We start from the raw sequence: 144,179 nt of genomic DNA, 5'->3' as shown, positions 1-144,179 counted from the left end.
ACAAAGACCAAAGCACATGATTAGGCAAAGCTTGTCAAAACAATGCACACATACCCTGGCCCTTTGGCCAAAATTCATGTTCATTCAAAAAAAAAACATTCTTCATTGAGAAACACCTTTTATTAAAAAGGTTGAAAAAAATGAAAAACACTGTGACAAGGCCGAACACATGTCCTTTAGCCTGAAGAACAAAGTACGTGGTCATGCAAAGCATTAAGAGCTTGTCAAAACAATGCTCATGCACTCTCGCCCTAAGGCTAAGATTCACAGTCATAAAAGATACATCTGCTCTTGCTGTGTTTGTAAAATACATTTTTATACAGAAAAGGTCAAATAAAGCCAAATACATATTCTTTACGTGGTCTTTCAAAGCCATGAAAAGTCTATGAAAGCAATGCACCTGTAGCTTGACACTAAGGCCAACATCCATGGTCACTTACTGCATTATGTGTTTAGGAACAACGTTATAGACAAAAAAGATGAAATTAATTTGGATAAAGCTGAACAATTGTATGTCAACACATCGAGCAAAGTACAAGGTCATACAAATTGTGTCAACGACACGTGCACCGTGGCACAAAGGTGGAAATACATGGTTCTGCAAGCAAAGTATGGATCCTGGCCCTTTGGAGAAACTAGGGCATGCCCGTACTATATCTATATCTAAAATTATACCCCCCCCCCCCTCTATTTACATGAAATGGTTTGGTCCAAAGCGAACGGCTTGCGAGTACGGTGACAATCCACCCCCCCTCTATTTACATGAAATGGTTTGGTCCAAAGCGAACGGCTTGCGAGTACGGTGACAATCCCCCCCCTCTATTTACATGAAATGGTTTGGTCCAAAGCGAACGGCTTGCGGAGTTTGGTAAAGAAATCGCCATAGCGTGCACAAACGCGCAGGAAAGCGAAAGAATCGCAAATTAGTTTTAATTAGTTTTAAAACATAGTTTAACGCCAACATAGTTTGCCAACGTGAAATAAATGAATACGCTCTCAAATGTGCCGTCCGAGGCAGAGTCTGTTCGGCACGTTCGGCACACGTGATAGCTCGCTGCTCTCTGATTGGTTGAATCGTTTTTTGGACATAGCTCGGTAACTTCTTGTCCGATTAATATGAAACCTTGAAAAGGCACATCCTCGGGTCCCCAGCAATATACCTGGCAAGTTTAAAGTATATCGGACCCGTGGTTGTCGAGAAACAGCGGTCACAGACATACATACATACATACATACATACATACACACAGAGATTACTGGAATTATAGATAGACTAGGGCATGCCCGTACTATATCTATATCTAAAATTATATCCCCCCCCCTCTATTTACATGAAATGGTTTGGTCCAAAGCGAACGGCTTGCGAGTACGGTGACAATCCCCCCCCTCTATTTACATGAAATGGTTTGGTCCAAAGCGAACGGCTTGCGAGTACGGTGACAATCCCCCCCCTCTATTTACATGAAATGGTTTGGTCCAAAGCGAACGGCTTGCGGAGTTTGGTAAAGAAATCGCCATAGCGTGCACAAACGCGCAGGAAAGCGAAAGAATCGCAAAGTAGTTTTAATTAGTTTTAAAACATAGTTTAACGCCAACATAGTTTGCCAACGTGAAATAAATGAATACGCTCTCAAATGTGCCGTCCGAGGCAGAGTCTGTTCGGCACGTTCGGCACACGTGATAGCTCGCTGCTCTCTGATTGGTTGAATCGTTTTTTGGACATAGCTCGGTAACTTCTTGTCCGATTACTATGAAACCTTGAAAAGGCACATCCTCGGGTCCCCAGCAATATACCTGGCAAGTTTAAAGTATATCGGACCCGTGGTTGTCGAGAAACAGCGGTCACAGACATACATACATACATACATACATACATACACACAGAGATTACTGGAATTATAGATAGACTAGGGCATGCCCGTACTATATCTATATCTAAAATTATATCCCCCCCCTCTATTTACATGAAATGGTTTGGTCCAAAGCGAACGGCTTGCGAGTACGGTGACAATCCCCCCCCTCTATTTACATGAAATGGTTTGGTCCAAAGCGAACGGCTTGCGAGTACGGTGACAATCCCCCCCCTCTATTTACATGAAATGGTTTGGTCCAAAGCGAACGGCTTGCGGAGTTTGGTAAAGAAATCGCCATAGCGTGCACAAACGCGCAGGAAAGCGAAAGAATCGCAAAGTAGTTTTAATTAGTTTTAAAACATAGTTTAACGCCAACATAGTTTGCCAACGTGAAATAAATGAATACGCTCTCAAATGTGCCGTCCGAGGCAGAGTCTGTTCGGCACGTTCGGCACACGTGATAGCTCGCTGCTCTCTGATTGGTTGAATCGTTTTTTGGACATAGCTCGGTAACTACTTGTCCGATTAATATGAAACCTTGAAAAGGCACATCCTCGGGTCCCCAGCAATATACCTGGCAAGTTTAAAGTATATCGGACCCGTGGTTGTCGAGAAACAGCGGTCACAGACATACATACATACATACATACATACATACATACATACACACAGAGATTACTGGAATTATAGATAGACTAGGGCATGCCCGTACTATATCTATATCTAAAATTATATCCCCCCCCCTCTATTTACATGAAATGGTTTGGTCCAAAGCGAACGGCTTGCGAGTACGGTGACAATCCCCCCCCTCTATTTACATGAAATGGTTTGGTCCAAAGCGAACGGCTTGCGGAGTTTGGTAAAGAAATCGCCATAGCATGCACAAACGCGCAGGAAAGCGAAAGAATCGCAAATTAGTTTTAATTAGTTTTAAAACATCGTTTAACGCCAACATAGCGGCAACATGGTTTGCCAACGTGAAATAAATGAATACGCTCTCAAATGTGCCGTCCGAGGCAGAGTCTGTTCGCCACGTTCGGCACACGTGATAGCTCGCTGCTCTCTGATTGGTTGAATCGTTTTTTGGACATAGCTCGGTAACTACTTCTCCGATTAATATGAAACCTTGAAAAGGCACATCCTCGGGTCCCCAGCAATATACCTGGCAAGTTTAAAGTATATCGGACCCGTGGTTGTCGAGAAACAGCGGTCACAGACATACAGACATACAAACATACAAACATACAAACATACAAACATACACACAGAGATTACTGGAATTATAGATAGATGTCGTGGCCTTACAAGCATAATTACTAGTACTGTTTCTGCCCTCATGACTTCATCAGCAGGAACACAAATATTGGATTTTATGTGCCAGCCTTTTGGCTCGGCCAGCATCCCGTTTGACTCCACATCACACGAGGGTTACTTTTAGGAGAGGCTGGATTTACATAAGCCAACATGTTCTACCAGTGATATCACATGAGATTAACCAATTAATGGAAAGAGAACCACTTGGGAGAAATCCTCAACCAAACCTGTTTACAAACCTGAGCTCTCTTTCTCTCTCCAACAAATTATAAACAACAAATCTGAGGTGGCAGAGTACCAGCCACCTCTCCAGCCTCCTCTCTCCAGCCACCTCTCTCCAGCCACCTCTCTCCAGCCACCTCTCTCCAGCCACCTCTCTCCAGCCACCTCTCTCCAGCCATCTCTCTCCAGCCACCTCTCTCCAGCCACCTCTCTCCAGCCACCTCTCTCCAGCCACCTCTCTCTAGCCATCTCTCTCCAGCCACCTCTCTACAGCCACCTCTCTCCAGCCACCTCTCTACAGCCACCTCTCTCCAGCCACCTCTCTCCAGCCTCCTCTCTCCAGCCACCTCTCTCCAGCCTCCTCTCTCCAGCCACCTCTCTCCAGCCTCCTCTCTCCAGCCACCTCTCTCCAGCCTCCTCTCTCCAGCCACCTCTCTCCAGCCTCCTCTCTCCAGCCACCTCTCTCCAGCCTCCTCTCTCCAGCCACCTCTCTCCAGCCACCTCTCTACAGCCACCTCTCTCCAGCCACCCCTCTCCAGCCTCCTCTCTCCAGCCACCTCTCTCCAGCCACCTCTCTCCAGCCACCTCTCTCCAGCCTCCTCTCTCCAGCCACCTCTCTCCAGCCACCTCTCTCCAGCCACCTCTCTCCAGCCACCTCTCTCCAGCCACCTCTCTCCAGCCACCTCTCTCCAGTCTCCTCTCTCCAGCCTCCTCTCTCCAGCCTCCTCTCTCCAGCCTCCTCTCTCCAGCCACCTCTCTCCAGCCACCTCTCTCCAGCCTCCTCGCTCCAGCCTCCTCTCTCCAGCCACCTCTCTCCAGCCACCTCTCTCCAGCCACCTCTCTCCAGCCTCCTTATCCAGCCTTCTCTCCCCAGCCACCTCACTACCAGCCACCTCTCTACCAGCCTCCTCTCTCCAGCCTCCTCTCTCCAGCCTCCTCTCTCCAGCCTGCTCTCTCCAGCCACCTCTCTCCAGCCACCTCTCTCCAGCCTCCTTATCCAGCCTCCTCTCTCCAGCCTCTCTCCCCAGCCTCCTCTCTCCAGCCTCCTCTCTCCAGCCTCCTCTCTCCAGCCTCCTCTCTCCAGCCTGCTCTCTCCAGCCACCTCTCTCCAGCCACCTCTCTCCAGCCTCCTTATCCAGCCTCCTCTCTCCAGCCTCTCTCCCCAGCCTCCTCTCTCCAGCCTCCTCTCTACCAGCGTCCTCTCTTCAGCCTCCTCTCCAGCCTCCTCTCTCCAGCCTCCTCTCTCCAGCCTCCTCTCTACCAGCCTCCTCTCTCCAGCCTCCTCTCTCCAGCCTCTCTCCCCAGCCTCCTCTCTACCAGACTCCTCTCTACCAGACTCCTCTCTTCCAGCCTCCTCTCTTCAGCCTCCTCTCTCCAGCCTCCTCTCTCCAGCCTCCTCTCTCCAGCCTCTCTCCCCAGCCTCCTCTCTACCAGCCTCCTCTCTACCAGACTCCTCTCTTCCAGCCTCCTCTCTGCAGCCTCCTCTCTCCAGCCTCCTCTCTCCAGCCTCCTCTCTACCAGCCTCCTCTCTACCAGCCTCCTCTCTCCAGCCTCCCTACCAGGCTGCTCTCTCCAGCCTCCTCTCTCCAGCCTCCTCTCTACCAGCCTCCTCTCTCTCCAGCCTCCTCTCTCCAGCCTCCTCTCTCCAGCCTCCTCTCTACCATCCTCCTCTCTCCAGCCTCCTCTCTCCAGCCTCCTCTCTCCAGCCTCTCTCCCCAGCCACCTCTCTACCAGACTCCTCTCTACCAGACTCCTCTCTTCCAGCCTCCTCTCTCCAGCCTCCTCTCTCCAGCCTCTCTCCCCAGCCTCCTCTCTACCAGCCTCCTCTCTACCAGACTCCTCTCTTCCAGCCTCCTCTCTGCAGCCTCCTCTCTCCAGCCGCCTCTCTCCAGCCTCCTCTCTACCAGCCTCCTCTCTACCAGCCTCCTCTCTACCAGCCTCCTCTCTCCAGCCTCCCTACCAGGCTGCTCTCTCCAGCCTCCTCTCTCCAGCCTCCTCTCTCCAGCCTCCTCTCTACCAGCCTCCTCTCTCTCCAGCCTCCTCTCTCCAGCCTCCTCTCTCCAGCCTCCTCTCTTCCAGCCTCCTCTCTCCAGCCTCCTCTCTCCAGCCTCCTCTCTCCAGCCTCTCTCCCCAGCCTCCTCTCTACCAGACTCCTCTCTACCAGCCTCGTCTCTACCAGACTCCTCTCTTCCAGCCTCCTCTCTGCAGCCTCCTCTCTCCAGCCTCCTCTCTCCCACCCTCCTCTCTACCAGCCTCCTCTCTACCAGCCTTCTCTCTCCAGCTTCCTCTCTCCAGCCTCCCTACCAGCCTGCTCTCTTCAGCCTCCTCTCTCCAGCCTCCTCTCTCCAGCCTCCTCTCTCCCACCCTCCTCTCTACCAGCCTCCTCTCTACCAGCCTTCTCTCTCCAGCTTCCTCTCTCCAGCCTCCCTACCAGCCTCCTATCTGCAGCCTCCTCTCCCCAGCCGCCTCTCTACCAGCCTCCTCTCTACCAGACTCCTCTTCCAGCCTCCTATCTGCAGCCTCCTCTCTCCAGCCTCCTCTCTACCAGCCTCCTCTCTACCAGCCTCCTCTCTACCAGCCTCCTCTCTCCAGCCTCCTCTCTCCAGCCTCCCTACCAGCCTGCTCTCTTCAGCCTCCTCTCTCCAGCCTCCTCTCTCCAGCCTCTCTACCAGCCTCCTCTCTCCAGCCTCCTCTCTCCAGCCTCTCTCCAGCCTCCTCTCTCCAGCCTCTCTACCAGCCTCGTCTCTCTCTGCCTTAATGCAAGATAAATAAAAAAAATCTTTAAAATGTAAGGAGTTTTAGCTCGGCCTCAAGTATGTAGGTTCATTAGTATATGTGTGTGTGTGCTATACTTTAGAATTTGTAAATATTAAAATCAGGGTGAAGTTAAATATTAAATAATTACACACTTGAACCACATATAAATAAAATTTAATATTAATAATACCCCACTAATTTAACAATTCTTTTCATTGTCAGCCCATGGACTTACTGTGATCATCTCCATGTTTTAAAGGAAATTGCGGACTACCTTCCGCTATATTACTCGAGCGCTCGTTGTTTATAAACTTTTACCTGACTGCTTTTCATTAAAATTGGGCCATGAACCCAAACAAGAGAAAGCCCACATAGAAAATCAATAGATAATAGCGCTTGACACAGCAAGCGAGACGTGTAGCAAGGGAACCATGCACAATGATTTGGCTGGACTTGTAAGGGCCGTCTGAACTGTATGGAACCCCGACTGGCAGTGGCTCAGTCGCTGTAATCCAGCCCGGGGCCCCTTCTGAGAAATGAGACATATTGTGAACAGATGTTAATTCTGACCGCCCTCCCAATCCCCCACAACCCCAACCCGAGTGTGTGTACATGTACGATTTGGTGTGGAGGGTGAAAACGGCCGAGAGATGGGGGCCACACGTGTAATTTAGCAATGCTCGGTGCTCTTGCACCGTTTCTCACTTTGAAGACGCACTCACGTTGGCCCTCTAAGTTACAACACTTGCGCGTAATTTCCGCGTCGTTGGCAAAGTTCAATTACTGAGACTTTTGCTACCAGATCGTCTTTGCTCACAATTCCTGAATATCTTCCCTTGAATATAATACATTCAGCTCGAAGAGATATTACTTAACAAAGAAAATCGGAATGTTTTGGAAGAAAATATCCATCTAACTATGTTATTTATTGTTTGATGACGAGGTATTATTCCCGTCGACGAGAGAACTGCACGTTTAGAATCTCATCCTCTTTCGAAGTCGCATGTACTTGTAAGCGATCAGTTCGAACTTGGCAGCCTTTCCTGATGCAGAGCGAACTTTCATGTTGTGAAAAACGAGCAAATCTTTTCGGAATTTTCTTTCTCCTAAATCAAGATCAAATGGTTTTGTTTCACCCACCGTCACGCGATGGATAAAGCCGAAGCAATAAGAAAATACTTATCTTTATTATTATTATTATTATTTTTTTTTTGTAGCGTTTTTATTTTGTAGTTTATATATATATATATTAATTTTTTTTGTAGCGTTTTTATTTTGTAGTTTATATATATATATATATATATTAATTTTTTTTGTAGCGTTTTTATTGTATTTTGTATTTTTTTTTTTTGGAGTCTTTTTATTTTGTAGTTTATATATATATATATTAATTTTTTTTGTAGCGTTTTTATTGTATTTTGTAGTTTTATTTTTTTTGTAGTGTTTTTATTTATATATATATATATATATATATATATATACATATATATAATTTTATTTTTTGTCGCATTTTTTTCTTGTTTTTATTTTGTAGTTTTTATTTATATATATATATATATATATATAGCCTCCTCTCTCCAATTTATTTATTTATTTATTTATTTTAGCATTTTTTTGTTTATATATATATATATATATATATACATATATGTAACGTTTTTATTTTTTGATTTTATTTTGTAGTGGTTTTTTTGTAGCTGTTTTATGTTCGTTTTTATTTTGTCATGTTTTAATTTTTTAATTTTTTGTCGCGTTTTTAATTTTCCTTTTTCTTTTTGTAACATTTCTAAATTGACTGTAATTCAGCCTATGGCTGCGAAAGTCTTTTTGAAATAACCTGATTATTATTAGCTCATCGAACCCTTGGCATCTGCCCCCACTTTCTAAAAACATATGAGGCATGCCTCAAAGTGTCAAGGACCCCAACAAATGAGCTCATCCGTGCTTTCATATGTCGTTATCACTACGTATCATTCCCTCTGAATATCGCATTTCTGGTTGATGGCGTCCAGGCTTGGAAATTGTGTCGGACATTTATCTAGGATGCCGGTGATAACTCTCCTACGCTTCATGAAGGACATTGTGGGATCTTTATCATCCAACAACTAGTGACAGCAGCTGGGGCGCCCAGTTTAACGTCCATCCGAGGAACGGCGCATGCTATGATGCATTGCCCTGCCTGCAAGACACCAGTATGGCAGTTTTTAGCTTAAAGCCTGAATAAATATGTGAATGACAGATTTTTTTTTTTAAAGAATAAAAAATAAATCCATTATATACACAATGCGGGATGTTTTGTTTCTCATTGCGACATTACTTGCAGGTTTAAACGCGCACGCATTGTTCACACACTCGTGGGTGTGTGGCTTGTTGCCCGACGAGTTGATTTATTACCATTTGGTTTATTACATAAACGGTTCGATATGAAAAATTGTATGATAAAAATATGCTTTTTTATAAAACATAGAGAGATGATATATCTCTAATGGATTAGTATGTGTTGCAGCAGTGAATGTATTATTTTATTCCCCAGGTTTTGGCTCTGGAGGTCCTCACAATATGTGTGGTTTGCCTCACATTTATGATGTTTCTATTAGCCTCAGACCGATCCCCCACACCGAAGTAGGAATGACACCGCTATCACGCAAAAAAAAGTTGTATCTCTTTAAAAAAAACATTTTAAGGCCTAGCCCCTTTCAGATTTATAAACTTAGATTAATTGGAAGGTTGTTTTTATAGTTATTTCGTGCAATAAAGCAAACCCAAGCACAATTGTTAGGCATAAAATGTATCTCTTTTGGCTGATTGGCTGAAAAAATGCCAAAATCAATCTCCATGTTGTTAACATAATGTAAGGACTTTGGCCTCCTGGTAGATTGCTGACAGGATCGATAGAAGAAGTTGTGAGTATCTATTGATATTCAAGTGTTTATATGGTCAGAAAGTGATTTTAAAGTACTATAAAACTGTCATAACACCCTGCGTAAAGGGGATGACAGAGCATGTGTTCCTCTAAGATACTTTAACCCTAAGATTTATTGTTGGGGTCATTTTGTGACCCCCTTGCTGCTGGTGTTGTTGTTGTTGCAGTAGTTGTTGTTGTTGTATAGCCCTGGTTATTTCTCTCGAACAAGCCGTGGCACAGAGACAGCTGATCAATCTCCCAGGAGCAACCCAAAGATCCACCTGCATCAATGATGGTGTACCCCACCTTCACGAAGTCAGGGGCACGACAGAGTTAGAGAGAGAGAGAGAGAGAGAGAGAAGAGGGAAAGGGCCGGTCAATGGGGACCAATGGGCACTCTGACCGTGACTGCGCTGTCCTGATGAATTTGGGCAGCAGGGAAGAATGGGGAAGATTTGGCTCCCAACTTGAATTGGGGAGGGGTACAACCACCACGAACAGGTGTCCCGATAGTTGTAGGTGTTGTTTTGCTTCTTCTTCTTCTTTTCTTCCATGATATCAGTCTTTTGTATCTACAGGAATTCGACCAAAAATGAAACACCCAACAAAACATCATGTAGTATATGTGCATCCAGGGTGGCATGGATACGACATGTCAAGAAGTCAACAAGGGTCTGGAACTGTTCTGCAGAAATATACACAAGGAAGTCCTCCAATTCACATCAGTTTTGATGGAGGCTGAAACCACTGTCTTTAGCACCTTTCCAGACAGTCCCATAAATGTTATATGGGATTGAGGTCCAGCGATTTGGAGGGCCATGGAAGATAGGTAACTTTAATATACAAAAAAACAAACATGACATAATGGCAATAACACCGAAGCGTTTCGTGCCGTACTCTTCAAGCAATTCACAGCAAAGAGACCAGAAGAGATGAGAACTAGTGCATTTATAGCATGTCTAAGTAACAGCGACACCGATTGGTTCTTCAGTAATGACTGGTTCATAAGTAAGTCATTGGTATTTGAACGCCCATTGGTTGTCTCAGTCACCCCTATCCCCTGCTCCGATCAGCTGTCGCGGAGTTGTCAGCGATGACGCACCATTTGCTTCATTATCTTGGAGGGAGGGTGGGGGGGGGGGGATGAGGTTCCCCCAAAGCCGGGGACTCGCCCTTTTGCAGACATACCATGGACAGTGGTGATGAGAAACTTCTCACACTAACACTGCAAGCTTTATAATGGCCGATGTCTTACATGCCTGCTACGGAGAGTGTGTGTGTGTGTGTGTGTGTGTGTGTGTGTGTGTGTTTGTGTGTGTGTGTTTGTGTGTGTGTGTGTGTGTGTGTGTGTGTGTGTGTGTGTGTGTAAATTTACGTGCAAGTGTATTAGAAATAAATGTCAGAAATTTAACGAACAGGAATAAATTCCTGCGTGGAGCTATCATTACTATGTAAAATTACATTACTAGGTTAAGTGTGTTACGTTCTGAGGAGATTACACCTGGCTCAATAGCGCATGGGCTGTTGATGCGTAATCAATGGAGGTCCGTGGTTCGAGTCCCGTATTGAGTCAGAATTTTTCACACTTTGCCCCACGCAGGAATTTGACTCCTGTTTATAATATATATATATATTTGGGGAGTTATGTGTCATAATAGAAACAAAAGGGGGCATCCCGCTGAGCACAATGCGCCATGATGCCAATACATGTGTCTGCACCTGGCAAGAAGAAAACCAGGTATCATCAGACATTAGTCAAAGCAAAAAAAAAAAAAATTTGTTTTAAAATATACAGAATCGAGGATCGTGTAAGAGCTAAAGAGTTCATACCTTCTATTAAAATATTGAACCTATACTCCTGCAAATAACAGATTGGAGGATGGCCAGTTATATTGTGGAACAATGCCACGGATACTGGTCCATTTGAGTACGGTATACATCTTATATTATTTTCTGCAGGTTGCACTTAGACTACTATTTATAAATATACCATACATAAAATACAGGGCGATAAACCATGAACTTCATAAACGCTGTGTGAAGAGCATTGGAAATGAATGTCATTTGAATTCGAAAGGACATGAGCAATATAATTCGAAAGAACATTCCCAGAGAAGGAACTTTAATGCAGGAAACCATTTGGCCTATACAGGCCTCTGTAATGGTTGCCAACCTATTGTTGTTTGTCCATTCTCTGTCCTTTTTTATGCCGGGTATCAAGCAAGAAAGCAGCACTTCCTACTTCCCAGATTCAGAACTGACACTCTACAGTCACGTGAAAAAGTATGTATTGTACACCCCATGTAAAGTTTTGACTTTTTCAACATATTTCAACATACAGCTATTTGATCTTCATTTCAACAATATTGATAGATAAAGGTGATACAATACAACAAATATCATGAAACATTTACATTTTGTAGTCCATTGTATAATTTAAATAAACATAAATGCAAATTTCGCATGTGGAAAAAGTAAGTACACCCCGACATTTATCACTACTTCAAATACCTAAAATTAGAATCAGGTGCACTAGCTCAGGTGCAAATGATTAGAACATCGTTGGAGAGGATCTTGGAGGAACCTGTCTTATTTAACCCTCACACATTTAGTTTGATTTGCTCTTTGTTGTTGAGGTGTGCAGCGTCACCATGCCTAGATCAAAAGAGCTCTCTGATGCCTTCAGAAAGAAGGTTATAGATGCCTACGAGTCGGAGAAGGGATTTAAAAAGATCTCCAAACAATTTGAAATCAATCATTCGACTGTCCGGAAGATCATCTACAAGTGGAGAAGATTCCAAACAACTGCCAACTTGTTCAGGCCAGGCCGCCCCAGCAAGTTCAGCCTGAGAGCAGACCGCAATATGCTGAAATAAGTCTCTAAGAACCCCAGAATGTCATCACGGGACCTACAGGTAGCTCTTGCCACTGCTGATGTGAAAGTCCATGAGTCCACCATTAGAAAGAGGCTGCACAAATTTGATCTACATGGGAGGTGTGCCAGGAGGAAACCTTTGCTGTCCAGAAAGAACATCAGGGCAAGACTAAAGTTTGCCAATGAACACCTAGGCAAAAACTAGCACTTCTGGAACAATGTGCTCTGGACAGATGAGTCAAACGTAGAGCTATTTGGCCACAGCACCGGAAGACATTTTTGGTGAAAACCAAAGACAGCATTTGACCACAAGAACCTGATACCAACTGTAAAGCATGGTGGTGGAAATATTATGGTTTGGGGCAGCTTTGCTGCATCAGGGCCTGGGCAGCTCACCATCATAGAATCCACTATGAATTCTTCATTGTACCAGAGGGTGCTTGAGGATAATGTGAGGCCATCTGTCGGAAAGTTGAAGCTCAACCCAAGGTGGATCTTGCAACATGACAATGACCCTAAACATACCAGTAAATCCACCAAGGAATGGCTGAAAAGAAAGAAATGGAGGATTCTGGAATGGCCAAGTCAAAGCCCGGATATAAATCCCATCGAGATGTTGTGGGGGGATTTGAAACGAGCTGTGCATGCAAGAAACCCCTCAAACATCGCACAGCTGAAAGAATTATGCATGGAGGAGTGGGCAATAATTTCTCCCAGTCGATGTCAGAGACTGGTAGACAGTTATAAGAAATGCCTACTTGAGGTTGTTTCTGCCAAAGGGGGCAATACCACCTATTAGAGCCAAGGGTGTACTTACTTTTTCCACATGCGAAATTTGCATTTATGTTTATTTAAATTATACAATGGACTACAAAATGTAAATGTCTCATGATATTTGTTATATTATATCACCTTTATCTATCAATATTGTTGAAATGAAGATCAAATAGCTGTATGTTGAAATATGTTGAAAAAGTCAAAACTTTACATGGGGTGTACTTACTTTTTCACGTGACTCTAACTATTACACTGCCAAGTCTGGTTATCACATTGTTCTGCCTCCAAACACTCTTCAGGAGGACCAATGAAGAGGAAGATATGCTCGATTGTGACCACACAGAAAGGACAGTGTGTGTGTGACAGTCTATCTCAAGCACAGATGTAGGCCTAATGCTTGCTGGAAATAGTGTTGGAGAATGCAACAGGTCTGACACATAAAGTCACGTGTCTAACATAAAACATTATTTAATTTTCTACATTTGATTTATTGCTGGCTTGTCAAATATTTTGTTGCATTTCCTAAAAGTTCTTGAAATGAAGAAACATGGTGAAAAATGCAAATAATTTTTTTTGTTATGCAAATGCAAAAACAAAGTGACCATGTTTATCTCTACAGTTTGTTCGCTAAATCAAAATAACTGTGCCTCAGGATGAAGGAGGCGTTAATGGATGAAATTGGGCAGTCACCCCAAATTATTTTCACTGAACTTCCTCTTTGAAAACCTAGATTGAATTGTATGAAGCATTTCATAGGAAATACAAAAAAAAAGGGCTTTGGTTATAAATGTTTCTCAGAGATCTTGCTTGAGGCATGAACACAACTCCAGGGGCAACTGGAGAGTTCATAGAACACTTTACCCTACACATTATTGAGAAAAAGGACATGGGAAGGATCTTTTCAACTCTTGCTTTGTGTTTCCAAGCACGATCTATATTTCCTACGAGCCGTGATTTTGTCTGGATCTCGATATTCCGCAATGCTTAGAGCGCTTGTCCTTGTGTGGTACCACCAACCAAATTACCAATAAATTATTGTGTGGTGTGTCGTCCTGATGACCTCAAAAAGGATGAAATCATGCTCGGCAGCTCCACTATCCTTTGTCGCATGTAAATCTCGGTTTATAACAGACCCGAGTGTGTCCACGGAAGCCATCCGGCATCTGAGGCTATGTGCGCATGCGTATGATGTTTTTGTCATGCCGATAGGTTGGAAAGACCGCTTCTAGTTTTATGTCCCATATTTCTTTCATAGCAGAAGATTCACCCTCAATGCATACACTACCAGCAGTAGTCTCTACAACAATAAATTAGTGGGGCAACTTAGCATAACAATTGTGCATTTTGTGAGGAAAGCACCAAATTTGGCACACGAGTAGACTATCATATTATGAAAAGATCTGGATATTGGGCCATCTCAGATTCAGAGATTTGATTTTTGCAAGATTTCGATTCGATTGGGATCGAAGAGAACACCTTCTTCGTCTTCTGTACAGTGAAGTTGCCAGCCCTGAATTCTCTGGCTACATCTGGGTGCTTCATTGGGAGTGCAACCATGTCCCTCAGGTGAACAGGGACCCACCTGGCATAGTGTGTGTGGTCTAAGGCATGGAACCATGGGACCAGTTCCGTCAGGGCATCAAGGTACATCGTGAATGAAGCCTGCCGCAGAGAACGCACGTAGACCAGTACCAACATCTCTAGTTCCAGCACAGTTGCCCAGTACTGAAAATTGGGAATGTCTTCTCCTCTCTGGTGACACCAGTCTTCGAACTCAGGCAGGTCTTCTGCATCATCAGCATATGTCATACAGTGGCGTTCATACGCACGGTGTTGCAGGATGCGCAGTGCCACTGCAGTGATTTGATGAGCTCTTCTTGTGCGGGTGACGGGGGCAGCTCGCAGGAAGGAGTCGGCCGTCCCTGGCGTTGCAATCTCAGCTTGCAAATCTGCAAATCTTGCAAAAATCAAATCTCTGAATCTGAGATGGCCAAATATCCAGATCTTTTCATCATATGATAGTCTACTAGTGTGCCAAATTTGGTGCTTTCCTCACAAAATGCACAATTGTTATGCTATATTTAGCTTAGCTGCCGGACTAAATGGACATTGTATGGCTGTAACTTTGTCAGAAATATCCACTCATCGATTGGTCACAAACGCTGACCGATTGGGTGTGACCGTTTTCCCCTCGCGTGCCGATTGGTCGTGGCACTGACCAATTGTGTGTGCCAGTTTTTCTCTTCACTCATTGATTGGTCAAGGCACTGACCAATTGGGTGTAACTGTTTTTCCCAGCATAGTTATTCACTCGCCGATTTGTCTGACGCTGGACAATTGGGTGTGACCGTTTTTCCCAGCATCAGTATTCGTGTATATTGTTATTGCGTCTATCCACATCAGCAAACAACGATCCATCTAGGTGGTGCAGTAAATCCATCACCTCGTGTTATCTCACCTCTCACAGCGATGATTACAATTGTTTTCCTTTGTACTCGTATATGCAGTCAAGGCTCATATGCACAACATAACAAAAGGAACATCAGGAGAAAGGGGAAATACCAATAGCAGGGCAGAGGGAGAAAACAGACGAAGAAGGACAAAGAAGAGATGTGGACAGCGATGAGGCCTAGGAGACAATGCAAAGGGTAGATTAGATGGATACAGAAGCAAAAATTTGGGAGGGGTGGGAGGCTGGGTGGAATGGCTTATCTGTTCTAGAAAAGATCATGGTTTTGGATCGGTGATGATTTGAGATGGTGATGAACAGCTGTGTTGAAGATCTGGAGGGAAGAAAGAGTGAAGAGGGTGTGGAAGTTGCTTCCACACGCGGGAAAAAAGAGGAACAAATGAGTGGAGGTGAGCAGTGATTGTGGTTTTCGGAGTTTCACTGGGAGGGGAATGCTGGTGGACCACGTGCGTCATGCAGATACCCGGGGGGGGGGCGGTGGGGGCACAATCCACTGGGAGAGCAAAGGGTGCAAGACCAGAAATGAGGAGAAAGAAAGCAGAGAGACCACCGGCATGTCTGCAATGGTGAATTGATCGGTCCATAAATTCAGCTTAATCGCAGGAGATTCAAATGATTTGAAGGCATTGGTTTCCATGGCATAAAGCTGAGCAAGATGTGAGGCAGGGGAGCCAACCCAGAGGGGAGAGCAGTACTCCATCAAGCTGCGGATGAAGCCCTTGTCGGTAGATAGGAGCTCTGGTGTACCAAGGAAGAACTTTGCACAACAGAGGATACCTAGTTGGTGTCTGGCTTTGGAGGCCAACTTTGAAATTTTGCTTGCACAAGAGAGATCACGGCTGAGAGTGAGACTCAAAAGTTTGAGTGACTGAACCTTTTTGAGATGGTGGTTGAGAAAGTAGATAGGAGGGTTTCTGGTACGCTCCTTTTGGAGAGATAGAGAGAAAGAGAAAGAGAGAGAGAGAAAGAGAGAGAGAGAGAAAGAGAGTAAGAGTAATTTCTCATGGTTAAAAGACAAATTTCAAGTGTCTGACCCGTTTGTGATATTGATGATTACAGTGTGCCATTTTTATCATGCGCTTTCCTTCCCTCATGATTCCTCACCTCACACAAGGTTGAGTGATTATAATACTGATGATTATGGTGCAGCATCCTCTTCACATGCTTTCCTCACCTCCTGTTTCATCCTGGTGTTTACCATATCGATTGCGGTGCTATCCTTGACAATTTTACATTTATTTGTCTCCCTGGACACAAAGTGGCCATCCATATCCTCTGTGCCGACATGGGTACTCCCACCTGGATGGCCAAGGTGCTTGCTAGTAACGTAAATATCTATTGTGTGGACGTTTAAATCTGGTATTAAACTGCTTTCTGGTGTATATATATATATATATATATATATATATATATATATATATATATATATATATATATATATATATATATATACAGCGTTATTCAAAAGTAAGTAAACACTTTCAAAAAATTATTTTACATGTACTATTGAGCATATGGCGATTTGCTCTATACAGACTGAAGGGAGACATTTAAAAGTTATTGTCACACCTTACTGGCTCGCGATATGACTCCTTGTGATGTGGCGCACGTGGGAGTCATGTTGAATCGTAACAAATGAATTGAACTATTTACATAAGTAGTTGGTTCTGCACGATTTGCTTGAACAATAGTATGCAATAGATAAATAGATACATTAATAGATAGATATTGTAATATAATATAATAAATAACCATCTTTAGAGGCCATTTTTTCCCCGCAAAGCGGGGGTTGGCCTTTTCGGGCACCGTGGTTGTTGTTGTTTTTTGGTCCCCTTTTTGAAGCAATGTTTTACGGCCGGATGCCCTTCCTGACGCCAACCCTTTTTGCCGCCTTTAACGACAAACAGGGAACGTAATTTTTTTTTTTAACGACAAACAGATATTGTAATATGGAAAGGTTAATTTCGAATATTGTTTTCAATAATCCCCTGTGAACCTCAATGAAAGCATCAGCAGAACGTTCTGTGCCCTTTTCCCTCATAAAGTATGCATTTGGTCATACCTTACAATCCACGGGGCCTTGTAATCCACGACAGAGACTTTACAGCAGACAGCAAGTTTTACGGGAGAGTCTCACTCTACGTATACGTAAATGGTGTTCAACAGGTTGTGGTGTATTGGGATTGTATTATTTTTAAAATCCAATTCTTTTTTTCTTGTTAGGGTATGGGTGCAATACTCAAGAGACAATGTCACTTCCTTCCGTTGGAATCATTGTAATTGCTTCAGCCATTATTGTGCCAGGCTGGATGACATTTATCAACAACTCGGTGGATGAACAACTTGGCAATTTTGCGATCTCTCGATTTGGTACTTTAGCGATGTATTCTGGCATCTTTTTCATTCTTTCTAGTTATGAAAATGTTCGACACTAAAAGGTATGGTTTTTAAAGGCTTACAACTTCACTCAATAGCAGCTTAGCAGTGTATCCTTTTGTACACATTTAATGGGGCGACCATTTTTTCCCCATTACATCTCTCTTATCCCTCATCATTACCCCATCCCTTGTTTGTCTGTCTCCGTTTATTTCCTCCCTTGGCCCAGCTGTTGTCATTTCCCCCTTCTCTTTCTGCTGTTCCTTTTGTTATGTTGTGTCCTGATCCATTCTGTGTTCTGGCTCTGTATACAAAAAAGTGAAAATCAATACAACCCTCTGGCATTTTCTTGTTTTGGCTCAAAAATGACTTTGCTCTCTATCCCTTTTAAAGGTGATTTTAAATACAACAATGCTGACCGACTGGGTATGGATTCTGTGTGACCTGTAGACATGGCAAACGTCTGTTAGGAGGAAAGATCTTTCAGGTTCCCTGTCCCTGCTGGGCCTAACAACTTACTTTCCTGGTAATCTGGTTTGCTTCCTATCTGCTATATTGGGTAGATCAAATCAGATGTGGGCAGGGGTGTCGAGAGCCAGCACGGGCCCCGGGACAAACAACCTTGCAGCTCCCCTACCAAATTTCTCTCTCTTTTGTTACTGTTTAAAATAACTTTCTTTCATGAAAATCCTAAATTAGAACTACAACAAGCTGCAACTGTCCACCAAGCTTCGTCTGAATCCGTCCAGAACTTTTTGAGATATCATGCTATATATCGTTTTTTTACCGTATTTCTCAATGGTTAAGAATTACTGAAGAAATTCTCAAATCCAGATCCGGATAGGTATTTTCACCAAAATCCAATCATTTTGTCCTTGTCACATACCCAACCTCTCTGCCAAATTTCGTCTGAATCCGTTCACAACTTTTTGAGATATCCTGTTCAAAAATAGACAGGCAAACAAACAAACAGACAGGTAAACAGACAAACAAACAGACAAACAGACAAACAAACAAACAGACAGACAGGCAAACAAACAGATAGACAGACAGTCAAACAGACATACAGACAAAGAAACAGACAGACAAATAAACAGACAGACAGACGAACAAACAAACAGACTAAGAGTAGACAGACATACAGACAAGAAAACAAACAAACAGACAAACAGACAGACAGGCAAACAGACAGGCAAACAAACAGACAGACAAACAGATAGACAGACAGTCAAACAGACAGACAGACAAACAAACAGACAGACAGACAAGCAAACAAACAAACAGACTAAGAGTAGACAGACATACAGACAAGCAAACAAACAAACAGCCAGGGTTGAAAACATAACCTCCATCAACCTTTGGTGTCGGAGGTATTGAGAAGCTCGTCGATAACCTGTGTTTTCCCACTTTTTTCACACTGTCTGTTGTCCTCTCTGTTGTCAAACTCTTTACAAACATCAAGCTCGATATCAACAACATAAACGTTTACATTAACACCAATGTTCCATGACCATTTCAGGTGTAGGTCTTCATTAGGAAGACAAAATTAGGACTATATTAGGAGGAGGCTATTAATAAACCGAACCAATAGGCATCTCGAAAGTTTGACAGCAGTTGAGTTTTAATTTAGCGATACGTAAAAAAGTGTTAAAAATATTTTGCAAAGGCCATCATGCTCATTCCCCAACATGATTCCAATTATCATAAATCATGACGCGACTTGCGCCTGCATGAAGTATCATACTTTCATTTCATGGTGGGATTTGCTATGCTGGCGATGTTTTGGTAAACTTGTCGGAGAGAAGGGTTTTAGCAAAGAGGAGAATTAGAAGTGGTGGATTGACCACAAAAGAAGAAAGAAAATACATTTTTTGTAAACACATGCAGCCTGCTGGATTAAGTAAGCCGAATCTCCTTGAAAGTTCAGACAACAAAAAGTTAAGTTTCCACCAGGATTTATGCTCAATTCAAATTGACCTTTGTAGGGAAATATTAAATTTGATTAAGGCTTTGCAGGCAAGCAGCACTGGTCTCCAGACAAAAGGTCTCCTTGTCTTGTCTGCCTCTCTCAGGCTGTTGCCGCCTTCTTGCATGGCTCCTCAGTAAAGGCTACTTCCTTTCCCACAGATGACAGCTGGGGTCTTTACCACCGGCCAAGGCCCGGGTTTCCTGAAGAGGCCATGTGGCAAGCCCAACCAGGACCTGACAGCCTAATTATATGGGCCTGCATATTCTCTCTCTCTTTCTCTGCCCCCTCTTGCCCTCCCTCCCTCTCTCCCCTTCTTCGCTCTCCCCCTCATCACTTCTCCATCTCCCTTTCTCCTCTCCGAGGAGTTGTTTTACATGATTTTTTTTTTTGGAGAGACCATTCTCATTCTTTCCCTCTCTGGTGGAAGCAATCCATGTGACCGCTATCCGCTTTGAGTGGTGGTCCATGGGAGAACCCTGTGGCGATATCTCTTCAAATAAAAGCTTGTGCAAATCCACACCCCTTGCACATTGTCCCTTTCACATAATGGTCCATAGCACTAGCCCAATGGAGATCTCTCCTCCCTCTCACATTCTCTCTTTCTCCCACTCTCCTCATTTCCCTCCCTCCTTCTCTTCCTCCTTCCCTTAATTCCTCTTTCTCTTCCTCCAAAATTCTCCCTCCCCTCTCCCCACTTAAGTTTTTTTTTTTTCAGCATCTGTCAAGCACCATGTTTGATCAAAGCCTTGGATTGGCTAGTCTGCCAGCAGGGACCCTTACAAGGCCCTGGGAGAGGGTCTTGGGGCCTAGTCTTGCATGCCTCCCGTAATGTATGCCAGAGTTGTTTGAACACTGATTATATATTTATTGGAGAGTTTCCAAGACTGAGACTTGAAAATAGGTGATAACCTTTTTTGAACCTCTGAACCTAATTATATATCATCATTTTTCATCATCTTTGATTTCCTTCAAAAGCAAAACTAACAGCATTGGAACATCATGTTACTTAGGTTCCAGATAACATTATTTTTCTCTAATCTTCAACTTAGTTTGCTGTAGATCCACAATTATAATTGCAAAATATGAGTAATGTTGATTTTTTTTTTTTTTCATTCAATATTTAGGAAAGGAAGTGTATTGGAAGACCAGGTGGAATTGATGGAATTTATTGGTAGGTGTTTCATTGGGGAATGATGAAGACTTCCAACAAGATTCATGATGTAAAATCCCAAGTTCAAATCCCATATACTGTATTGATTTGTTCATTGTGTACCGACCTGTACTTCATGTGAAAGTGCACTGATGTCTCCCAATGCTACTTCCAAGTCCTACAAACTCTTCCAGGAGCTTCTCTGATAACTTTTGAATACATTTTAAAATCTTCCTGGGAATAAAATCGTGGATTAAAACCTGAAGGTTAGAAGTTGTAAAGAGAAGAATTTTAGGGTACCAGGGTGTCGCAGTGCGGTCATCTTCATCCTAAAGAAGCAGCAATTACACTGAAGGAAGGAAGGAAGAAAATAGTTTTAAATTCGGTACATTTATTTACTATTCTGATGAACATAATTATTTATTGTATATACTGTTACGTTTTAGGCCCTAAAATTTAGGGGGTAGTGATAACTTAGAACCAGGTAGATTTGCATAAATTAGCAAGCCCCATATGCATTGCTCTTAGATTGTTCTCTCCTTCTTTACTTTTCTATCAATACAGCTCTTTTATTTGGCCTGGCCTCAATGAGGACGACATAGTCTGTGCCTGGAGCCTTCTACATAAAATTTAAAAAATGTCACGATGAAGAAGAAGAACCACCATGTAATAAGTACTTGTTTAGCCCGGATGTCATGTAAGGTGTATTTTCGTTCCTATCACGAGGGGTGGGGTCATGTTTATTAGTTCAGGGATTATGGGTAAATTAATCCCCTGTGTGTCGATGCCTCTGAAATTTATTCCTTTGTTCCTTTTGACAATACACCACACTAGCTATAATCGCGCATTTAATGGCACTCATTAAATAAACTATCTGGAAGCAGGACCTTAAACGCAATGGCTGATAACACCAACTTGGATAGCAACATCGAAGCAGGTAGGTCCGTAGGGCCATGCCCCGAAGAGCAGTGATTGGTTAGAGGGAGCGCGAGATGCTCGGGGATTGGTGGAAGGATCACATCAGCGAGAACGTTCTGGAGCAGGCGAGTTGGCACGGACTGGTTGGTTTAGAATGAGGATGACGTCAGGGGATGGATTATACAAGACTGGTGATCCTAACATCGCTCTCGTCTCTCGGTTGCTGGATCGTGGACGTCTCTATCCTAGCTGGCGTGGATCGTGATTATTTCTCTCTCCTGGGTGGATGGTGGATTGACCGGCCGTCTCCTCATCTTGGCATCGCTCGCTGGGCTTGGTTCATTGTCTTTCGGCCGTGTCATGGACTGTGTTACATATTTATGTGAATGTATGTGAATTACCATTCAGGTCTTTGCTTATCCGTGTGTAGTATATTAAGTTGTTGTGTAGTTGTTGTGGTTGGAGGGTCAGGAGCCCTTCTGAGGGAGTGGCCGGAAACGGAAGTGACCGGAAACGGAAGAGGAAAAGACACGAGGAAAAAAGGACGATTATTATTCTTCCTCGCCCCGCTCCGAAAAAAGGTGGGATCGACCTTGCGCTGCGTGGAAAAGCGGCGTTCCGATCCGAAGCCTGTCTGGCGAGAGGAATTACCGGGACGTGTACCTGCCCGGTGGAGACGGCAAGTTGACGTGGGGCCGTGCATCGACCCGCGTCTGGCCTCGTTCGCGGCACCGTCCAAACAGACGCGTGCGGGTCGCACGTTGGGGGCCTAACGCGCCTTGCAAGCGGCGTGGGGTTTGGCTTGCTCTACCGTATCCGCTTCGCGTGGCCACGAGGGGCTGCAGCCTCGGTGCCTGGTACGATACCTGCCTGGTGGAAAAACGTCCACCCGGGGTTCGTTCAACCGCCCGAGAGCGGCGACGGCGACCATCATCTTGGTCAGGAGGGGCCCAGAGACATTGTGCGGGACCGAGACCAAAAGGGTGTCGTGAGTACTCACCGGGACACACATGTATAAGATGGCCATCTTACTCATAGGGAATTGATTGTGGCTGGGGAATTGTTGATGGTAGTGTATTGTTGATTGCTCGGGGAAAATCTCCGTGGTTGTGTCATTGAAATATTGTTGATGGTTGTGTATTGTTGATTGCTCGGGGAAAATCTCCGTGGTTGGGTCATTGAAATTGTATGGTATCATTACCATTGGAAATATATCCTTGAACACCAGTTGTCTCCTGGGTGAAATTCATATGGATTGCGTGGCGAAAGCGCATATATAATACAGCTTGCTGGCGGAGTTCCTCTCACGGTCCGGGGGTCACCGAGACCAGGTATTCACCGAGGGGACCACGTAACAGAATTGGGGGCTCGTCCAAATTACGATTTGCGGTTTCGCAATTGGGTCTACGTCCGGGATTTAAAATTGTATAAAATAATAAAATAATAATTTTTTTATTAATTAAAATTTATTAATTAATTATTAATTGGTAAAAAAAATTTTTTGAGAAATTGGGGTAAAGTCTTGGGTGGAGGTTAACAGGTGTTAACGATAGGCACCATGGCGTTTGTGGCACAGAACTTTGGGGTAACCCCGAGTGAGGCACAGTTCCGAGCGTTGCTAAAGTCGGACCTCTTGAAATTGGCCAAACATTTTAACTTGGAGGTCCGAACTAATTTGAGGAAGGCAGAGTTGCAGGCCACGGTGATACAATCTATGGTGGGATTAGGAACATGGGACGAGTTAGCCTGGGAGTGGCTACCCGAAGAACCAGAAGATGTTGAGCTCCGGAAACTGGAGTTGCAATTACGGAGCCAGGAACGGATTAAAGAAGAAGAAAGGAAAGCAGAAAAGGAAAGAGCAGAAGAAGAAAGGAAAGCAGAAAAGGAAAGAGCAGAAGAAGAAAGGAAAGCAGAAAAGGAAAGAGCAGAAGAAGAAAGGAAAGCAGAAAAGGAAAGAGCAGAGGAAAGGAGAGTGGAACGAGAACTCCAGGAAAGGTTAAAAGAAGAAGAAAGGAAAGCAGAAAAGGAAAGAGCAGAAGAAGAAAGGAAAGCAGAAGCGAGGAGAGAAGAGAAACAAGCAGAGGAAAGGAGAGTGGAACGAGAACTCCAGGAAAGGTTAGCAGAAGAAGAAAGGAAAGCAGAAGCGAGGAGAGAAGAGAAACAAGCAGAGGAAAGGAGAGTGGAACGAGAACTCCAGGAAAGGTTAGAAGGGAGAAAAGCAGAGGAGAGGAGAGCTGCAAGGGACCTCGAAGCAGAGGAGAGAAAAGCGGAAAGGGAATTAAAGGAACGTGACATGGAGCTTCAGCAAGAAATCAAATTCAAGGAGCTGGAGTTAATGAGAGAACGGGGAGAGGCACCACCCTTGCTGACGGGGTCGACACCTAACCAGAAAACCTGGGATGTGGGCAGACATGTGAGGCTGGTTCCACCGTTCAGTGAAAAAGAAGTCGCGAAATTTTTCCCACACTTTGAGAAAGTGGCTCGACAATTAAACTGGCCGGAGGAGGCCTGGACCATACTCGTGCAAAGTGTGCTGGTGGGGAAAGCTCAGGAAATTTATTCGGCGCTACCAATGGACCAATGTGCAGATTATGAGGAACTGAAGAAGCACATCCTCAAAGCCTATGAGTTGGTTCCGGAAGCTTACAGGCAAAAATTCAGGAATGCCAGGAAGAGGGAGAGTGAGACCCATGTGGAGTTTGCCAGAGTGAAAGAAAACATGTTTGATCGGTGGTGTGAGTCAAAAGGAGTCGGGAAAGACTTCGAGACATTGCGGGACTTGATCCTGGTGGAGGAATTCCAGCAGTGTGTCCACGAGGACATCAAAGTGTACCTGCAGGAAAAGAAAGTACCAAAGTTGTGGGACGCAGCCACCATGGCAGATGATTATGCCTTAACCCACCGAATAGGGGTCCACGAACCTAACTCCTCGCCTAGATCTCCGCAGGGGAGGTGGGGAACAGCAGGTGCGGAGAACGACCATACATGGCGGCGGCCTCGAGATGATTATGGGGACAACTATGATACCCCACCTGTTCGAAATCAGAGGGATGCGGGCCCAAGACAAACTTATAGTTCGGGGGGCCCGAGGCAGACCACGAGTTTTTCCTCCGGGCCTACTTGCGCGTTTTGCAAGAAACCTGGACACTTGATGTCCAGTTGTTACCTCATGAAAAGGGACAACCCAGAGTGGAGTCCGACTATTACAACTCCGAATGCGATGGCTAGCGTAAGAAATCGCCATCAAAAGGGTTACCAACCATTTATTTCAGAGGGGTTTGTGTCACTGGATGGAGCCTCGACTAACCGGAGACCGGTTAGGATATTGAGGGACACAGGGGCCCATCAATCTTTAATGCTTGAAGGCATTTTGCCATGGTCCGAGGAGACGGCAACGGGGGATAGTGTTCGTTTACAGGGGATCGGAGGCGGTGTTAGTGCTCCCCTTCATGTCATCCATTTGGAGTCCGATTTGGTGTCAGGACCGGTCACCGTCGGTTTACAAGCCACGCTTCCTGTAGAGGGTGTATCTGTGGTTATCGGGAATGATTTGGCCGGGGGTCAAGTTTATGGTAACCTGAGGGTTGGTAAAGAGCCCAGCAGGGAAAATAACGCCACACCAGCTCGGGATGGCGACAAAAGTGCCAAGTTATTTGTAGGGGGACTGAACTTCAAAACAGAGGAAGAAGTTCTGACCTCTGTCTTCAACAGATATGGGCCGCTGGTGGAAGTGCGGTTGGTAAGAGACTGGGAAACGCAACAGTCAAGAGGGTTCGGCTTTGTCACGTTTGCCAGCACAAAAGACGCCAGAGAGGCAGAGAAGAATTGGAATGGCAAGGATTTGGAGGGTCGGACCATAACAGTAGGGAAGGCATTTCGTAGGCGTCGAGAGGTCTACAGGAGAGGACAACTGGGCGGTAGTTTTGGTAGGGGCCGAGAAGGAGCCGCTATTCATGGGACTACAGGGACCAGTGGTCCCACCCTAATTATTAGGGAAGTTCTGAGAAGTTGAAGCACTGAAGGCGGCGGAGCCGCCGAGCCAAGATTCCTACACGAATTAACCGTGAACGCCGTTCCTAAAGGCGTCCATGTAGTGAACTTTCATGCACGGACTAACCGTGAACTCCACGTTCCTCAAGGCGCCCATGTAGAGAACTTTCCTGCACGGACTAACCGTGAACTCCGCGTTCCTAAAGGCATCCATGTAGTGAATACTCGGCTTGGCCTCCCGGAAAAAGTGCTATCGAGTTGCTTAACTTTGGATCTTTGATCAACCCCTTAACCTTCATTCCCAAGAAACTGACGGTCAAAGTCAGAGGGTCATGAGATGGAGTTTGATTTGGCAGGGACAATGTCGTTGTTGGTACTTAGTCCAGAGGGAGTAATCTGGAGGGGTTGTGGTGAAATTTTGGTTGCTTTATTTTTAAGTGATAACTGTGCCCGGGGGGAACGGATAATGTGGGGGGGGTTGAGTTATCTGGTTTGTTTCTCCAAATTGGCCGGCAAAGAAAGTTTTCGCTGGGTTCAAACTTTCTTTCTTGAAGGGGGGGAGTGTTACATATTTATGTGAATGTATGTGAATTACCATTCAGGTCTTTGCTTATCCGTGTGTAGTATATTAAGTTGTTGTGTAGTTGTTGTGGTTGGAGGGTCAGGAGCCCTTCTGAGGGAGTGGCCGGAAACGGAAGTGACCGGAAACGGAAGAGGAAAAGACACGAGGAAAAAAGGACGATTATTATTCTTCCTCGCCCCGCTCCGAAAAAAGGTGGGATCGACCTTGCGCTGCGTGGAAAAGTGGCGTTCCGATCCGAAGCCTGTCTGGCGAGAGGAATTACCGGGACGTGTACCTGCCCGGTGGAGACGGCAAGTTGACGTGGGGCCGTGCATCGACCCGCGTCTGGCCTCGTTCGCGGCACCGTCCAAACAGACGCGTGCGGGTCGCACGTTGGGGGCCTAACGCGCCTTGCAAGCGGCGTGGGGTTTGGCTTGCTCTACCGTATCCGCTTCGCGTGGCCACGAGGGGCTGCAGCCTCGGTGCCTGGTACGATACCTGCCCGGTGGAAAAACGTCCACCCGGGGTTCGTTCAACCGCCCGAGAGCGGCGACGGCGACCATCATCTTGGTCAGGAGGGGCCCAGAGACATTGTGCGGGACCGAGACCAAAAGGGTGTCGTGAGTACTCACCGGGACACACATGTATAAGATGGCCATCTTACTCATAGGGAATTGATTGTGGCTGGGGAATTGTTGATGGTAGTGTATTGTTGATTGCTCGGGGAAAATCTCCGTGGTTGTGTCATTGAAATATTGTTGATGGTTGTGTATTGTTGATTGCTCGGGGAAAATCTCCGTGGTTGGGTCATTGAAATTGTATGGTATCATTACCATTGGAAATATATCCTTGAACACCAGTTGTCTCCTGGGTGAAATTCATATGGATTGCGTGGCGAAAGCGCATATATAATACAGCTTGCTGGCGGAGTTCCTCTCACGGTCCGGGGGTCACCGAGACCAGGTATTCACCGAGGGGACCACGTAACAACTGATTCTCTCTTGTTCGTGATTCATTCACTGGCTCCTGGGGGAACGAATCGTTCGTGGATTCGTTCTTGGTTTCGTTCCTGGTTTTGTGCGCCGGCACCAGGGGGATATTTCATTCCCTCTGCAACATCAAACAGCCAGAGTTTCGAGCGCTCCAGTGCGGGAACATCGGGAGGTTGGATGGTCGGAAAAACGACATGCAACTAGGAAAGCAGGGTCTGGTGGAGGCCGACTTGTTCAGCACGAGTTTGCGCCAACCGGCGTGCGTTTCCCGTGTAGGGACACGGGGCCTGGATGACTCGTGACGGGGGTTCAAGCCGAGCAAAGAAAGCTAAGTGCCAACCACACACATTCATTTTATATAACATTATTTTATCCGTTGTCTGTATACGAGTCTGTGTGGAGGGTCCCTCAATTTATGGGTTTAGTTTTATCGTGCTTTCTTTGTTACCGGCATTTTTCTTTAATAAACCTGTTTATTTTTGCACATTTTAAATCCTGTTTGTTTGAGTTGATTTATTGCAGGTTTGTGGATTGCCGGTGGGATCCGTGAAGGTAAGCGCTCTGGCTTCTCCCCCACTTGCCCCCACGTGTATTCTCCGCTATATTTTGACTGAACGCCTCGGAGTTAAAGCTTGTTCGGCAATCCGTTTCCTTCGACGATTTTAATCGCGAGGAACCCGACAATACTGAATAAAATTCTCGAAATCAAAATTGTCAAATATTTGTGAGTAGCTAGATACTATGTGCAAAATCATTATTCAATAACATGACACAAGATCAAAAGTGATGAAAAGTTAATATCATAGAAAAGGGAGAACATTGATCAGAATATGTACTTGAAACAAACTCTTGTTTTCTAACTTTTAGAAATTTCAAATGAGACTCTATATGCTCAATACGTTATCATGTCATTTAACATATTCAATCCTGGCATGTTTTTGTTTTTTTACAAGTATCTGCAGGTTTATTTATTTTCAAAAACAAGACCAAAAGTCTAACAGCGACGTAGCCAGTCTTGTAAAATATTATAAACCACAAACACATATGATTAGCTTATTAAACAGTCGCTAATGCTGTTTATAACATTGAACAAAGAAAATTGGAGGAATCCAGACATTCGTGAGGTAAGTTTTACTTGCAGAACTGAGCGAAGATCTATTGCAATCTATGTACCCCACAAGGGATGGGGGTGTGCTCATTTACCAAGCAGCTAGCTAGCGCTTGCCAAGCCAGCAATTCCTTAACGGTTTTGAATGGAGTGCTTGCTCGAATGCTTAAACAACCACTTGGCGATCTCTCAACAAGAAACTTGGTAAATGAACACACCCAATGTTCTTGAGATCCAACCATAGATCGACTGTAATCTACATAGCCCAAAGATGAATGACCCTTCCTGCCACTCCAGTAGTGAGCAGGTGTACTAGTAAATTACAATGTCGGTTGGTGGAGTCAGCTGTCTTCGGTGGAGTCAGCTGTCGTAATGACATCATAGACGTAATGACGTAACGGACACAAAACTGCCGCTACTTTAATATGTAGAAGATTATATATTTTAACTTCCAGTAAGTTTGCAGTCACTACGAAGGGATTAGTGTTACGATTAGATTTACTATAATATTAACGTTACGTTGTCATTATTTCGAAAATTATATTACTATCAAAAAACCGAGGCTAATTCCTTACTTCCACGGTTATTAATATTAGTGCCGAACACTGCTCATCATTGATCATGAACCATACACCGCTTCAATCCATTAACTTTCCATTCACGACATTGGGATTAAAGTGTTATGGTTATGTTTACTATATTATTATTATTATTATTATTATGAAAACGATACTACTGAAACGATACACTAAATTTTTATGACATTATGAGTATTAAGATACCTGGGCTTAATTTGTCCGAAGCGGTCCGAAGGTGAGTCTTTACGCCGAAGGCATATACTACCGTGTTGTTGGAAGATCCGTAACGACGATGCTTTTGATATTTGATGATCATTTTAACAATTGGTTTGTTTGTGTTTCGCACAGAATGAAAAACGTAAAGATAGCGCATGGCGATTGTGATATATGACAGGTTCGATGATATGTTCGGCATGAACGGCATTTAAATCAAAATGGCGGTGTGTGGAGAGTCAGCCGCTGTACCGCCGTAAAGACATCAGACGTAATCGCGTCACCCTGTCATGTGACCATAGTCTCAGCTCTGATTGGTATACGTTTGAGGGGAGATACATACATACATACATACATACATAGTCACGTGAAAAAGTAAGTACACCCCGTGTAAAGTTTTGACTTTTTCAACATATTTCAACATACAGCTATTTGATCTTTATTTCAACAATATTGACAGATAAAGGTGATATAATATAACAAATGTCATGAAACATTTACATTTTGTAGTCCATTGTATAATTGAAATAAACATAAAATGCAAATTTTGCATGTGGAAAAAGTAAGTACACCCCTACATTTATCACTACTTCAAATACCTAAAATTAGAATCAAGTGCACCAGCTCAGGTGCAAATGATTAGAACATCGTTAGAGAGGATCTTGGAGGAACATGTCTTATTTAAACCTCAGACATTTAGTTTGGTTTGCTCTTTGTTGTTGAAGTGTGCGGTATCACCATGCCTAGATCAAAAGAGCTCTCTGAGGCCTTCAGAAAGAATGTTATAGATGCCGACGAGTCTGGGAAGGGATTTAAAAAGATCTCCAAACAATTTGAAATCAATCATTCGACTGTCCGGAAGATCATCTACAAGTGGAGAAGATTCCAAACAACTGCCAACTTGTTCAGGCCAGGCCGCCCCAGCAAGTTCAGCCAGAGAGCAGACCGCAAGATGCTGAAAGAAGTCTCTAAGAATCGCAGAATGTCATCACAGGACCTACAGGTAGCTCTTGCCATTGTTGATGTCAAAGTGCACGAGTCTACCATTAGAAAGAGGCTGCACAAACTTGATCTACATGGGAGGTGTGCCAGGAGGAAACCTTCGCTGTCCAGAAAGAACATCAGGGCAAGACTAAAATGTGCCAATGAACACCTCGGCAAAGACCAGCACTTCTGGAACAATGTGCTCTGGACAGATGAGTCAAAGGTAGAGCTATTTGGCCACAGTACCAGAAGACATGTTTGGTGAAAACCATAGACAGCATTTGACCACAAGAACCTGATAACAACTAACGCATGGTGGTGGAAATATTATGGTTTGGGGCAGCTTTGCTGCATCAGGGCCTGAGCAGCTCACCATCATAGAATCAACTATGTATTCTTCATTGTACCAGAGGTTGCTTGAGGATAATGTGAGGCCATCTGTCGGAAAGTTGAAGCTCAATTGAAGGTGGACCTTGCAACATGACAATGACCCTAAACATACCAGTAAATCCACCAAGGAATGGCTGAAAAGAAAGAAATGGAGGGTTCTGGAATGGCCAAGTCAAAGCCCGGATCTAAATCCCATCGAGATGTTGTGGGGGGATTTGAAACGAGCTGTGCATGCAAGAAACCCCTCAAACATCGCACAGCTGAAATAAGTCTGCATGGAGGAGTGGGGAAAAATTTCTCCCAGTCGATGTTAGAGACTGGTAGACAGTTATAAGAAACGCCTACTTGAGGTTGTTTCTGCCAAAGGGGGAAATACCACCTATTAGAGCCAAGGGTGTACTTACTTTTCCACATGCGAAATTTGCATTTATGTTTATTTAATTTATACAATGGACTACAAAATGTAAATGTTTTATGATATTTGTTATATTATATCACCTTTATCTATCAATATTGTTGAAATGAAGATCAAACAGCTGTATGTTGAAATATGTTGAAAAAGTCAAAACTTTACATGGGGTGTCCTTCCTTTTTCACGTGACTGTACATACGGACGGACAAACACAGTTCTAGACGGCTTTGCCCTATGCCATAGGGCTACGCCATATACATGGGCTACGCCATAATATCCAAAACAATACTTTCATGCTGTTTGAGTAACGAGGTGCTCTTGTCGTCGGCTGTACTCTAACTTGAAGAGATCTCTGTTATGGTCTTGTTACACCATCGAGGAAGTGTGGTGCTTGATTTGATGACCAATATGCTGCCCAACATCATTCCATGATACAGTTTAGTGATGGACTGCACTCCAAATCACCTAATCTTGTTTGCCACGGAAATAAATTTGCTATCATTTCGCCGCGTATGCGAAGCGAAAAGCGGGGTTAAGCAATTGGTTCACTTATGCTGTCCGTCTGTCCGTCCATCTACAAACGTCAGTTTATGATCAAGGAACAACTTTATTTCAATTGAATTTCAATTCAATATTTTGAATACGAATTGGAAAACGAACCTGTAGTCGCTTTCCTACTGCTTCCAAAAACCTCCAGTTTTGCAGGAGTTGTTGCTTCCTGTTTTTAGGCATGAAAGAACACGCGACGTGTATGGTGAGCACACATTCTCCCCGAAAAGGAATCGATTGCTTCACTGGTATGCATCATCACAATCAAATGTTTAATTGAACCAAATGCTCTTTTTGTCATCTTGTTTCTGATGGTGCTAGTTTTTTGCAGGTGCAGCCAGTTTGGAGTACCTGACACAGATAAGCCGACTATGATATGTGCAGCACACTGCTTGTGTTGGGAATGCACAGAAAACTGCTGTTAAGTATGGAAGTACTTTGACTGTTTCCTTTTGTACTTTGAAGTACTTTGTTGACCTGAACAGGCAAATATGTTGCCTCCGTTCTTTCTTCAAGTTGAAACGAGCCAGGAATCCTGCAGTACCATGGTGAAGTAACACCACAGGTGAAGTGTTATCACAGGGACTATACAGCCCTTTAAAGGGAAGGACCACCAACAATATATTCTAAAGGCAACTTGGGATGGGCATATAATTCTTCCTACTGGTGAAATCTTTATGGATTTTCCCAGAATTGGATTATTTCAATAAGACTTGTAATTCGCCCTCCTACCAGGAGCGGTGCTATACAATAATATTTACATAAAGAGGATTGGCATACTCGCCCCATCATGACCACCCAGGCCTATGACTTTTTAACCACGTAAAAACTTATCAAGTGCAACGAGCAGTTTTCAACTCATTCCATCCAGTGGTTCAGGAGTGCATAGTAGTGAAATATACACACAAAAAGCAAAGACACAAATTAGAGAGTTCATAGAGCATGAGAGCATGAGAGTCTGTGTATCCCTGGTGTTGGGCTAGCGGCTAGGGTGCCGGCTTAGGATCCTAGGATCCTGGGTTCGAATCTCGGTCGATCGCCGAATTAACGCCAGGGGGGTTGACTCAGCCTGTCATTCCTTCCGAGGTCGGCTAATTGAGTACCAGTTCACTGGTAATTCCCTGTTTGTCGTTGAAGGCGGCAAAAAGGGTTGGCGTCAGGAAGGGCATCCGGCCGTAAAACATTGCTTCAAAAAGGGGACCAAAAAACAACAACTACCACGGTCCCCGAAAAGGCCAACCCCCGCTTTGCGGGGAAAAATGGCCTCTAAACGGTGGTTATAGAGCATGATACCCCACACAGTGTTAAAGTATATACTTCCACTTTAATAAAATAATGATTTTAACCCTTGGATGCAGTGATTTGGCAGGCTACAAGTTTCGGGAACTGAGTGGCGTGCTGATGAGGAGGGAAGTGTCGTTGAAGCTGAAGGGAAAGGTGTATGCTGCATGTGTGAGAAGTGTTATGATTTATGGGAGCGAGACATGGCTAATGAACGTAGAGCAGTAACGAAGGCTGGAAAGGGTGGAAATGCGAATGGTTCGGTGGATGTGCGGAGTATCGTTGAGAGAGAGAGGGGAAGACAAATGATGAATTGTGAAAGATGATGGGAATAGAGCCTGTGATTGATGCTGTGAAGAGGGACAGGTTGAGATGGTTTGGTCATGTGTTGAGGAAGGATGAAAGTGACTGGTTGAGAAGAGTGATGGAAATGAATGTAGAAGTAAGTAGAGGATTGGGAAAACCGAGAAAGACTTGGCTAAAGATGGTGGAAGAAGAAATGCGGGCAAGGGGGTGCTCAGTAAGAGCAAGACTTGCTCTTACTTGGTAAGAGCTTACTTGGTAAGAGCTTGCTTGGTAAGAGCTTGCACTTGGTAAGAGCAACAAAACAAGGAGAGATGCAGAAAATAGGGCAAAATGGAGAAGATTGTCATGGGGACCACAAGGCTAACCCCCGCTCTAGCAGGGAAAATGGCCTTAAAATGCATGTTGTTGTTGTTGTTGTTGATGCAGTGATTGGGCCTTGGAGGCCCACAAGGTTTTTTTTGTTGCAAAAACTATGTTGTACAATTTTTTTTGGGATGAGCCTCATTTTCAACGACTTTCATGTTGTTACACAAAATTCAGTTACATTAAAAAAAAATTCATTCAAGCTCGTGGGAAAACCTTCATTCTTCACTTATAACACGAAAATCCTACACGAATGCAGGCCTGGGGCCTTCGAGGCCCCACATAAATGTTGTTGTACTACTATGTTATATCATTATTTTTTTGAAATGAGCCTCATTATATGCTCCTATAACTTGGTTACAAATAATTCAGCGACAAAAATATGAAAATTGCATACAGGTTCGTGGGAAAATCTTCATTCTTCACTCATAACACGAATGAAGGCCAGGGGCTTGGATACCAGGCATAAATGTTGTTGTACTACTATGTTACATCATTATTTTCTTCATATGAGCCTCATTATATGCTCCGATAACTTGGTTACAAATGATTCAGTGACAAAAATATGAAAATTTTAATGCAGGTTCATGGGAAAAGCTTCATTCTTCATTCATAACACTAATGCAGGCCTGGGGCATTAGATGCGCCTTCTATTTTTTATTGTGGTATATCCATGTCATATAATTTTTTTGCTTTGCATGAGCCTTCTTGTATGCTCCTATAACTTGGATATAAATAATTTGATGGAATAAATATATAAATATTTCATTCAGATTCGAGGTAAACCCTTCATTCATAACACATTACCCATAACACATTACACATTACCCATAACACATTACACATTACCCATAACACATTACACATTACCCATTACACATTACAAATTACACTTATTACACATTACCCATAATCATAATAAGTAAATAAAATGCCCGGGCCTCCCAGGACTGCATTGGTGTAGGAATTTTGACAATGTTGTGGACATATACATTCTAAATAAAAGGATCAGTGAATCATATTTTTTTGAGCAAATACTCCTCCATGAGCCTCAACTTTTTGGCGAAAAAAAGTTGAAAACCCCGCAAATTGTTTTTTTTGCAAAAAAAATTATTATTCATTACTTGTATGGGATTCTTCCAAACAATAGGATCAATGATTCACATTTTCTGAGCAAATACACATCCATGAGCATCGACTTGGATTGAAAAAGGACATGAAAGAAAAAAAATCTATTAAAAAAAAAAAACTTTGCATAAATACATTTGTGGGGCCTCCGAGGCCCAATGTCTGCATTGGTGTTGGATTTTTGACAGTTGTGGTCATATACATTCGAAATAAAAGGATCAGTGAATCATATTTTTGAGCAAATACTCCTCCATGAGCCTCAACCTTTTAGAGAAAAAAAGTTGAAAAACCAAGAACAAAAACAATTTTTTGCAGAAAAAAAAAGATTCATTACTTCTATGGGATTCTTCCAAACAATAGGATCAATGATTCACATTTTCTGAGCAAATACACATCCATGAGCAATGAGCATCGACTTGGATTGAAAAAGGATATGAAAGAAAAAAAATCTATTAAAAAAAAAAACTGTACAGGAATACATTTGTGGGGCCTCCAAGGCCCAATTGCTGCATTGGTGTAGGATTTTTGACAGTTGTGGTCAAAGGGTTAAAGAAAGCTTTAAAAAATCCAGAAGTTCAGCGCTACTGAAGCAGTCTTATACACCACCCTTATACACTGTAATAAGATGGCATTGAGTCGCAGTTTAGGAGATGGAGGCTTTATTGATCACCATATAACACAACATTAATCAGCATCGTACAGAGCCATATTGGCAGCCTCGTCTTCACCTCAATACTGTACCCTCTCACATTCCATGCCCTCTCGTGGTATATATCGATATATAGCATGATTTATGGAAGTATTGTGAAGGTTATTTGTGTTCCACAATGTTCAAGGGTATAATTCAATTTAAATAAAGATTTAAAGAGGTTTAAAGGCGTATAATTAAATAAATTCTGGGTTTTCCCGCTGTTTTACCCAATTTAATTGCACCACTCTTTATAACATGTTACATTAGTTCTTCGTGCCTGTTGTTTGTGTCCTTTATAACGTCATTAGAAGCAGTAGTTTTCCTGTTTGGAATGATTTTCAATTTTGTTTGAATGCTAGACATACAGATTAGAAAAATCATCTCAATCCTTTCTGTGCATGTGCGATCGGGACAAATTCTGAGCCAAAGTATGGTAAAACATCAGACTTGTCTTCCTATTCATGTTCCGATTCAAGTGCAAAATATAACATTCAATTTAAATAAGTTGTTCGTGATCATAAACTGATAAGACGGACTGACATGGACCAATTATTTCAACCCCGCTTCTTGCTTTGCGTGCGTGGGGTAATAAACGAACACACAAACAAACTCACACTTTTCTAATTACATATAGTATGACAAGTAGAGCTACCCACATCCAATAAACCAACAAAGGAAATAACCAGAAAATCACAATATAGAATCACATTTAATCCAAATCATCCGTCCACAACTTTTTGAGATATCCTACTTTGTATCGTTTTAGACCTATCACTCAATGGTGAAGAATCACTTAAAAAATTAAATAATTTTCATATCCGAATCCATATTCAGATCTTCACCAAAATCGAATCGATTCTTCCCTGTCAGACACCCAACCGGACCACCAAGTTTCGTCCAAATCCGTCCACAACTTTTTGAGATATCCTGCTATGTATCGTTTTTGGCCCCATCTCCCAATGGTGAAGAAGAACTTTAAAATTCTAGTACCCGGATCCGAATCCAGATCTTCACCAAAATCTAATCATTTCGTCCTTGTGACATACGCTACTTCTCTGCCAAATTTGGTCCGAATCCATCCACAACTTTTTTGAGATATCTTGTTCACAAAGAAACATACAAACAGACAGGGGTGAAAACATAACCTCCATCCACCTTTGGTGGCAGAGGTAAAAAGAAGATTCGAAAACAAAGAAAACTTTTTTGACTGCCCAACTGTATGTAATTTTATTTATCCTACAGCAACCAAACGTCTTAAAGACCTTATCACTGAAGAAGAATGTTTCTTAGCACGCAGTGGTAATCTATTTTACATAACACACATACAGTATCAGCGCATTGCATCATTCCAGAGCTGCTGTGCAAGTTTCCTTTCTGTTTATAGTTTTCATTAAACCTTAAATAATGAAAGCTTTGTCCAGCAAAATTAGGAGCAAATGTTTACTTGCCTTTTTGTGATCAAATGTCATGTTCTTTCGTTGAAAATATGAAGTAAACCTGGACAACACTACATATTGAATTCCTGTAAAGTTAGAAAATATCTGAGCCGCCAGTTGTCAATCCTGACTTGTGGAATGGAATTGGGGTTTTTTTTTCAATAGCAAAGGCACATTAAGCTAAAGAAAATTCCATCGAAAAATAATTGGAAAAACTCATGCTGGCCACCCATTCAGTTATTTAATTATCTATAATGCTATGACGACATTTCTGTAATGTGATATTATGGCAAATCCAACATTCCCTATTTTGCAAGTAATTCAAAAGAACCAACACATTGGCAGCACTTGTTCAAAAGAAAACAAAACTCATGCTTTGTATGGAATCTGAATAGAAATCGTTCTCTCCAAAGGCCTAAAGCCACAGGCCTTCGCAGAAACTAGGATTGCAATAAACTCTGGCTTTTTTTCGGGGTTATGAAGACCCCACAAGATGTGAAGCTATTTATTTGTTTACAAAAGGTAGAGTATTGTATATAGAAAAATATTTTTTAGGGGAGTTTGACTCTATAGTGTTGGTAACTAATACCGATAGTCACTTGTCGCCTACTTTCATACATATGCTGAAAATGAAGATGGCGGTGAGAGGTTCAAACAAAATAAAGTATGTGGAAGAGTAATATTTATGAAATCTAGATGGTCAATGAAAGCATTCAGCCTGTATATATTTACACACAGTTGGTTGTTGTTGTTGTTGTATAGCCCCAGACAGTTCTCTCGATCAGGTCCACGGCACGGAGACAGCCGCAGGAGCGACCCAGATATTCCCCACATCCAGGATGATGTACCCCTGCCTTCATGAAGCCAGGGCCACGACAGAGTTAGAGAAAGAGAGAAGAGACAAGAGGGAAAGGGTCGGTCCATGCGGACCGATCGGCTCTCTGACTGTGACCGTGCTGCCCTTCCAAATCCGGGCAGCAGGGAAGAATGTGGAAGATTTGTCCCCCGACTTGCGTTGCGGGTACAACCACCACGAAGAGGCATCGCTGATAGTACATGCAAGTGGTTGTACAGTATGGTGATTATTTCCTGTCAAGGACATCTATATTATCTGGTAAGGGCAGCTTAAGGTCTAAATATTTCTTCTTACGAACAGAGCAATTTTAGATCAATGTCCTAGTCTATCTATGTACAAGTCTTAAATTTTCACGGTCTTTTCATCCCATACTTCCTTGTTTTAAAATCTCAAAAAAAAAAAAAAACCCAAAAATATTTCCTTCCGTTTTTATTCGTTTATTCGTTCTTAGTTGTTCGTTCGTTCATTCTTCGACCACGCTGTTTGTGATCACGTTGTTAAAAAATGTCTCATCTGAACCCTGAAGACCTATATTCTGTCATATTCTATAACACCTTTTTCTTCTTCTTCTATAAAAGGATGCTTTCGACTTGCTCACCAAATCCATTCATTCCAAAAAAAAATTCCATCTCTTATAGTGCATCTTTCATTCATTCCCTAAACTCTCCAGCACTCCATCCTCCCTCCAGCGCCCTCAAACGTATTTTTGACTCGAATGTCTCAAGAAACTCATTTTGCAATAAATGTTCGTTTCCCATTAATCGTACATTTTTCAAAATCCCATCACCCCAAAATCCCATTTCCCATCACCCCTCCCCTCGAAATCTACCCCCTTGCCCATCCCCTCCAAATCATCCCCATCACCCATCTCTTTCAAATCTTCCCCCTTGCCCCTCCCCTCCAAATCTTCCCAATCACCCATTCCTTTCAAATCTCCCCCCACACCCCTCCCCTCCGAGACTCTCCCTCACTCCTCCCCTCCTAGACTCCCCTCTCACCCCTCCCCCTCAAAGCGTCCTCCCCGCTTCTTCCCCCTTCCAACTTTCACCTTCATCTCCCTCAACCTTCTGCCTCGCTCTTCCCCCTCGTCAAATAACACCTCACTGCGCCTCTCCCAATCACCATCAAACCTTTTGTCTGCCCCATCCTTCCCTTTCTCCGAGCTATTCTGTAATCTCTGACACACCTTCAACAGCTCTCCCTACCTCTTCCTCCTCTTCCACATCTTACCCTACCGCTCCCCCCCCCCTGTTCTGTATCCGATGCTCCCCCTTCCTCTTCCTTAACAGTATGGACCTCAAACATCCGGGGCCTTCGCTCAAACATGTCTGATCTCTCCATACAGGTTGCTTCTGACAAACCAGACGTGATCTGCTGAACAGAAACTTTCCTCCTTCACGATGTCTCTGATTCCTTGGTATCTCTCCCAGGTTCCTCCCTACTCCGGTATGATAGACCTGAGCCTCGTCCTGGAGGTGGGGTTGCTATCTTTATAAAAAACTCTCTTCCTCACTCGCCCTGCACTGCCCTCTCTCCACCTCACCCCCAGGAATACCTTTGGCTACGGCTTCCCCTTCGCTCCCACCTTTTGTTCATATGTGTGTTGTACCGTCCACCAAACAGTGATGACTCCATCTACATCTCGCTGTCTGAGAATATGGACCAACTTCTATCTACCCATCCCAATTCTCTCTTCCTCATATGTGGTGATTTCAACTGTCACCATGCCAGTTGGCTGGGTGTGGGTACCTCTCTCACCAGCCATGGCTCTTCAGCAAAGGACTTCTGTGACTCACTGGGACTGACACAAACTGTCAATTTCCCGACCCGGATTTCAGTCAACGGAGCATCTTCTCTTCTGGACTTGGTTATGACTAACTTCCCTGAAAATGTCTGCTGCTCTTCTGCCCCAATCGGTTCTTCTGATCATGTGCTTGTTAAAGTGGACATCTCTCTGACCATTCTCAGAGAGCCTCCTCAGCGTCGGCGAGTCTGGCATTTCACTCAGGCCAACTGGCACGGTCTTCAAGCAGCCATCAATCATCTGGACTGGTCTCCCATCTCTACTGCCTCTGACATAAATTCTTCCTGGGAATTCTTCCAAAGCAAACTGCTCTCTCTCATGCACAGATTTATCCCATCTCGTCTTCTGTTGTCATACCCTTCCTCCCGTCCATGGTACACGGAATCTTGTGGTGAGGCTATTGCCCAAAAACAACTTGCTTTCGTCTCCTGGAAAGCAAATCCAACGGAAGGAAATCTCATTTCCTTTCACAAAGCCCGAAACAAGTGTGTGTCCACGCTCAGGAGAGCCAGGAAACAATATCTCTCCGTTCTCAGGACCGAACTCTCTTATCTGTCTCCCTCTTCCAAATCCTGGTGGCGTCTGGTCAAATCTGTTTCTGGTGTTTGTTCCCCCTCCATCCCCTCCCTCACCTCAAATGGCCACACGGCTGACTCCGCACGCGAAAAAGCTGAATGCCTCAACTCTGTGTTTGCCTCTAAATCTTGTGTCCCAAACCCATCCCTCTCTGTACCCACCGTACCCAGTCGTACCCAGCTGCTCCTGGACTCTGTGTCCTTTCCTCCTGACAAGGTGGAAAAGTTTCTGTCAACCCTCGACTCGGATTCTGCAACTGGACCTGACGGCATCAGCCCACGGGTCCTAAAATCCTGTTCTTCCGCTCTTTCACTCCCTCTCTCTGTTCTCTTCACCCTCTCTTTTGCTCAAGGTCATCTTCCATCTGCTTGGAAATCTGCCAACATCACCGCTTTGCACAAAAAAGGTGCAAAAACAGATCCCAGCAACTACAGACCAATCAGCCTTCTCCCAATTATCAGCAAAGTCATGGAATCCATCATTGCTTCAGATATGAAATCTTTCCTCTTCTCCAATGGCTTGATCTCTGATCATCAATTTGGTTTCAGACCTGGACACTCTACTCTGGACATGCTGCTTCTGCTTTCTCAACAATGGATGGAGGTCCTCAATGCCAAACAGGAAATTAGAGCAGTCTCTCTTGACATATCACGTGCCTTCGATACGGTCTGGCACCCCGCTCTGCTCACCAAACTCTCCTCTTTTGGTATCCATGGAAATCTCCACGCATGGCTGGCGGACTTCCTCTCTAGTCGTAGTCAACGTGTGGCCCTGAATGGGTTTCTCTCATCTCCTCTTCCTGTTCAGGCTGGAGTTCCACAAGGCAGTGTTCTAGGCCCTGTCCTTTTTCTGGTCTTCATCAATGATCTCTCTGACTCTCTTGAAAATCCTCTGTATCTCTTTGCTGATGACTCTACTCTCTGTCGCTCCATTCTTCATCCCTCAGATCGGCAGTCTGCTGCCTCCTCACTCTCTGCAGACCTGGACAAAATCACAGACTGGGCAAACAAGTGGAACATGTCTTTCAATCCTGACAAATCTCACACTCTTACGATGTCTCTCCGAAAAGACCGACTGGACAACCCTCCCATCCACTTTCTGAATAATCCTCTCCAAGAAGTTCTGTCACTCAAGCTTTTGGGTCTCACTATCTGCCATGATCTTTCCTGGGAAAACCACATTTCAAATCTGGCCTCCAAAGCCAGTCGCCGACTGGGCATCCTCCGTCGTGCGAAGTCCTTCCTTGGCACACCTGAGCTCCTCACCACATACAAGGCTTTCATCCGCAACTCAATGGAATACTGCTCTCCCCTCTGGGCTGGTGCTCCTGCCTCACACCTAGCTCGTCTTCACGCTGTTGAAACCAAAGCATTCAGAATCATTGGAATCTCCCGTGATGAAGCTAACTCCAAGGGCCTCTCACTCACTCACCGCAGGCAGGTTGGTGGTCTTTCCATCTTCTACCGACTCCTCTCTGGCCTTGCCCCCCCAGCTCTCTCTGGGCTCTGTCCCGCAAATATTCCTACAGGTCGCACAAGATCTGCCTGCAACCCTCTTATGGTCAAACTGCAAAAATCAAGACTCTCTGCTCACCTTCACTCCTTCATTCCTCTTTTCTCCCGCCTCTGGAACAAACTCCCTCACTCTCTTCAATCCCACTCCACCCTCCAGGTCTTTAAAACAGCTGTTCACCACCATCTCTTATCTTCCCCCATCCAAAACCTTGATCTTTTCTACCCCCGCTAATTTCACCCCAATTCCACTTTTTTGAAATACCAACTTCTGTCCTGGAAGTCATTGGTGTCCTTGTGTTTTATACTTCTCCCTCCACCCCCCCCCCCCCCTTCCCATGCCTCCTCCTCCCAAGCCCTCTCCCTTCCACACATCTCCCTGCTCTCAAATGTTGTGTTTGTGTGCTTCACCTTCTCTCCCCATCTTGTTTTACGCTCCCGCTTTTTATATATTTTGTTTGTCTGGTTGATTTGTTTGTGAAGTAAATGTTAGCTCTTTCACGAGCCTCGATTCAGTATACAAAAAAAAAAAAAAAATAAAAAAAAAAATAATGCAACCGATTAGCATGCAAAAGGTCATACAGATTATAATCCAGAAAACACCTTTTCTTTCTACAGGGTCTTGTTTAAAAAAAAAAAAACATTGAAGCTGGCAGACAGGTCAGCTTGGAAACATCTTAATAGAGTTTTAATATTTGAAAGTTGCACCCCAATTCAAGTGTGATGATGAAATTATTATTTCCAAATGAGTGAGGGAAGGTGATGGAACAGCTGTAATATGAAAACAAAACAAGGCAATACTTGCTTTGGGAGAGAATCACAAACGGAAAACAAAAATATATTGGAAACAGTCAAAGGGTGAAGTGTGACCAACAGTGTGAAAAATCACATTCAGTAAGGGATTCGTCAGGCGGTGGAAGTGCAATGGAATCCTCAAGGTCAGAAGAAGGGAAGAGTAATGCTGAATCTATGTTGGAAGTATGAGGAGAGCTATAAATCACTGGTGATGGGCCAAAGCCGTGACTTGTGGAGAATGAAAAATGGGGAGTCGTCCAGTGGGCAAACACCTGCATCGCAGCACAGTTGCCATAAAACAAAGATATGCTATCATCAGAGTGATGGAGAAAGGCAAGGGAGTTTCCAGTCTGTTTGCTGTAAGAAAGGTCCAGATTGAGAACATGGATGCTAAAGAATAAGGTTAGGGCAAAGTTGATCTTCATGTTTATAGCGATAACTCAAATCAAACTTTGCTTGATTTGAAGGTATATTAACATTGTGGAAATGTTTTTGTTTTTTTAAGAATGGTTTGCTCTACAAAGGGAATGGCAGGATAGCTCAGAGGTATTCAGGATGTACTTACCTTTCAGGTGTCTTCTCTCAGTTTGATTCTCAATATGAACAGGATTTGTCTAAATGTTATCCTCCTGGTGTGCTTCATTCAAGGAGTTACATCATAGACTATGGCATCCTTTAAGAGGAGATTCTAAGCCTGTTGTCCAAATTTCCATAACTTGCTCATGGACATTAAAGATCCCACTGTGCTTTTAAGGAAAGTATAGGCCATTTTATACTTGTACCATCTTCAATTTCTAAATTACTGCTTAGAATAAATAGACTTGGGCAATGCCAGTTGGCATTGGGCTAGCATGATGGCCTCGGCCCTAGATGTACGCACACTCGCCACTTAACCTTCGAGCCTGAGTTTTAATCATGACCCAGCTATGAACGGTCATCCCAGTGTTTCACAGGCAGGGTGATTACTCAATGCATGTGCCATCCCATAGATGGACCAAATTCCTGCCCTAACTTGAGTCAAACGTCAGGCCTGGCCAGCCGCTTCGTAAAAGACTTGAGCCAAGTATTTTTTATTTTTTTTTAACACTGGCCAACCACAAAATAATCTAGCAATAATTGTGGCCAGTAAAGAATAAAAGGAATACCAGTTAGCATCACTCCCAGAAACGTCATAATGGATAAATGCCAATGTGATGCACCAAAGATCTCAAAGGTAATGGGACAGACAGGCAGACAGTTCATTTAGATTCAGAAATTGATTTCCAACTGTTCAACAACATGAAATGCATCCTTATCATGTCAATAAAATAATGAATGTCAGCATTTCAGAATTTAAATCAACACCAACTAATGTCCTTTGCATAATCTTTGTAAATTGCGTTGGATTAATTTCACAAAACTTGCTCATTGACCAAACAAATAGGAGAGATCAGAGTTGGTGGAGGTCTTTCCAGACTTCCTGGGATAGATGGCTGGATTATATCTGTCAATGTCTTATAATGTACATGCCCATACCCAAGTCACTCAACCCAAAGTAAACTACCGTATCAGGAAAGACTTGAAATATATTCTTTAAGGGATTTTTCTTTCGTCACCCATAAATTACTCTGGGTCCATGTTTCCTCATGAGTCTTCATCGTCAATTTTTTTCCCCTCTAAAGATCTTTCCGTTCCGTAACCGGTATATCATTAAAAAAAAAAAAATCCTCTGTATTTGTTTTGTTACTTCTTTATTGGGAACATCTCTGATTGTCACGTGATAATTCAACAAGACATCTTCATGAAGTATATCAAGACTTGGCATTTAAATAGCAATTTAACTTTCCATTAAAATTCTAAAAATTTTCATCAATGATATACATTTCTGGGTTTCCAACACTTTCCCAATGAATAATCTGTTTGTACCTTTCTGTAAATGTAATGTAAAAACTCGTTGTTTGAAGGATGGCTAAAAGCTTGACAAATAATTGTATTCTTTATGGTTAATTTGGTGCCATTCCATCTTTCCTCTTTTTGAAATTGTTTTTTAAAATGTACTATATTCTGTTTTGCTCATTGCAAAGTTAAAGTGTTTCCTTGAGGAAAGAATCATGGGCTACGCTTTGGCAGAGAAAAAACAACAACATTGCTCGCCCAGGTGGCTTTATCTACAGATGGTTTCCAGGTGAATAACTTTGATATCTACAGGAACAGAACCAACTTTTGTTAACAGGTCCTCAAAAGGCTCAACCGAAGAAGAAAGAAAAAAGACTTTACCCAGCCAAATGGGTTAATGTACATTTTGTGGTACTAATTGAAGACAGACAATTCAACCGTGAGAAGTTTGCACATCTTTCCTGCACCTTTTATGTCCAATCGCTGGAGAATGTTTGGACTCGTTTGGGGAAGTTCAGGAAATCAACACAACATTTTACTTTAGTTTCTGTATTCCAAACTTTGTCATGCTGAGTCTTGTGTGTCACAGAACATCAAAAGGGAATGTGAGTTCATGATGAAAAAGCAACTGTTTATCTCGAAGAAAAAAAATAATTGAAATGTAATGAGGGAATTCTGAAACCTGGAAATAAAATTCTGAACCATCCGTGAAAGGATGAAAAACGTCAAATCCAATTTGAGATAACTTCCAAGAAAAACACGAAACATCAATACCAAAGGGAAACATGCAGTGTGGAGTGTGTTTGAGCCCCAACTTTTCATGTGTGATCTAAAGCCAAACTTTGCTTTATATTCTAGGCAGACAGTGCAAAGAACCCAGTGCGTGCTAGGGTCCAGGAGTTGTGCATAATGTTGTTTGGATGTCAATAAGCGCACATTCAGTGGTTGCAAACACTTGCTGCGTCTTCACACTTTGAAAGGTAGAATGGCCGAGCAACGAAGTCGAAGAGGCTACAATTACAACGAATGACGTCAGGAAGAATTAAACTTTCCATCCTTATGGTTCTACACAAGTCCTCCGAACACTCACTCAAGAAAACCGAAGTATCAGTGTACATAAGGAGCCCCTTTGTTTGATAATCGGTCGCCAAGAATTCCGACGGCCCTTTGGGAAAACCTTGGCAGTGTGTGCGCCTGCAATATCGGATCAGTAACGATTCCGTGGCCCACATCACAGGGACACCAAAATCCAGGTTAATGTGGAAGATTAGTGGGGCTGTGTACAAAATTGATCCATTTTGCTTTTCATGAGCCCCTGTTGTGGTGCTGCTGGGATGGCTCCGTGCTTGTTCACTTTCAGCGTGTGTAAAACATTTTGTTGTTGTTCTCCTTTTCTTCCTTTAAATATAAATAAGGACTATTTTTTATGAATGTCCTGGTGCAGAAATCTGTTACTGTAAAAAAAGTTTTTTTTTTTTTTTTTACCGCGGTGTCCGGCTTTCACAAATTCACAAATAAGTTCCGGCTTTCACAAATCCCTCGTGTCAATGACACCCAATACATCAACACATCATAATGGTCGATAGTGAAGGAAAAGCCTTGCCTGGAAGCACATTTCACGCGTCTGGGGTTGCTCCGTTCTGCACCATTTGTCTCAGACACAATTCTGCACAGACAGATGGTTGCACGCAGGCTTGATGCATTTACACTGGCATGTTGATATGAAATAACCTTTCATATTGTGTTATATCTTGCATTTTTGTATTGTTCCCACCTTCTGCCAGGAATTTTTCAACCAAAAAGATACCATGTTTTAACTCATGTGTAAATTGAGTATACTTTTACGAGTATATAAATTAATTATTCTGTAAAATAATTTTTTTAGCTCACCTGGAACGAAGTTCAGGGGAGCTTATGCAATGGCACATTGTCCGTCCGTCAGTCCGCAAACACTTGAAACTTCTTCTCCGAAACCGCTGATGGGATTGCGACCAAATTTGGCACAAATTATAGTTGTTGTGTTGTGACTAAAGTTTGTTCACGGCATAAAAAAAATAGGGGTCAGAGGATGTTTACAGGGGTCAAAGTTGATCCAGGTTTGACCCCCAAAATAGTAATTTGCTTTTTCCTCTGAAACTACACACAATATTTCGTTGAAACTTTGCCACAAACTTCATAAACTGTGATGTACCGAATATTGTCATGGCACTAAGAAAATCGAAGTCTAAGGGGGTCAAAGTGGGGACACGTTTGACCCCCAAAATAAATATTTGCTTTCTTCTCTGAAACTACACAAAATTTTGTGTAACTTAACCACAACCTTCATCACCTGTGCTGTACCAACATTTATTCCTGGCATTTAAAAAATCTGCCCCTTTGGGGATCTATTGGGGGTTTCCCCCAAAATAGGTATTTGCTTTTTTCTCAGAACTTACACACACAATTTTGATGAAGCTTCACCACAACCTTCATCACCCATGATGTATCAATGTTTGTTAAAGGTATTGGGAAAATTGGGGTCTGAGGAGGGACACGGGGTGGGAGGGGGGAGGGGGGAGTTGCCCCCCAAAATAGGTATTTTTTGTTTGTTTGTTTGAAGTATTATGATTATGTTAGTATGATTGTACATGCTGCCCCGTCTTCTAGCAACCATTGAAATTGGTTTAAAATACTTTTATTCAATGCAGTATACTGTTTATTCTACCAGGTGAGCGCCAGGGGTATTGCCCCTACGTTTAGTAATCAGCCTAAATTATTATTGGGTTGATGCTTGTTTTAATATTATGAAGGAAAATAATATATGGATTTTGATTCCAAAAGCAAAATTATTTATTTTTAAAGAGGAACTATTTTTCCTCCGTTCTGCCTGGATATTTTCAACCAAATAGATAAAATAGATACAATTTTTAAAGTCCTGTTTAAATTGAGTATAATTTTATATAAATTAATTATGCTGTAAAATGATTTTTAGTAATCAGCCTAAATTATCATTAGGTTGATGCTTGTTTTAAAATTATTGAGGAAAATAATGTGGATTTTGATTCCAAAAGCAAAATTCTTTCTTTTTTAAAAGGGACGTTTGATTCAACGATCATGTACTGGAGCACAATAATACATGCCGAACGTTAGGACAACAAATGTGAAATGTTTGCATTGATCAACCTCAAATGCAGAGAATGCAAAACAGGATAATGAAAAACATCCCTGGGTGTTTCCAACGGGATACTTTGCGAGCAGTGGCCATGGCCGACTTGAACGTGCTTCTTTCTCGACCACGTGGGTATATACTTCTCCCTGGTGGACATAATGAGTAACGTTCTCTTTGGCCAAATACGAAATCATTCATTCTGATTTATCAATGGAGAAAGAAACCTGCAAGTTAAGTTTTCAAAGGTGATAAAATCCATCTTAAAAGAAGTTTTATAGTTGCTGGGAGATTGTATATGTACTGATGAGACTTTATAAGGAGAGAGTTTTGGGACAATAGAACAGGAGGACAATCGGCATCAGAGAAATGGGAAACCTTCATGGAGCAAAGGTACAGAGCAAGTATATTCCAGTGAGTTGTGAAGGATACCAAGGGTGGTTACGTCGTTCTCGTAGATATTGTCGTGTTCCTCGCGATTTAAAAACCGACCAAGGGAACAGATTAACCGAGAAAGCTTTAAGTCCGAAGGCATTCAGTTCAAATATGGCAGAGTTCATACATGCGGGGAGGGAGGAGGAGGATGCTGAAGTACCTTACCTCACGGTTCCGACGGCAGCCCTCGAACGTGCAGGAAATTAAATCAAGCGAACGACAACCGAATTCAATGTACAAAAAGAAACACGTTCATTGAACGGAACCCGAGAACAATGGACGCGCCGGTAAATAAATGTCCTAAATTGGGATCCCGCACACCTCACTTCAACAACAGCACAGGGGAAGGAATTAAATAAAAGAATCGTCGTGTTATGTTCTGTGGCGCATCTTATCTATGTCTGGCGGTGTCAGGGACAGTCTGTCTGATGGTTCTGTGATGGATGGATAGCTCCGGGCGGCGGGAAGAAAGGCCTCGATAAAACCTCTCGCACCAAGCGAGCAAGCGGGCGTGCAACCCGCTTCACCAGCCATGGAATGTCTTCCCGAATTTAGCACGAAGCTGCGATGCACCCAACGTTCGGGTCAGAAAGGAGAGAAGGTCGAAGTGAAGCAAAGCGTAAGGGCAGGCACGAACGAGGTCCAAGCACCAAAGTCTCTACAACGAGCAGGGACGAGAGAGAGAAAATGTCGGTCTGCTTTACTTTTTAATCTCTCTTGACGTCATCTCTCTCTCTCTCTCTCTCTCTCTCTCTCTCTCTCTCTCTCTCTCTCTCTCTCTCTCTCTCTCTCTCTCTCTCTCTCTCTCTGCCAATCCCTGCTAGCCAACATTACAGCAGACTCAATTCTCCACCAATGGCCACGTCACGTCTCTCTCATCCCATTCGTCAGTGACCAATCAGTATGCCGCTTTCTTTGCTCTTGCTTCACCAATCCCAACGAGCTGCTTCTTGATTTTGCCCTGACCAATCACCAGTCGTCGCCCACTCCGCCAATCGGTGGCCCTCATCCTACCAATCCTTCGCAAGGTGGGCGTGGCCTCAGCCTGCCTGAGCAATGAGTGTTACCATGCAAACTGGTGATGTGGCTGGCTGTAGCTGCATTGGCGGTGCCCCAAACTGGCTTCCTGTGGGTTTTATGGTTATTGTGGCGGAGGGGGGAATTAAGTACTGTTTGTGTGGTGTTACTATTGGGCCTATCTAATGTCTATTGTGCGTTGCCATATGGGACACAGGTATGATCACAGAGGGAACGACACACAATGGAATCTTATCCTTATTCCTTAATTCTAGTTACCAAGCCACGCCCCCTAATGGTGGGGACACGGATACGCAGCTTACTCCGACATTCTGGTTAGACAGAACTTATTACAGGTGAGGTTCCCTATCACGACAGCCGGACACCAACCTATGCAGATCTACCTGGATCTAGATATGCCCTATCCAACCGACATGACAATATGATTGTCAGGGAGGTCTTGCCTTACTATGGTCTCTTACATTGGCTTCCAGTAAACCATAAATCTCCCTGGCCCTACCATCTTTGCTAGTCATGCGGATACAACGCTAGTCATGCGGGCCTTTCTTTCTAAAAGTCAGAAGAGACCTGCATTTCCAAATATAACATCCACTCCAAAACCAATATATAAACCACAGCACTCACAAAAAGCATGCCCATTGTGTCACCAAGTGGGGCATGTGTGGGCACTGATTTTCTCAGCGAGTGTAGCTACCTCCCTGAACAAGATCGAAAATATATGGCCAATGCGAGACAAATATATACCATCTTAGACGTCTCTGACGATGATGAGGAAGTGAAAGATCCATCCATCGACTCTCCATGTGACGATGACAAGTCCTCCACCTCTGCGTATAGAATGAAAGTACGCCAGTCACCTTACTTGGACACATTTTATGGTGACCACACTATCCGTGCCGTAATTGACAGTGGAGCCACTGGAAACATGATGAGCCTATCGACCGTCAAACGTCTCGGTCCACCCATGAGAAAGAGTTCTCAGTCAGCACACCAGGCTGTTGTCTCCAACCCCCTCACAGTACTCGGCAAAGTCAGTTTTAGCATGACCCATCACGATCGACAGTTTACCTTCAAAGACCTTGTCGTTGAAAACCAGGATGTTGATAGCCTGTCAGAAACACCTTTCATGGAGCTGAATCCTCAATGATGGTTCCATATACCAATACGGTTCATCTGATCTCTCTCCCACTCACCATACTGTTTGCCGTGTCCATTTTATACATGCCCTTCCATGAACTACAATTGTATGGCCTGGTGAATACATTGAGCTAGACCTCCCTGACAATTTGTCTGATTCTACATACTCCCTGGAACCTCGCAATGACTATCAGGCTCATCCTCCTTCAACTGAAATATGCCACCCCGCCCCCCAAATCTCATATCGAGCGTATATCTGTTAAGATCCGTATGGCCAACTCAACCGATGACTCTCAAATCATCAGATCTCAGGACCATTTTGGTCAAATCCGTCCCATCTTCATGACTTAAAACATCACCAGTGAAACTTGAATCCACCCTTTTCCCAGCAACTACTTTGCTCTGGACATTAGACGTGAATTTCAGACCCTTCTCCAAGAGTATGACGCTGTCTCTGTCTCCGACCCCAGGCCGAAAGGGTATAATGGAACATCTGGTAAATTCCAATCGGTAATTTACATGGGTCCTGTCCAGTCCCCTCAATGTAAGGGTTGCCTAACTTTAGACTCTCACAGCAACCTCAGAGAACTACAATGCAAGTTTGATGAACTCGAAGATATGGGTGTCCTCCTTAAACCTGAAAACGCAGGAGTCAACGTCGAGTACCTCAACCCTTCTTTCTTGGTTAAGAAGTCTAGTGGTGGGTTCCGACTGGTCACAGCGCTTGCTGATGTTGGTCGATATACCAAACCCCAGCCTTCCTTGATGCCCCGTGTTGATTCAACCCTTCGACAAATCGGGAGATGGAAGCACATTATCACCACTGGCTTGAGGTCTGCCCGATCCGCTATGGGTATGCCTGGCTCTGAAACGGCACTTGAAGAACTTACATGTCGCGTACTTGTATACCTAGTGGAGGAGGGTGTTGTGGCCAAACTATCTGATGACCTATATTGCGGTGGAGAAAGAGTAGAGTGGACTGTTAGTCAACTGGAAATGACTGCTGGACGCGTTCCAAGCCAACCGTGTAAATTTGTCAGCCTCCAAAACTGTCATTGGCACATCCTCCATCACTGTCCTAGGGTGGGTGTGGGATTACGGCACTATAAGAGCCAACCCCCATCACATCTTCACATTATCCATGTGTGCCACCCCCCCCCTCCCCCACAGAAAAGGTCTCCGGTCTTCAATCTTTTATTGGCACTTACCAAGTCCGAGCTCGCGTTATCTCCGGCTGTTGAAGCTTACTCTCGCCATTAGACGATGGCGTGGCCATTAGACGATGTCGTGGCTGGCCGCCTGTCCCAAGAGGAAATTGCTTGGATCCCAGACCTCATCTAAGCATTCCACACTACACAGAGAGCCCTTTCTTAAAACAGAACCATTATGACAAAGGGACAACCAATATTTTTGAGTGATGGCGTTATCTCCTCTGCAGAAATTTCACCATGGTGTGAGATGCATCCGTCACAGCGTAGCAGATTGCTGTTGCATGGGTACAGGTCTTTGTTGGGCGTTCTTCTGGGTCTAAACGGATATCAGAACTAGAGCAAATCGACTGTGTCGCCTATATGCCCCCGCATACTCCCACAACCGGTAGATGCCCTCGTTCACTGTCCTAAAAACAAACAAGTTTAGTTTGAATCCTTCAGCTGTTTTCAAGACCAAGTATCACTTTTTCAACAGCCATGACAGGTTTCACATCGATCGGTGAAGCAGTTTCAGAAAAGGGATTTTTTAAAATGATGGACCTTTGATGTCATCATTATCATGCTTTTGTTCCCCATTGGGAGTACATGATGACTTGCCAAGTTTAAAATTTTTCCATTCAGCTGTTTCCCAAAAATAATTTTTAATTATTTCCTTTTAATCCAAGATGGCTGCCATACCACGTGACCTATGAGGTCACAATTAATCATAAAGACACTCTGCATGGGTGTCACTCCTACACTGAAAGTTTCGTCTCAATCGGACACGTGGTTGCTGAGAAAAACGAGGTTTAGCCCGGACGGACGGACAACCCGAAAACTTTGTTGGCGGAGGCATAAAAATGTCGGAAATGTACGCTGGTCGACTGAAAACTGAAATGCAAGCGGTCGACTTGCCATATATTGTCTACGAAGATACATCACGGACGATCGTGTTGCGTGCAATGACTGAGCAACAATTGGTTATTAGCGCTGAGGAAGCGCCTCTAGCGAATGACTTCCAGCCAGTGTAACGCGAATTCCTGTCACAGGAATTCTGAGATCATATAAGTGTGACGTGGCAGTTCCTGATTGGTTCGTGTTGGGGAACCCCTTCTCGCTGCCGACGTGACGTAAATTCGCGCACGCGCACTGGTGAAGCGCGAGATTCGGCCCAAGGTTCTTATTATTATTATTATTATTTTTGTATACAAGATCGAGGCTCGAACCATGATCGAGGCTCGAAATTCCATGCCCGAACCTCAGCGCAATCCAAGAGGATTCACTTGTTTCACTGAGCATCTATCTATAATTCCAGTAATCTCTGTGTGTATGTTTGTATGTTTGTATGTTTATATGTCTGTGACCGCTGTTTCTCGACAACCACGGGTCCGATATACTTTAAACTTGCCAGGTATATTGCTGGGGACCCGAGGATGTGCCTTTTCAAGGTTTCATATTAATCGGACAAGTAGTTACCGAGCTATGTCCAAAAAACGATTCAACCAATCAGAGAGCAGCGAGCTATCACGTGTGCCGAACGTGGCGAACAGACTCTGCCTCGGACGGCACATTTGAGAGCGTATTCATTTATTTCACGTTGGAAAACGATGTTGCCGTTAAACTATGTTTTAAAACTAATAAAAACTAATTTGCGATTCATCGTATTCATCGCTTCACATTTGCGACAGTGAAGACTTCACTCCGGCAGCCAATCACAGAACGCGTTGTTGCGAGCCAGAGAGCCTGCGCCATTACGGTTCGTAATTCGATTTCTTCCGGAGAAAATAATAATTTCTCGATTTCTTATGCGCATTATTTCTCCCAATTCAGTCAGAGCGAAGGGCGGAAGCGAAGAGCGTTGTTTTTTTTGTTTACGGGCGTACGGGCGTACGGGCGTATGGGCGGGGTAGAGCGTACGGGTAGCGTTTTTTTTTTTTTTTGGCAAGGAACGGGCACCCACGTACGGGCATGCCCTAGTCATCTCCAATGCAATGAAAGAGAGATGTTGTGATTGGCATGAAGAACTGTGTAGGGATCGTGGGGGCGTGGCTAGGGGGTCGGTTGCTTGAAATCATGATGACGTAATATCCTGTGACAGCCCTCCATCGTCTCGTAAAGAACTGATTCAAGCTGTGCTGATTTTATTGAATATTTCTGCAGTTTCCTTTCTATTTTCAATAAATGATTTGCTTACAAGTTCTGATAATGTTTTGGCTTAATTCCTTCCTCATTTATCCAGTTAAATGTGTTAGTCTTTTAAGCCGGTGTTTATATGCATGATGGAGTAGTTAAAGGGAGTGGATTCGGATAATTGGAGAAATTTTACCGATATACCGGTAATTTGTTTTCCTCTGCAGTTGGTAATTCAAAATGAACAAGATTGGTCTGTATTATTAATATTTTGCTTATAATATAATCCTTTCTTTCCTTTGGGATATTAATTTATCGAGTACAAGAAAGGAAGTTAAAATGGCAGAAGGTGAAAGGGCTAAGGAGGATCAAGGAAAAGGATAAAAAAAAACGGAGCCAAACTCGGCACTTGGCTTTGTGAGAGGATAGTTTATTCAGGAGGTAGTTAAGAGAGGCAGATAACTCCTCAACAGGATCTCGAGGCGCCATGGCGACTGGTCCCAATCCTACTCCTTCACCGAGCCGACAGGGCCATGGATCGTCGTCTGGTTCTGGGGGTGCAGCAGGAACCAAGAGCGGATGCAAAAGGCCTCCTCCTCCAATCTACAATGGCCTTGTTAACTCGTATGAGGACAAAAACAACGATTTTGTATGGTTAGCAAAATTATATTTGACTATACTTCCACCTCTTATTTTGCTCTGCAAATTCGGGCGGTAATACTAATCGTGGAGAGGAAGGAAGGGGGTGGGTGGATAAGCTGTATGGGGGGAGGAGGAGGGTGGGTGGGGAAAGCTCGGGCGTGTTTAGTGGGGAGGGATGGAGGGGGGTGGTTGGAGAAGCTGTATGGGGGAGGAGGAGGAGGAGTGTGGGTGGGTGGGGCAAGCTCGCGCATGTATGGTGGGGAGGGGGGGGGGAGAGAAGCTGTATGTATGGGGGGAGGAGGAGGGTGGGTGGGTGGGGCAAGCTCGCGCATGTATGGTGGGGAGGGGGGGGGGGAGAGAAGCTGTATGGGGGGAGGAGGAGGGTGGGTGGGGCAAGCTTGGGCGTGTATACTGGCGGGGGTGGGGGATAAGTGTAAGCATGGGGGTGGGCAAGGGCAAGCTCGGGCGTTATATGGGGGAGGGGGCAAGCTCGGGCGTTATATGGGGGAGGGGGCAAGCTCGGGCGTGTATAAGGGGGGGGTTGGGGGGGAGTTAAGGGCAAGCTCTGGCGTGTATTGGTGGGTGGCAAGCTCGGGCGTGTATAGTGGGGAGGGATGGAAGGGGGTGGGTGGAGAAGCTGTATGGGGGTGGAGGAGGGTGGGTGGGGCAAGCTCGCGCATGTACGGTGGGGAGGGTGGGTGGGGCAAGCTTGGGCGTGTATACTAGCGTGGGGGGTAAGGGTAAGCATGGGGGTGGGCAAGGGCAAGCTCGGGCGTTATATGGGGGAGGGGGCAAGCTTGGGCGTGTATACTGGCGAGGGGGGTGGGGGGTAAGGGTAAGCATGGGGGTGGGCAAGGGCAAGCTCGTGCATGTATGGTGGGGAGGGGGGGGGGAGAGAAGCTGTATGGGGGGAGGAGGAGGGTGGGTGGGGCAAGCTTGGGCGTGTATACTGGCGGGGGTGGGGGGGTGGGGATAAGTGTAAGCATGGGGGTGGGCAAGGGCAAGCTCGGGCGTTATATGGGGGAGGGGGCAAGCTCGGGCGTTATATGGGGGAGGGGGCAAGCTCGGGCGTGTATAAGGGGGGGGGTTGGGGGGGAGTTAAGGGCAAGCTCTGGCGTGTATTGGTGGGTGGCAAGCTCGGGCGTGTATGGGGGAGGGGGCAAGCTCGGGCGTGCATAGTGGGGAGGGATGGAAGGGGGTGGTGGAGAAGCTGTATGGGGGTGGAGGAGGGTGGGTGGGGCAAGCTCGCGCATGTACGGTGGGGAGGGTGGGTGGGGCAAGCTTGGGCGTGTATACTAGCGAGGGGGGTGGGGGTAAGGGTAAGCATGGGGGTGGGCAAGGGCAAGCTCGGGCGTTATATGGGGGAGGGGGCAAGCTTGGCGTGTATACTGGCGAGGGGGGTGGGGGGTAAGGGTAAGCATGGGGGTGGGCAAGGGCAAGCTCGGGCGTGTATAAGGGGGGGGGGAGTTGGGGGGGAGTTAAGGGCAAGCTCTGGCGTGTATTGGTGGGTGGCAAGCTCGGGCGTGTATGGGGAGGGGCAAGCTCGGCGTGTATAGTGGGGAGGGATGGAGGGGGGTGGGTGGAGAAGCTGTATGGGGGAGGAGGAGGAGGGTGGGTGGGGCAAGCTCGCGCATGTATGGTGGGGATGGGGGGGGAGGGTGGGTGGGGCAAGTTTGGGCGTGTATACTGGTGAGGGGGGTGGGGGGGTAAGGGTAAGAATGGGGGTGGGCAAGGGCAAGCTCGGGCGTTATATGTGGGAGGGGGCAAGCTCGGGCGTTATATGGGGGAGGGGGCAAGCTCGGCGTTATATGGGGGAGGGGGCAAGCTCGGCGTGTATGGGGGGGGAGGGGAAAGCTCGGGCGTGTAGAAGGGGGGGGTTGGGGGGAGTTAAGGCAAGCTCTGGCGTGTATTGGTGGGCGGCAAGGGCAAGCTCGGGCGTGTATGGGGGAGGGGGCAAGCTTGGGCGTGTATGGGGGGGGGCAAGCTCGGGCGTGTAGAAGGGGGGGGGGGGGAGTTAAGGGAAAGCTCTGGCGTGTATTGGTGGGTGGCAAGGGCAAGCTCGGGCGTGTATGGGGGAGGGGGCAAGCTCGGGCGTGTATGGGGGGGGGCAAGCTCGGGCGTGTATGGGGAGGGGGGCAAGCTCGGGCGTGTATGGGGGTGGGGAAAGCTCGGGCGTGTATGGGGGGGGGGGAGTTAAGGGCAAGCTCGGGCGTGTATGGGAGGGTGGGCGGTTAGGGCTAGCTCGGGTGTGTATACTGGCGGGGGGGGGATAAGGGCAAGCATGGGGGTTGGCAAGGGCAAGCTCGGGCGTGTATGGGGGAGGGGGCAAGCTCGGGCGTGTATGGGGGAGGGGGCAAGCTCGGGCGTGTATGGGGGAGGGGGCAAGCTCGGGCGTGTATGGGGGAGGGGGCAAGCTCGGGCGTGTATGGGGGGGGGGGCAAGCTCGGGCGTGTATGGGGGGGGGGCAAGCTCGGGCGTGTATGGGGGGGGCAAGCTCGGGCGTGTATGGGGGGGGCAAGCTCGTGCGTGTATGGGGGGCAAGCTTGGGCGTGTATTGGGGGGAAGACGCGTTCCAAGCCAACCGCGTAAATTTGTCAGCCTCAAAAATCTGTCATTGGCATATCTTCCATCACTGTCCTGGGGTGGCATCACCCTCGCAACAAACTGTTTTGTTGTTGTCATGCTTTATCTACCAAGCGATCTCCTGATATGTCATGAATGTTGTTCTTGATCATCCTAGTATTATAGCCGTGACAAGTGGCTGTCATATCTGGAAAAGTTTCTTTTTTTTTATTTACTTTTTCTATTATTTTAATTGTCTCCATGTTTGTATTCTCAGTCCCATCTGTTTTGATATGATTGAAGAAGCCTACGTGACGAAATGTGGCCACAGTTTTTGGTGAGTATAAATTGCACAGTTTAAGTGCATTTTGAATCTCATTTTGTTTCATTGACTTCCATTCCATTGCAATAGCGCTATTCAATTTTACCAAACACATGTTAACTAATAAAATGATTTACTTGACTAATAATAATGAACAATAACTAGAACGGCACTCTTTAGCTTGATATAATGCCATTCAGCTGTGCCCAAGTTAGCACATTTTTACCTGACACGACCTCTGACCTTTGACCTCAAAATTGTCAAAATTTTAATCGGTTCATGTTTACATCATTATACATACCTGTACCAAGTTTTCCTTTAAATCCCTTCAGCTGTTCACAATCCCTCACATTTTTACTTGACATGACCTTTGGCCTTTGACCTCAGGACCCCCAAAATCTAATAATTTAATCTTTGCGTCATTATACATACCTGTACCAAGTTTGAATTGGATCACTTCAGCCGTTCCCAAGTTATAGACCTATTACAGATTTGACCTTTGACCCCAAAATCTAATCACTTCATCTTTACATCATTATACATTAGTCCAGATGCCAAACAGGCATTTCAAGGCAAAGCGTGCTTGAGCGTCATTATGAAGTTTTTTGGTTGATTCATCATCTCTGACCTATCCTGAACCATAATTATGCTTGATTATAATCAGCCGGGTGCCAGATTGGCACCCTTGAGGATTTTTTTTGGAGGCGAAAAACAAAATGGCCGCCACGACTTTCCGATAAATTCTGTTTTTGCCAATATCTTCACTTCTAATACATTTACATTTATAAACACAATTTGGGTGTCTACTTCTATGTTTTCATTGTCAAAGAATCCGCTAATGATAAGATTAAAGGTGTATATATTAATCCTGTATCATATTTTCAAGATGGCCACCATTTCCCTGTATAAAAAGGCTATTTTGCAGTTCCATTGATAACTTCTAGTTAGAAATTGAATTTGATGAACCTTCAAATATTAATACAATAACAGTCGCAACTATTATACCGGTGAACACTTATTGGTGATACAATTTATTCCTTCATCTCACCTTTAGAGATGCGTCTGATAACTGGAACTGTTGGAGGATGCTCTTCAATTTCTGGCGTGACATTTTCAGTCATTTGGGTCAAAAGGAGGGCAAGAGCATGAGTGGAACGAAGTCCATTTGGGGAAGACACATTAGCATCATAATTGTCTGCTACTGTTTGGATTAAGCCACTTTTGCTGTTAAACAATCCTCTCAGCTCTTCTTTGTTTGATGAAGCATGTGCAGCTGATGCCTTGAAGCGGAGTATTTCGTCATATGATACACAAATGCCAAAGGCGTGGCATTCATCTATCAGCTGTTTTTCTCTAAGCAACACTTCAAGAGCGATCTGAAGACTTGTTGCCTTATTGGTGACACAACTTGTAACAATGCTTCCAATGAGAAGGGCTTGGTTGCTGTCAACTAATTTTGGTGATATTGCTGCTAAGAGATTTGCCAGGGTTTGGCTTACCACTTCTGCTGCAATCTCATTCGAAATACGGGTCGAGTATGTTTAGTCAGACTTCTTCAAATTTTTGGTTTCCTGAATGATACACTTCACAATGTGTTTCACATCTGGAGTTCCTTCGTCTGTGTCCTCCACTGCTCTCAAGATGTTTGGTGCATGTCCCTTGAAGACTAGTAGACTCGCGTACCCATTTCCTGACAACGTTATGAGTTCTGATCCAAAATGTGCTGTTACACATTCGACAAGATGACGCCGTGACTGCTTATCACCACCAAATGAATTGTACATGTCTTGAAGCTCCACAGAATTCCAAAGTTTACACTTATCTTTTTCCATCTCCTCGACGACGTGCAAGAAGGCTGTGTCAACATCTGTAGAGGTGCTTTTCTTTTTAGTGGCAGTTTGTATAGCTCTTGGTGACATGAAGGAATTATAGCAATCAAGATGATATTGGGCATCAGCAGCATGCAAGTCGGAGAATGCCCCCTGGACTCTGAGGCGTACATCATCAGCTTGTATGTCATTGCGTTGGTCACAAACAGTCAGAATCCTTAGCTTAAATGGCATCTGATTCTTTCCTCGATCGACTGTTCTACATTTTATCACTTTTATCCATCGCTGTGGATTTCGAGGATCAAGGTGGTCACAATGATTGCCACAGAAGATACAGTGCTTTTTGAAATCAAATTCACATGGATGAGAACGTCGTGTTTTCTTTGGTGGAGGAGCTTCTTGCTTGTCTAATTTTTCATGCCTCTTTATATGCTGTTCGGATGTATATGTGGATACACAGCTTTTGTTACACAGAATAGACTGAGAATCGGTTAGTTTTTCATGAAGCAAATTACCTCTACTCTACGTATACTACTTTTAATGATTTTTTCAATTCTAGTTCTACCATTCAGTTCATTCATTCATTCATTCATTCTACCAGCAGTTAGTAATGTCCTAGAAGCATTAGAGCAGTTAAAGAAACAGGATGTACTCTCTTCAGAAGAAGCCATGGTCTGCTGTTGTCACATCACCTAAAAAGAAAAGGAAGAATAGTTACTTTATGCATATGCAATCACTATTGAAATGATTATTTACAAAGTTAATGACAGAAACCTGAAACAAAAAGGAAAGAAATTGATCAGGCATCTAAGGTTGAGGCTGGTAGAGTTTCGGGTCCCAAGGTCCCCCAGAACTCATAATACAAAAACATATATAAAGGCAAAATCGATGACTTTATCTGAATTTTATCGTTATCGGTGGATGCCATCTTCAAAGTATGATACATGTGTTATAGATACAACTTTAATTATATCATTATCGGAATATTTGACCTTGAAAACATAATAATAGTCACTAAAATTGTGTTTCTAAGTACATTAGAAATGAAGATATTGCACAAAACAAAATTCTTCGGAAATCAGTGGCGGCCATTTTGTTTTTTGCCTCTAAAAAAAATCCTCAAGGGTGCCAATTTGGCACCCGCCTGATTCTAATTCAGGATAGCTCAGAGATAATGAATCGACAAAAAAAACTTCATAATGACCCTACAACATGCTTTTTCACAATTCCGCTGGACTACATGCCTGTACTAAGTTTGAATTAGATCACTTCAGCCATTCTCAAATTATGGACCTATTACAGACTTTGACCTTTGACCTTGACCCCAAAATATAATATGTTCATCTTTACATCATTATACATAAGTGTACCAAATTTAGTCAGAATCCCATCACTATTTCACAAGTTATCACGGTAGCAGTATTTTTTATCTAACATGACTGACCTTTTCCTTTTGACCTCGTGACCCCAAAATCAAATCAGTTCATCTTTACCTCATTATACCTACCTGTGCCAAGTTTTACTAAGATTCCTTTAGCCGTTCACAAGTTATTGCGGCAACGAAAACCTATCATGGATGGATGGATGGACAGACAGATGGACGGACAACCTGAAAATATTATTACGTTTGTGGGGGGTACCAATGAAATACCTTAGGGCCAGATAGGATTGTATCGGGTAGTGTGCTCCGAATGTTGTGAAGAAGAAACACCCATGTAACTAAGTAGGGTATCCAGCAGCTCCGTGTGTCCGGTAAGGTTGTATAATTGTCTCCATGAGAGGGTTGGAGCTATGTGAATTAGGTAAGGTATAAGGGTAATTCCCTGTATGTAAATGGCCTCTGTGGTTTTTCCTTTGTTCGTTATGACACACACCACACCAACCATGCACTCCGCACCTAAATAAACCCCATAACAAGCAACCGGATTCAGACATTTGAACGCTGCCACTGGCGCCGCCAGCCGAGTCGTCGCAACACCAAGCAGGCAGGGCCGTGGGGCTCCACCCCGAGAGGTGATGATTGGTCAGGGTGATGGACTGCTACGATGGATTCTGATTGGAGCGCACGCAGACATCATCATATGATGATCGAGACCGGGGAACAAAATGGCTGAGGACCATCATTTTCTTCCTCTTGGTCCGGGGTTTGACGACGAGCAGTCACAGTTTCCTCACTCCGGGCTGGCTTTGATGGCGTGCAGTCGCACATTTTCTTTCTCTTGGTTTCGATGTTCGTGGCAGGCGGTCGCAGCTCGTGCACTCTGACGCTCTTGGTGCGTGGCTTCGTGACGGCTGTGTGCTGTGCTGTGGGTGTTGGAGAGACCGTGGTGCTTTGTGGAGCGGACGACAAGGAAGGAACGATGGCCTGCTCGCTTCACGTTCAGCGGCTGGGGTGAACGCAGCTGCGCGCCAAGGCCTGTTTTTCCGCTCACGGACTTGGGAACCCATGCGGCGGCTGGTGGATGAACGTACTGCGCGCCAAGTTGTGCTTTCCCACGCACGGGCTCAGGGACCCGTTTGTGGGCCGATGGGGTTTGAGGGTCGCTCAAAGCTGAGTTCACACCACACAAACACATTTATGTTTTCCCCTTGTGTTGTATACGAGTCCGTGGGGGGTGCCCCAATTTAGGAATTTTAGGTACCGCACATTTCTTGTTCCCTAGCATTTCTTTTATTAAACCTGTTTGTTGCATTTTAATTCCGTGTCGGTCTTGCTTGATTATCGTGGTTCAAGGAGCTCCAGTGGAAATTGTGCAGGTAAGCTTCGTCACCCTCCGCTCCTGCGTGTCAATCTTGGTACAAGTATTTATAATAATTTTATAATGTGGGCAGAAGCATATCGGTCGACATCGTGATGTGGAAGAGTGCCGCAAGGTGTTATGCGACAGTGATGTTTGCTGATTTCCAAGCAAATGGAAAATGGCCTATGGCAATTGATGGGGTGAAAAGACAGAGAGAGGAAGTGCAAGAGCAGTTTTTTAGGACGTGAGCTGATGCTGTCCAGTCTAGTTGCAGAGTCAGAGCCAAGGGTTGTCAGAAACTTCTCCACTTTCTCAGGTATAAAAGACAGAATCCAGGAGCAGTTAGGTATGGTGAGGTGAAGATGGCTGGTTCCAGCCCCTGCCAATCTGCTTGAGTGAATTGCCAGACTTGCCAGCAATGAGGCAGCTCTCTGAGAATAGCCAGAGTGATGTCGACTCTGATAAGGATGTGATCAGATGAAGCAATTGCAGTAGAGGAAGAGCAGGAGACAGAGAGGAGACATGTACGTGGAAGTTGTATAAATATTCTGAATGGGTTGTACATGGAGGTTGGGTTATTAGGGGTAGGTGGAATTTTATTCCGAGCTATTATGGTTGCCTGGCCAGTGTTTCAGATGGGTCGGTCAGAGTTGAGGACCATTCGTATTCTGAACGTTTCTATCGATTCGATTTTGGTGAAGATCTGAATCCGGATCCGGATATGAGAATTTTTCAATTTTTTTATTGATTCTTCACCATTGAGTGATGGCGCTAAAAACGATATACAGTGTAACATAATACGTATTTTAAAAAGCTGTGGACGAATTATTACAAAACTAGGTGGACGAGTTGAGTAGGTGACAAGAACACGCAGTTTAGATTTTGCTTCAGGTCTGGTTGCAGATCCGGCCTATCAGTGGGATACAAAACGTAAACTGTTCAGCCTAGCGGAGGTATGTGCTCTACCGAGTGCCCGTTCTAGTTGAGAATGGGTTTATAGTTGTTTTTTGTGTTTGTTTGTTTTTTGTATACAGGATCGAGGCTCATGAAAGAGCTAACATTTATCACACAAAAAATCAAACAGACACACAAAGTATATAATAAGGGTAGCGGTAGACAAGATGGGGAGAGAAGGGGAAGCACACAAACACAACATTTGAGAGCAGGGACATCGGGAGATCTGTGGGAGGGAGATGGTTTGGGGGGAGGAGGCGTGGGAAGGGGGGGTGGGGGGCGGAGGGTGGGAGAAGTATAAAACACAAGGACACTGCTCGGACTTCCAGGAAGGAAGTTGGTATTTCAAAAAAGTGAATCTGGGGTGTTCGATAGACATTAGATTTGTGATGTTTCCATGCTCCATATACATTCTTATGACTATTTAACATATATTGGGACCTGTAATAGGGTTAACTTGGCTTGAGAGAAAGGCGAGTCTTGTTTTTGAATATATATATATATATATATATATATATATATATATATATATATATATATTGTTACGGAACCCAACGTCGGCCTCTGTTCCCCTTACCGAGGGGGGATTAATCCCCTCGTCTCTGACTGACCGACGGGGTCCCTGACGCTGCCCAGCTACCTCCGGAAAGGCAGGTGCACAGCCCCGTTCGTACCGTGGACAGATGTTAATTGCCGAGCGGTTTTAGCAACCGCGGCACGAACTATTAACAAGGAACTAACCCGATCCTTGAACGTTGGCTAAATCGTGCCACAGGTATTCAATGTGGAAACCTCACTCAAAGACGAACGGATGTGAAGAAGAAGAAGCCAAAAGTAGGAAGAACAAATATAATTTATTACTACTATTTACACAATCAAAGAAACCAAGGAAGAAGGAAGGATAATAAAATAAAGACAGAAAGAATGGAAGGAGACACAGTGCAAATATTAACTTATCTAAACAGGCTTAACTTATTCCCAGGGACAAGACAAAAGACAGACTACAAGCACACTTACACGGGGGATGATGACAGGAATGGCAGGAGGTGGATGGCTGGAGGGAGAGGAAGGTTCAGCTGGACGCTGGCTGGGGCTTGATCCCGCACGGGACGTCGGCCTGGACCTCGACGGCCACCGATGCCACCGCAAACTGGTTCCCGCGTAGCAGCGAGTCGAAGCTGCCTGGTGGAGTCAAAGCTGCTTGGTGGAGTCAACGCTGCCTGGTACTGCTCGTGGGGCTCTGTCACTTCCTTCCTCTGGACTCATCTGCCGCATCTCTCTCTCCCCTTCATCTGCCGCATCTCTCTCTCCCCTTCATCTGCCGCATCTCTCTCTCCGACCCCTCAAAGGCTTCCGCGTGCGCTTTTATAGCGCGCCTCCAGATCAACCCGCGCCACGCCCGAGCTCGTTTCCCACCGGTCCTGATTGGCGGGTCGGGGTTCGCTGGCTCCACCTTGTGATGACGATCGGTGGCCAACGCCCTGGATTCGGCGGCTCCTCCCCCTTCTTCTCCGATCTGACCGCGTGTTCAATGGAGGTTTTGCGGCGAAAACCACAAAGCAGCAGCGGCGAATGCAGAAAACCGCACGCGGAAAACCGTCCAATGCAGTTGGCAATTGATGACAAAAGGGGAATGCGAAGGGAATCTACCTTATTTGAATTCGGTGCAATGGAGTCTCAATTAATGGAAGACAAAGCCTTAAACTAATACACATAATAAGGAGATAACTACCAAAAAAAGGAAATCTATGATTTGCTACGTGATTGTATATGGAATAACTACGGGGCGACCTTTGACCTTTACACACCAAATGGAGGAAGGAGGGTGATATTTACAACAATTAAACACAATTCTCATATCCATAACAATATATATATATATATATATATATATATACATATATATATATATATATATTATATATACTAGGGCGTGCCCGTACGTGGGTGCAAAAAAACATGCGTGCAAACAACAACAACAAAAAAAAACTTTGAAACCACGTGGCAGTAACGACCACAGAACCCCCCCCTCTATTTACATGAAATGGTTTGGTCCATTCGCAAAGCCAAAGCGAACGGCTTGCGAGTACGGTAGAACCCCCCCCTCTATTTACATGAAATGGTTTGGTCCATTCGCAAAGCCAAAGCGAACGGCTTGCGAGTACGGTGACCATACCTTGGGAACCACTTGTCCGATTAATTTCAAACCTTGAAAAGGCACATCCTCGGGTCCCCAGCAATATACCTGGCAAGCTTCAAGTATATCGGACCCGTGGTTGTCGAGAAACAGCGGTCACAGACAGACACACACACATACACACACACATACACACAGAGATTACTGGAATTATAGATAGATATATATATTATATATGTATATATATATATATATATATATATATATATATATATATATATATATATATATATATATATATATATATACTACTGTGTTCAAAAAGTATCCGACCTTTATGTTTTGTGCGTAAAAAAAAAAAGAAGCTAGGGAGGTGTTGATTGGTGCACGTATGTAGGCGATCCTAATGCACACGCGTGAATTTTTTCCCACCTGCAGAAGCTGTCATTCGACGGCAGACCGCCGATGAGTGAGGACATGTAAGTGAGCGCCGTCGGATTTTCGTTTTTGACAAAATGACGGAAAAACTTGAACAACGCTACTGCATCAAATTTTGTGTAAAGCTTGGCGATTCCCAAGTGGAAACGATCCGCAAGATTCAACACCGTTCATTCCATTATGAAGGAGGATTTGGGCTTCAGGAGAATCTCAGCGAAGTTCGTACCAAAGCTGCTAACGATTGAGCAGAAGCAACTCCGTTTGGAGATCGCACAGGACATGCTGGAGACTGTGAACAGCGATCCCAGCTTCCTCAACACAGTGATCACTGGCGATGAGTCCTGGGTTTATGGGTACGACCCAGAAACCAAGTTGCAGTCATCACAATGGAAGCATCCAACATCCCCGAGGCCAAAAAACACAAAATTTGATGCAGTAGCGTTCAAGTTTTTCCGTCATTTTGTCAAAAACGAAAATCCGACGGCGCTCACTTACATGTCCTCACTCATCGGCGGTCTGCCGTCGAATGACAGCTTCTGCAGGTGGGAAAAAATTCACGCGTGTGCATTAGGATCGCCTACATACGTGCACCAATCAACGCCTCCCTAGCTTCCTTTTTTTTACGCACGAAAAATAAAGGTCGGATACTTTTTGAACACACTACGTATATATATATATATATATATATATATATATATATATATATATATATATTTTTTGTTACGGACGTGGTTTAGATGTTATTTACCGAGCGGTGGTATTGCCGTGACCTAACAGTTCCCCCGATTCTTCCCCAACTCACCCGATTCACCCAGACGTTGACCAAATCGCGCTATGCCAAATCAATGATGGAAAGGACACGACGACTGGGAAAGAGGAAACGACGCAAGGGGTACAGTTCTCAAGACCTCCGGAGGAGGGTATAATTACAGTGGTGGAGAAAAGGGGGTAGATTACACGGCAGAGTGAGGTAAAAGACACAGAAGAGATGGGCACTTAAATACAATCTTATCTATTCCCGGACAGACCACAGACAAACGGAACAAGGCTGACTTACACAGGGATTGATGGCAGGGAGGGACAGGTAGTTCGATCGCACAAGGTGCACCTTGGCTCGGGGACAGGATAAAGCACTGTCCAGTCCAGAAGATGCGGGGAGGCCTCACAGCGCTCGGAGGTGGTCTTGCTTGCTCCAAGCTCAGCGCGCATCTGCCGTCACCTCCCTCTTCCTGCGCATGCTCAGCGGGGAGTGACACGCCCTCGGCTGGTTGGCTCCGCCCACTGGGGCCGGTCCGCCGCTTCCATTGGGTGCGGGGGTTACTGGGCTCCGCCCTTGACGAGGAGCTGACAGGGAGCCCCTATTTGGTAACTCCGTCGAGCACATGTTCGATGGCGGCTCGTTGGGAAGGCCTGGTGCCCTCCCAACACCCACTACCAACCAAGCCGGAGTGAGGACGCGCACTTCCCGCGCCCGCCGCTGCCGTTGCTGTTGTTGTTGTTGTTGTTGTTGTTGCTGAACCGTGAGGAAGAGCTGCGGGGAGGTATTGGGAGGTCCTAAACTTCCTAACGGTGCCATACAATCACATTCTGGTGCAACGAAGGGTCAGAATTAATGGAAACGAGTCCTTAACTGACATAGACTAAGAATAACTAGCAAGATGTCCTATAGTTGTCTTACATGAGATGCGGTGAACCTGGGCACGACATTTAATGGGGGAAATAGGGGGAGGTCGGGTCTACAGAGTGTTGTTTACAGAAAATGGGACTAGGGAATGGGGGATTGGGGATAGTTGGGAAGTATTGAGGAAATAGGGGAATATTTACAAGCGGATATGGATGGATGCAAATCCCATATCCGCAACAATATATATATATATGTATATATATATATATATATATATATATATATATATATATATATATATATATATATATATATATATATATATACAGTGAAACCTTGACTTACGAGTTCAATTCGTTCTGTGACCGAGCTCGTAACTCAATTTGCTCGTTTCTCAAATTAAATTTCCCCATTAAAATGAATTGAAATGCTATTAATCCGTTCCAGCCCCCCAAAAACCACACCAATTTTTTTTGTTACGTGTTTTTAAATAAGAAAAATGTACTTTATAAATAACAAATAATGTATAAACAAGCACGACCTCGTATATACTGTACATAATAAAAGAGAATGTAAAGAAATAAACTGGTTTTATTCAGTGTATTTACCTTGAAGATCAGACGAAGATGCTGGCGGAGGTGGAGGAGATAACTTTTGCCTTTTTCGCCACACTTTCCTCGCTTTCACTTGCAGGGCGTTTCAATAAAAACCTGTCCAAGGAGGTTTGTTTCTTCCTCCCTTTCAAAATGTTTCGAAAATGAGTGAGGCAAGTGTCGTTACACAGCGCCAACGCACGACCTGTTGCAACTTTTTCAGGGTGTTTCTTTTCAATAAACTCTGAAATTTTCTCCCACATTCCCAACATTTCCTTAATCTCACTTGTAGCGATAACCACCTCCACCTCTGGCTCCTCCGCGTTAATTTCCTGCAAAACCTCCGTATTCTGCTGCTGCTGTAGCTCCTTTAATTCCTCCGTTGTCAGTTCCTCGTTGTGCTTCTCGACGAGGTCGTTAACGTCTTCTTCATTCACTTGCAGGCCCATGGACTTTCCGAGGGACACAATCTCCTCCACAACTAACACTTCAGGTTCGAATCCTTCGAAGTCCCTTTCGGACACAACCTCAGGCCACAGCTTCTTCCATGCAGAGTTTAAGGTCCTCCTTGTAACCCTGCCAGGCCATGTCGATAATTCTGAGGCAGGTCACGATATTGTAGTGATCCTTCCAGAACTCTCGAAGGGTGAGGTGTGTGCTCTCCGTAACCTCAAAGCAGCGCCGGAACAGGTGCTTGGTGAAGAGCTTTTTGAAATTTGAAATCACCTACTGGTCCATGGGCTGCAGGATAGGGGTGGTGTTGGTTGGAAGGTAGAGGACCTTAATAAACTTAAATTCTTCAAGGATGTCGTCTTCGAGGTTTGGTGGGTGTGCGGGAGCATTGTCAAGGACGAGAAGGGCTTGCAGGGGTAGGTTATTTTCCAAAAGGTACTTCTTGATGGCAGGACCAAAGACCAGGTTTACCCACTCCACAAAGAACTGCCTGGTGACCCACGCCTTTGCGTTTGCTCTCCACATAACCTGCAGTTTTTCTTTAAGTATCTTATGAGACTTAAAGGCTCTGGGGTTTTCAGAGTGATATACGAGTAGCGGCTTAATCTTGCAGTCAGCACTCGCATTCGCGCACAGTGCAAGGGTTAACCTATCCTTCATGGGTTTGTGGCCTGGCATGCTCTTCTCCTCTGCCGTTATAAACGTCCTCCTCGGCATCTTTTTCCAGAAGAGCCCTGCCTCGTCACAGTTGAAGATTTGCTGGGGGATGTATCCTTCGGCTTCTATCAGTTTGGCAAAAGTTATAATAAAATCTTCAGCTGCCTTCACATCCGAGCTTGCTGCCTCACCATGCCTGACAACGGAGTGAATGCCGGTCCTCTTCTTAAAATTATCAAACCATCCCCGACTGGCTTTGAATGACTCTTCCGATGCCTCGTCCGTTGATGTTCCTGCCGTCTGCTGCACCAAATCCCCGTAAATGTCTCGTGCCTTCTCACAGATGATGCTCTCGGTCACGGTATCTCCTGCGAGCTGCTTCTCCGTCAACCACACAAACAACAACTTCTCCATCTCTTCATGGACAGAGGTCCGGAGCTTTGAAATAATCTTAACGCCCTTGGCTGGCGTTATAGCCTTTATCGACTCCTCCTGCTTCAAAATCGTACATATCGTAGAAGTACTACGATCGTACTGCCTCGCCAAGTCGACAACACGCACACCTCGCTCATGTTTTTTGACGATTACCTGTTTTATATCCAAGCACATCATCCTTTTCTTCTTCTCAGCACTGCCCTTGGCACTCAATTTCTTAGGACCCATGGTTAAAACTAAGAAATTTTCCAAAATAACCAAAATGCGAAAACAAAGCAACCGATACGGCAGAGATGCTTGCACGGCAAGATAACCACGTAACCTGAACGCTCGCTGGGCCACCTAGTGGCGGGTGGCGTAAGCTCGCTCGCTCGTAACTCAGATCTCGGCTCGCATCACAAAGCAAAAAATCGACCGAGCGACGGCTCGTATCTCGGAAGACTCGTAAGTTGGTGCACTCGTAAGTCAAGGTTTCACTGTATATGTATATATATATATATATATATAGTTACAGACGCGGTTTTAGATGTTATTTTACCGAGCGGTGGTGTATTACCGCGTCCGAACAGTTACTCCCCGATTAGAACCCGATCCCGCCCGATTCCACTCGAACGTTGGCCGAATCGCGCTACGCTAAATCAATGAAGGAAAGGACACAACGGCTGGGATAAATGAAACGACACAAGGGGGTACAGTTCTCAAGACCTCCGGAGGAGGATATAATTGGTGATGCAGAAAAGGGGTAGATTACAAGGTAAGAGGTAAAGCACAGAAAAGATGGGCACTTAGACACAGTCTTATCTATCCCCTGCTGGTGTGCAGACCACAGACCTACAGACCACAGACAAACGGAACAAGACTGACTTACACGGGGATTGATGGCAGGGAAGGACAGGCAGTCGATAGCACAAGGTGCACCTTGGCTCAGGGGCAGAATCAAACACGGTCCGGTCCAGAGATGCGGGGAGGTATTGCAGCGCTCGGAGGTGGCGTCTTCTCTCTCCAAGCTGAGGGCGCATCTGACGTCACCTCCCTCTTCCTGCGCATGCTCAGCGGGGAGTGACACGCCCTCGGCTCGTTGGCTCCGCCCCAGATGGAATCGGTCCGCCGCTTCTATTGGGTGCGGGGGGTTACCGGGCTCCGCCCTTGACGAGGAGCTGACAGCGAGCCCCTGCGTGGTAACCCCGTCGGAGCACATGTTCAATGGCGGCTAACCAAGCCGGAGTGAGGACGCACACTCCCCGCGCCGCCGCCGCCGCTGTTGTTGTTGTTGTTGTTGTACCATGAGGAAGAGCTGCGGGGAGGTATTGGGAGGTCCTAAACTTTCTAACGGTGCCATACAATCACATTCTGGTGCAACGAAGAGTCAGAATTAATGGAAACGAGTCCTTAACTGACATAGACTAAGAATAACTAGCAAGATGTCCTATAGTTGTCTACGTGAGATGCGGTGGACCTGGATGCGACATTTAATGGGGGAAATAGGGGGAGGTCGGGTCTACAGAGTGTTGTTTACAGAAAATGGGACTAGGGAATGGGGGATTGGGGATAGTTGGGAAGTATTGGGGAAATAGGGGAATATTTACAAGCGGATATGGATGGAGGCCAATCTCATATCCGCAACAATATATATATATATATATATATATAATCTATATATATATATATAATCTATATATATATATATATATATATATATATATATATATATATATATATATATATATATATATATATATATATATATTGTTACAGACACGACTTTGATGTTAAGGTGGGCCGAGCGGAATGGCCGTCGTGTCCGCACAAATTACCCGATTGTACTCGAACGTCGACGAAGCCGCGCTACGCTGGCTCAATAGGAAAGAGAAGACACCCGGCTGGGTTATAATGACACAATACGACACCAGGGGTTCAGTTCTCAAGACCTCCGGAGGAGGTTATATTAAGGCGGAAGGTTAGATTACAACTACAAGAGGTACATCATAGGAAGACAGGCACTTAGACACAACCTTATATTATTCCCGACAGACCACAGAGAAACAGGACAAAAACTGACTCACACGGGGATTGATGGCAAGGAAAGCGGGTATTCGATGGCCAGCACAAGGTGCACCTTGTGCTCAGGGACAGGATGGCGCGGCCCAAAAGATGCAGGAGGTCTCTCAGCGCTCGAGGTGGCGTCTTGTCGTCTCAAGCTGGGGGCGCATCTGACGTCACGTCCGGCAAGCGGCTGCGTATATCCGGCGGGGAGTGACACGCCCTCGGCTCGTTAGCTCCGCCCAGATGGAATCGGTCCGCCCTTCTTATTGGGTGCGGGGGGGGTTTACCAGGCTCCGCCCTTGACGAGGAGCTGACAGCCAGCCCCTTCGTGGTAACCCCGTGGGGCGCATGGATAATGGCGGCTAACCGAGCCGGAGGGAGGACGCACACTCCCCGCGCGCGCCGTTGTTGTAGTTGTTGTTGTAGCTGTAGTTGTTGTTGTTGTTGTAGCTGTAGTTGTTGTTGTTGTTGCTGTAGTTGTTGTTGTTGTTGTTGTAGCTGTAGTTGTTGTTGTTGTTGTTGTAGCTGTAGTTGTTGTTGTTGTTGTTGTTTGGGGAAGAAGATGGGAGGAGGTATGGGAAGGTCCTAAACTCACTACTGGTGCCATATAATCACATTCTGGTGCAACGAAGAGTCATAATTAATGGAAACGAGGCCTTAACTGACATAGATTAAGAATAACTAGGAAGATGTCCGAAAGTTGTCTACGTGTGGTGCGGTGGACCTGGGCACGACATTTAATGGGGGAATAAGGGGAAGGTCGGCTCTACTGATTGTTATTTACATGCAATGGGACTAGGGAATGGGGGACTGGGGAAAGTTGGGGAGTATTGGAGAAAATAGGGGAATATTTACAAGCGGATATGGAGGCCAAATTCCATATTCGCAACATTGCACCCTTCTCTACCCTCGGGGCGTCCCGACCCGATAAATTTTTACCTACTTTAGTGTGGCACGCAATGTAGTTCCCTCTACTATTAACTCTACCCTGAGTGCGACAGTTTTACAGATATTCACAAATGAGTAAATATGTCCCCCTGCGACGTTGCACCCTTCTCCTCACAGAAACACACCCACAGGATAACCGAATCCGGAAAGAATTCTCAAACTAAACATACAGCCGGTAGGGAGCATTATTTACAAGACTATGCTGCTATTTACACTACGATCCAGGACCTGTTTTTGGAGGAACACATGCAGATGTTATGCATAGAGAGAGCGCGCTTGCCAGCATCTCTCTCTCCTCTCTCTCTACCCCAAAGCCAGATCCTCGGAGGTGGGAGACAAACGAAGAAACAAGTGAGTAAGGTGGTAAGGGCGCAAAAGTGCACGCAATGTAAGGTGATGCACACTGGGGGCACATGGGAACCAGGTGAGACAGGTACGTTCCTATCGTACGCCCCCCCCCCCACCAGGTAACCTACATGGCCCCTCCCTTACCCCTTACTGCATCCACAAAACACAACACTACCCATAAACATCTACTTTACAAATCGACAAACATCCCTACTGTCTTCCCCGTTCCTCCCATAAACCAAATTCGTCTTCTCTCCCTCCTAACCAATCAAATTTGCCATTTTCAACTCTCATCAAAATTTGCCATCTCCAACTGCACATCAAAATTTGCCATCACCAATTCATCATCAGTCCCTCCTAAGGAGGGAGAGATGGAATCACCCCAATGTCTCATCCACGTCGTGATGCGTCTCACAAATCCACAGCAATCTCATTTCTGCAACACAAACAAAGAAAACACAGGTGTGGAGTCATCATCATCACCACAGGTAAGTGGCTGCGTATGGTGCGACAGGTTCATCAATCCTAACTATTTCCTAAATGACTTTAACAACTTTACACTACCCGGGGTCTTCCTCCGGCCAAACCATTGGCCCTCTTACACTATGGGTTCTAAAAACCAATTCCCATTGGCCAAACTGTGGTGCTCTTCAATTTGGGGTCTCACTCCCCCGATTCATCTCCCGGTGCCCTCGCACAATTTCTGGGCTGCGGCGTGTACCTCTCCCAGTGGGTCTACCCACCTGCACACCTCCACCACTGCAGTTGCCTCCGAGCTTACCTGCTCCTCACCCTAACCTAACTACCTGGGGAAGGCCCTCTGGCTCTCTCCCCACTCCGTGCCCTCTCTGGCACTGGGCTGCCCGATCCACACCCGGGATCCTCAGGCACCCACTCACAACTCTACCGGCTCCCAGAGCCCACCTGCGGCCTCACCTGGCCGACATCCTCACAGTGGTGGAGTGCCCAACCAACTACACACACTAACAGGCTACACGCCCAGCCATTTCCACAACACTAATGCACCCATTCACAACACCATTCTGCAACCGCACCACAAATGCCAATATCCAACCACAATTTACCTGCACCCTCTACCTAACACTTACACTACCCGCCCCGGGTACTCGTGAAAGGGGTCCACTCTTCCCCCATCCACACCTTCGCACCATGCACACCACTCCGTACCACTCACTCCAACTCTCTCCACACACCTGTACCTGCACTCCTGTGCTCTCACACCTGGTGCCACCTGCACCCTTCTCTCCCCAAGCGCATTCGCGCTGATCCACACACTCACTACTCATACACTGCTCCACACACCTGTCCAGTTGCACACCTGTGCAATCACACCTGTTCAATTCTCACAAACATGGCATCATCTCAGCTAACTACTCCCTTCGGACACTTGCGCTTCCCAGTCGTCCCTTTAAACTATTGCGCTCCCACGTCATTATCATCCATACTAAACTACCTGCGTCCCCACTACAGGTATCAGTCACTAACTAACCTTAACGTTACCTACTGTCATCTTCGCTAGATCCCTACACACAATATCCTAACCCACCCGGGCTAGTTTTCACTGCCATACACCCCATAAGCTATTGCTCCTTTGCCCCCCACATGGGAAGGATGGTGGATTTGCCATCCCACCACATCGGGGGTCTCTCACTACCAATTTCGCTCGTCCAAATCCAACAATTCAAAAATTTTCTATTTACTGCCAATTCTATTCACTTTTCTAAATTTTGTATCAAATCACTACTATCACTATCACCATCACCCGTCTACTTATTAGGTACTCTCGGTGCGCCAATTCACATCTACAGCCCGGCTTCGTACAGCCAAGCCATGAATGCGAATTCTTTTGTGCTGGCGGCTGGATGCGTCCGGCGCTCGGTGCAGGGAAGGAGGTTTACCCGGCCCGAGATCCCACGCACCTTCTCGGCGTGGAGCCATCCAATGTCCCGATCTCGACCTGCCGGCACGTCTCACCAAAAAGTGGTCGCCATGACGACCCTTTCTATCGGGCTGCCAGCTCCGCCTAGTGGAGCACGGACGTTCAAAGCGAGGCCCAGCACGGATCGCGCACGGCGGTCCTTTCGAACCCGCCGTGGCTCGGATCCCCGCTGGTTCTCGCGGCACGCGAAACCCGGCACGCACCGAGGGCCCGCTTCGGCTAAAAGTCGACCTAACCTTTAACCCGGTCACCGTCGATGCTTCACCTGCTTGCTTACACCCCGCAGCCCGTTCCTTGCTCCTTGTACCGTTCCTTACACACCCAGGTACACCCATTCCACTCACAGCCTTGGTCACACACCTGACCACCGAACACTTTGGCACACATTCGTTGGTAGCACACCTCACCAAAACACCTCTTCGCGCCCCCTCCTCTGTGACAATCACAGGTGTGCTCTCATTCGCACACCCAACCACGTGCCTCACTACCAATTCCAGCGTGCATTCCCACTCACGCTCTACCATTCCAGGTGTGCATCCTTCCATCCCAGGTGTACATCCTCGCTCACCTGTCACAACTAACTCACGCTCCATGTCACTCTCACTACTTTCACCTCCATTCCTGACAGAGCACTCACCCTTACTCTTGACAGCGCACTCTTTCCCCATGCACCTGTCCGTCACACACCTTTCTCGCGCACACTCCTGCGCACACTCTCCCGTCACACCCTCTGTAACACTCCCCACAGGTGGACACTCTTCCTTACTTCTGACAGCGCACTCTTTCCTCATGCACCTGTCCGTCACACACCTTTCTCGCGCACACTCCTGCGCACACTCTCCCGTCACACCCTCTGTAACACTCACCACACCACGCTTCCATGTGCTCCCTCGCACACGCGCTACGACCGACTCACTCTCGCCAGCACACTCACTCCTTGGCACGCACTTTTTCCTCACACACCCCAGAGTCGGACTTTCTTGCACACCTCCTTTTTCGCACACCAGACCTGTCGCACACTTCACCAGTGGCCTCTCACGAACACCCGGGTCTATCTCGACCCCCAAGCTTCTTAAATCACCTGGCGCATCATACGCACGACCATATTGGTCACCACTTACACCGGGTCCTCTTCCTCTTCGCTTCTCCTCCATCACCTGCGAATCCCTCATCCGGTTAATGAGCACATCATCACGATCCAAACACAGACTTTGGACCAATTCTTTTATCTCCTCTTTTATCTCTTTCTTATCCCCTCTCCGTCGCTTCTTAATTTCGCTCATCCCTTCTTCCACTTCTTCTAATTTGTGCTTCACCTCTTTTATTCCCCGGTACGTCTCCTCAAGCTCATCCTCTAAGGCTACCTTGACCGTTTCCAGGTGCGTCCTCACCTGCCGGTCCTTCGTCTCCATTACCTCTACCACCTCGTCCAACCTCGTTGTCAGTCCCTCACGTACCATCTGACATTCCCTCTTTGTCGCTATCAAGTCGTTTTTTATGTCGTTTTGTGTCGCTTTTAAACCTCCTAATACCGCAGTGTTCCTTTGAACCTGCTCCACTAACTCCGTTTGTCCCACCGTCAGCTGCTCCACCTCCTGCGTCAGGTCCTCTATGCCCCCCTGTAACTTTACAGTCCCCTTTCTCACCTCCTTCTCCATGTGCTCCTTACAGTGCCTCACCTCCTCGCGCACTCCTCCGACCTCCTCACTCACTCCTCTTCTGATCTCCTCTCCCATCACTTGCATCTCCTGCCCAGATGCCACCCTCATCTGCTCCATTTCCTCCCTGTGAGCATCCAGTTTGGTTTCTACCCCCATTCTGACCCCCTCTATCTGCTGCTCCATTTGTTTAACTTCCCTTTCCGCTTGGTCCCTCATGTCCCTCAATTTGCCTTCCATACTGTTTTCTAACCCCTCTAACCCATTTTTCACTCCCTCTATCTGATTCTCCTGGGCAGCCATTCTATTTTCTACCCCCTCTAACCCCTTTTGCATCCCTTCCATTTGATTTTCTTGAGCGGCCATTCTGTTTTCTACCCCCATTAACCCATTCTTTACCTCTTTTATCCCGTTGTCTAACCCCTCAAAATTTTTGTCTAACTTCCCAAATTTCTTGTCTAACTCCTCACCGGTACCCCTCGCTTCGTCCCTCATTACCCCCATTTGGTTTCCCAACCGCTCACTATCAGCCCTCATTCCCACCATTTGTTCCATAAGGGCCCTCATTTGCAGGAGGAAAAGGTTCAAATCCACCAGGGGCGCTGCCGCGGGCGTGGACGCCGTGGCCACCTCGTGCGTGACAACGCTATTTTGCGACCCTGCCGCCCTCACTGCTTCGCTCTCCTCGCGTCCCTCAATTTGGTCCTGGACCGACCCTGCTTCACTCTCCCCTACCGGACCCCAGCCGTCTTGATCCGCCATAGCGCGACTTGCAAAATTCGAGTTTCGTAAAACAAAACAAATTTTTTTTTTTCGTTATAATTTCGTCGAGCGCAGTACGCGCTCCGAATCGATTTTCCCTCCCAAAATTTGGGCCTAACTAATTTAGTCCCGGGTCCGAATCCAACTCCTCGACACCAATTGTTACAGACACGACTTTGATGTTAAGGTGGGCCGAGCGGAATGGCCGTCGTGTCCGCACAAATTACCCGATTGTACTCGAACGTCGACGAAGCCGCGCTACGCTGGCTCAATAGGAAAGAGAAGACACCCGGCTGGGTTATAATGACACAATACGACACCAGGGGTTCAGTTCTCAAGACCTCCGGAGGAGGTTATATTAAGGCGGAAGGTTAGATTACAACTACAAGAGGTACATCATAGGAAGACAGGCACTTAGACACAACCTTATATTATTCCCGACAGACCACAGAGAAACAGGACAAAAACTGACTCACACGGGGATTGATGGCAAGGAAAGCGGGTATTCGATGGCCAGCACAAGGTGCACCTTGTGCTCAGGGACAGGATGGCGCGGCCCAAAAGATGCAGGAGGTCTCTCAGCGCTCGAGGTGGCGTCTTGTCGTCTCAAGCTGGGGGCGCATCTGACGTCACGTCCGGCAAGCGGCTGCGTATATCCGGCGGGGAGTGACACGCCCTCGGCTCGTTAGCTCCGCCCAGATGGAATCGGTCCGCCCTTCTTATTGGGTGCGGGGGGGGTTTACCAGGCTCCGCCCTTGACGAGGAGCTGACAGCCAGCCCCTTCGTGGTAACCCCGTGGGGCGCATGGATAATGGCGGCTAACCGAGCCGGAGGGAGGACGCACACTCCCCGCGCGCGCCGTTGTTGTAGTTGTTGTTGTAGCTGTAGTTGTTGTTGTTGTTGTTGTAGCTGTAGTTGTTGTTGTTGTTGCTGTAGTTGTTGTTGTTGTTGTTGTAGCTGTAGTTGTTGTTGTTGTTGTTGTAGCTGTAGTTGTTGTTGTTGTTGTTGTTTGGGGAAGAAGATGGGAGGAGGTATGGGAAGGTCCTAAACTCACTACTGGTGCCATATAATCACATTCTGGTGCAACGAAGAGTCATAATTAATGGAAACGAGGCCTTAACTGACATAGATTAAGAATAACTAGGAAGATGTCCGAAAGTTGTCTACGTGTGGTGCGGTGGACCTGGGCACGACATTTAATGGGGGAATAAGGGGAAGGTCGGCTCTACTGATTGTTATTTACATGCAATGGGACTAGGGAATGGGGGACTGGGGAAAGTTGGGGAGTATTGGAGAAAATAGGGGAATATTTACAAGCGGATATGGAGGCCAAATTCCATATTCGCAACAATATATATATATATATATATCTTTCCATCGGATTTTGGAAAGATACATTTTTGCATACAAGATCGAGGCTCGTGTGAGAGCTAACAAATCACAAGAAACAACAACGAACGGACACACAAAACATACAAAAAAGGGAGCGGGAGACAAGATGGGGAGAGAGAGGGAGGCACACAAGTACAACAGCAGAGAACAGGGACATCGGGAGATAGGATAGGAGATAGGCGACAAATTTGGCGACATTTGGTTGTAATTTTGGTTCTTTTGGTTCGGGAGATAGGCAGGTATCTTTCCATCGGAGAAAACCCTGGTGTTGGGCTAGCGGCTAGGGTGCCGGCTTAGGATCCTAGGATCCTGGGTTCGAATCCCGGTCGATCGCTGAATTAACGCCAGGGGGGTTGACTCAGCCTGTCATCCTTCTGAGGTCGGCTAATTGAGTACCAGTTCACTGGTAATTCCCTGTTTGTCGTTAAAGGCGGCAAAAAGGGTTGGCGTCAGGAAGGGCATCCAGCCGTAAAACATTGCTTCAAAAAGGGGACCAAAAAACAACAACAACCATGGTTCCCGAAAAAGGCCAACCCCCGCTTTGCGGGGAAAAATGGCCTCTAAAGGTGGTTTTTTTTTTTTTTTAATATATATATATATATCTCTATATATATATATATATATATATATATATATATCTCTATATATATATCTCTATATATATATATATATATATATATATCTCTCTATATATATATATATCTATATATATATATATATATATATCTCTCTATATATATATATATCTATCTATATATATATATATATATATATATATATATATATATATATATATATATATATATATATATATATATATATATATATATATATATCTCTATATATATATATCTATCTATAATTCCAGTAATCTCTGTCTGTCTGTACGTTTGTCTGTGACCGCTGTTTCTCGACAACCACGGGTCCGATATACTTTTAACTTGCCAGGTATATTGCTGGGGACCCGAGGATGTGCCTTTTCAAGTTTTCATATTAATCGGACAATTACTTACCGAGCTATGTCCAAAAAACGATTCAACCAATCAGAGAGCAGCGAACTATCGCGTGTGCCGAACGTGGCGGGCACACTCTGCCTCGGATGGCACATTTGAGAGCGTATTCATTTATTTCACGTTTGCAAACTATGTTGGCGTTAAACTATGTTTTACAACTAATAAAAACGAATTTGCGATTCATTCGCTTTCCTCCGCGTTTGTGCACGCGATGGCGATTTCTTTACCAAACTCCGGAAGCCGTTCGCTTTGGACCAAACCATTGCATGTAAATAGAGGGGGGGGATTGTCACCACTCGCAAGCCGTTCGCTTTGGACCAAACCATTTCATGTAAATAGAGGGGGGGGATATAATTTTAGATATAGATATAGTACGGGCATGCCCTAGTATATATAAATATATATATATATATATATATATATATATATATATATATCTCTATATATATATATATATATATATATATATATATATATATATATATATATATATATATATCTATATATATATATATATATAAATATATATATATATATATATATATATATATATCTATATATATATATATATATATATATATATATATATATATATATATATATATATATATATATATATATATATATATATATATATATATATAAATATATAAAAATATATATATATCTCTATATCTCTATATATATATATATATATATATCTCTATATCTCTATATATAAATATATATATATATCTCTATATATATTGTTACAGACACGACTTTGATGTTAAAGTGGGCCGAGCGGAATGGCCGTCGTGTCCGCACAAATTACCCGACTATACTCGACGTTGACGAAGCCGCGCCACGCTGGCTCAATAAGAAAAAGAAGACACCCGGCTGGGTTATAATGACACAATACGACACCAGGGGTTCAGTTCTCAAGACCTCCGGAGGAGGTTATATTCGTGCGGAAGGTCAGATTACAGGGACGAGAGGTACATCATAGGAAGACAGGCACTTAGACACAACCTTATATTATTCCCGACAGACCACAGAGAGACAGGACAAAAACTGACTCACACGGGGATTGATGACAAGGAAAGCGGGTATTCGATGGCCAGCACAAGGTGCACCTTGTGCTCAGGGACAGGATGGCGCGGCCCAACAGATGCAGGAGGTCTCTCAGCGCTCGAGGTGGCGTTCTTTCTCAGGCCTCTCCAAACTCAGGCGCATCTGTTTCAGCGCTCGCAGGTCCGTCTTTCTCCAGCTGGGGGCGAATCTGACGTCACATCCGGCGCGTGGCCGCGTATATCCGGCGGGGAGTGACACGCCCTCGGCTCGTTAGCTCCGCCTCGTGGAATCGGCACGTTGCTTCTCATTGGGTGCGTGCGGGGGGGGTTACTGGCTCCGCCCCCGACGAGGAGCTGACAGCCAGCCCCTTCGGGGTAACCCCGTGGAGCGCATGGTCTGGAGCTAATCGAGCCGGTGTGAGGACGCATCCTCCCCCGCTCCGCCGCCATCCCCTCTGTTGTTGTTGTAATTGTTGTTGTAGTTGTTGTTATTGTTGTTGTTTGGGGAAGAAGATGGGAGGAGGTATGGGAAAGGTCCTAAACTCACTACTGATGCCATATAATCACATTCTGGTGCAACGAAGAGTCATAATTAATGGAAACGAGGCCTTAACTGACATAGATTAAGAATAACTAGGAAGATGTCCGAAAGTTGGCTACGTGTGGTGCGGTGGACCTGGGCACGACATTTAATGGGGGAATAAGGGGAAGGTCGGCTCTACTGATTGTTATTTACATGCAATGGGACTAGGGAATGGGGGATTGGGGAAAGTTGGGGAGTATTGGAGAAAATAGGGGAATATTTACAAGCGGATATGGAGGCCAAATTCCATATTCGCAACATTGCACCCTTCTCTACCCTCGGGGCGTCCCGACCCGATAAATTTTTACCTACTTTAGTGTGGCACGCAATGTAGTTCCCTCTACTATTAACTCTACCCTGAGTGCGACAGTTTTACAGATATTCACAAATGAGTAAATATGTCCCCCTGCGACGTTGCACCCTTCTCCTCACAGAAACACACCCACAGGATAACCGAATCCGGAAAGAATTCGCAAACTACACATACAGCCGGTAGGGAGCATTATTTACAAGATTACGCTGATATCTACACTACGATCCAGGACCTGTCTTTGGAGGAACACATGCAGATGTTATGCATAGAGAGAGCGCGCTTGCCAACATCGATACACCAACCCACGAGTGCTCTGTGGCCGACGGCCTTTAATAACGTGCAGAGCACCCTTCCCGAGCATCAACAGCACCACCCCACCACCAATCGGTGCAGTCACCATTGTTCATTGGAATAAAAATAAATTCGACAACCCCTAACCCTGCAGGTGTCTCTTGCTCTTCTTGTGGTGCACTTGGTGGTGTTAATTAACAGTGGTTCACCTTTATGGCATAGGTGCCACGTTGACCCATAGGTCCATCCCCGGGTGGTGCTTGGCCGCAAACGAACTGCGGTCCATTGTGGGTGGCCACAAACATTGCGGTCCATATGGTGTACCGATCCAGGCAGCGAACAGCGAAAGTGCAGGCCCACAACTGCGTAGCCAGCACCTCTCTCTCCTCTCTCTCCACCCCAAAGCCAGATCCTCGGAGGTGGGAGACAAAAGAAGAAACAAGTGAGTAAGGTGGTAAGGGCGCAAAAGTGCACGCAATGTAAGGTGATGCACACTGGGGGCACATGGGAACCAGGTGAGACAGGTACGTTCCTATCGTACGCCCCCCCCACCAGGTAACCTACATGGCCCCTCCCTTACCCCTTACTGTATCCACAAAACACAACACTACCCATAAACATCTACTTTACAAATCAACAAACATCCCTACTGTCTTCCCCGTTCCTCCCATATACCAAATTCGTCTTCTCTCCCTCCTAACCAATCAAATTTGCCATTTTCAACTCTCATCAAAATTTGCCATTTTCAACTCAACATCAAAATTTGCCATTACCAATTCATCATCAGTCCCTCCTAGGGAGGGAGAGATGGAATCACCCCAATGTCTCATCCACGTCGTGATGCGTCTCACAAATCCTCACAGCAATTCTCATTTCTGCAACACAACCAAAGAAAACACAGGTGTGGAGTCATCATCATCACCACAGGTAAGTGGCTGCGTATGGTGCGACAGGTTCATCAATCCTAACTATTTCCTAAATGACTTTAACAACTTTACACTACCCGGGGTCTTCCTCCGGCCAACCCATTGGCCCTCTTACACTATGGGTTCTAAAAACCAATTCCCATTGGCCAAACTGTGGTGCTCTTCAATTTGGGGTCTCACTCCCCCGATTCATCTCCCGGTGCCCTCGCACAATTTCTGGGCTGCGGCGTGTACCTCTCCCAGTGGGTCTACCCACCTGCACACCTCCACCACTGCAGTTGCCTCCGAGCTTACCTGCTCCTTGCCCTAACCTAACTACCTGGGGAAGGCCCTCTGGCACTCTCCCCACTCGGTGCCCTCTCTGGCACTGGGCTACCCGGGTCCATCCTCCGGATCCTCGGGCCCCATCCACAACTCTACCGGCTCCCAGAGCCCACCTGCGGCCTCACCTGGCCGACATCCTCACAGTGGTGGAGTGCCCAACCAACTACACACACTAACAGGCTACACGCCCAGCCATTTCCACAACACTAATGCACCCATCCACAACACCATTCTGCAACCGCACCACAAATGCCAATATCCAACCACAATTTACCTGTACCCTCTACCTAACACTTACACTACCCCGCCCCGGGTACTCGTGAAAGGGGTCCACTCTTCCCCCATCCACACCTTCGCACCACGCACACCACTCCATACCACTCACTCCAACTCTCTCCACACACCTGTACCTGCACACCTGTGCTCTCACACCTGGTGCCACCTGCACCCTTCTCTCCCCAAGCGCATTCGCGCTGATCCACACACTCACTACTCATACACGGCTCCACACACCTGTCCAGTTGCACACCTGTGCAATCACACCTGTTCAATTCTCACAGTGCAATCACACCTGTTCAATTCTCACACACACGGCATCATCTCAGCTAACTACTCCCTTCTGAAACTTGCGCTTCCCAGTCGTCCCTTTAACTATTGCGCTCCCTCGTCATTATAATCCACACTAATCTACCTGCGTCCCCACTACAGGTATCAGTCACTAACTAACCTTAACGTTACCTAAGGTCATCTTCTCTAGATCCCTACACACCATATCCTAACCCTCCCGGGCTAGTTTTCACTGCCATACACCCCATAAGCTATTGCTCCTTTGCCCCCACATGGGAAAGGGTGGCAGGGATGCCATCCCACCACGTCGGGGGTCTCTCACTACCAATTTTGCACATCAAATTTCAACAAATCAAAAATTTGCCAATCACTACTCATCATCTGCCAATCACTACTGCCAATCCCTTGCCAATCATCAAATTTTGTTTTTCTCTAATTTTGGGGCCAAAACACTAACCTCATCACCCAGTCTACTCACTACTGCCTCTCGGTGCGCCAATTCCTGTCCAAAGCCCGGCTTCGTAAAGCCAAGCAATGGATGCTGGTTGTTTTGTGCCAGCGGCTGGATGCGTCCGGCACTCGGTGCAGGGACGGGGGCTTACCCGTGCCGAGATCCCACACACCACCTCGGCGTGGAGCCATCCAATGTCCCGATCTCGACCTGCCGGCACGTCTCAACAAAACGTGGTCGCCATAACGACCCTTCCTATCGGGCTGCCAGCTCCGCCTAGTGGAGCCTGGACGCGGCCGTTCAAAGCGAGGCCCGGCACGCACCGAGGGCCTGCTTCGGCTAAAAGTCGCTCTAACCTCTAACCCGTGTAACGTCGATGCTTCACCTGGACGCTTACACCCCGCAGCCCGTTCCTTGCTCACACATCCAGCTGTGCCCATGCTCCTCGTACCCTTCCTTACACACCCAGGTACACCCATTCCACTCACAGCCTTGGTCACACACCTGACCACCGAACACTTTGGCACACATTCGTTGCTCGCACACCTCACCAATACACCGCTTCGCGCCCCCTCCTCAGTCACCTCCTCTGTGACAATCACAGGTGTGCTCTCATTCGCACACCCAACCACGTGCCTCACCACCAACTCCAGCGTGCATTCCCACTCACGCTCTACCATTCCAGGTGTGCATCCTTCCATCCCAGGTGTACATCCTCGCTCACCTGTCACAACTAACTCACGCTCCATGTCACTCTCACTACTTTCACCTCCATTCCTGACAGCGCACTCACCCTTACTCTTGACAGCACACTCTTTCCTCATGCACCTGTCCGTCACACCCCTTTCTCGCGCACACTCTCCCGTTACACCATCTGTAACACTCACCACAGCTGTGCATTCTTCCTTGCCTTTGACAGCGCACTCTTTCCCCATGCACCTGTCCGTCACACACCTTCCTCGCGCACACTCTCCCGTCACATCCTCTGTAACACTCACCACACCGCGCTTCCATGTGCCCCCTCGCACACGCGCTACGACCGACTCACTCTCGCCAGCACCCTCACTCCTTGGCACGCACTTTTTCCTCACACACCCCAGAGTCGGACTTTCTCGCACACCTCCTTTTTCGCACACCAGACCTGTCGCACACTTCACCAACGGCCTCTCACGAACACCCGGGTCTATCTCGACCCCCAAGCCTCTTAAATCACCTGGCGCATCATACGCACGACCATATTGGTCACCACTTACACCGGGTCCTCTTCCTCTTCGCTTCTCCTCCATCACCTGCGAATCCCTCATCCGGTTAATGAGCACATCATCACGATCCAAACACAGACTTTGGACCAATTCTTTTATCTCCTCTTTTATCTCTTTCTTATCCCCTCTCCGTCGCTTCTTAATTTCGCTCATCCCTTCTTCCACTTCTTCTAATTTGTGCTTCACCTCTTTTATTCCCCGGTACGTCTCCTCAAGCTCGTCCTCCAAGGCTACCTTGACCGTTTCCAGGTGCGTCCTCACCTGCCGGTCCTTCGTCTCCATTACCTCTATGACCTCGTCCAACCTCGTTGTCAGTCCCTCACGTACCATCTGACATTCCCTCTTCGTCGCTACCAAGTCATCTTTTAGTTCTTTCTGTGTCGCCTTTAAACCTCCTAATACCGCAGTGTTCCTTTGAACCTGCTCCACTAACTCCGTCTGTCCCACCGTCAGCTGCTCCACCTCCTGCGTCAGGTCCTCTATGCCCCCTTGTAACTTTACAGTCGCCTTTCTCACCTCCTTTTCCATGTGCTCCTCACAGTGCCTCACCTCCTCGCGCACTCCTCCGACCTCCTCACTCACTCCTCTTCTGATCTCCTCTCCCATCACTTGCATCTCCTGCCCAGATGCCACCCTCATCTGCTCCATTTCCTCCCTGTGAGCATCCAGTTTGGTTTCTACCCCCATTCTGACCCCCTCTATCTGCTGCTCCATTTGTTTAACTTCCCTTTCCGCTTGGTCCCTCATGTCCCTCAATTTGCCTTCCATACTGTTTTCTAACCCCTCTAACCCATTTTTCACTCCCTCTATCTGATTCTCCTGGGCAGCCATTCTATTTTCTACCCCCATTAACCCATTTTTCACTTCTTTTATCCCGTTGTCTAACCCCTCAAAATTATTGTCTATCTTCCCAAATTTCTTGTCTAACTCCTCAAAATTATTGTCTAACCCCTCACTGGTACCCCTCGCTTCGTCCCTCATTACCCCCATTTGCTCACTCTGAGCCCTCGCTTCGTCCCTCATTACCCCCATTTGGTTTCCCATTACCCCCATTTGGTTTCCCAAGTCATTCCTCAGGTCTTCACTTGTCTGGACCATGAGCGCCTTTATTTGTTCCATAAATAGGCCCCAATCCATCGGCGGCGCTGCTACGGTCGCGGGCGCGGTGACCAGCGAGGCGCCATTTTGTGCGTTTGCTACCCTCGCTGCTTCGCTCTCCTCATGTCCCTCATGTCCCTCAATTTGGTCCTGGACCGACCCTGCTTCACTCTCCCCTACCGGACCCCAGCCGTCTTGATCCGCCATAGCGCGACTTGCAAAATTCGAGTTTCGTAAAACAAAACAAATTTCGGCCGCTCCAAATTTTGACCAAATTTTTTTTTTTTTTCCTCTATTCGTTTTTTTTTTTTTCTTCAAAATTTGGTCGGGCCTCGAATCCCACTCTTGACACCAATTGTTACAGACACGACTTTGATGTTAAAGTGGGCCGAGCGGAATGGCCGTCGTGTCCGCACAAATTACCCGACTATACTCGACGTTGACGAAGCCGCGCCACGCTGGCTCAATAAGAAAAAGAAGACACCCGGCTGGGTTATAATGACACAATACGACACCAGGGGTTCAGTTCTCAAGACCTCCGGAGGAGGTTATATTCGTGCGGAAGGTCAGATTACAGGGACGAGAGGTACATCATAGGAAGACAGGCACTTAGACACAACCTTATATTATTCCCGACAGACCACAGAGAGACAGGACAAAAACTGACTCACACGGGGATTGATGACAAGGAAAGCGGGTATTCGATGGCCAGCACAAGGTGCACCTTGTGCTCAGGGACAGGATGGCGCGGCCCAACAGATGCAGGAGGTCTCTCAGCGCTCGAGGTGGCGTTCTTTCTCAGGCCTCTCCAAACTCAGGCGCATCTGTTTCAGCGCTCGCAGGTCCGTCTTTCTCCAGCTGGGGGCGAATCTGACGTCACATCCGGCGCGTGGCCGCGTATATCCGGCGGGGAGTGACACGCCCTCGGCTCGTTAGCTCCGCCTCGTGGAATCGGCACGTTGCTTCTCATTGGGTGCGTGCGGGGGGGGTTACTGGCTCCGCCCCCGACGAGGAGCTGACAGCCAGCCCCTTCGGGGTAACCCCGTGGAGCGCATGGTCTGGAGCTAATCGAGCCGGTGTGAGGACGCATCCTCCCCCGCTCCGCCGCCATCCCCTCTGTTGTTGTTGTAATTGTTGTTGTAGTTGTTGTTATTGTTGTTGTTTGGGGAAGAAGATGGGAGGAGGTATGGGAAAGGTCCTAAACTCACTACTGATGCCATATAATCACATTCTGGTGCAACGAAGAGTCATAATTAATGGAAACGAGGCCTTAACTGACATAGATTAAGAATAACTAGGAAGATGTCCGAAAGTTGGCTACGTGTGGTGCGGTGGACCTGGGCACGACATTTAATGGGGGAATAAGGGGAAGGTCGGCTCTACTGATTGTTATTTACATGCAATGGGACTAGGGAATGGGGGATTGGGGAAAGTTGGGGAGTATTGGAGAAAATAGGGGAATATTTACAAGCGGATATGGAGGCCAAATTCCATATTCGCAACAATATATATATATATCTCTATATCTCTATATATATATATATATATCTCTATATCTCTATATATATATATATATATCTCTATATATATATATATCTCTATATATATATAAAGGAGGAGTGTCTGTCTGTCTGTCTTGATGTCCGCTTATAACTCAAGAACTACACATCGGAGAAAGGTTTTAGACACAGATTCGGAATCAGCATAAAATCCCGGTGGTTATAGGCGACTTTTTATTTTAATATCAATGGTTTAAAAAACCGCGCCAGCTGCAATTCCGTGGTGTAGTTTGTGGCGGCGCTATTGCCCCTTTCCGATCCCATGATGCATTGCGGTTCCGATTCGCGATGAGGTCTTTTCGCTCTTTCACGAGCCTCGATCTTGTATACCAAAAAAAAAAAAAAAAGTCTATGCGCTATCACCGACACTTTTCCACCTTTTCCATACCTTTTAATCAGATTTACCTTATCGTCCATCGTAACCACATTACGCTTGGAAACACTAGCATTATCCTTCTTCGGACCCATGGCTAACACAGACAGAGTAAAGGAATACTGTACGTCGCCTCTGTTGTGAATGCGAAGCAGCAGTTGTGCGTACGTACAGTATACTGTACGTACATATTTATATATTTTTAATGTGCTTTTTATTGTATTTTAAATTGTTTTTTAGCTTCTTTTTTGTTATTTTATGTACTATTTTATTTATTTTAAATATATTTTTAAGGAAAACAAATGTTTTCACGTCCGTAGGAGTGACGTAAAGTCGCACATAATGACAAAATGCGCGCCATTTTTTCGCGCCAAGAACGAATAAACAGTTTTTTTTTTAGTTGAGATTTTATTCGAATTCAAATTTCATTAAATTCCAACTGTTGGAAACAATAATTATTTCAACTGTTGGAAATATTTTTTTGGTTAACCAACGACGGTCGATTTAATCTCGACCTTCCCCAAATGCGGAAGAGTGCGGCGCTGCAGGAGCGCAGGTGAAACCCAGGAAATGCACGTTGGTGTTCACAGTGGAAATGCCCATGGACGGCATCGTGGTTTACGGCATCGTGGTTAACGGCATTGCTACGAATTCCTTCTGGGAATCTGACCCAAGCCACAATCTCCCAAACCCATATCCGTGCAAGTCCTTCTCTCCCAGACACGGTAATGACTAACGTGTACCCTCCGACCTCCCCTCATCCTGCTTCCAGGCCCTGGGCTCCTCTGGCTTTGCCGATTGTGAGTCCAAAGCTTTTTAGCTCCAGTCAGCTGACTCGGTGCTGCAAAGTCTGCCATTTCAATCGATGTGGGACGGGTCGGGTGCTGTGGGACGGGTCGGGTGCTGTGGGACGGGTCGGGTGCTGTGGGACGGGTCGGGTGCTGTGGGACGGGTCGGGTGCTGTGGGACGGGTCGGGTGCTGTGGGACGGGTCGGGTGCTGTGGGACGGGTCGGGTGCTGTGGGACGGGTCGGGTGCTGTGGGGCGGGTCGGGTGCTGTGGGGCGGGTCGGGTGCTGTGGGGCGGGTCGGGTGCTGTGGGGCGGGTCGGGTGCTGTGGGGCGGGTCGGGTGCTGTGGGGCGGGTCGGGTGCTGTGGGACGGGTCGGGTGCTGTGGGACGGGTCGGGTGCTGTGGGGCGGGTCGGGTGCTGTGGGGCGGGTCGGGTGCTGTGGGGCGGGACGGGTGCTGTGGGGCGGGACGGGTGCTGTGGGACGGGTCGGGTGCTGTGGGACGGGTCGGGTGCTGTGGGACGGGTCGGGTGCTGTGGGACGGGTCGGGTGCTGTGGGACGGGTCGGGTGCTGTGGGACGGGTCGGGTGCTGTGGGACGGGTCGGGTGCTGTGGGACGGGTCGGGTGCTGTGGGACGGGTCGGGTGCTGTGGGACGTGTCGGGTGCTGTGGGACGTGTCGGGTGCTGTGGGACGTGTCGGGTACTGTGGGACGGCTCGGGTACTGTGGGACGGCTCGGGTACTGTGGGACGGCTCGGGTACTGTGGGACGGGTCGGGTACTGTGGGACGGGTAATGTTGAAGCGATCGTCAGAACGATGTTGTATCGAGACCAGAATCCCGCTCGGTTGACAGTCACACTGCCAAAGATAAGCAAAAGTGTCCTCAAGAGGCGGCTGGGAAATCACACCTTCGGGTATGGACGTTCAACGGCTCCCAATCGACGAACCGCAAATTCCCACTCAAAATCCACGTTACACACACACACCAGATTAACGTCTGGATGGTTGTGAAAATGGTTGAAGCGAGGTGAAGAACCTGGAGCGATGCGAAATCAGGCGCGAGACAAAACGGCCAACGGTCCGTTCTCGAGACGGAACGGCACTCTAATGATTCTCTTCGGAATCAACCGCAAAACCTGCCACGCAGGTTTATCTGTCACAGCGATAACAACTCTGTCGCAGGAACCCCTTTCCCAGGAAACCCCAAAGTTAACCAGAAATGTATACAAAGAGGTTTTGAGAAATTGAAAATTGACAAAACGTCATGTAGGCAATGTACTGTGATATTGCTCTAAAATATACATGTTCTTTTCATCATATATTTGTCTTATTCTTATTCAACCCGGGCGAAGCCGGGTACCTCAGCTAGTATATATATATATATATACAGTGGTACCTCGGCTTACGAGTGCCCCAACGTACGAGTTTTTCGGGATACGAGCCGTCGCTCGGGCGGTTTGTTGCTTTGGGATACGAGCCGAGATCCGATGTACGAGCTCAAAAAATTTATTTTTTTGAATTTTCCGGTTGTGGCTTCCGGTTCCGGTCACGTGGTTATCTTGCCGTGAAAGCATCTCTGCTTGGATATAAAACACGCAATCGTCGAAATACATGAGCGAGGAATCTCCTTGCTCCAGCCGGTGACGTCATCGGCGGGGATCCCCGCCTCCAGAGTGGCTGGTCACGTGACCGCCAAAGCGTGTCGCGCGTGCGGGTATAATGAGCTACACCTGTGGATCACGTGACCACGGAAGCACGCCTCGCTTGAGAGGCATGGCTTTCGGTTTGCGTTTTGCTTTATAAGGCGCGATAAATGGGCTTTTGAGTGTTAGCGGTTCATGGCGTTGACGGTTCATGACGGTTCATGACGGTTCATGGCGTTGACGGTCAAAAACCCATTACATCAATTTTACCAGGCACTGTACAGTAAGTACAGTGGACACCAAATGCACGGTGGAAGGCTAGAAGTAGAAGATCGTCCAAGACAAGTGAGAATAAGCCATACTTTGGAGATGACGTCATTCGCTGGTCCGATAACCAAAGATGTGGTATAAAAAACCAGGTGAGCTAACAATGCAGCAATGAAGGAATTCGGCCAAGGCACCGGCACACAACGACCTACCTACATCGAAAGACTCAATGCCAATGGTGACAGAAGCCAAGACGGCCGGCTTAAACACCGCCGAAAGACCACGGTGTACCAACTTACGATGCAGAACATCTTGCACTTAATATGATGACAACAGGTGCCATCCTCTGACGTACCATTACAGGTACAGGTACAGTACACGTGAGCACAGAGCAAAAGTTCACTGAAACCGAGATTAAGAAAAAAGAAAAAACACCTCGTGGTCCGTGCTCGATATCCGAGTTTCAATCTTTTCAAACACATGATGCTCTCGGTCACGGTATCTCCTGCGAGCTGCTTCTCCTTCAACCACACAAACAACAACTTCTCCATATCTTCATGGATAGAGGTCTTTGAAATCTTATATCTTTGAAATAATCGTAACGCCCTTGGCTGGCGTTATAGCCTTTATGGACTCCTTCTGCTTCAAAATCGTACATATCGTAGAAGGAGTACGATCGTACTGCCTCGCCAAGTCGACAACACGCACACCTCACCTGGCATGCTCTTCTCCTCTGCTTAATAAAACCAGTTTATTTCTTTACATTCTCTTGTATTATGTACAGTATATACGAGGTCGTGCTTGTTTATACATTATTTGTTATTTATAAAGTACATTTTTGTTATTTAAAAGCACCTAACAAAAAAAATTGGTGTTTTTTTTTTGAGGCTGGAACGGATTAATAGCATTTCAATGCATTTGAATGGGAAAATTTGCTTTGACTTACGAGCGATTTGGCTTACGAGCTCCGTCACGGAACGGATTAAACTCGTAAGCCGAGGTACCACTGTATATATATATACAGTATATATATACTAGCTTGGCTCGGCTCGCTCCGCTCGCCTCACCAAGCGTCGTTAACGGGCTTATTTTAGCTGAGGCTAATGACTGTACCTGAGTTGCTGTGTTGTCATGATTTTCACCAATCATAATACAAAAAATTACTTGGCACAAATGTATTTGTTGTGTTTGTGATATTGCATTTTTATAGGCAATTTAGGTTGAAGATTTAGGTTGAATGTTTTTTTTTTCAAGAAAGAACCCCTCAGCATTACACATAGGGGAGGGGTAGGTGCAGACTGGAAGTTTGGGACGATTACACCTAACCACCACGTAATTCAAAACACCTCACCACCAAGTAATTCAAAACACCTCACCACCATGTAATTCAAAACACCTCACCACCACGTAATTCAAAATACCTCACCACCAAGTAATTCAAAACACCTCACCACCAAGTAATTTAAAACACCTCGCAGCCATAAAACACTTCATAAAAACACCTCACCACCACGAAATTAAAAACACCTCACCACCACGAAATTGAAAACACCTCACAGCCATCAAACACGTAATAAAAACACCTCACAGCCATAAAACACGAAATAAAAGCACCTCACCACCACTAAATTAGAAACACCTCACAGCCATAAAACACGTAATAAAAACACATCACAGCCATAAAACACGTAAGAAAAACACCTCACAGCCATAAAACACGTAATAAAAACACCTCACCACCACAAAATTAAAAACACCTCACAGCCTTAAAACACGTAATAAAAACACCTCACAGCCATAAAACACGTAATAAAAACAGCTCACCACCACGAAATTAAAAACACCTCACAGCCATAAAACACGTAATAAAAACACCTCACAGCCATAAAACACGTAATAAAAACACCTCACAGCCATAAAACACGTAATAAAAACACCTCACAGCCACGAAATTAAAAACACCTCACCACCACGTCATTTAAAAACACCTCACCACAAAGTAATTCAAAACACCTCACCACCACATAATTCAAAACACCTCATCACCAACTAATTCTAAACACCTCACCACCACATAATTCAAAACACCTCATCACCAAATAATTCTAAACACCTCACCACCACGTAATTCAAAACACCTCACCACCATGTGATTTAAAAACACCTCACCACCATGTGATTTAAAAACACCTCACCACCATGTGATTTAAAAACACCTCACCACCATGTGATTTAAAAACACCTCACCACCATGTGATTTAAAAACACCTCACCACCATGTGATTTAAAAACACCTCACCACCATGTGATTTAAAAACACCTCACCACAACATAATTCAAAATACCTCACCACCACGTGATTCAAAACCACCACAACATTATTGAAAACACTTCACAACCACGGAAACAAAAGTTTGAGGGAGTCGTTAAGTGAGAACACAGACATTGCCCAGATGTGTAGATATATAGATAAATGACTGTACCCAAGTTGCTGTTTTGTCATGGTTTAAACCAATCATAATTCAAACAATTATTTTGCACAAATGTATTTGTAATATACGTGATATCACATTTTATAAACAATTGAAGTTGGAAAAAAAAAAAAAATTCCCCCAAAAAATTCCCCCCCCCAAAAAAATACCCTTAGGACATACCGACGGGAGAGATATGTGCATTCCAGAAGTTTGGTACGATTTCACAAAAGTTTGAGAAAGTAGTTCAGTGACAACACAGGACAACACAACACAGGACAGGACAGACGCTGCACAGATATATATATATATATATATATATATATATACATATATATATATACATATATATATATATATATATATATATATATATATATATATATATATATATATATCTATCTATCTATCTGTGCAGTATATATCTGTGCAGCGTCTGTCCTGTATATATATATCTGTGCAGCGTCTGTCCTGTCCTGTGTTGTGTTGTCCTGTGTTGTCACTGAACTACTTTCTCAAACTTTTGTGAAATCGTACCAAACTTCTGGAATGCACATATATATATATATATATATATATATATATATATAAATACACACACACACACACACACACACACACACACACACACACACACACACACACACACACACACACACACACACACACACACACACAACAACAGGCATTTTAAGGCCATTTCCCCTGCAAGAGCAGGGGTTAGCCTTGCGGTCCCCATGACAATCTTCTCCATTTTGCCCTATTTTCTGCATCGCCCCTTGTTAACCCCCTTGCCCGCATTTCTTCTTCGACCATCTTTAGCCAAGTCTTTCTCGGTCTTCCCGGTCCTCTACTTCCTTCCACATTCATTTCCATCACTCTTCTCAACCAGTCACTTTCATCCTTCCTCAACACATGACCAAACCATCTCAAACTGTTTCTCTTCACAGCATCCATCACAGGCTCTATTCCCATCATCTTTCGCAATTCATCATTTGTCTTCCTCTCTCTCAACGATACTCCACACATCCACCGAGCCATTCACATTTCCACCCTTTCCAGCCTTCGTTGCTGCTCTACGTTCATTACCCATGTCTCGCTCCCATAAATCATAACACTTCTCACACATGCAGCATACACCTTTCCCTTTAGCTTCAACGACACTCCCCTCCTCGTCAGCACACCACTTAGTTCCCAAAACTTCTTCCATGCACATCTCACTCCAGCAACCGTTGCCGAGTCTGATCTACCTTCTCCATTCAGCATGTCTCCTAGGTAACAAAATGTTTTCACCCCTTCCAGCTTCACGCCGTCTCCAAGATCCAACTCAACATTTCCTTCATCTGCAGCTCCCTCTGTGCACACCTTACACTTGAATGTAGCTGCCACACTGGTTAATGACCCTCTCAAACCACTGCATATGAACCCACTCAGCGCACATTGTACATTGAATGGAATTCACTCCGACACCCTTCTGTATATATATCTTTTATTTTATTTTATTCGTTTGACAGTTGCAAGTGCATCAGACAAAGCTTGGAAGAGAACAACCGGTGTCCCAAGTGCAACTATGTTATTGAAAACCCTGCACACATCTTCCCAAACTTCCTGTGTAAGTTTTTGTTTATTGAAATGACATAAAACAGCAATTATATGAATCATCAGGTACAGCTAGCATTGACTGTTTAATGACTTGTGAACAAATCAGTGTGATAAATGTTGTTTGCTAGAGCTAAGAATACGCATGTGATGACCACTAGGGGGGCAAGGAGGTGGAGGTGGAGGTGGAGTTGAGAGTTGAGAGTTGAGAGTTGAGAGTTGGGATTGAGGTGTGGGGTAGGGGAGAAACTATGACAGAGGATCTTTGGTCATTGACTAGCCTGGAACCGACCAGTCCCTGGATACGGAAAAATGGTCATTTGACGAGTAGTAATTAATGTTCACCAATGAATGCTGGTAGACAGGGCGCCTGATTAACGCCCATCTGAGGGACCACACACATATTGATGAATCACCCTGCCTGTGAAACACCGGGATGACAGTTTATAGCTCGGTTGGGATTTGAACCCAGGCTCGATAATCGTGTTGTGTCAATGGGGGTAGTAAGGATTGCTGGTAGAGAAGGTGAAATACTGAGAACAATCAACAAATGTCGTTTTTTTTTTTTAAACATTAAAAAGATTTCGAATTAAAACATTTTTTTTTTCCCCCATATTAAACAAACTTGTGTTTTACAGTGAATGAGTTGATTTTGAAGCAGCGGCAAAGGATGGAGCAGAAACGTTTGAAGTCTGACCATCCTGTGAGCATACCTTTTGCATCACCTGCTTTCACCTCAATGGAAATGAGGTTTTTCACTTTATTTTTTGTTTAATGTGATATAAGTTTCACACAGGAGCCTATACATTTATCCGATGCATGATGAGGGTATTGGTAAACACCAGTGTACTGTTATTTAAATTACAAGGACTTTAGGACAAATACACATGGTATATGGGATATATGGGATGTTAAACATGACCCATATCACAGAACCTGGTTAATGTTATGACCAGCGACCACAAGATTTGGTGAATTCCATGACTGCAGGTTTCAGAAAGTGTGTGACAAGTATAAACTGATCCTGGGCCACTTGTTCTTGTCGCTTAACCAACTCATCCACAAACGGTTGTCATAATCCGTCCGCAACTTTTTGAGATAACATGTTTTATATCGCTTTTGGCCCTACCACTCAATGGCAAAGAATCACTTAAAAATTCCAGTACACGAATCCGGAACTTCACCAAAATCAAATCAATTTGTCCTGGTCACACATGCAAGCTGTTCACCAAGTATCGTCTGAATCCATCCACAACCTTTTGAGATGTCGTTCTCACATACAAACAAACAGGCATGAATACATAACCTCCATCTACCGTCAGTGGCGTTGGTAATGATGTACATAATGGATTTCTTCAATGGGAGTTGGCGCATGTTTGCCGCCATGGGAAACGAGGTGTTGCTGATGTTTCTGAAGTGTTACCCTTCGTCAAGTTAAGCGGTTATTCCCTTTCTTGCTCTGATGAGCAATTCCCATAACGTAAGCCTCATCTGGTTTCCCACGGTGGTAAACTCGTGCTTCCTCAACTCCTGTTTTGGGGAAACAAGTCGCTGTTGTCGTCTCCTCCGCAACAGTCCACGGCGAGCCTTCACCAAGACAAGTGCTCCTCATTATCCTGCTGGTAATGCTAGTTTTGTTGAATAAAATTCTGTTTTGGCATCTACAAACCTTCCCGAGATGGAATTGCATTTGTCAGTTCGGCGGAAAAAAAACCACCAATTTGTTTAGATTCTGGTGAAATATCAGACAAGAATGCTAGTTCGTGGATATTTAAATGATTATGTAATATCAACATTTTTATTTTATTTTATTTTAAATGAGATATACGTATTGAGGTTTTCTAAATACTTCCTGGAAAAGAATGTTTTGTTGCCATCTGATATCAATATTATTACCCTCGCCAGAGGAGAGGGTTTTTGCATTTGACGTCCGTTTGTTTGGCCGTTTGTTTGTTTGTTTGACCGCACAGAAAAAATATGATTTTCTCTGCAACCGTTGGTGTGATTGACAGGAAATTTTCACCATAGGTGCAACTCCACCTGTATAATTTTTTTTATAATTATGACGTCATAGGTCACGTGGTTCGGCCGCCATCTTGGAAAAACCGAAAAACTTTGCACCTCTATATCTCCAAAAGCACTGAATAGAAAAAATTGAGACATGGCTCATTGTAAAGAACTCTCCATGGGGAATAAAATATCTTAATGATGATATCATACTGTCATAGGTGCCTCCATTATAACGTCATAATTTGACAAGTACAAAACTTCATCCAATCAAGATCATTTCTTGAGCATAATCTAGGAATAAATTACTTTAGAAAAAAATAAGGATGACATCATCGGTCACATGTTTCGGCCGCCATATTTGTTTTAACGCAAAAGCCTTAAAAACCACTGAAAATACATCCTGGCGAGGGTTTGCAATCTCTGATTTGGCACTGAAATGTACATCTCGACTGTACGAAATTCACCTCTCGCTTCAGTGTCAATTTCTCCATCTCGAACTTTCCTTCAACCTCTTCAGCTATCCACTTTAAAATTTAGCTTCCACAAATAGCCTCCTGCTGGAGCTGTGTCATTGTGTGTCCCTGTATATATTCTTCTGACTTTCTGATGATGCCTTAGGTGTAATATTGGGTCTGTGTGCAAACGTTCTCAGGATATTGAGACTGCCCTCTCCCTCTTCCATTCCCTCCCCCACCTCCTCCCCCTCAATCCAGATCGTAAACCTTACCTCGGTTGTCCCTTGCAAATTATTGCACTTTGCACAGGTTGGTGAACCTGGTTCAGCTTATAAATCTAAGTCTTGACCACATCCTTCGGGTTTTCCCATAATTGTGAGAGCAGGTGTGAGTTTAGTTATTGAAGTAGGTGTGTTTGCTGTGCGCAGCAAGTTCCAAGTTTTGCTTCAGTCTGATTGGCTAGAGTTGTCTAAATTGGAGGACCGCTCATTACAAGAGCATGAATGCAGCAGTGGGGAGTCCCGTTTTTATTACCCCACGCACGCGAAGTGAAAAGCAGGGTTGAGCAATTGGTTCACTTTATCTGTCTGTCGTTCTGTCTACAAATGTCAGTTTATGATCGAGGAAAACTTTATTTCAATTGAATGTTACTATGAACATGAATCGGAACATTCATCTGAAAACGAACCTGTAGTTTAGCAGTACTGTGGCTCTGAATGTGTTCCGATTGCACATGCGCAGGGGAGGGAGTAATATTTTTACTCCGTCTGCCTGTCCAGCAGTCAAATAAAATTTCAAATAATTTCTAACAGGAAACTTGGTTTTAGCGACGTCATAAAGGATACGAACAACAGGCATTAATAACGAATGTAATGTGTTAAATAAGGTGGTGTATAAGACACAGCCCTAACGGCGCTAAACTGCCAAAGTTTTTTTTTTTTTTTTTTTTTTTTTTTTTGTCCCCTACGACCAAAAAACTCTTAATTTCATTTCAGTTGAAATATATACTTGAACACTAAAGAACGCAAGTCACCTTTTTGACACTTTCAAACCCCTCCTTTGTTTAGCAGTACCTCGACTAAACATTACGGCATTTTACATCATCTCAACCAATCAAAATTGCCATTCACAGACCCTGTATGCGTCCTTATTTCTCAAGACTTAGCAGGGTAAGGTGTTCTACGAACTTTCTAGTTTTCACATGATTGAATGACAAGTTTGATAGAATTGTGGGAATATTTTGAACAACAAAAAAAAATACACGGACCACCTTATCAGCTTAGTAACCATCCCCCGGCCACTTCTCCCCTCTCACATAATAAAATGTATAATTGATCTTTTTTTCAAGTTGTATGATATTTTTATTTTGCAACTTGAGGTAAAACAGTCGTTGGTGTCCTGTTCATTAGGTGTACATAAACCTAAATGAAGTAGAATGCACGATTCTGCCCAGGGCAATGAGTAGAATGACAACGTAGGGTTCATTCTCTTTCTGTTCACACATCCAGGAGCAGAATATTTAGACATTTCATCAGCAAGTCCTGTTGATACTTTGGTTCGAGCTGTAATTCCATAATTACACGTTTGTATTTGGAAACGAGTGTGCTCATGTGGGTGAAACACCCATGCCATGTCTGTGTCTATGTGTTTTCCAGCAATACCTAAACGTAACTTGTGAATGTAGATGTAATGTAACTGATGTCCCGCGGCCCTTGACTTTAAATGGAAAACAATTTGTGTTGGCATTGTATTCGTCGTAGCCTCCTTTTAATCCAATTTTGCATCAAGATGCACTTTTGAGTTTTAATTTGCCTCCCACAGAACAGCAAACACTGGCAGACTATCCATGACCTGCTCACGATGGAGCATGACGGCCTGGATTTGTCTGATGTCAATCACTTGTTGGAAGTGTTGTCTCAGAGAAAGCAGCAGTTAGAAGCAGTGAGTCTTGTGACGTCTCAAAACTATCACGATAAAAGTCTTGTCCTCGTACGTTTCGAAAAGTATTGCTCTTGACCGTTTTCCAAACAATTTGATTTGCCCGAAAGACAACTTGAACATTGTTTCCGAGCAGGAATGTCTGGCAGCCCAGTACAAGATCCTGATGGAGTTTCTGGAACAAGCTCGAAGACACAAGAAAGAGGTGAGGTATAAAATGGCCTCAAATTTAATTTGCAAAATGTGTGCTAATATTTGTCCTGGCACTGATTTTGATGTACCATTTGTTTTTTCAGCAACTGGAGCAGTTGACCAAAGAAATCGAGGTTTTGGATGACGATTTGAGAAGGGTGAAGGTACTTCTCTTCCATTTACCTCCTGCTGCTTCATCATCATTGTTATTATTTTAATGTTGCTTATCCTGTGTTTTATATTTTGGCTTTTCCTGCTTCCTCTTTTGTGTTTCCTCTTTATCTTTTACCTCTTCCACTGTCTATCTATAGGCATCCTCTAAAATTGGAATTGGTTTGAGTTTTTGTCAAATCATAAATACAAGTGATTCTCATGAATTGGAATTTTTGCCAATTCATATCATTTCTGCCACATATCACTTCAAAGTGGTGGTAGTGGTGGTAGTATTCTCAACTTGGGTATTCTCACCTTTGAGCTGTCTAGTCTGGATTTTATTCTCGACTCGGGCTGTAAACTGATATCCTGGTGCTTCACAATGGGGCAACGTATCTGTATGGGTGAGTGTGATTATCCTTTGGAGGTACATTAAGCCCATCTGGTCCTATTCGCTGGTGGATGTTAAACATTCCCGTTGTACCCTAAGAGAATAGTTGGCAAGTGCGTTCTGTTACTTGACAAAATTCTACATGCTTGCCTTGATAAAAGATTGGCACAGAATCCCAGTGATATTCAAGGTCATGAGGTGCCTTCAAAAAAGTCCTTTCAAAGTGAGGCCTAACTTCCCAGAAATGTTGATTTGATGACAGACTTGTCTGCAAAATCTCCTGTCTCTTAAAGTTAAAGATGAGTTTGTTTTTTGTTATTTTTTTTTATTTTGATGTGTTTACAGAAATATTTTTTACAGAGAAATTGGTTCATCAAAAATATGATTTTTTGAATATTTATGATGAAGAATTGTTTTTCCACAGCTGCTTGCATTCATATTATCTAACTAGAAAAATGGCCTCTAAAGGTGTTTTATTTTTATTTTTTATAAAGCCCATCAAAAATGACGGGTTGGAACAGTTTTTGCTGGTACAGCCACGAGCGAGAGCATGCCAAAGTCTGAAGTCTGGGCCTAGTGTCAGCGGTGCTTGTATCATCTTTATTTATTAGACATCATTCAGATGTAAATGAACACTCTATTTACTCTGCGTGCATTGGACATCACGTGCAGCAAATTTCACCTCCCTGTGCCTTGCTTTTATTGTGATTTTAAAAAAACACCACTTCTGTACACCAACCTTGAGGCTCAGTTTGCAAGCCACCGTGTACAATTCCAATGTAAGAGGCATAATTACTCTTTTTTTGGGGTCTTCAGAATCTTTGAGGTCTTTTGTGTCCTCTGGGTCTTTTGTGTCCTCTGGGTCTTTTGTGTCTTCAGGGTATTTTGGGTATTCAAGGTATTTAATAGTCTTTGGAGTCTTTTGGTCCTCAAGGTATTTGGGGTATTTTTGGATCTTCAGGGTATTTTAGGTGATTGGGGCCCATTGGGTCTTCACTGTCTTTTGGGTCTTCATTGTCTTTTGGGTCTTTATTGTCTTTTGGGTCTTCATGGTCTTTTGGGTCTTCATGGTCTTTTGTGTCCTCTGGGTCTTTTGTGTCTTCAGGGTATTTTGGGTATTCAGGGTATTTAATGGTCTTTGGAGTCTTTTGGTCCTCAAGGTATTTGGGGTCTTTTGGGTGTTTCGGTGTATTTTGAGTCTTCAAAGTCCTTGGGGGTCTTCTGGGTCATTGGTGTCTTTTGTATTCTCGGGATATTTTGGGTCTTCAGAGTCATGGGGGTCCTTTGGGTCCTCTTTTTATCTTCAGGGTCTTTTGGATCTTTGGAGTCTTTTGGATCCTTGGAGTTTTTGGGTTCCATTGGGTCTTTTTAGTCTTTTGGGTCTTCAGGGTATTTTGTGTCTTCGGGATCTTTGGGGTATTATGGGACTTCATGGTCTTTTGGGTCTTTGACAGTCTTCAGGTTATTTTGAGTCTTCAGGGTGTTTGGGGTCCATTGGGTCTTCAGAGTATTTTGAATCTTCAGAGTCCTTGGGGGTCTTCTGAGTCCTTGGAGTCTTTTGGGTGGCCTTTGTCTTTTTGATCCTCAAGGTATTTTGGATCCTCGGAGTCTTTTGGGTGTTCAAGGTCTTTGGGGTCCATTGGGTCTTCAGGGTCTTTTCAGTCTTTGGGGTATTTTGGGTCTTCATGGTCTTTTGTGTCTTTAACTGTCTACAGGGTAATTTGGGGTCTTCAAGTATTTTGGGTGCTTGGGGTCCATTGGGTCTTTGGGGTATTTTGGGTCCACAGAGTCTTTTAGATCTTTTAACCGGTGGACACACAGTCGTTTTCAAAGATTGCCCATTAACTCCCCCCCCCCCCATGCCCGCCACTCCCCACTCAAATCCCTCCGAAAGCACTCATCAAACCCTTTAAAACCTACTCTCTTGAAGGGGGACAGACACACAAACACACATTGTATTTTGTTTTATATGGTAGATACCCACTAACTGCTTATAGAGTTTTTCATTCTTATTTCATTTTAGGATCTTTTGCAACAGCAACAGAACTTTTCCAGTATGGCTGAATATTCCGTCACCGATCTGGCATGTGTTCCTCAAGGCCCAGAGCCTCCCAGTATAACGTAAGTTATTTGCATCCCCTTTCTAAAGGTGCATGCTTTTGTGTGTTGTTTTAGGACGAGTTGATTTTGCCTGGGTCGAAGAACCATCGTCCTGGTCCCTGTCACAATGTGGAATAACTTCTTTTTTTTTCATTCTTTATCTCTTTCTTGCTCACCAAGATCTAGTTGTGTTAAAATCCTGATACCCTTCCCTTTAAAAGTCTGTTTTTGAACACGTGTTCACGATATGTTTTTAATCGACATCGTTTTATGTTTTTAGTATGCCATTGGATTCTTCTGATGGTCCTTTTCCAGTTTTTCCCGAAAGCAGCCAGGTTGGTGCTTTTGCGTAAACTCTCAACACTTTGAAATGTCGTTATTTATTTTAGCACCCCAATTTCAAATGAACAAAAAATATTATTTTTGCAATGTTTTTCATGTGTGTTTGGATTGTTTTTAATATTTAATGTATCAGCCCCAATTATTCCCAATTATTGTGGAGTGGGCCAGGGAACATTTTTGGCCCACGTCTTTAACGAACCGGCTGGCCAGGCCTGATGATGATCAACTGACTGTGTCAGAAGTTTGCAATTTGTTCAGGAGGCTCCCATTAACTTCCTAATCTTTGTGAAAGACGCTGTGGAATAATTTAAACATCCACCAACAACCCCCAGTTTTGGCAGAAGGATCTATCGGGGCAGCAGAAGTTTCCCTAATTTGCAGTATAATCTTTTGGGGTTATTTTCAAGCATTTGATTTCTCCGGTTGGTTGACTTTGTCATGGTTTTGTTTTTTAATCTTTGCTTTTAGCAGCCTTTACCTCAAGGTCTTTATTTCCAATTTTGTATTTTATTTTTTTATTTTAGACTTCTCATTAGCTTTTGGCTTCGATTTCCCCTCATAAATTGCTGTATTTGCCCCTTTTCTTTTCTCGGTTGCTCTCTTTGTGTCTGGCCTCTGTTTCCATGGTGGTGTCATGGGGGTGAGGGGAACGACTATGAAACGAAACTGACCTCAAACAAGGAAATGAGGCCATTTGGCTCAACATCGGTGCACTCCCAGAATATTTTTTTACTATAGCTCTAAACTTCAATTTTCTTGATTGTTTACTAATGTCTAAGTAGTCATGTGACTCACCTTGTAAATTATGAGAGAGTGGTGCGGCATATAGTGTTATGTGTGGATGGTGGTGCATGGCTGCTTTTAGTTGGGGAACGATCCGTCTGGTTGATTCCGACACATTAATTAGTTCCGCTACCCTGGATGGGCCAGCATGTCCTTTGCCCTTCACCATCAGGCTCTGGTTAACCGCTGAGCGCCCCCCCCCCCCCCCTATCCGTGATGGGGACTGAGACTTGAGACATTGTCTCACGAACGAAGAATTCCCAGTAAGCGTGATTCATCAGCTCATGATAGGCCCCTGCCTTTTGTACACACCGCCTGTCGCTACTACCGGTCGGACGGTTTGGTGAGATCCTTGGATCAGCCCCTGCACCGGTGGAAAAGATGAGCGAACCTGACTGTTAGGTCTAGGAAGAAGTAAAAGTCATAACAAGCAGGTGGTGAAAATTAACATCATGGCAAGTGAGAAAACAAAGGGTGGAACAGTGAATACAATTTCACAATTGTTTGCTCTTCCACACTCTCTGCTGGCTCACTTCTCTTCAGGTTCATTTTCACCTTGTGCATTACAAAGCATGAATCCTGTTATTTTGGATTTTAGTTCCTAACAATCAAGCCAAATTCCCTCAAAAGTGAATGTACGTGCATTGGTACTCCACCTTTTTAAAAACGAACTTCATTTCAGATTTGCACCATCGTCATGAACTAAAAAAAAACTGAACTGAACAAAGTTACTGTAAATAACTGTTGCATTTCTGTAGAGGCTGATTCCTGTGTTGGATTGCGTAGGAAAAGAAGCAAGGAACGAACAGCAGCACAATGTCGTCACTCAGGCGGAAACTGGGAGCTCATTTTGACGATCTCGAGCAGTGTTACTTTTCACTTCGCCTCTCCTGCCTGCCAGGTACTACAATGCGACTTAAAAAAAAAAATATCGATTCGTCAGGAAAGTATTTCTTTGTTGAGTCAATCATAAACGGCATTTAATCTTTTTGGGTATTTGAATCGGGTAAATGTAATTGAATGCCAGCCTTGGATTTGTACCGATGAAATCTTGAATAAAATGTTTTCTCCGGATATTGAGGCTCATGGAGGAGTTGTACGATCGTCGATCGATGATGCAAGGCTATAATGTACTGATATGGGTGTGTGAGTGTAGACTTAGTTTTTGTTTTTGTTTTTTGTTTTTTGTATGCAAGTTTTGAGGTTCGTGTAAGAGCGAACATTGATCACAAAAAAAACAAACGGACACATAAAAAACATATAATAAAAGGAGTGGGAGACGAGATTGGGAGAGAGAGTGAAGCACACAAGTCCAACATTAGAGAACAGGGACATCAGGAGATCTGTGGGAGGGAGAGGGCTTGGGGTGAGGAGGCATGGGAAAGGGGGTGGGGGGGGGGTGGTTGGGAGAGGTATAAAACACATGGACACTGCTAGGAGTTCAAGGAAAGAAGTCGGTATTTCGAAAAAGTGGATCTGGGGTGAAATTAACGGGGGTAGAAAAGATGAAGGTTTTGGATGGGGGAAGATATGACATGGTAGTTAACAGCTGTTTTAAAGACCGGGAGGGGTGGGATTGAAGTTTGTTCCAGAGGCGGGAGTAAAGAGGAATGAAAGAGTTGTCTTGAAGTCTTGATTTTGGCAGTTTCACCAGAAGAGGGTTGCTGGCAGATCTTGTGCGACCTGTAGGAGTATTTGGGGGACAGAGCACAGACAGATCTGGGGGAGCAAGGCTGGAGAGGAGTCGGTAGAAGACAGAAGCCCACCAACCTGTCTGCGGTGAGTGAGTGAAAGGCCCTCAGAGTTGGCTTCATCGCGGGAGATTCCAATGATTCTGAAAGCTTTGGTTTCAACAGCGTGAAGCCGAGCTAGGTGTGAGGCAGGAGCGCCAGCCCAGAGGCGAGAGCAGTATTCCATTGAGCTGTGGATGAAAGCCTTGTATGTGGTAAGGAGCTCAGGTGTGTCAAGGAAGGACTTCCCACAATGGAGGATGCCCAGTCGGTAACTGGCTTTGGAGGCCAGCTGGAAATGTGGTTTTCCCAGGAAAGATCATGGCAGATAGTGAGACCCAAAAGCTTGAGTGACAGAACTTCTTGGAGAGGATTGTTGAGAAAGTAGATGAGAGGGTTGTCCAGTCGGTCTTTTTGGAGAGACATAGTGAGCTTGTGAGATTTGTCAGGATTGAAAGACATGTTCCACTTGTTGACCAGTCTATGATTTTGTCAAGGTCTGCAGAGAGTGAGGAGGCTGCAGACTGCCAATCTGAGGGATGAGGTATGGAGCTGCAGAAAGTGGAGTCATCAGCAAAGAGATAGAGAGGATTTTCCAGAGTCAGAGATCGTTGATGAAGATCTGAAAAAGCACAGGGCCCAGAACACTGCCTTGGGGAACTCCAGCCTGAACAGGCAGGGGTAATGAGAGAAATTCGTGAATTCGATGAGAGAGATGACTACGACCAGAGTGGACATCCACAAGCCATGTGTGGCGATTTCCATGGATACCATAGGAGGATTGTTTGGTGAGCAGAGCGGGGTGCCAGACCGTATCGAAGGCACGTGATATGTCAAGGTAGACAGCTCTGATTTCCTATTTGGCATTGAGGACCTCCATCCATTGTTTAGACAGCAGAAGCAGCATGTCCAGAGTAGAATGACCTGGTCTGAATAAGTGGTTGAGTGGCTCTAAAGATAAAAGATCGAATGGGTGCAAGGAGACAATTTCGTCTTAGGAAGGCAGACAAGCAGCAAATTGTTTGACCAATGCTTAAGGGCAACTAGTGTTGGAGAGTGTTTGTCAAAGAAAGGACAAGGTGTTACGAGGAAGATTGTTGTTGAAGACCGAGAAGCTGCTAACTTGTAAAGCCTGAACTTTGAATTTTCTGCCATGAAATGCTAAAGATGCCATAGCTTAATAATCTGGTAATTTTGATGGATACAAGAGCACTGACCATACTTGATTGCAGTTTGTACAAATGCCATGATCATCTGAATTGGATGGATGAACATGACCCTGATTACAATGTTTCATAAACTCTACTTACGGAAGAAGTTTATTGTAGAATCCAATGGGATATTTAAGCAAGCATTCAATGAGATATGTAACGAAGCACCAAATATTTATTAACTGTTGGTAAACTGGCACATTCAAAGCTGTAAAAGTAAAATGAAGCGGTGCAAATTAGACCATATGTAGTTCAAGCAAGTGATAATGTTTCAAGTTATCAAATATAAGGGACATCAATAAGCATGCAGAATTGGAACGTGATCCTTAACATCTTCGCTTTGTATTTCTTGAGAAACTAGAACAGCACTCCGTAGAGCACATACCTTCGCCAGGCTGAACAGTTTACGTTTTGTATCCCACTGATAGGCCGGATCTGCATCCGAACCTGAACCAAGATCTAATCGGCTTGTTCTTGTCACCTAACCAACTCATCCACCCAATTTGGTCATAATCCGCCCACAACGTTTTGAAATATGTTATACGATGTCTTTTTTGGACCCATCTCTCAATGGTGAAGAATCATTTTACAAAATGAAAAAGCTCTTGTATGTCGATCCAGATCTTCACCAAGACTGAATCAAATCATCCTTGTCACACACCAAACCTGTCCCACGGGTTTTGTCCAAATCCGTCCATAATTTTGTGAGCTATCCTGCTCACAAACAGATGGACAAACGTGTGAAAACATTATGTCCGTCCACCTTCGGTAGCGGAGGTTGTAATATTTGACCTCATACGGGCAATATGGAAAACCAAACGCCCATGCAAAACTGTTCAGCAGGATCAGATTTAACTGTACAGCAGGACAAATCTACAAACTTTTTCAATGCTGAGCGAGGAGCAATCCCTGCACTTTAGCTTCCTGCTGAGATTAAATTATCCTTAGAGCCTTACATTCCATTGCTTCCAAGAGTGCAAGATGAGATACCGTAGCACCAGCCCATAGAGGAGACACCACCCAAGTGGATTGAAGGGTGAGACATGCAAAACTAGCATAGCAAAACTAGAGTAGATGCTGAATAAGAATATAAGATTTTGTTTTCACTATGGCTACATATATTGTGTGCAGGAGATGAGATGGAAGGGAAGTGGTGTGAGAATGGTGAAGGTTAGGCAGGGACAGAAATACAAGTTTGTGTGGCAAGGGTGCCCGGAAGGCATGCATGGTGTTGGTGTCCTGTTTTCTGAGGAGTTTGTAGACAGTGTGGTGAGTGTGACTAGAGTGTGTGAAGGGTTGATGATGGTGAAAATGATGATTGGAAAGCTCTTGGTGAACGTCATCTCGGGATATGCTCCGCAGGTTGGTCGGAGCGATGAAGAGAAGGACAAGTTCTGGTGTGCAATAGAGAAGCTGATGGAAAACGTGAAAGATGAGGAAGTTGTTGTGGTAGGAGGAGACCTAAATGGACATGTGGGAAGGAGTATGGACGGTTTTGAGGGAGTTCATGGATGATACGGATATGGTGTGAGAAATGGAGAAGGTGAAAGGATTTTGGAGTTTGCTGATGGAGCTGGTTTGTTGATTTGTAATGCTCAGTTCCAGAAAGAGGATAATAATCTTGTTACATACACGTCAGGTTGGTCGACGACAACCGTTGTTGACTACCTGATGGTGCATAGGCGAGATAGGGGCACCTCCGGGACACAAAGGTGATCTCGGGGGAGGAGGCTGTTTCACAGCACCACTTGGTTGTCTGCGACATAAGGGTGAAAGGTGCGAGGAGAGCTCGGCGGGTGAAGTACCAACTGAGAATGAAGGTGTGGAGGTTGAAAGAGGTGACAGTAAGGGAGGCATTAAAAGAGAGGCTGAATAGGGTAGAGGATGATGTGGTTGAGCTTGAAAGTGGTTGGATGTCAATGAAAGATAGTCTGTTAGGAGCCGTTGGTGAGGTATGTGGATGGATAAAAGGACCACCGAGGCACTCGGAAACATGGTGGTGGGATGATGAAGTTGGAAAGAGGATTGACGAGAAGAGGAAGAAGTTCAAGGAGTGGCAGAAGGCGAAGGGTACGGGGGCAGAAGAGGCAGACCATGAAAGTTAGAAGGCTGCAAAGAAAGCGGAGGCAAAGGCGCAGGAGGGATACAGGAAAATCTTCGGCGAACTCTTGGATTCGGACAAGGATCAGAGAGTGGTATTCAGGATTGCAAAGCAGATAGCGAAAGAGAGGTGTGATGTGATGGGGGTGAGTTGCTTGACGGATGAAGTAGGACAAATCGTTGTGGATCCAGATGGAATTAAAGGAATATGGAAGAGATGTATGGAAATGCTGTTGAATGCAGAGAATGAATGGGATGGCAACATAGAGAGTAACCCAGTTAGAGTAAATTAGAGTGACCCATAGAGAGTAAATTGTTTGCTTAAAATTATTTAAAAGTTGTACTTGTACTCCACAGCGTGATTAAATTATTTTAATTTTTTTTACCTGGAAAATACCTCCTGCCCTCCTTCCATATTTACATTAACTATTATGGGGAAGTTTGATAAGCCTTAAGTCATTTTAGTTAAAGTCACACTTTTCAACAACGTAAAACTACAACGTTTAGTGAGGACTTGCAGTAAGTATTCTTGATGGTTGGTCATTTTCCTTCATGTGAGATCGGCAGGTGAAAAAGAAGCGGATGTAGCTTGTCTGCCGTGGGAATGAGGTATTGTTGTCTGTCCCATGATGGATTAATCTGCAAAGTGTTTTAATTTTCTCTGAAGCATAGAGATTATACAGTGAAGTCCAAAAATGTTTGCTTTATATCCTGTACACTTCCAAAAGTCAAAACGACGAATGAAAATAGAAAATAGTAAAATTCTCAGTTCTTATAAATTGTCTATTAGAGAAAGGATGTTTTAATTTTTGTAGCAGGCTTTATTTTCCATAACAAACTTGGCTGAATGTGCAGTTTTTGCAACTTCAATACTTGATGATTAGCTCAATGCAAGCTCTGCACCCCCACCCTTCCCCAATCCCCCCCCCCCCCCCCCGCCCACCAACAGGCACATTAAAGATTATATGATTGATCATGTCCATCGCGGTCCATTGGATCTCACTGCATATCTCCCAAAAAGTATTGTAGCAAAAACTCAAGTTGTAATGACAGCTGTAAGAGGTGCAGCACAATTCTGGGAACGCTCACTACCTAAGAAAATGTGTAATTTATCTTTATAAGAAAGTCTACGGGAAAGTGTATATTTACATCTTACTATAATTCACCAAATGTCCGTCCATCCGTCGGTCTGTCCGTCTGTTCGAAGGTACCGCAAAAACGGCTGAAACGATCGCAACAATATTTTGGGTGGGTAATCCTGGGATCTCCTGGAGTAAAATAGGGCATATTGTTTTTCCAATTTCAGCTTTGGCCTCCAGCATTTTCAGGTTTGGTCTCCTGCATAACGTTATTTTCCCGGGTGCCACACAAACGGCTGCACCGATCGGACTGGGTGACCTCTGACAAAGACCTTTTGTAAGGACGTGGGTTGAATCCCTGCTTGAGAGAATGCAAACCCCCTCCCCGCCATCACGGCCGTCTCTCCAACTCACAACCCCACGAGATATGCGGAAAGGACGACCCAAAACCAATTATCTTCTTTTTGATTCGTATATAAACATCATTAAAAGTAAATAATGACCTTGGCCAAAGTTCAAACGACGTGAGTTTAATCTCTGCATGAGAGAATTCCACATAGCTATTTGGGCGGTGTATACGCTAACTGCTAACAGATCGCTGTCTCCATCGATCTTGCCAAGGCCGTAACACCTATCGGCTCAAAATCCTTTTAACTGTTGACTTGGTAGTTTTTACAATGAAGGAAACATTAACAATGTTGCTAAAAGTTTATTTTGTGATTATTTTGTGATTGGAGTTATGTTGTTTGGAATGAAAAAAGAGATATCGAGTTCAAGTGAATGATGACATGCCGTGATGGTTTCTACTTTCTACACGTGAACTTCGCGGATCGCCATATGCAGATTCGCCACGGACCCACGATCGATGTTTCTATACGTGAACGTACCCGTTTGTTTGTGAACGGGTACGTTTTTCATGGAAGTCCTTCACGAACGTGCTGTCAATGTCTGACGTGCGACTGAGGGTGCTACAGGAATGTGGAATTTATTGGTTTCATGCTTTAGCAGTCGCTGTATCTGCATTGCCTGTTTGCTTCTGGCCTCCCACCCATGCGTAGCACAGGTATCTCACTAGCAAATGACAATACACCAGGAGAGACATAATCAGACATATATTGGCATTTGGACCTGGGTTCACTGTATCATTAATTTGTGGTGCACATGGGAACATTCACAGGCCAGCTCCAGATACTTGTGCAAAACCCGAGGCATGTGACTAACCATGTAATGAAACGATGAAATGTCTGTGGTGTCGAGGCAGGGATGGGAGCTTTTACCACATACTGACAGTTATTGCTTTATATTAAAATTACCTGTTTTATGAACCATATTACTCCTTCTTATTACCTTCTTCTTTTTTTTGCACTGCCGTATTTATTTTTTTGGGGTGTTGTTTTGTGCACAGATGACAAAAAGTCAACAGCTCAACTTGATGAATTCCAAGAGTGCCTTGCAAAGTTTACACGCTATAGCTCTGTGCACCCCTTGGCTACACTTTCATATGCCAGTGATATCTACAATGGCTCCAGCATTGTTTCCAGGTAGTTAAGTTTGTGAACATGATTGTAGTTTCGTTTTTGTATAGAATGCACTTTTTGCAGCCATTTTACATGATGTCGTGTTTTATTTATTTATTTTATTTTGGCTCCTGTCACGTCTTATTTTGAAGTGGGATATCGATTATTTAAATCATTTGATGAAGTATAATATTGCAGAGATATCTGATAAAATGAGGTACACGAAGGGTGCGGATGGCCAAATTCTAAGGCTGCTTTGCTTTTTGTTTTTATTTTATTTGTACACATGTGCAGTGCAGCCTATTTTACCAATCCCCATTGGACCATAATTGCACATTACATAAACTTGGAAGTGTTGACATTGCAGACATATTGGACAAACATATGTACATGATGAATGAACACTGATGATAATTAGAGATTATGAATGAATTGTATATGTACACCTACTTCTGCAATAGAATAGAAAACTAATATTAGGTATGGCATTTTAATATTTTACAGAAAAATGGAGACTAATTTGACTTTCTACACGTGAACTTCACGGATCGCCATATGCAGATTCGCAAATGAGAATTATTTTTTTGGGGTGTTGTTCTGTTTATTTTTATTATTATTATTATTTTTTTTTTTTCTGTGTTTTCAAGGAATTAATTTTTCTGTTTTCAAGGTACACAGAAAACTTTACGTACTGATGAGTTTTAGCCTATATATGTAGGGCACCCCTTTATATGAACTTTTCTCGAGCATTACTTCGTTCCTCCTCAGAACACAAGGGTAGTCCAGCATGCACATGAGATTTTTTTTTCAATGTCCCTTCTTTTCTATACTTTGCCACATGGCAAATACCAGAAATAAAGGGGCCTTTTCTATGCCCCTGGCATTTTCCCCAATAATATACTATAGGTTTAGTTTACTTCAGGTTTATATTGGTCCCTATATATATACAGTGGGGAGAACAAGTATTTGATACACTGCCGATGTTGCAGGTTTTCCCACTTACAAAGCACGTAAAGGTCTGTAATTTTTATCATAGGTACACTTCAACTGTGAAAGACGGAATCTAAAACAAAAATCCTGAAAATCACATTGTATGATTTTTAAGTAATTAATTTGCATTTTATTGCATGAAATAAGTATTTGATCACCTATCAACCAGTAAGAATTCCGGCTCTCACAGACCTGTTAGTTTTTTCTTTAAGAAGCCCTCCCATTCTCCACTCATTACCTGTATTAACTGCACCTGTTTGAACTCGTTATCTGCATAAAAGACGTCTCCAGACCGTCTCCGACCACAAAGACCGCAAAGACCGACCGCAAAGCCGTCTCCAGACCTGTCCACACTCAATCAGACTCCAACCTCTCCACAATGGGCAAGACCAGAGAGCTGTCTAAGGACATCAGGGACAAATTTGTAGACTTGCACAAGGCTGGGATGGGCTACAGGACAATAGGCAAGCAGCTTGGTGAGAAGGCAACAACTGTTGGCGCAATTATTAGAAAATGGAAGAAGTTCAGGATGACAGTCAATCTCCCTCGGTCTGGGGCTCCATGCAAGATCTCACCTCGTGGAGCCTCAATGATCATGAGAAAGGTGAGGGATCAGCCCAGCACTACACGGCAGGACCTGGTCAATGACCTGAAGAGAGCTGGGACCACAGTATCAAAGAAAACCATAAGTAACACACTACGCCGTCATGGATTAAAATCCTGCAGCGCACGCAAGGTCCCTCTGCTCAAGCCAGCGCATGTCCAGGCCCGTCTGAAGTTTGCCAATGACCATCTGGATGATCCAGAGGAGGAATGGGAGAAGGTCATGTGGTCTGATGAGACCAAAATAGAGCTTTTTGGTTTAAACTCCACTCGCCGTGTTTGGAGGAAGGAGAAGGATGAGTACAACCCCAAGAACACCATCCCAACCGTGAAGCATGGAGGTGGAAACATCATTCTTTGGGGATGCATTTCTGCAAAGGGGACAGGACGACTGCACCGTATTGAGGGGAGGATGGATGGGGCCATGTATCGCGAGATCTTGGCCAACAATCTCCTGCCCTCAATAAGAGCATTGAAGATGGGGCGTGGCTGGGTCTTCCAGCATGACAACGACCCGAAACACACAGCCAGGGCAACTAAGGAGTGGCTCCGTAAGAAGCATCTCAAGGTCCTGGAGTGGCCTAGCCAGTCTCCAGACCTGAACCCAATAGAAAATCTTTGGAGGGAGCTGAAAGTCTGTGTTGCGCAGCGACAGCCCCGAAACCTGAAGGATCTGGTGAAGATCTGTATGGAGGAGTGGGCCAAAATCCCTGCTGCAGTGTGTGCAAACCTGGTTAAGAACTACAGGAAACGTCTGATCTCTGTAATTGCAAACAATGGTTTCTGTACCAAATATTAAGTTCTGTTTTTCTGATGTATCAAATACTTATTTCATGCAATAAAATGCAAATTAATTACTTTAAAATCATACAATGTGATTTTCAGGATTTTTGTTTTAGATTCCGTCTTTCACAGTTGAAGTGTACCTATGATAAACATTACAGACCTTTACGTGCTTTGTAAGTGGGAAAACCTGCAACATCGGCAGTGTATCAAATACTTGTTCTCCCCACTGTATATATATATATATATATATATATATACATACACACACATACACACACACACAAAAAGCGCCTCTCCCTTTATATGGAACGGTTTCTCTGAATGCAACTTTAACATAGATAGGGACTGAAAATTTGTTTTTCGGCTTCTACTGGATGAAATCGGCTGCAAATTTCAGAAGTAAATGCTTTGTACGTCGAGGTAATATGTTCTACATTTCAGCAACGTCTGTTTCCGTATTCTTGAATTGTATTAAGAAAACCCTCAAATCCACGTTGGTGGCTGACAGTAGTTTGTCCATCCGTCCAAAATGTGTTGGTGCTCATATCTCAAAGGCTATACATTGAAACTAGCTGAAACTTGGAATATATATCAGCCAATACGTCTAATTAATGGCTTTCAAAACAAATTCCACCTAAGTGCCATAGGTTTTGTTTGGCTCATGGGGCAAACCCCAAAAAGTTGGACAAAGAAAAATGTGGACTCAGGTCGTAATCAATATGGAATGAAGTTGCGTGCCGAGAGAATGAAAACGGCACAAACAGAATGGCGACAAAAAAAATTATTTGTCCAGGATTGAATTGATACCGTATTTCATGACGAGCAATGGGAGAGATGGTTTACACTATCGGGTAGGACCCCCATACAGACCGTGGGAAATGGATTGGTTTTTAATTCGTGTAATTTAATTGATGTATGTGATGTCTCCATATATTTTTTCATCGGTCATTGTCATGGCCACTTTCTATGGCCACTTGCAGCCAGAGAAAATGAAGGGCATTCTTGGGAAAAATGCCCCTTTGTATGGTATGTACCATGTGACAACCTAGAAAATAAGGGACATTCCATGGTTTGTGGAAAATGCCAGACAATAGAAAATAAGGGACATTCAAAAAAATATCATGTGCATGCTGTGCTACCCTTAGGGTAGCACAGCATGCACATGATATTTTTTTGAATGTCCCTTATTTTCTATTGTCTGGCATTTTCCACAAACCAAAATACATTTACTACTTCATGCATGCAGATGTATGAATCAAATTGGTGCCTCTTATATATTGTTAACCCCGTAGCCGATGAGCACCAGCCTTGAACGGATAGCCAGACTGTCTTTAATTCCAAACGCAAACGGCCGAATAATGGCGGCTCTTTCTCAGCACCAGCGTTGACATGGGGACTGTCTCAGCGCTGAGACATGAGCCAGAAGAGCCAGCACAAAAGTAACCAACTGAGAACAAAGACCAGACCAAGAGAGAGAGAGAGTCAGCGATTATTTCCCATCCTGCTCGAACCTTCTAGCTCTGACATCACTCTGTCCAATCGACGAGCTCTCGAAACACCCCATGGTCTTGCTTGGCCAATGACGAAGCTCGAGGTGTGGGAGGTGGGGTTTATTTGGAATTTATATCCCTGGCAGGTGTGGTTAATTTGGAATTTATATCCCTGGGAGGTGGGGTTTATTTGGTATTTATATCCCTGGAAGGCGGGGTTTATTTGCCAATCGGCACATGTTTGGGTTCTGTCGGCGGTGGTGGGGCGGGGCTTAGCCCGATCGGAAATGTTCTGTGTTTCTGTCGTCAGTTATGGTGTTGTTGGTTAATGGGAAGTTGTTGTTGTAACGAGGGTTTTATGGCTGACCTTGTAGTTGTAAAAAAAAACAAAAAAAAAACGTAGGGAAAAGCCACAGAAGGCAATCACAAACTGGGGGGAAAACTAACTTTAATCCCTACCTAGTTAACATAGCTCCACCTCCTGTGTGAAGACACATAAACAATCTTAAGCTCCAGTTTCCCTGCTTAAATACATCGAGATGTCTCCTACGCATCCAGTAATCCACGGTCCATGCTAATGCTATACAATCCTACCTGTACTATGGCATTTCATCCTCTACCCCTACAATGTCACAACATGTATTCGCTGTCAGATCCCTCTATTCGCGGTTGATAAATTGCCACCTGCTTCTCTATTCACAGGCATGAGTCCTGTGAATTCGCCGTTTTTCATGGGCGCATTAATGTTTTTTGTTTCTTTTCAAGAGCTGCGTGCATTTTTTTTGGTTTTTGTATACAAGATCGAGGCTCATGAAAGAGCTAACATCAATCACAAAGAAGACAAACGGACACACAAAGCGTACAATAAGGGGAGCGGGAGACAAGATGGGGATGGGGAGAGACGGAAGCACACAAGTACAACAGCAGAGAACAGGGACAACGGAAGATCTGTGGGAGGGAGAGGGTTTGGGGGGGGGGGGGGGGAGGAGGCATGGGAAGGTGGTGGGGGGTAGGGGGTGGGAAAGGTATAAAACAAACGGACTCTGCTAGAACTTCCAGGAAAGTAAGAAGTTGGGATTAAAAAAAAAAAGTGGATCTGGGTGAATTTACGGTGGGTAGAAGAGATCAAAGTTTTAGATGGGAACTGAGCATTACATAGTTATATAACCCATTTTTCACCAGCCATGCACAAAGCAGCTGGATGTGCGCAAAAAAACATCTTCGAGCCATGACCTGCTTCTACATTCGCGGCGCTGTGCTACTCGTTTTCACAGCTTTCGCGGCGGAATAAAAATACATATTTGAGCCGCACTTTAAGCGAGCTTCGCGGGATGTCCCATCAGCTGCTCAATACGGCATCCCCAATGAGTTACTGTGCAGAATGAAAACACCATCATATCTACCACATGACCTACGTCGACATTCGCGGATTATGCCTCAGCATTCCTGTGTTTTTTGGGGGGGGGGGGGGGGGGGTTTCCTCAACATTCGTGGATTGTTGCTCTTCGGGAACCAATCCCACCTTTTTCCATTTATTTATTTATTTTTTTTATTTTTTTTTGTATACAAGATCGAGGCTCGTGAAAGAGCGAACATTAATCACACAGAAAGACAAACAGACACATAAAACAAATAACATCGGGAGCGGTAGACAAGATGGGGAGAGAGGGGAGATGGGGGAAGGACACAAACACAACGTTTGAGAGCAGGGACCGAGAGGCATGGAGACATCGAGAGATCTGTGGGAGGGAGAGGGCTTTGGGGGGGAGGCATGTGAAGGGGGGGAGGCATGTGAAGGGGGGGGGGGGGGTGGGAGAGGTATAAACATATGGACACTGCCAGGATTTCCAGGAAAGAAGTTGGAATTTCAAACAAGGTGGATCTGGGGTGAATTAGTGGGGGTAGAAAAGATCAAGGTTATGGATGGGGGAAGATAAGAGATGGTGGTGAACAGCTGTTTTAAAGACCTGGAGGGAGGAGAGGGATTGAAGGGAGTGTGGGAGTTTGTTCCACAGGCGGGAGAAAAGAGGAATGAAAGAGTGAAGGTGAGCAGAGAGCCGAGATTTCGGCAGTTTAACCATCAGAGGGTTGCTGGCAGATCTTGTGCGACCTGTAGGAATATTTGGGGGACAGAGCACAGAGAGAGCTGGGGGAGCAAGGCCGGAGAGGAGTCGGTAGAAGACAGAAAGGCCACCTACCTGCCTGCGGTGGTGAGTGAAAGGCCCTCAGAGATAGCTTCATCGCGGGAGATTCCAATGATTTTGAAAGCTTTGGATTAAGCCATTGAAAAAATTGAAATTTTTTTGAAATTGAAAAAAAGAAAAAACATAATCAGAAAATTGAAAGCCATTGAAACAATGCCCCGCCATTCGCAGTTTTGTAGGTCATGGCTTTTCCAGGAAGGTATCCCCCGTGAATAGAGGGGACTATATATTTGCTCTCTGTCCATCCCACCTGTATAGTTATTCCCTTTTTGCTTGGAACAAGAACATTCATTGGGACCAGTATGGGAGACATGTATTGCAAAGCATTTCTCTTTTGTTTTCTTATCCCATGAACAATTTTTACATCGACCTTAACATTTATTCTCATTTTTTGTACCATTTTAATTTTATCATCTGCAAATTTTAACCCGAGGACATTGTTTTGCAGCATCGAGTTTGATCGCGATTGTGACTATTTTGCCATTGCTGGTGTCACAAAGAAGATCAAGGTGTTTGACTATGGAATTGTTATCAGAGATGCTGTGGATATTCACTACCCTGTCAATGAAATGACATGCAACTCCAAAATCAGGTACTTTTTTAATTATTATTTTATTTATGATTATTACTTTAGTTTTTTTTTTTTTTTTTTTTTGCTACTTTCTGCATTGCACCACAAAGAATGTTGCGGGTTGTACTTTTATTGCCTGGAATGTAACTTCCTAAAAAAATAGTTTTGTCAACGCAGAGTCGTTTTGTGCTGGAAATGTGAAGAAGGGGGAGGGAGGAGAGGAGAAGGGGGAAAGAGGGAAAGAGGATGGGGCCAGGGGAGGGGAAAAGGGTGGGAGCAGAGGAGGGAGGGAAGGGAGGGGGTGGGGGATGAGAAGGAGGGGAGCAGAGGGGGAGATGCGAGCAGAAGGGGGAGGGCAAGAGTTGGGTGGAGGACAGGAGAGGTGGAAAGAGGTTGAGGGAAAGGAAGGGTGCCCCTCACAACCCCACCTCTCCCAAACGCAGGTTCACCTGGGCGACCAGGTATCTCCCCCACTACACTTTCTAACCCAAGGGCCATTCCCCCCTCCCCTCACCAACCCCCTTCAGATTCTCCCTTGATCCCATGCACTCACTGACAACCTGCCTCCCCGACTCCCTCACACCAACCCCTCCCCCTTCACCCCACATAATCAGAATTCTCCGTGCGTAGAACGGGTATCATCTAGTTTTATCAAAATGGGCAAACATGTGCTATCATCGAGATAAATACTTCTTCAAGCGAGGCCTCAAAATTCTATGATTCTCCCAAATTCTACATGATCAATGTATATAAATTGTCGGTGTGAGTGTCAGTGTCATACTTTTTAATGACTATTAATTAATTACGTACTATTCAAATGTACCTTTTAACCCTTTAGACTGCTGAGACCCCTCAGACCTCGGAAGACCCTTTAACACTTGACACCCAAAATACCCCCGGGGACCCAGATGACCCAAAAGACCCCGAAGGCCCCTAAACAGAGAACCCAAAAGACTCCCAGGACCCAAAAGACTCCCAGGACCCAAAAGACTCCCAGGACCCAAAAGACTCCAAGGACCCAAAAGACCCAGAGGACCCAAAAGACCCCCCTGAGTCTGACAGGCAGGTATGCTACAAGGCCGTGAAGACCAATGAAAATTTGGTACAACGGATAAATGGGCCCACTAGTCCCTCAAACTTCACTTTTCCCCACCAAACTTATTTTCGCGCAAGTGTAACAGCCTCAGGTGTGTCCATGAATACAATCACGTCTGACATATACAAACCACACAGGAAACATGTCATCTTTCCTGCACATCTATGCATGTAATCACTTGTTAAGTTTGCCTGCAGAATGCACAGAACAATGTGATTTCATTTCATCATCAAATTGCCATCCTTCATGGAAATTGGTCATGGAAAGGATTATCGCTGCGCAAGACGCAGCGAACGTGTTTTCGGAGACCGCCTTAACCCACTTAACATCTATGATGATGAATATTTGTACCAAGCATTTTGATTCGACAGGTGAGGGATCAACTGGCTGACAGACCTGTTGCACGAAGATCTCAACCATCCTTTTTAGAGGAATTTCGCGCAATCGGTTGCATTGGAAGTTTGTATTTTTTGAGGTTCCTGGCTAGCAGACTTCCCGGGATAAGATGAGCTCCAAGTACCAGTGGAGGAGTACCGAGAAGTGATGGGCCAAAACTGTGCAGTGCGAAGCTGGAGGCTGATAGAACAATACATCCACCATTAAAAAATGATTGTGCCTTGACAAACGTGCTCTGAGTGGCGGCACAATGACTTGGATAATATTTTCACTTTTATGACATCCAGAATGTTTTGCTTGTTATTTTGCACCCATATTTCACTTTAATAATTTCACACTTTCAACATTCTCAGAAAGTTTCCAAACATTTACTGTACACATTAACGCATTTACAACTAGAACGGCACTCAGTCGAGAGCATACCTCCACCAGGCTGAACAGACTACGTTCTGTATCCCACTGATGGGTCATATCTGGATCCGGACCTGAACCAAAATGTAATCGGCTTGTTCTTGTACCCAACTCGTCCACCATGTTTTGCCATAACTTGCCACTACTTTTTGAAATATCATGCTACATGTCGTTTTTGGCCCTATCACTCAATGGTGAAGAATCACTTGAAAAATTAAATAATTCTCGTATCTGGATCCGTATTCTGATCTTCACCAAAATCGAACTGATCTGTCCTTGTCACACACCAAACCTGTTCACCAAGTTTCGTCCAAATAAGTCCACAACATTTTGAGATATCGTGCTACATATTGGTTTTAGCCCTATCACTCAATGGTGAAGAATCACTTTAAAGATTCTTAGATCCGGAACTTCACCAAAATCGAACCAAAACACAAACACAAAATCGAACCAAAACCTGTCACATAACCAACCTCTCCACCAAATTTTGGCCAAATCTGTTCACATGTGTTTGAGATATTTTATTCACAAACAAACAGACAGACAGACGGACAAACAAACATACAGGGGTGAAAACCTAACCTCCGTCTACCTGAGGTGAACAATACAGTAATGAAATGCTCAGAGAATTAAATGAGTTTAATGCAAGAATCCTTTTTTTCCTCCTTAACCCGGAAGCACGTGTTCCCCATGCAACATATAACAGGTGTGTATGTAGCAATATAATAAGTGTCATTTAACATTGTGTTTATTTTAAATATTATGGCAATACAAATCACTTGCAAGCAATTTTTGAACACATTTAACATATTACAGCATCTTTCACTGGGGAACTTTCCTGAACGAAAAACCATTCGCTTTCTAACCGCTGCCCCTTAATTGTTAGTCTTTCTGAAGGGCGAGAGTCTGAAGGCGTCTCCATCTCTTATCTGATTGGGCGCCTTGCAAAGCAACGGCTCCTCAGGATTTCCTCAACCTTCAGAAAATCCTTATTTGAGGATTTCCTCAGGGTTGTTTATGCAACAGCCCTCAAGGAAATTATTCGCTAAGGAATCGGTGTATCTTAAGGGGCATCTCTCAAGTATGATGGAATTTTATGCAACCGGGCCTTGGACCTCCTTAGTGGTGGGACCCCCTGATGTGACGATATATTTCTGTCTAAAGCTTTTTCTGTTGCCTCCTTCCCACAAGCACAAAAATACAAACTCGTTCCGCTCCATGCTTGCCGACATTGTCTCTAAAATTATCATGACAGCTGCATCAGCTGGAGCAGTTACCACAAGGGTCTACTGGCAAGCAGCGACTATGAGGGAACGGTCATTCTGTGGGACGGTGTTACGGGAGAAAGAACAAAAGTCTTTCAGGTACGTGTACGAACTGTTCAGGAGGTCGTCTATTTTTATCCGACAAGCAAAGCTCTACCGTGTAAATGTCTGTCGACTAATTGCATACTTTCAATAATTTTATACCTGCTCCTCATTAAAATACTACATGTACCGAGAAAATCTGTATTTGCAGTTGCATGAACTGGAGGAGTGTTTCAAACCCTTGATTTTTCCCATCATTGGTTTTCTCCATCTCCTCCAAACAGTAAAAATGGAAAGTTTTTCTGGTCAGGCATTGAAAAATTGCGTGACCTGGCTCGTTCCACTTTCTACATCAATAACTGCTTTGTTTGTTGGGTTGAACTGTAAGCTGTGGTTTAATTTGTTCAAAATGTTTTGCTTCTTGATGGAGGCAATTTTTCTTTATTTCTTTATGAGATTGATGCTCATGGGAAAGGAAGGTGACAGAGGGTACAAAGGCAACAAACCAGCAGTATGGCCATATTTGGCCTGCTACATAGGGGGATTGATGAACGGGGGAAAAAGAGGAGAGGTGGGGAAAACTGCAAGTAATAGGATTCTACATATTTCAGGATTGATTGATCTGATGCTGTGACGCCAGCCCATAAGAGAGCAGTGCTCCATTGAACTACAATGGCCACGCAGGCTGGGAATGGTTCTGATTTCTCAAGGAATGAATTGGAATGACAGAGATTGAGTCTTTAGTTCAGTGACGGATGACCAACCCCTGGCTGGCTTTGGAGGCCATTTCTGCAATATGGTCTGCCCAGGAGAGGTCATGGATGATGACGTCTTCAAAGTTTAAGAGACCCCTTTGAGTGGATCACCATGTAAATGGAGGCAAGTTACTCTATTAATCTTTCTGTATCAACAGGGTGAGATTGTGAGATTTGCTGGAATTGTCATCTGGGCCCATCACTGAGTCAGAGGTAAAGAGTCAAATATAGACAAAACCTTCTCGGGTGTGAATGACAGTCGAGAATGTGGTGGGACAGAGCGGGATGGATATGGTACACGCAATTTGGAGGCAAGCACGTTGTTGAAACATTCTGCCTCGTCTCGAGCGGAGTCTGAGGAAGGTCGTTTGAAGTGATCAAGGGAATGGCAGGGTGGCATGCACCAGAAAATGACTTTGCAAGGCCCTTACCCGCACTTTATGGAAGGAAAAAGACTGGTTGGTGAGTTAGCCTTGAGGTTAGCAAGTGTTCTGGCTTTCCTGCAGATGGACACATTTGATACAAGCCTTACTGAGTGACAAAGTTGCCCCCATCGGGTTAGCCTTTTATCTTTGATCAGAGGAGCCAAGAAGGGCAGATGAGGATCAAATACTTCAAGGAAGGTAAGAATTATCAGTTACAGGAGGGAGGAACATGCCAGTTGTAGAAATCTGGGTTGGGGAATTTACAAATCGGGTCAGACCCGTTACAGAAGGCGTTGGCTGCAATGCCATGGCTCAATTGCACAGCTGATGCATAGCCTTGGGTAAGGACATAGTTGCCCCATCAGAGAGGTACGAGTTGATTTCTGTCACCAGAAATAGAGATGTATGGAGTGCACAGTATGCCGCACAAACGACCGACCATTAAGTGGTTGCGGGGAGCTATATACAGCCAGAGATGTTCCAGAGGCCTAGCTGAGCCTAGAAGATGTAGCATGGACATGGACGGTGAAGAATGGAATTTTTCACATATGCGGCAACACCCACTCGACGATGTACATTCACCATGTGTCTGACCTTTTTATTTTTTACTTTTACCCAACTTGAGGGTTAGCCTGAAAGATAATGACAGTTAGTTATTCTGACAATCTATCATTGAGCTGGACATTGTTCCGCATTTATTACAGTATTATTTATATGACATTTCATTATAACATAATTCATATCAAAGACTTTTGAAATGGATATTTGGAATACAATATTGTGTACTGAATGAAATTGCTGTTTGGCCTCCCGTTTCTCAGTGAATTTTCCATCACGTCCTACTGTTGCCATGTTTAAGCTCTGCTTCGTTTGAAACTTTCATCATACTTGTTGGTGTAATTCCTTCCAAAGAGGTACAGTGACTTGAGAGCTTAAAGTGTTATTTTTTGGCTACAGGAGCATGAGAAGAGGTGTTGGAGTGTGGATTTCAACATCATGGACCCGAAACTACTCGCGTCGGGATCAGATGACGCAAAAGGTTCCATTTTTACTTTTGTCTGTTCCATTACTTTAATGAGAAAAGGACAATGTAATAATATCCTTGTACAAATAAATTTGGCTTGAGACTATAAAATGTATCTGAAGCTTCATCCATGAGGATAAGGTGTTTTTAATTTTACTTGTATATGCAGGTTGGAAGAGCAGAATATCAGGAGGCTAAGAGTCAAAGCATCGGGGTCCCACTGTGCTGTCTTTCCCTCGCGGGTCCCCCTGTACTGTCTTTCCCTCGCGTTCCCCCTGTGCTGTCTTTCCCTCGCGGTCCCCCTGTGCTGTCTTTCCCTCGCGGTCCCCCTGTGCTGTCTTTCCCTCGTGGTCCCCCTGTGCTGTCTTTCCCTCGTGGTCCCCCTGCGCTGTCTTTCCCTCGCGGTCCCCCTGCACTGTCTTTCCCCCGCGGTCCCCCTGCGCTGTCTTTCCCTAGCGGTCCCCCTGCGCTGTCTTTCCCTCGCGGTCCCCCTGTGCTGTCTTTCCCTCGCGGTCCCCCTGTGCTGTCTTTCCCTCGCGGTCCCCCTGTGCTGTCTTTCCCTCGCGGTCCCCCTGTGCTGTCTTTCCCTCGCGGTCCCCCTGTGCTGTCTTTCCCTCGCGGTCCCCCTGTGCTGTCTTTCCCTCGCGGTCCCCCTGTGCTGTCTTTCCCTCGCGGTCCCCCTGTGCTGTCTTTCCCTCGCGGTCCCCCTGTACTGTCTTTCCCTCGCGGTCCCCCGCGTCCCCCTGTACTGTCTTTCCCTCGCGGTCCCCCCGTACTGTCTTTCCCTCGCGGTCCCCCCGTACTGTCTTTCCCTCGCGGTCCCCCCGTACTGTCTTTCCCTCGCGGTCCCCCTGTACTGTCTTTCCCTCGCGGTCCCCCTGTACTGTCTTTCCCTCGCGGTCCCCCTGTACTGTCTTTCCCTCGCGGTCCCCCTGTACTGTCTTTCCCTCGCGGTCCCCCTGTATTGTCTTTCCCTCGCGGTCCCCCTGTACTGTCTTTCCCTCATGGTCCCCCTGTACTGTCTTTCCCTCGCGGTCCCCCTGTACTGTCTTTCCCTCGCAGTCCCCCTGTACTGTCTTTTCCTCGCGGTCCCCCTGTAGTGTCTTTCCCTCGCGGTCCCCCTGTGCTGTCTTTCCCTCGCGGTCCCCCTGTGCTGTCTTTCCCTCGCGGTCCCCCTGTGCTGTCTTTCCCTCGCGGTCCCCCTGTACTGTCTTTCCCTCGCGGTCCCCCTGTGCTGTCTTTCCCTCGCGGTCCCCCTGTGCTGTCTTTCCCTCGCGGTCCCCCTGTACTGTCTTTCCCTCGTGGTCCCCCTGTGCTGTCTTTCCCTCGTGGTCCCCCTGTACTGTCTTTCCCTCGCGGTTGTCAGCTCTTTCACGAGCCTCAATTCAGTATACAAAAAAAAAAAAAAAAAGTATTAGTAGGCCAAGAGAAAAACAGTTGGGTAAGGACCTAGTTGCCCCATCAGAAGATGTGGGGGGAGTTGCTGATGATCAGTGCAACAGGGTGTCGGAGGCACTGGTAAACCTTGGAGGCGTCGGTGGGCCGCAGACGTGAAATCCTGGAGGGAACAGCTCAAAACGCACTCGGGCAGAAAGGCAAGGGAAGAGGTGGACGGGTGATTGGAGGCGAACATGGTTTGCCCTTGGGGAGGATAATAATGAAAGGCTTGCTGGTCGAATGTGCAACTTTGAGGGGCAAGGGTTGGTTCATCTTTCCCAGTAAGCTGGTACTGTACTCATTTTGCCGACGTCAGAAGGATGATAAGCTGGGTTGACCCACTTGGTGTTATTTATGGTACAGCAGGGGCTCTAATTCGGGACCTTAGAAATAGTCGATAAAAATAATCCAAACTTACCAAACTGTATATAGAGAGAGCAAGTGTACCTTGAGATTCAACTCCCTGATGCAAACTTCCAATCACACTGAGGGCCTTAGATTCCATGGCCTTGAGGACAGCAAGACAGAAGGAAGCAGAAACAATCCACAGGGGGGAGCCACATTCACGACACTCCGGATGAAGACTTTATATATACTAGGGCATGCCCGTACGTGGGTGCCCGTTCCTTGCCAAAAAAAAAAAAAAACGCTACCCGTACGCTCTACCCCGCCCGTACGCCCGTACGCCCGTAAACAAAAAAAACAACGCTCTTCGCTTCCGCCCTTCGCTCTGACTGAATTGGGAGAAATAATGCGCATAAGAAATCGAGAAATTATTATTTTCTCCGGAAGAAATCGAATTACGAACCGTAATGGCGCACGCGCTCGGCTCGGCTCGCTCTCACATCGGCCACGCCCACGCAACAACGCGTTCTGTGATTGGCTGCCGGAAGTGCAGTCTTCACTGTCCGGAAGGTCGCAAATCGCAGTTACGATGAATCGCAAATTAGTTTTAATTAGTTTTAAAACATAGTTTAACGGCAACATAGTTTGCCAACGTGAAATAAATGAATACGCTCTCAAATGTGCCGTCCGAGGCAGAGTCTGTTCGCCACGTTCGGCACACGTGATAGCTCGCTGCTCTCTGATTGGTTGAATCGTTTTTTGGACATAGCTCGGTAACTACTTCTCCGATTAATATGAAACCTTGAAAAGGCACATCCTCGGGTCCCCAGCAATATACCTAGCAAGTTTAAAGTATATCGGACCCGTGGTTGTCGAGAAACAGCGGTCACAGACATACAGACATACAAACATACAAACATACAAACATACAAACATACACACAGAGATTACTGGAATTATAGATAGACTAGGGCATGCCCGTACTATATATAAGCTAGGACGTGCCCGTACGTGGGTGCCCGTTCCTTGCCAAAAAAAAAAAAAAAAAAAATTTGTGTAGGGGTGTGTGTGTGTAAACATCCTAGGGCGTGCCCGTACGTGGGTGCAAAAAAACATGCGTGCAAACAACAACAACAAAAAAAAACTTTGAAACCACGTGGCAGTAACGACCACAGAACCCCCCCCCCCCTCTATTTACATGAATGGTTTGGTCCATTCGCAACGACCACAGAACCCCCCCCCCTCTATTTACATGCAATGGTTTGGTCCATTCGCAACGCCAAAGCGAACGGCGAACGGCTAAATCGCCATAGCTCGGTAAGTACTTGTCCGATTAATTTAAAACCTTGAAAAGGCACATCCTCGGGTCCCCAGCAATATACCTGGCAAGTTTAAAGTATATCGGACCCGTGGTTGTCGAGAAACAGCGGTCACAGACAAACACACACAGACACACAGACACACAGACACACAGAGATTGCTGGAATTATAGATAGATATACCTGGTCTATGGCGTGTAATGGAGCTGACACACACACACACACACACACACACACACACACACACACACACACACACACACACACACACACAAAACTTAACACACAAAACTTAACACACAAAACAACACACAAAACTTAACACACAAAACTTAACACACAAAACTTAACACACAAAACTTAACACACAAAACTTAACACACAAAACTTAACACACAAAACTTAACACACAAAACTTAACACACAAAACTTAACACACAAAACTTAACACACAAAACTTAACACACAAAACTTAACACACACACACACACACACAAAACTTAACACACACACACACACACACACAAAACTTAACACACACACACACACACACAAAACTTAACACACACACACACACACACACACACACACACACACACACACACACACACACACAAAACTTAACACAGCTACTGAGCTTGGGGGAAGTGCCGTCAATTTCCAGGATACTCTGGGTACCATCGACATGATAACAATGGTGCTGCCTTTCTCATCGCACTTGGTGAGGCATGCCTCAGGAGGAATTTCCTCCTCCCCATGGATGCCAACCGATGGGGATTGTCTCTGCTCTATTCTTTTAAATCCTGAATGTCAAGCAAGGAAGCAGCACATACCATTTTCAATGTCTTTGGTATGATTTGAAACGGTCCAAACCAGATGGGTGATTTTTCAGAGACACCATCTCCTTACTCTATGGCCATTGGCTCTCTCTCGGAGCTCATCGACCCTTTGTCAGGTGTTTTTGTCCCTGGCAGGGTGTCACAGTCACCCTCTCCACTAGCAAAGCCAGTGAGGGTGTCGGTTTAGTTGCCGACAACCCGACCATGCGTCAGGTAGCTCTGGATGACATGTTACCAGTGGCAGTCCCAAAACACTGACCTGATTTGAAATGACTTTGTAAACTGTTATAAGCTGAGGATGGAAAAGGACGTAGCCCTGCAGAGAATCCTGATGCAGTGGCCTATTTTGGAGGCTAGCTTGCAGTTATGATCTGCTTCCCTTGAATAGTATCACACCTTTTCAGCTTTTCAGGAAGGGGGGAGCAGGAAGAAAGAACAAGAGGTGGGGGGTGGGGTTTGTGATAGGGAGAGAGGTGTGTATATGCTACGGAGGATGGAGAGCGAGAGCAAGCACAATAGAGTTTTACAGTTGGGCCAAATAATTAACTACAAAACTCTGCATCTGAGGGCAGATTCAGTGCTGCCAAAACCAGCATCGCATCAAAGATCACACTAGGTGGTTTGTCATTGCCTCCCCAGCAGTCAGCTAGAGTGCAGGAATTTAGAATTCAGGCAGGCTTACCATTCACGGCAAAGGAATCTATCTTTCACTTGCTCGTTGCTGTAACCTCGCCATGTTTACTTTTTTACTTCTTTGTATAATAAGTCGAGGCTCGTATAAGGACTAACACATGAGGGGTGACGAGGGGGAGAGAGAGAGAGGGAAGCACAATAACAGCAGGAAACAGGGACATCAGGAAATCTGTCGAAGAGAGAGGGCTGGGGTGGGATACATGGGATAAACAAGATAGACACGACAGGGGCTTTCAGGAAAGAAAACAGGGAATTTGAAGGAGGTGGGTTTGGGGTGGATTAACAGGGGTGGAAAAGGTCAAGATTTTGGATGGGGGAAGATACGAGATGTTGGTGAACAGCTGTTTTAAAGACCTGGAGGGAGGAGTGGGATTGAAGAGAGTGTGGTTGTTGCATATTATTGTATTTTTTTGCATTCAATTACTATTAATCTTTTTAAAGGTGAACAGATTCTTACTGTTATTCATTTGTCTGTAGCACCTCTGGAAATCTATTTGAATTGAAAAGCTCTGGTTGTCAGAAACTAATATACAACAGTCATTTTAAGGCCATTTTCTCTGCTAGAGCGGGGGTTAGCCTTACGGGCCCCATGACGATCTTCTCCATTTTGCCCTATTTTCTGCATCTCCCCTTGTTAACCCCCTTGCCCGCATTTCGTATGTGTGTTCGTGTGTTTGTGAACAAGATATCTGGAAAAAGTTCTGAACTGATTTGGATGAAAGTTGGTGGGATGATTGCCCTTGGGATGAGGAAGAATTGATTAGATTTTGGTGAAGCTCAGGATATTATTCTGGATCCAGGAATTTTTTGAAGGATCTTTTTACCATTGGAAGATAGGGCTCAGCAGCAGCCACCCACGGCGGGAGTATGCGCTCTACTGAGTGGCGTTCTAGTTTTAAATGATTCTTCATAAAACACTATTACAACAACAACAACAACAGGCATTTTAAGGCCATTTTCCCTGCAAGAGCGGAGGTTCGCCTTGCGGTCCCCATGACAATCTTCTCCATTTTGCCCTATTTTCTGCATCTCTCCTTGTTAACCCCCTTGCCCGCATTTCTTCTTCCACCGTCTTTCTCGGTCTTCCCCGTCCTCTACTTCCTTCTACATTCATTTCCATCACTCTTCTCAACCAGTCACTTTCATCCTTCCTCAACACATGACCAAACCATCTCAAACTGTTTCTCTTCACAGCATCCATCACAGGCTCTTTTCCCATCATCTTTTGCAATTCATCATTTGTCTTCCTCTCTCTTTTTTTTTTTTTTTTCTCTCAATGATACTCCGCACATCCACCGAACCATTCGCATTTCCAGCCTTCGTTGCTGCTATAAGTTCATTACCCATGTCTCGCTGCCATGAATCATAACACTTCTCACACATGCAGCATACACCTTTCTCTTCAGCTTCAATGACACCCCCCCTCCTCGTCAGCACGCCACTCAGTTCCCAGCTTGGCATAGAAACTTCCTTGCCCACATGGTAATTTACCCGGATAGGAATGAATGGGAATATACTCGGATGGCTGAATGTCATAGGCCAACCCAACTTGTATTTCAAATGTTGTCGTGTTATGGTTTTGTTTCATTTTATTTTAAAGTTTACACACGCACGACGCACGTGTTGCTGAAATTATTTGATGGGATTATTTCTGTTTCTCGTCCAACTCGTCCCTCAACTCTATCAGCTGTGCTTGGGATGTTTAGGTATCATGAGCGAAATACAGCCCACGGTCCTCACTGTACGTTTGATACTGTTACGGATCCGGGGGATGGCACTCCCGTTAGCAAGGGGGGGTTAATCCCCTTGTCCTGTTAAGCTGGCCGTCCGACCGGTCCTGGGGGTATCTCGCCACTCCCGGTCAGCGCTGAATAGGGTAGTAGGCCAATTCTTCCTATGACCTAAGTACCAGCGCCTTCCGGTAAGCGAGGAAATACTCTTGCCCGGGCCGCAGCGTAATGGATGGATTGCGCCGAGCGAAGCGAGCTGCGACGCGGGCCGTTAACCAAAGACTAAACCCGATTAAAAGCGGTTCGGCCAAAATCGCGCCACAGGTACTCAATTTGGAAAAGACAAAGACGATCGGACGAGAATGAAACCAAAAGAATAAGGAGGAACAGGGGTTTATTAATTATTTACCACAAACCAAAGGAAGAGAAGGAACGAAAGTAATATGAAGAAGAAGAAGAAGAAGACACAGCGCAAATCCTTAAACAGTTACTTATACCCAGGGCAATACAGACAGCACAAACTCACGTACACGAATGGGGATTGCAGGCAGGAATGACTGGAAGGATGAGAGGGGCAGACGGTCCACAGAGCGGGCGGGCAGGGAGGTCCGGGGACCGCGGCACGACGTCGAGGTCCCGCTTGAACGTCCACGCTCCGGTTCAGTGGCGAAAACCCGGCAGGCAGCGCGGTTGGTATCGCCCACGAGCGTGCCGACTCTCACACGCCGCAGGATGTTCGCGCCAAGAATGAATGTTCGATGTTCGCTCCTCTCTCCCTCCTCTCTCCCTCCTCTCTCTTACTCCAACTCAACTTCTCGGTTCATGCTCCCTCACTCATCTGCGCAAGCAGTCCCTCACTCCTCCTTTTATTGCCCTCCCCAAAATCAAACAGCGGGCTATGAGGGCACGCCTACCGGGTCGCTCACCTCGGCGCTGGTTGGTTGGTAAGGGCTCTCTGACTCCACCTTTGATGACGAGTTGGTGTAGTGCTGTTAGCCAGATTCAAAATCCCGTCTCGGAAACGTCTCGATAAATTTTCAATTTTCATAACGGGATCTCGGATCGGCTCGGTTCCCGGCAAAGTAAAAAAAAATAAAAAAAAATAAAAAATAAATAATAATAATAAGGCTTCAAAAATAATGGAATTTCATTACAATATATAAACAACAATGAAAAAAATTCATTTCTGATGTTGAGTACTTAAATTCCGACTTAGTTTCCATTTACCGGGATGAAATAAAATACACCGCCTACATGCAGATGATCGGCCACCGATGGGACCGGGTTATCTCATTACAGTTTGTATTGTCGTGTAATTTCTTGCTCGGAATGTCAGAGAGAGGGAGAAAATGTTTCTGCCCAGGCATATTCGAGTCCCGGTTGGAGTTTCATTATCATTTTGTGAGTTGTGATCGCCAAGGGGCTCGCTCCCCCCCCCCCCCCCCCCCGTTCCCCTCCCATCCCCCGCCCGGCAATGCCGGGTACTTCTGCTAGTAACTTATAAAGCAGGCGGTGTAGTGATCACTCCCCCCCCCCCCCCCCTCCTTATTTTGACTCTGTGACTAAAGTAAACGTAATCAACTTATCAGGCCTAAAGTGGAGATAAGATAACCAAAATACTTTCACATTCAAACCGTCACACCAAACCCCGAGGGATTCTTACAATTTATAGATTTAGCGTTGCAATTAAACATAAACGTTCATCAAAAACTCATTTCATAAAACTACATAATGTATTGTACTTGTATTAATACATTGTGTGTAGAATAATCCGTTATAAACGTGTTTTTAATCTAAATAAACATCGTCCCTCCAATCACGGGGCTCGAGCGAGTCCCTCTATTAATGTGCTAAAGACCATAGCAACCACATTCCGTAACTCGTCTCCAAGGACGGACACGTGACCGCAGCGTAAAGCGGAGCGAGGCGGAGTGATACAGCGGAAGGATTCAACGGTTTAAATGAAGCCGCGATGCGGCGGATTTTCATTGTGACCTTCATCCTGATGTCGTTACTTCCGCCACCAAAGGTGGATGGAGGTTATGTTTTCACTCCTGTCTGTTTGTCCGTTTGTTTGTGAACACAATATCTCAAAAAGTTGTGGACGGATTCGGACGAAATTTTGTGGAGATGCAGCGTGTGTGACAAGGACGACATGATTAGATGTTGGTGAAGATCCGGATTCGGAATTCGGATTCGTTTGCAGTGCATTGTTTGTTGACGAGGGGAAAATCCTGGAACAGTGAGTTTACTTTATCTATCATCGTTTGTGTCAGTTCAGCTGCACTTGCGAAAAATGATGCTTGTGCAGAAGCAGAGTAATGAAAGCAAGGCTCAATAAATGCCTCTATTATGGAAAATATGTGCAAGAAGTTGGAATTTTAACCGGGATTTTTTTACCGAGAAATTGCGTCAATCAATTTATCTCGGGACCGTCCCGAGACCGTCTCGAAAGCCGAAACCGCCGGGATTTCGTCCCGGTCTCGGCTCGGTTGACAGCCCTAAGTTGGTGCCACGCCCGTGACCCGGCGGCTTCTCCCCCCTTCTTCTCCGTTCTTGGCCTCGTGCATAATGGAGTTTTGGCGGTGTGATGCCAATGAAACAGCCCAATGCAACGGCGGCGAACGCCGCCTTACTGGCACTTTAAAGAGACGATTGGGGAAGTTGAAGGGGGCCTATCTTATTTGATTGATGCAACGTAGAGTCAACTATTGGAAACACAGCCTTACCTGGAACACATAATAACGAATCATAACTATGAAAAGGGCCTATTGTTCGCTACGTGTTGCAATGTGGACTAACTCGGGGACGACCTCTGACCTTTACAATAAATGGAGGTATTTACAAAAAGAATTATTTACAAAGGGTATATTTACAACAATTTACAAGTGCAGGGTTCTCAAAACCCTAACAATACATTCCATAAAAGTTGGACTTGTAATGAAACGACGAATAGCGGGGAATTTTTCCCCATACGAATGAATGTAATTAGGGGGGATGTGTTCCAACACTTGGTTTACGTCGTACAACACCACTCACCAAGCCGAGCAATCAAAAATTCCGTATGAAACGCACAAAACAAAGGAGACTATAACGAGCAATCGAAGATTGCACACCCTCTCCCAGACATGTTTTGTGTGGTTTTATAGTACGTATTTTGTAGATGTACTTGCATTCTAATTGTACCATACATACTTTATAGACGTACTCGGTTGAAGAAAAAAGAAAAAAGATCACGTGTAAAAATTGTTTAAGAAATTGATGACTGACATGCAAAACGAAGAATAGCGGGAAGACTTGTAGCAGGGAGCCCTGTATCTTACACTTTATTAAATAAATTGTTTTGCGACTAGAATCGATTTCATTTGAACTGTTGATGTCGGCCTAATGTTCAGACCTGCTGCTAAACCATCTGAAAAGTGCTCCACAACTCTGCAAGGGCCTACATTTACAACCTCTCATGTATTTAGTTTACGTGAGTTTCGGTATTGCTTGAATTGAAAAGAAAAAGTCAAATCATTTAACGAGAACACATTGCCTTATGCATCAGCTTCTTTTTTCTTTTTTTTTCTCGCTTCAGTTAAATTGTGGTCCACCAACCTCGACAATTCGGTGGGTAGCATCGAAGCAAAGGCGAATGTGTGCTGTGTGAAGTTCAGCCCACTGTCTCGCTACCATTTGGCATTTGGTTGTGCAGGTGAGTACCCAGTTTGTTTACTTTGTGCGTTTCATATAATTGGTCGGAACGTCGGCCAAATGCTGCACATCACCAGATCTACTGGATAAAAAAAATATTGAGCCTCTAAGCTTCACCTTTTATTTTGCTTTTGTTAACCAGATCACTGCGTACATTACTATGACTTGAGGAATACGAAGCAGCCCGTCATGGTTTTCAAGGGTCACCGAAAGGCCGTGTCCTATGCTAAGTTTGTCTGCGGTGAAGAGATCGTATCTGCGTGAGTCTTTCTCTTCATCTTGAGCTCTATCACCCCCGTCTCATTTCCGTACCGTGCGTCTCAAATTCCGCACCCATCCCACTTGTCTACTCTGCAAACGTCATCTTTGCCAAGTTGTGAAACGCTCCTTTTTTTTTTTCTTTTTCTTTTTTTTGTGGTTTTGTTTCGATTGCAATGTGACCATTTGTGTAACATTAACAGCTCGACGGACAGCCAGCTCAAGTTGTGGAACGTAAACAAGCCCCATTGTCTGCGTTCATTTAAAGGCCACATTAATGAGAAGAACTTTGTGGGCCTGGCATCGAATGGTGACTACATTGCTTGTGGTACGTTTCCACATTATGTAAGAAGTCTCTACTTGTTTATTTTATTTGGGTTTTTTTTTTTCGTTGGCTTAACCCATCCATCTCGTTTTCTTTTTAGGAAGTGAAAACAATTCTTTGTATGTGTACTACAAAGGATTGTCCAAAATGCTACTCACTTATAAGTTTGACACTGTGAAGAGTGTTTTGGAGAAGGACAAGAAGGAAGATGATGGCAGTGAGTTTGTCAGTGCTGTGTGCTGGCGTGTCCTTCCTGATGGAGTAAGTTTATCTGTAAGAGCCATTTAACAAAAAATGAAAACGATGACGTTTTATTTCCTCCACCACCAAAGGTGGGTGGAGGTGATGTATTCACATCCGTGTGTCTGTATGCAGGATATCTCAAAGTTATGGACGGATTTGGACGAAATTTAGTGGACAGGTTGGGTGTGACTCGGACAAATTCATTTGATTTTGGTGACTATACAGATCCTTATGGTAGAATTTTTTTTAAAGTGATCTTTTGCATCGACAGTTATGGCCAAAACAACATATGGCACAATGAAAAAGTTATGGACAGATTCGGATGAAACATGGTGGATGAGTTGAGAAGATGAGAAGAACAAGCAAGAGATTGTGTTTTAGTTCAGGTCTGGATGCAGATCCCAGTCTATCATTGCGATGCTAAATGTAAACTGTTCAACCGAGCACAGGTATGCACTCTTCTGAGTGCCGTTCTTGTTTATTTTTGGGTTTTTTTGTCTCACTTTTACAGATTGTGATAACTTTTTGGGGGTTTTGAATGTCAAAATGAACATTCAGATACAATTAGTCAGGGAAAGGCACAGGCATACATATGCATGCAGAATTAATATATATTGTGAAAAATGAATCGCAATTTGATAACCGAGACAATCATGTAGGTTGACATCTTTAGACCCTCCAACCCCCGCCGATCGTTTCACTGATGGATTTAATCCAAAGAGAGCATGTTCTACTTTACTAACATATTGCATGTCTGTCTGCTAGAAGTGGATGTGAAATGTTTGAAGTTGTGAAAAGTGGAAAGGTTTAAATGTGAAATTTGTGAAATGTGATAAGTGAATATAGATATATATAATGTGAAAAGTTAAAATAATAATAATAATAATAATTTTATATATATATATATATATATATATATATATATATATATATATATATATATATATATATATATATATATATATATACTCAATACTCAGAGGCAATGTATTCAGAGGCAATACTATATATATATATACTCAGAGGCAAAAGTTATTGTGACATGGAATTTTTTCATTGGTAATCTTGTGAATGGATTTTTGGATTTGAACCAGAGGAAGAGTGTGTTAAAATGGTCGAAGAAACACAACCAAGCAGTTGTTCGAATTGCACGAAATTTACAAGAAGCATGACATATTCGAGAAAAATGGCCAGCAATGTTCACTTTAAAAGGCCAGACTAACCAGACGCTTATCATTTCCACTCAATGCAGTCTGAAGAAGTGCAGAAGTCAGAAAAACACCTCTACTCATCGTTCTGGAACAAGTTCGACATGCCACGCCTCGGGGAAAATGACTGATGGAGAGCTATAGGTATGCTTCAGTCTGGTACCTCGCAGCGTGATGTTGCTCGTCGATTCAACGTCCATAGAAACACCATTTGGCACTTATGGCGACGTTTTCAGCAAAACAATCAAGTTATGGACCGTCTCCGTCGTGGCCGCCCACCAGTAACGACCCCACGTCAAGACCGATGGATTCGATCCACGCACCTCCGACACAGGTTCCAGCCAGCAACCCTTACAGCCCGTACCATACCTGGCAACAGAGGTGTATCTGCGAGAACAGTTCGACGACGTCTACGGCATCCGTGCAAGACGCCCAGCCCGACGGCCAATTCTGACGCCAGAACATCGATATATATATTTATATATATATATATATATATAATTATATATACACAGTGCATTCAGACCCCTTCACTTTTTTCACATTGTGTTATGTTGCAGCCTTATGCTGAAATCGTTTAAATTCATTTTTTCCCTCATCAATCTACACTCAATACCCCATAATGACAAAGAGAAAACAGGATTTTGGAAAGTTTTGCAAATTTATTAAAAAGAAAAAAGTTAAATATCACATTGACATAAGTATTCAGACCCTTAACTCAGTACTTAGTTGAAGCACCTTTGGCAGCGATTACAGCCTCAAGTCTTCTTGGGTATGACGCGACAAGCTTTGCACACCTGGATTTGGGGATTTTCTGCCATTCTTCTCTGCAGATCCTCTCAAGCTCTGTCAGGTTGGATGGGGACCGTCAGTGGACAGCCATTTTCAGGTCTCTCCAGAGATGTTGGATTGGGTTCAAGTCAGGGCTCTGGCTGGGCCACTCAAGGACCTTCACAGAGTTGTCCCGAAGCCACTTCTGCGTTGTCTTGGCTGTGTGCTTTGGGTCAGTGTCCTGTTGGAAGGTGAACCTTCGGCCCAGTCTGAGGTCCTGAACGCTCTGTTTCAGGTTTTCATCAAGGATATCTCTGTATTTTGCTCCGTTCATTGTTCCCTCAACCCTGACCAGTCCCCCAGTCCCTGCTGCTGAAAAACACCCCCACAGCATGATGCTGCCACCACCATGCTTCACCGTTGGGATGGTATTGGGCAGGTGATGAGTGGTGCCTGGTTTCCTCCAGACATGATGATTAGAATTGAGGCCAAACAGTTCAATCTTGGCTCCAAGCGGGCTTTCATGTGTCTTTCACTGAGAGAATTCCGTCTGGCCACTCTGCCATAAAGCCCAGATCGGTGGATTGTTGCAGTGATGGTTGTCCTTCTGGAAGTTTCTCCCATCTCCACACAGGATCTCTGGAGCTCAGCCAGAGTGACCATCGAGTTCTTGGTCACCTTTTACCTAGGCCCTTCTCCCCCGATTGCTTAGTTTGGCCAGGCGGCCAGCTCTAGGAAGAGTCCTGGTTGTTCCAAACTTCTTCCATTTAAGAATGATGGAGGCCACTGTGCTCTTGGGAACCTTCAATGCAGCAGAATTTTTTTTTGGAGGCTTCCCCAGATCTGTGCCTCAACACAATCCTGTCTCTGAGCTCTGCAGGCAGTTCCTTCGACCTCATGGTTTGGTTTTTGCTCTGATATGCATTGTGTTACATGTTCCTCCCCGACCTCCTGGTCTCGGTATACCTCCGAACCCCGAGAGGAGCCACGGCAGAAAAAATATGTTATTCCGTGTCAAACTCATTAATGAAACCACACCAATGGTTATCAACAAACAAATAATATATTAAAAAGCACACAGGAAGAACAATACAACAATGGTAGCAATCAACCATACAATCAATATCTTAAGATGGTACCATCTTCTCAAGTAACCTAACTCAAACTCACTGCGCTCCCAGTGAACAGAACAGAACACTCCTCAATGTCTCTATAACTCAGAGGGGATCCCGGCGAAGAGGCGATGAGGCGAGTAAGGAGGTGTAGGCAAGGCGTGGACCGTCACGTGGTCCAAACCAACAGCACACGGGCGGTGGAAAGAGAAATCCCAAAGACGCGATCCAGACGTGTCAATTCACCGTTCAATCCGTGAATTGCAGTGTAATCTTCACACACCGCTTTAGTGCACACCCATCCCGGGCATACCACCGGAGGGTGAGGCCAGCTGACGCGGCAAAAACCTTGTTCAGTGAACGACGCGCGAGGGTCAAAATGGCGGACGGCTCTTACTCGAGCCGTAACCTATAGGCGAGGATTCTCCGGAACCTCAACGCCTATACCTGAATACGCAGGTTTTTCAATACTCCCGCGATAACACCAATCGTACGAAATTCCTTTCACTGACTCAAAGTTCACTCGTGACCTTCGCTCGACCACGCTCGGTACGGAGCTTCAAGACACGTCCTTTCACTGTCTCCTCACGCCTTCTTCTTCTTCTCTATCGTCGTCTTCCGGCTTCCTGTCTCTTTTCCATGAGCGCTTTTAACCTTGTAACCACAATAACCATTTCCCTTAAACAACAATAACCATAATACTTAGAACCAACAACAATAATAATAATAACAACAATAATAATAAGTGCCGAATCCGCAACAATTGTCATCTCTGAGACCATATATAGACAGGTGTGTGCCTTTCCAAATCATGTCCAATCAATTGAATTTACCACAGGTGGGCTCCAATCAAGGTGTAGAAACATCTCAAAGATGATCAAGAGAAATGGGAGGCACCTGAGCTAAATTTCAAGTGTCATAGCAAAGGGTCTGAATACTTATGTGAATGTGATATTTAAGTTTTTTCTTTTTAATAAATTTGCAAAACTTTCTAAAATCCTGTTTTCTCTTTGTCAGTATGGGGTATTGAGTGTAGATTGATGAGGGAAAAAATGAATTTAAACGATTTCAGCATCAGGCTACAACATAACAAAATGTGAAAAAAGTGAAGGGGTCTGTCTGAATACTTTCTGAATGCACTGTATGTATAAAAGATTTTATAATCTATGGCATGCTTATTTATATTTGTTTTTTTATAATTTATATAAATTTTCTTTTATAATATTTATTTTTTATATAATTTCTTTTTGAAATTCACAAATTGGTTAATAGTTACGCAAGAAAACCGCAAAACTTCACCATTGCTGAGCTCGTGCTTATTTTGGTATTTCTTATTTGTTATCCGGGTGCTTGCTTGCTTGTCTTTACAAACGGTATTACCGTAGTTGCATTCCCATGCCAACTGCAAAACTGTCGGGCCACGTGTTGTACAAATTCTGGCGGTTGTATATTTTAATAATGATCTGGAGATGGAGTTGTGGAAGTGCATATTAAAGACTTCTGTTGTGTATAGTGCCGTTTGTACAGTTTTACTAAGTCAGTCACGGAAGTTTGACAGATGATCAAATATTCCTCCTACATATATAGAAAATATAGAAATGGGCATTTTGGTTTTATTTATTTCCTGTGGTCTCGGTGCAAGATGATGTGGCTGCAAACTGTGACACAACGTTGTGAACTTTCAAGCAACCATAATTTGATTGTCTTTCGGCCACTGCGAGTTACCCAAATCCAACATTCTGTTCTGCGCCACTCTTTGTGGAACCATGCAATTATGGAGAATTCGGTGGAGCTCCATACCTCCATCAGGCTGAACAGTTTACATTTTGTATCCCACTGATAGGCCGGATGTGGATCCGGAATTTAACCAAAATCGAATAATTTTGGCCTTGTCTCGCACCCAATCTGTCCACCACGTTTCGTCCAAATCGGTCCTTAACTTTTTGAGTTATCCTGCTCACAAACAGAGGTGGAAACATAATAATAATAATAATTCATTTATTTTGTATAGCGCTTTTCATGAAGCCCAAAGGCGCTTTGACAGAGTGCAAAACACAATGCATAACAAAACATGAAAACAACAATTGCAAAAACACAAGAATCAATAGGGAAATATTTAAAGCAAAAGGAGGGAGAAGGAGAAGTGATAGTCAGGGGTTAAATGCTGTGGGTTGAATGTTGAATGCAGTGCAGTTGCAGTTGAACATAACCTCTGTCCACCTCTGGTGGCGTAGGTAATAAACTTGCAATTTGTTTGATGACTATACCCGAGTTGTTGGTTTGTAAACTTGTTCTCTGTGATTATTTGAGGTGACAAAAAGTTATTTTCCTAACTCTTAAATACACGCCCCACAATACTTCGACCTTTGTGTATTTGGCGTGCCATTTAAAATATCTGTCCCATTACTTAATTCTATTATTGTTTTGTTTTTTTAAATCTCATGTTCAGGTGACTTTTTATTTTCTTGTACAAACCTCCTTATTTGACTTGTCATAGTTTACAATTCTTGCATGCTTCTCAGTACATACTGTGCTGCAACACTTGCATGACAATTCATCCCGCAGCTATTGCATAAGTTGAGAACGGACTGACGTTGACATTTCGATGGATTGTTATCATTTTAACCAGTCAAGTTTGGTGTTGGCACATTGGCAGCCAAGCTGTACCCATTGGGAGAAGCTATGCCTTTGAACCGGACTTCTCCATGTCTGTGTTTTACCCAGCTTCTCCCGAAAGTAAAAAAAAAAAATGGTAGATCTCTGTCTGTGTCACACGAGAGTTTTCGTGACCCGGCTCGTTCCTCTTCCTACAATTGTGCAATTTTCTTCAACTTAGAATGATCTTTATTCTTCCACGCTTTGTTTACAAAGTATACTTACTGTTGGGATGTTTTTATTTATTTATTTTTAAACTCAGTTAATTGTCTGTGGCCTGCGTAGGTGTGGCCTGATGTGCCATTATGTTGTATCGGTATTCTATGCACTTTTGGATATCTGTTTCAAGGTCTTCAGTCTGTATTGACCCACTCGCCTCCATCCCCCCCTCCCCCCCCTCTCCATCCCGCCCATTGGTGTGGATGTTCCATTTTATCGTGGCACCATTTGCATTCAAATCTGATTTAATTCTTGCCGCAGGAATCCAATGTACTGGTTGCAGCAAATAGCCAAGGTACAATCAAGGCAAGTAAAAATGACCAAAACGGGAGCATTATCAATGCTTTTGCTGTGTGGTAACCCTTTCCCCTAACATGACGGCCTGAAAGCTCCGTAAACAACGTTTGTGCTGTTTGTTTGAAAATGCTGTATTTATGGGGATTTGAGGGGCTTTTCACCCCTCAGCCCAAATTGGGCTAAGGGGTATTGTCGTCCGGGCGGGCGTCCGTCAACTTTTGGTTTCCGTCAATTTTGAGCAGAACGGCTTGTCCAATTAAATCCATTTTTGCAGTGTGTGTTGGGGTTGTCGAGGAAGGTTCATGGGCGTGCTGCGATTTTCAATATGGCCGCCACGGCAGCCATCTTGAAATTGGTTTCCGTCAATTTTGAGCAGAACGGCTTGTCCGATTAAATCCATTTTTGCTGTGTGTGTTGGGGTTGAGTAGAGGAAGGTTCCTTTCGAAAATGGACGCGCTGCGATTTTCAATATGGCCACCATGGCAGTCATCTTGTAATTGGTTTCCACCATGCATGGGCTGAGGGGTTACACCCGCTTTGCGGTGCTATTTATTTTATTGTGCCGACGAAGTCGCCGGAGGCATGTTTTCAGGTTGGCCGCCCGTCCGTCCCTGATAGCTTTTCGTTACCGTGATAACTTGAGAACGGATGAAGGGATCTTAGTCAAACTTGGTGCAGGTATGTACAATGAGGTAAAGCTGAACCGATTAGATTTTAGGGGCACGAGGTCAAAGGTCAGAGGTCATGATCGGTAAAAATCCTGTTACCACGAAAACCTGTGAACCAGTGATGGGATTCTGACTAAATTTGGTACAATTATGTAGAATGATGTAAATATGAAAATCCCAGTGTCCTTCGTGAGGAGTAGGGGAGCTATCACCGGCACCCTGAACAAATTGCAAATTCCTGCCCTAACCTTTGCATCATTGGCACAGCTGCGCACCCCCTCTCAGCTGCAGCTGCAAAAGTATAGTGCCGTTTTAAACAAGAGCATTTCTTTCCAGTTAATCTGCTACTCCATCTTTTTAAATTCGAAAAATGTATAAAACTTTGGAGAATATTTGAAAATAAATGGTTTTGGAGCACTTGTGTGAACAGCAGCATTTTATTCATTAGGTCTGCACTCTCCACCTTGTCATACCAAATACGCAATTTGTTGTCTGTCTGACCATGATACATTCCATCGTCACTTTTCCAATCTCAACCAAACCTGGCAGGGGGATTAAGGGTCACACGATCCCCCCTCACAATCTCCATGGGGGATTTCTGCCTTGGGTGCATACATTAAGGTATATAAATAACTTGTGCCACCTGCCCATTGTTGCCTCGTTTTCCCTGAGCAGTCATTCTGTCTTCAACTTTCCCCCACCATCCGAGGTGCAAAGGTGGGCGCGATTCGGAAAATTTTAAGTCCGCTTACCGCTTATCCGCTCCGCCAGCCCGTGTAGTCCGATTCGCTTATCCGCTTCAGCGGCCGAAAATCTTAGTCCGCTTACCGGTTATCCGCTTATCCGCTTCGATTCGATTTTTTTAAAGCGCTTCGACGTTTTTAAAGCGATTTTTGACGTTTCTAAAGGGAATTTAATGCTTTTTAAGCCTAAATAGCCATTTCTAACTACTACAAAGACAAACAAAGCTTTTAAGATCAAAAATATACATTTTTATTTAAATACAATTTATTCAAAATTTATTGAAATAAAGTTTTCCACTCGACTCTACTCTACTCTACAGTTAATTTAAATATAATTTTAATATATGCAAGTTACATTAAAGAAAAATCAATTTGCCCGTCCTTTCTTTGACAAGAGAGTCTACTAGTCAACAGACTAACAGTCTGTTGACTAGTCCTCGTCTTCCTCCTCCACCTCGTGGGCCTTCTTGAGGATTTGGAGGTTGCCCTTCATGAAGACGAGGGCCTCGAAGTTCGGTGCAGCCAGGGCCGACCTCTTAGGTGGAGCTGAGGGGTCAGGGCGCAGATCTCCTGACTGTCCTCCACGTCCCCCATCATGTTGACCGCCGGGTTGTGGATGTCGCTGTGCTGGGACTGCTGGTTTGCGTCGCTCGTGTGCCTGTCCCTGGCACTGCCGCTGGGCTGGAGAGTCAGAAATCTCTCCATCCTGACGTTATTGCCGCTCTAGCGTCCAATAAAATATTCAGTTTTCACTTATTATTCACTTAAATAAATATTCACAATTCTAGAGTAACGGCTCAGGCTAACAGCTGATTTGGCGAATCGCGATGCGCTTTAATTTTTCGGTAGTCCGCTTACGCTTATCCGCTTCGGTTTCCGGGGGTTGTTCCGATTCGCTTATCCGCTTCGAAAACGTTAGTCCGCTGCAGCGGATAAGCGGATAAGCGGACTTTCGAAGCGGACCGCCCACCTTTGCCGAGGTGCCACAAATATCCTTCACTTCTCAAAACATCAGGCATTCAGGCTCTTGCCTGGGAAATCACCTCATTAAGGCTTTGAGTCAAAAGTCCAAAAGCACTCCTCAAAACAGCAACAACCTCATCCCACACATCACCATCCTGTTTTCCTTCTGCCCAACAGCCAATCGCAGGATCTCAAATCTTGGGTTAAACCATGTGAGTCAAACTCTGGGAAGGAAGTTAGGGGGGATGAAGAAGAAGAGGTCACAGACCATAACAGTATACATTATGATGCAAAGATGAACTGATTAGATTTTGGCATCAAAGGTCAGAGGTCATATCAAGTAAAATGTGATACTTGAGAACAGCTGAATGGATTTAAATCAAACTTGGTACAAGTATGTATGATGATGTAATAATGTGGGCAAAGGCATATCGGTCAAAGCGTGGCGTTCTAGTTTTTATTATTTTCTGCACTGACCGTGACATTATACACCACCCAAATAAAGGGATTTGTTTTCTGATATTGAGCTGAAACTTGGTTGGGAACACTTATTGCAAAGCAATTCTATCTCTTGTTTTGCTTCCACCCAAAATGTTTTATCTCTTTGTTTTGTCTAGGTCCTGGAACTCGTGTGACAGTTTGCATGGACCAATGGTTTGCTTTGTTCACAATCAACTGCCAGCCATCCTGAAAGGCCCCATGCACTCGGTCTCTTGGTTCACTCGTTCACCATGCCACGGTGCTACATGGTGCACATCTGAAAAGCAATACCCAAAATACCTGGCATGTGCAAATGAATTTTATTTGGTGCGATGTCACTTAAGGACATAAGACTTCAATGTGATGATGGTCTTTGAGGCAGATGTCAATGACTGATGCCTGTTTCTGTCAGTGTTTGCATGGCAGAGAGGTGGAAAAGCATGTGCAGTGTGGTGCTCACCATTTGATATTCAATGGTTATTTTGAACTGTCTTGAAGAACATTGAAAAAAACAACAACTTGGCATTCCACTCTGTAATCTGCTGTCCATATTTACATTCCCCTGCCCCCCTTTCCTAAAGTGTGTGCGCGTGCGTACGTGCACGCGTGTGTCCACCGTGACTTTTTTTGTTGACTTGTAAAGTAGCAGTTTGTATACAAAAACAAATTGCTGTGAATATTTGCATTTGATGCAACAATGCATTGTTCTAGTGTGGTGTTAATTCCTTTGGTTTCTTGTTGACAAAGAGAGCAGATTTGGTGTAATTGGCTTATTTGGTTGAATTGAGCAGGAAACCTTGAAGTACTTTCACATAAATTCTGCAAGAAATATTTTGTCAACAATCGCATGTATTCATGGAGATTAAATGTTTAGATATTCCAGTAGTTTGGCAAAAACAAAAAGCAGGTTCGCAATATGATTTTGATGTACTGTTGTTGTTTTTTTGTTTTTTTGTTTTTTTTCCAGTAATTACGTACCATTTTAATGGAACTGTGATGTTGGAGTGTGAGGTGATGTCGAGTATTATTTAATACTGTTTTATAGCAGGAAAAAAACAAACAGGTGGATGTTCATTATGCACTTGGTGTCGGCCCACTGAAGTTTCTGAGATTCGTTTTTTGTTTGGGTAGAGTGTATTTATTTAAAATGCAATTTCAGTTGATGAACTTAAGAATAAAATTCATTTTAAATTTAAAGTGTGTATTTTCTTGTTTTCAGGACGTTTTAGTATGCCATACTTCCTAGCAATGCTGTCCAGCAATTGTTGAAAAGAGCTGTTTGTGACATGCAAGTAGCATGGTCATCTGTGACATTGTCATCTGTAACATGTTAAGGAGAACCCCGTGCCCTTCCCCTGCTCCTCCCCCAAAGTTCACTTGGAAATTTCTTCTTTATTCATCTTTTATTTTCCGAATGTTTGTGTGTGCCATGGAATTTCAATGAAACTTGCTAATAATAAACGCACGCCTTAGTTGTGGAAACTTTTTTGTAGACAGTTTGAAAACATCGAAATTGCATCTAATGATTTGTTCATATACATTATTGTGCTTTCAAAGATGTTCCAAACAGACTGAATAGCATTGACAAGGTGAGGGTGGTGGGCAGGAGTCCTTTTTTGATTCTTGACCTGTTTTTTTTTTGTTTGTTTGTTTTTAAATACTTTGCATCTTTTCTTTTTGTTCTCTAAGACTATGTTCCAACATAGTCTTAGAGGGAAGGGATCACACTTGGTTCTTCTCCACAAGTGGGTAAATTGATTGAAGAGGAATAAGAACACTAGGGAGGTAGATGACTTCACGAGGATGATGAAGGGAACGATTGTAACACGAGGTGGGAGAAAGTAAACATGAGGATATGAGGTAGGGTTTTGTGGGAGAGGAGCAGAAGTTTTGTCATGTTCGAGTACGTAATGTCTCCAAAGGCTGTGATTTTTCTCAACGAGAGGTGATGTTCATGGAAGACCAAGCTTAAATCGCCA

At 44.8% G+C, this 144,179-nt stretch overlaps 2 protein-coding genes across 3 annotated transcripts; both read left to right on the top strand.

The window, feature by feature from the left end:
* Positions 1–22,856: 22,856 nt before the first annotated feature.
* LOC144893399 (uncharacterized) lies at positions 22,857–49,751 on the top strand. Its single transcript, XM_078783997.1, has 3 exons — positions 22,857–23,581; positions 23,789–25,512; positions 49,357–49,751. The coding sequence occupies exons 1-3, from the start codon at positions 23,145–23,147 to the stop codon at positions 49,749–49,751; spliced, it is 2,556 nt and encodes an 851-aa protein (XP_078640123.1). The 5' UTR covers positions 22,857–23,144.
* Positions 49,752–53,352: 3,601 nt separating this feature from the next.
* COP1 (COP1 E3 ubiquitin ligase) lies at positions 53,353–143,682 on the top strand. 2 transcript variants are annotated; one of them, XM_068125232.2, is made up of 20 exons: positions 53,363–53,715; positions 56,543–56,602; positions 94,056–94,153; positions 94,779–94,843; positions 98,427–98,546; positions 98,680–98,748; positions 98,840–98,899; positions 101,303–101,400; positions 101,660–101,714; positions 103,291–103,405; positions 110,030–110,165; positions 116,663–116,806; positions 119,944–120,052; positions 122,133–122,214; positions 132,143–132,259; positions 132,401–132,518; positions 132,720–132,844; positions 132,942–133,102; positions 139,311–139,355; positions 142,338–143,682. In XM_068125232.2, exons 1-20 carry the CDS (start codon positions 53,549–53,551, stop codon positions 142,353–142,355), a joined length of 1,962 nt encoding a protein of 653 aa, XP_067981333.1. In that variant the 5' UTR covers positions 53,363–53,548; the 3' UTR covers positions 142,356–143,682. The 2 variants fall into 2 exon arrangements, with proteins under 2 accessions (XP_067981334.1, XP_067981333.1); XM_068125233.2 differs by lacking the exon at positions 94,056–94,153 and having other exon boundaries at positions 53,353–53,715.
* The last annotated feature ends 497 nt before the right edge of the window (positions 143,683–144,179 follow it).

This window comes from Myxine glutinosa, chromosome 8 (genome assembly GCF_964187855.1).
Source record: "Myxine glutinosa chromosome 8, kmMyxGlut1.1, whole genome shotgun sequence".
NCBI classification, from domain to species: domain Eukaryota; kingdom Metazoa; phylum Chordata; class Myxini; order Myxiniformes; family Myxinidae; genus Myxine; species Myxine glutinosa.
The sequence above is the reverse complement of the archived record's forward strand: the minus strand, read 5'-3'. Positions and strand labels throughout refer to the sequence as shown.

What these genes read in the sequence shown, in the direction of transcription:
- LOC144893399 (XM_078783997.1), top strand. Translation starts at nt 23,145, where the DNA reads ATGGCGTTTGTGGCACAGAACTTTGGGGTAACCCCGAGTGAGGCACAG. An exon ending in GAACGAGAACTCCAGGAAAG is followed by an intron (nt 23,582 to 23,788) that starts GTTAAAAGAAGA and finishes ACTCCAGGAAAG; the next exon opens with GTTAGAAGGGAGAAAAGCAG. An exon ending in ACAACTGGGCGGTAGTTTTG is followed by an intron (nt 25,513 to 49,356) that starts GTAGGGGCCGAG and finishes ATACCATCTTAG; the next exon opens with ACGTCTCTGACGATGATGAG.
- COP1 (XM_068125232.2), top strand. Translation starts at nt 53,549, where the DNA reads ATGGCGACTGGTCCCAATCCTACTCCTTCACCGAGCCGACAGGGCCAT. An exon ending in GGTGAAGAGATCGTATCTGC is followed by an intron (nt 132,519 to 132,719) that starts GTGAGTCTTTCT and finishes TAACATTAACAG; the next exon opens with CTCGACGGACAGCCAGCTCA. An exon ending in TGGTGACTACATTGCTTGTG is followed by an intron (nt 132,845 to 132,941) that starts GTACGTTTCCAC and finishes TTTTCTTTTTAG; the next exon opens with GAAGTGAAAACAATTCTTTG.